The sequence below is a fragment of the Raphanus sativus genome, chromosome 8 (assembly GCF_000801105.2).
Source record: "Raphanus sativus cultivar WK10039 chromosome 8, ASM80110v3, whole genome shotgun sequence".
Taxonomy (NCBI): Eukaryota; Viridiplantae; Streptophyta; class Magnoliopsida; order Brassicales; family Brassicaceae; genus Raphanus; species Raphanus sativus.
In genome coordinates, this window is record NC_079518.1 from 4746418 (window position 1) to 4880463 (window position 134046).

The window sequence follows — 134046 nt, forward strand, 5'->3', positions numbered from 1 at the left end:
AAAAGTGTGATGTGTTTGATAGCTTTTGGTCGGACGACAATGTGTAGATGCTTGTCTCTGATGGTAACGAGGAAACAAATGAGTGAGAGAGAGCTCTTAGGGTCGTTGTGTTTGTCTTTTTGAAGATTCTGCATATAGCCCATGAATCCTGCAGAAATCCACATCATATTGTATTAGTAAAAAATTAAATAATTTAATCTTATAAACTAATAGTCAAATCATTTCAAAAACATTTGCGGTATGTTATTAGGTTAAATGTGTTTTTCATATATATATAAGAAAAGATACTATAGTGCACTTTTAATGTTTCAGTTGAAATTTTAAGAAAATGTTTGGTAAAAACCTCATTGTTATTAAAAGGATTATAGTAGACACGAAAAAAATGAGCTTTACATCAAAGGGAAAAGCTAGAAAAAACTTCCCAAATTATTTTCAAGTTATTTTCAAGTTTTTTCCAAGTTCTTTTCAAGTTTTGTAATCTTCCCAAATTCTCAATACTGTAAACTTTTTTTTCTTTGTTGATAAATAAATTTAACATTTCAACCAAAAAAAAGCTAGAAAAAAAGAGTGACTCCAGAAAAATATGAATTCCATATATGCACATCTCTCGTATATTATATGCCAATAAAACAAACTTAAAACTTCATTTGGTTTCTCAATGTAATACATAAATATATAGTTCCAGTTCAGCTCACTACCTACTTTGCGAAACAGATGCACCAGATTCAAGGCATACTGTATTATTTACACATCGATGTGTAAAAAATTAACCCCGATCTTTTAGTCGGGATTTTGAACTCATGATTTACCTTTTTTTAATATATTTTTCAGATAAGAGACGGTTTTTATATCTCTTAAGATGATTCTTAGTTTTTCTTAGTTAAAATCTAAAAAAAAATAAGAACCGTCTCTTAGCCGAAACTAAAAATCTCAATTAAAAGATCGGAAGTTAATCATGGTCTAATTAAATCTTTCAGTCTTAAAAATTAAATATAGTACTCTTAGTCGTCCCCATAGCTTTTCAACCATGTTTCTCTTTCCGAATAAATCAAATCTAGACAAATCATTAAGTTAATGTCAGCATGTACATATGTATAGATGCATGAAGTTAACGTGAGCTTACGTTTGGAGAGACAGGCGAATCAAAGAACCTCTTAGAAGAAGGAGATGGCTCCGAGAGAGAAGGCATACGAAACTCATGCATCATCCAATCGGTCTTAACTCCTTTTGCAGCTCTTCCTTTGTAGAACACTAATGACTTCTTTAAACCTATGCATTTGTTTCCTTCCGACGAGTATATAGGCCTGTCTGTTCCCGTAGCTTTCCAGAAACCGGCTCCAGTCACTCGGTTCGGTCTCGAGCTGTTCCTATACTTCCTGTCCCTCGGACAATAAAAGTACCATTCCTTTTCACCCGTCGCAAACTCTGCAATAGGTTTGAAGATTTGTTTATACATCATTTCCTTATAATATACGTAACCAAAGAATATGAGATATAATAGTATGAAAAACTATATATACTTGGAAGATCCCAGGGGTCATATTTGTAGATATCGAGTTGTCGTATGAGTTCAATGGAGAGAGGATTGTGTTGAATCTTCCGCTTCAAATAGAAGCTTACAAGCTCTTCGTCGGTTGGATGAAACCTAAACCCCGGCAACAATACTTCCTCCATTTTCTGATCACCATCGTTGTTTCTCTCTCCCATTTTCCTTAAAACCCTAAAAATAAAAAGATTTAAAGAAAGAAATTAAACCCTAACTGAAAAAGTTAATCTGGTAGAGAAGTGGAAGTGAAGTGAAGTGGTTTAGCTTAAGTTGGAATCAATATATGCTACCTTGCGAGGGGTCTGAACCCGAAGGATCAGCCGCCATTTCAGCTGAGTTTTTTATTCAGTTTTTTTCCTTTTTGAATTAATCTCCCAAGAAAGTTTGTTTGAAGACTTCTTTGGTTTTACTTCAAGACAATTTTTTAAAAATGGAGCTGAGGGAAAAGGTTATAAACACGAGGACAAGTGCAAGAAAAGTAAAGTGAAACGTAATATACTATACATAATCCGTATTCCCTACATATTACGCATTACGTAATATACGTATATATCAGTACGGACAAATGAAGCATTTTCATTACTTCAAGAATGATAAGCATCTCACGTACGCATATACACACACGTACGTGTAACGTAGATACACATTGATGGACCACGAAGTTAGGAAGTTCATGAAATTTTCGGCACCCCGTATGTGTACTTGTGTGTATTTGAATGTATGTAATGTAACAGTACTAGTTATGAATGAAGTTGAGAAATTATTAAAGACCAATTAAGAACCGCTTTAATATTGTCGCTTCGGTTTGAAGTCTTTTAATTAATAAAAGGAAACAAGGGACGATCGAGGCCAGCTGCCACTACAAAAAGATTCGAAATTAAATGTAATCGTACTCATATAAATATTACTAATCAATTGCCTTCAGGTTTCTAATTAAGATTAAACTACGAATTTAAAGAAAACTCTTCACAGTTTCTATTCCATTCCTCATCACAGTTTCTATTCCCACTGACCAATGTCAGAAGATTACAAATATAAGCTTTTAGTTGAACTTAAAAAGATCTCAATGGGCTTAAGTGGCCAATGGGATCGACGACATTAAGTTTAATTTACCGTTTGACCCTTCCATTCGATTTGACTAAATGTCTGAAAGATTCTGTTGGCTTTGACCTTTTTTAGTAACTTCGCGTTTAGAATTTTGAGATTTTCCAACCGACAACTCTTATTTATGTTTTGACTCATATCCTCTTGTGGTGAGACTATGAAATTAGTTGAAGGGGTTCGACTTTTACGTATATATATTTTTTTTTTTTAAAAAGGGTTAAACCCGGGTCAATGATGACACAAGCCTAACTTCCGGGTGGAGGTACAGCCCATGGATAGACCCTCTCCTGGGCATTCAAATGAGTCGAAAGCAATAACTCATATCCGTGTGGCTGGTAGGGTTTGAACCCGGGTTCGTCTTATTGAATTTCTTAATTTTCTCAAGCGCCACTAGACCACCACCACCGGTTAACTTTTACGTATATTTTTCATTCAAGAATCTAACATCTTCCCTTTTTTTCATTCTTGAATGAAAAAGAATCTAACTTCACAGAATTCATTCTCATAATATTAATTGCCTAAATTATTTAGTCAATTTTTTTGCATATATTAAGAGATTATATGATATTTCTATGTTCACAAGACTAATTAGCTGGGCGCAGAGTACCATCCCGTTTGCAACTAAAATATATGTTTCAGCTAAAAATATATATCAAGGATTAACAAACTAAGAATGCTCTCACATTGGAATTATTCAGAAGAAAAAGTCAAATACATTGGTTTATTCATTAACCTGTAAATTAAATGTTATTCTTTTGATTCTATTTTGACAAATACCTTTTCATAAGCAAGTTATCTTTTAGGTAAAGTTTCAACTGAATCTAAACTACAACTGCGTGTCATCCTGTAATATGGATAGCTCCGGCATATGTAATCTAAACTACATACTTATCGTCTTACTCCAATAGCTTCTAGTGGACGGAGACTACAGTGACTTTCATGAAGCGCAAAGAATAACACTTAAGTTATTTATTTACATGATTTGCTCAACCTGTAAGCTATATAAGATATTGTGTACTTATGGCTGAAATGTTGTGATGGGCAAAACGAATTCTTTTCAATGGAGTAAAAACACTGTCACTTTAAGTCCCTATTTTGATTGGCATAAGACTAGTGAGACTTGGAGAGTGTTACATCAGTACCCGACAGTAGTTGATTGGCATAAGACTGTTTGGTTTACCGATAGAATTCCGAAGCACGCTTTCATCACTTGGATTGCTGCCCGGGACAGAATGGTGACAAAGGATAAACTCCTTCGGTGGGGTTTGACAGTCCCATCTACTTGTGTGTTGTGTTCAGCTTTCGATGAGACAAGACAACACTTGTTCTTTGATTGTCAATACAGTCATCAAGTATGGACCTACTTCGTTTCTCGGTTGCAACTCGCCTCTCCTCAGACCTTTGAGGTCATTTTGAGTTGGCTTAAGGCGCCATCAAGGGACAAAAGTGTGACTCTGATTTTGAGGCTTATCTTCCAAGCAACTCTGTATCTGATTTGGAAGGAGAGGAACACTAGAATTCATTCTGCAGTGACAAAGCCTGCAACTGCAATTGTATCAGAGATCAAGCAAACAGTGAGACTCCGTTTAGATCCGATTGCTCGGAGACAAGTGCTCCAGCCTGACCAGAACTCAGTATTGGCCACATGGTTTTCTTTCTTTGCAGACTGAAGGTTTGTTCACTTCTCAGCGGGTTTTCTTCAGGCCGGTAGGGTAAGTTTGGTAAGTTTTTCTTGTTTTGTTTCTGCTTAGCTGTTTTGGTCGAGTTCCATGTTTGTATGGGCTTGGTTTTCTTTTTTTTGTATGTTTTCTTTGTTTAATAAAACGGAAATTTTAAAAAAAAAAGTCCCTATTTTGACATATACCTTTTCAAGACGTTTCACAAAACTGGGAATAATTTAACGAAATTCGTTTTTTTTTCTTGAACTAGATTTCATGAAACCAGTTTACACTAATCCCCAAACTTACATCTACTACTATTGGCAGTAAGATGCAAGTGTGTAACTAACCCTCTCTACATCCACCCATTGGACAAAATTTATACCTAAAAACTACAGAATCACTTTTTTACTTCATTCGTTTCGAATTAAATGCCGTTTTAGAGCAAAATTTTTGTTTTAAAATAAGTATTGTTTTATGATTTCAATGCAAAATTTATTGATTTTTTATTCTAAACAATTTTTCTATTGATTGAAATCTTGTTAGATGTATTGATAATTATGTTTTTATCTAGTAAATATAAGAACTTAAATGTTTTATTAATCTGTGTGTCAAAGTATAGGACGAGAAATAAAATAAAATGGAGGGAGTACTATATAGTTTGCTGCACGCAGCAATCCTTTTTACTTTTTAGTAAATTAAAATTGCTACTAAGAAGTGAATTCAAATAGGATTTAAATTAATTTGGTTAATGTAAACACACGCATTAAGTGTATATGTAAATAGATAATATATATATATATATTTATGCGTATGCTGCCTCCATATAAATGTGTTCAAGAAACGATAAGCTTCTTCAAAGTTCGAAGTGGAAACTAAAATCGGAAAGGACTTACAGGAGTAATTAATCTTTCTGAAGTACTATAGTAAATGCAGAATACTATATGTTATAATATTGCCGGGTACACGGTTAATTAAACCGGTAACATTAACTAGATGTGTGTAGCATTTATATAGCAAAAGTCAAATTCACTCGAATTTCTTGTGGGTTTTTGAAATACCGGATACCAAAGTATAGAATTTCTCAACGTTTTCTTGCTTTTGGTAAAATTCAAATCTTGATTTATTTAATCATTCTTGTGTATGTACAAGTACCGTTAATTAACTGATCAATTGATTTTTTTCCTACACCGTCAAATAGTAATTTATCGGTTTCCGGAAGTCTGGTCATATAATTTATTAGCTGGTAATTGACAAGGCAAATAGAATTTATATGAAATTGATGTTGATTACCTAGAACGGCACAGATTTATAAATATCACTACCAGTCAAGTGGTGATTAGTGAAAAAAAGTGGTGATTACTAACAGATGGGAAAAAAAAATACTAAACGAAGACTTCACAAATATGAGAATGAGTTTGATTTATGGAAATATAACGTAGATATGATATTTTCTGTTCTGTCACTACTAGCTGTATTTTTCACTAAATGAAACATATATTCGCTTTTTCGCAATCATAGATGAAATAACTACATAGTCGATCCATATGAAGCTAAATATTTTGGATTTTCGTATTGTTATACATAGGCTTACAGTCTTTTCCATTAAACTAATAAATTCAAGTCTTTAGTTTTATTTGTCGAATTTTATAGGTATCTTTTCTTAAATCATTTAACTTTATGAATATTTTGTAAGACCTAATCCAACAATTCAAACATGTTACTGACTAAGCGCATCACAGTTATTTTGGAACGTCAGACGCATTTTGTGAAGTGTCTCATACTGGACTGTTTACATTCAAAGGTTTTTTTTTTTTGCTAAAATTTGGTGCACTGTTTACATTCAAAGTTTCAAAACGAATAGTACTAGATCGACAAACATATCTATATCATACGCATAAAAAATACGTTTAGGAGTTCCAACATTGTGTTTTGACCTCAACAAACTAGGGCATCATCAAGGCAAAATATAAAAATAATAACTTGTGAAAAAACTGGAAAAGGTAGAATGTAGCTCGATGGTCCTGCTTCATCTGAGTTTAATTTTCGGTACCGACTCCAAAACCAGATCGCACTATAGGCACAAGTCTAAATTCATAGATCATAGGTAGGCTATATACGTCAAACCCAATGAAATTCCAAAAAGCCAAGTTTCCTCGGTTTATTACCCATTTTGTCTCTCTTTTAGGTTTGACTCTTTTTGGTTTTTACTTCCCAAGCGTGTGCAATTGTTATTAGAGATATTTTTCTCTTGAACTTTTAAAGAAAATGTATATTTAGTTTGTGACAAAAAAGTATATTTAGTTATTTATATTAGAAAATATATTAGTCAAAACTTCAAAGTCTTCAAGCCCAAACATCCATACATCTGTCTTCGTGAACATATTTAAAACTCTTCACCACAGTTAATTAATCATGTCTCTCGCCTTCTAATTTTTATATTTGACCAAACTCGTTAATTTCGGTGTTATTACGTAATGTTTCTATCATTTTTGTCTAACGAGGGTCAAGCACGGATGAGCAAATGAGAGAAATAGTATGCCATCATATGTAGTCTGAGTTTTTTAGACTATCCACTTGAACAATATTACCTCTTTTTGTCAACAAACAATATTACTTATTGTCGTCTATCTTATCTTGGCTTATAAAGTGTCAGTTTTAGGTACTTAGTTAAAGGAAAAAGTTATTGTATATGTGTGATATGTTACTTCATTCAAAAAAGTATGGTTCCCCTATGTTTCATCTAACGCCTTTTTTAAGACGTTCGGATGTGTGCCACACTTTTCACGATAAAATCATGTTTCAATCTCTTGGGCCAGAAGTTGTGAGTTCATGCCCGAAAGAAAGTAAAAGTTATGAGTTCTTCTAAAGACCTGTACTGGGCCTTCACTAGGTTTATATAGCAACATGGGCCCAGCCTTGTCAGTTTCGTAAGTTTTTATTGTTGGTAATTTCGCAGACTGGTTTCTAAATATAATTTTAGTTTAAAGCAATGTTCCTAAAACTGGAATCGGAAACTCTTGAGTTATGATTCATATGTTTCGACCGGTTCCAACCATATTCGATGATGTTTCTAAAAGTAATAGCATTGGTTGATTTGATTTTTCTACTTTTATTAATTTGGTTGAAACCTTGTTCTCTCTTTTTAATTTTAATTGTTTATTAATTTTAATGCAGAACATTATCCACAAAATCTTATTGAGGGTGCTGTTGCTGTAACAACACTAGTGTAAACTGTGGTTGAGTTTTCACTTTTCAGATTTGGATTGAGCATTTTTGAATCTAGATTGGGTGTGGATCTTACTTAAATCGCTAAGAGCATCTTTATTGGTGTATTTCAACACATCTTAGGACAATATAATAAAAAAAAAATTAAAATAGTGATCAGAGATGTGTATCTCAAGGTCTTCCACAAGAAGTGTTTTGGTGAGATTATGAGGATGACATGGCACTAAATTTTTCTTTTTACTCTATTTTATTAATTTTTCACATTTAAGATATATCTCTCCACTTATCCCTTTAAAAATGCTCTAATAGTACTAACATCTAACAAGCATAATCTATATTTGAAAAACTGAACTATTGATGATAAGTATGTTTCTGACAAAGGAGTGAGGCATGATGGGTGACCTACACCTACTATTTTTATTGGCTTTCCAATCATTACTTTTAGTTTCAGAATCGCACAAGTTTTTGTCTCGTGAAAATGAGCACTCAACCACCAATACACATTAACTTGATGTCGGTACTCTCGAAAGAAGATATAGTGGGTCTCTAATCTAACTTGGAGACTAGTAGTAGTATTTTTCACTAGAAGTCAAACACGATTTGATTAATGAATAGAAGCAACAAACACGTATAGATGTCCTATTTAATACATTTAGATGCACGTATCGCATTTTTTGTTTTCTGGATTCTAAGAAAAAACTTGCACTAATGTTTGGATTCTAACTATTCACACTAGGGTGGATCGATGTTGTTGCCAAAGACATTTTAGTGTTATATATATGGAGAAAAAAATACATAGGTAACTGCTAGCCTTCGTCACGAGTCGTGCTGGTGAGGTTTATGCTGTTGGGTCTGAGTTTACCTTGATGTGAGGGTGAGACTGGCTAAGTTGACAGTAATAGTTACAATACACGTTTTTTTCTTCTTTCGAATAGCAACCAAAAATAACTGTTTGTTCATTTGATTACGTTAATGACGAAAGTTATATTGTTTGAATAATCGGAGTAAGTAACCACAGTACTCATCCGCATACTACATAGGACTTTTAGTTCGGATGTTCTAAATAAACATAGGCATCTGATTATCATTAGTTACTAATCAACATTTTCCATTTATTAACACAAAACTTTAGCCGTAGGATCTTAACACTAATCATCCTAGGCGGTAGGATTAAAACGCGGTTTTGGAACATGATGGTTGGTGGGTCCCGTGTTCAGAGAGGTATGTTCTTCCCTAATCGTCGGCCACTCAATACTTAATAAAATCACCTTCATAATAATTTCATACATTTTAGTTAGGCATTAGGAATGTTAAAATGGTAAAATCCACCCCATTTAAAGCCTACCCCATTTAGAACCTATACCCTATTAGGCATTAACAAAGTAATCTCTTTTTTTTTGGATCAAATACAAAGTAATCTCTTTCAATTTTATTTTTAACCGACAAACAAGAAAATATCAGCTTTAATTTTCCTCGTATTATTTTAATTTATTATATCAAAATATCTGGCCTTTTATAATTCTTTTTTCTGAAACACTGGCCTTTTATAATTCATCCACCGATTTTAGGTTAAAATAGTTTATTTACAAAGAAAAAAAAATACGAGACGTCGATTTCGATCTGCACTCTTCCCCTTCTCTCACTCTGCAAACTCGCCAGCTTTATCATCCCTCTTCTCTCCTTTTACACACATCCCATGGCAAACAAGATGATTCACATAAACTAGTGTTCTCTCCACAAGCTATCTTCCACGTTTCATCAATCAGTCTCAGCAACTCTTACATCTGATTAGCCAATTGTAGCCAGCAGCAGATCTCCCCAGATTCATTTCTAAATCTGTACGTCCTTGTTTTTTTTTGTTTCATTCCGACAAATCTACTTCCTAGTTCCGGTCTTCTTTGCTTTTTATTTTGCCAGATCGGGTGCTTACTTAATCTGTTAATTATTACCCTGAATAATAAATATCCTACTTAAATAGTTAGTGTTTGGTCTAGATCTCTTAAATGGTTTCGTCAATCTTACGGATCTTTGTTTAAATTACGTTTTTAAGGATCCATCTTGCTTCCACCTGAAGACATCATTATCTACTTTAAATACTCTTTTAGTATCACTGTCTTTTGATTCGGATCTGTTCTTTAATCAGATCAAAACCATGGCGATCAAGTCCGACAACAAAACAAGAAGCTCCGTCCAGATCTTCATCGTCTTCAGCCTCTGCTGCTTCTTCTACATCCTCGGAGCATGGCAACGAAGCGGCTTCGGCAAAGGAGACAGCATCGCTCTCGAGATGACCAACAGCGCCACCGCATCAGACTGCAACATCGTCCCGAGCCTAAACTTCGAAACCCACCACGTCTCCTCCTCCTCCTCCTCCTCCTCGTCAAAGTCCAAAACCTTCGAGCCCTGCGCCGCACGCTACACCGACTACACCCCCTGCCACGACCAGAAACGCGCCATGACGTTCCCTAGAGAGAACATGATCTACCGCGAGAGGCATTGCTTCCCGGAGGACCAGAAGCTACGCTGCCTAGTCCCGGCTCCTAAAGGATACGTGACGCCTTTCTCTTGGCCCAAGAGTAGAGACTACGTCCCTTACGCGAATGCGCCGTACAAGGCCTTGACCGTCGAGAAGGCGATTCAGAATTGGATTCAGTACGAAGGTGAGGTGTTTAGGTTCCCTGGAGGCGGGACTCAGTTCCCTCAGGGGGCTGATAAGTATATTGATCAGCTTGCTTCGGTGATACCGATGGAGAATGGGACTGTTAGGACTGCTTTGGATACTGGTTGCGGGGTAATTAATTAATAATTGTCTTTTAATATATTTTTTCGTTTAGTTTTTTTTTTTTTGGAACTGAGTTGAAATGTTTTTTTTTTTTTTTTTTGTGGTAAGGTTGCGAGTTGGGGAGCGTACTTGTGGAGTAGAAACGTTCGTGCGATGTCTTTTGCACCGAGGGATTCACACGAGGCTCAGGTTCAGTTTGCTTTGGAGAGAGGTGTTCCAGCTGTTATTGGTGTTTTTGGGACCATAAAGCTACCGTATCCAACACGTGCTTTCGACATGGCTCACTGCTCTCGTTGTTTGATTCCGTGGGGAGCAAATGGTAAGACAAGTTTCTTGCTTCTTTACCAAATGATCTAGGCCTGGCATTTTGCACCAAACCAAACTGACATTTCGGTTAGTTCGGGTAGAAGTTCGGTCTGATTCTCTAAGTTTCCTAAAAAAACTTCGGTTTTCAATTCGGTTTTCGGTTTGGCATTCGTTTACTTTGATCCTAACCAAAAATCCGAACCTAATTAACCAAATTTCAAAACAAATTAACTGAACTAACCGAGTTATCCGAAATTTTAACAAATTCAACCAAAGTTTAACTGAAATCAAAAACTTCGGTAGGGTTTAAAAAAAAACGAATACCAAACCGAACTGAATTTTATTTCGGGTTAATTCGGTAAAATTTTTGTTGAACCGAACTAAACCGAACCAGCAGGCCTAAAATGATCAGTGTCTTAATGCTGCTTTGGTGTGTTTTACCAGATGGGATGTACTTGATGGAAGTTGACCGTGTGCTTAGACCCGGCGGGTACTGGATCCTATCCGGTCCTCCAATCAACTGGAAGATCAACTACAAGGCATGGCAACGTCCCAGGGAGGATCTTGAAGAGGAACAAAGAAAGATCGAGGAAGCTGCTAAGCTTCTCTGCTGGGAGAAGAAGTACGAACACGGCGAGATCGCCATCTGGCAGAAGAGAGTCAACGACGAGGCGTGCCGTTCGAGACGAGACGATCCTAGAGCCAACTTCTGCAAAGCCACTGATGACACCGATGACGTGTGGTACAAGAAAATGGAGGCGTGCATTACACCTTATCCCGAGACGAGCAGCTCGGACGAAGTGGCTGGAGGAGAGCTTCAGGTTTTCCCTGATAGGCTCAACGCGGTGCCGCCTAGGATCTCTAGCGGCTCGGTCTCTGGCGTCACGGCTGATGCGTATGAGGATGATAACAGACAGTGGAAGAAACATGTGAAGGCGTACAAGAGGATCAATAGTTTGATTGATACTGGGAGGTACCGTAACATCATGGACATGAACGCAGGGTTTGGTGGGTTTGCTGCTGCTTTGGAGTCACAGAAGCTTTGGGTTATGAATGTTGTTCCAACCATTGCTGAGAAGAATAGACTTGGAGTTGTGTATGAACGAGGACTCATTGGTATCTACCATGACTGGTGAGTAGGAAGATATACATACAGACCCCAGAACATATGACTTATTGTTTCTTGTCTTGATGGTTGTTAGGTGTGAGGCTTTCTCGACATACCCGAGAACATATGACTTGATCCATGCGAACCATCTCTTCAGTCTTTACAAGAACAAGTAAGTGTTTCTGTCTTTTTTTTTTAAAAACACTTGTCGGTTTTTGAGAGTGGTAATGAGAATGAAACTGGAATCCTTTTTAGGTGCAATGCGGAAGACATTCTTCTGGAGATGGATAGGATTCTGCGTCCAGAAGGAGCGGTTATAATCAGGGACGATGTTGACACATTGATGAAGGTGAAGGGAATCATCTCTGGAATGAGATGGGACTCGAAGATGGTTGATCATGAGGATGGTCCTTTGGTTCCTGAGAAGGTTTTGATTGCTGTGAAGCAGTATTGGGTCACCAACTCCACTGCGTCTCACTGAAGTAATGTTTTACTACGTACCCGGTGTGAGTGACCTGACATTTTGATCTTATGATAGAGCTTTCGAGCTACATTCTCTGTCTTTGTTACCACTTTTATAAGTACAATCTCTATTTATTAAATGTAATAGTTTATATTTGTTTCTTTGTCCCAAAAGCTTGGAACTTTTGTGGTGTATCATTGAATTATCAACTTTTATAATGACCGAGTTATGCTTCAAGTACATCAAAATTGTATAATGCGTTATGTAGATATTTCTAAGCATAGGGAACATAAAGCCTGTGGTGCTGAGAGTAGATATGTTTGTATAAGAACTTGTTGTATTATCACGTGTAGGACTATCATGACAGTTGCACACCTAGCAAGCTAGAAACCAAAAAACCAAACCTAACCAATGCTTAGCAGCTGGTTTAGGAAACATATGTATAATCCCTTAAATACATTTTTGTTATGTGTATGTATAATCCGTTAACTATTATTTGCTTAGACAAAATTGCTATTGAGCAAAAGGTTTGGGGGACAAACATTTCTTTTGCAGGAATTTGACATTTCCATATTTTTCTATCATGTGATGTAAAGTGAAACAACAGGAAAATGAACCGGATATAGAATCTTAGACTATGGAAGGCTATGACTCAACTTGCAACTCGTTTGTTTCAGTCTTCTTTGAGAAACTGAGACTGGTCTGTATAACTTTCTTTGTTCCTGAAAAGAACACACAAGGAGACATGAACATAAGGAGCACAGATAACAACATACAATGGAATCAATTCTTGCAAGTTATGAGGGAATGTATAAAGCACCTTTCTCTGGATTCTTCTTGATCGAATCAACAACTGTTGATTTCCAATCTTCGTACTTAACTTCCTCCATCTTCTTGTGTCTTTTGTAAGAAGAAGACTGCAGAAGCACCAATTCAAATATAGTGTGAATCAGTAAACAGGTCAAAAGTTTGGGAAAAAGTAGGTACGTTTTGACATGGTAAAGAAAGAGTGACTTCTAAAATAGATTACGTGAAAAAAGTTAAATAGCCATAAAAGCACCTCATCATCAGATGAACATCCACCATCCTCTAGTCTCCTCTTTCCAGGCAACACATCAAGCAATTCTGAGAAGAATTAAATAAATAAATCAATTATCTTGCTCGATTGATATATGTTGAGACAAAGATCAATGATTAAATCATACCTCGGTTTCCTTTAACGTCTTTTGCATCTTTCTTTTCCTTTGAAACCCCAACACAGTCAAAGCAAAGGTCTATCATGGAGGTCGAGACCTGTTTGAATAATCCATACACAGCTCTAAATCAGTACATGGGCAATCAATCAAGTCAAGCATTATTGCGTCTGAATGAAAAAAAAAAAAGTGTGACTCACACAAGAGAATTCAGATTCTGATGTTCCACAAACCTCGATCAGTCTAAGCTTATCAACCTTAAGCTGCAAAACAGACAACCAAAGTTTGATATTCAGATACGTTACGCAGCCCAATAAGGAAAAAAATTAACTAACTAAACTACCTTCTGTTTTTTGGCACAAAGATAGAAAGCAGCAGCGGTAAATACAGGTCTAGTGAAGTCAGCACTTGCCCTTCTTGACGCTGGTAGTGATGCAAGAAACCTCTCCTTATAACTAGAGAGAGAGAGCATACAAGACCAAGAGTACATATAATAAGACATTTGATCAAACACATAGCATGCAGAAAATAACTGAAAACGAATTTGTATGAAAGGGGAACTTACGAAGATAGCATGTTTTGCACGGATTTGATTATCCTAACGCAACCAAATTGAATTGCTAATTCTTTAACATTGAGCTTAATCCTGAAATACACAAAGATATGACATCATTTAAGATTAACTCAACCAAGAAAAAAGATTTATACTTTAATTGGAGAATAAGCTCGTAAAGGAAACCCCACTTGAACCCAATAACGTTTTGGAGGCTATTGAATGATCTGGTGTACGCCTTTTCAGACATACCACTCAACTTAACCGCCGCTTGTCTGTCGAACAAAACATCTAACCTGCAATAGATTCGAAGTAAAGTAAAATAAGCTACTTCGGTTACCCCAAAATGAATCAACGGAATGATCAATTAGCGACATTACCGAGACGCTGCGATTTCTAGACATATCACAGCTTTACCGATCTCACCCTGCAATCGATCCAAACAAATAAATATCCAAATCTAAAAATTAAAGATCGATCAAGTTGTAGATTCAGCATCGAATTGTCTTACAACGCCGATGATGGATGAGTCGAACTGTGCATCGCAGAGACGGCGAATCTCTGCAGCTTTTCGGACGACAAGATTGTTGTTAGAGAGATCAAGCTTTCTAGCTATGTTGGAGATATCCATTATCTTTGTTGCCGGTGATTGTTGTTGAGATGAAAAAAAAAGACAAGATCCGAGTTAGATATTTTTCAAGAGATGCCAATGGAAATAAAGCTTATGAGAATTGAGAACTGCAACTTAAAGAAAAAATAAAATAAAAGAGGTTGCCAACGTTTGGCGGGACTAACTAAAGTTTAGCCGCGCTTGAAAATATTTGTCTTCGCTCAAGCCTTTCGTAAATGGGCTTTGAAGAAGTCTTGGTTTGGCCCATAACACGTCCATATTATGATCAGCGTGTCTTAACTTTAAAGGCAGCTGAATAAAAATGTAGTATTACACCATTACTACTACTAGTAAATGAAGGAAAATAGGTATTTCATTTTTCAACTATTTTCTGCTATGTTATTTTCAATTATTAGCTGAATAATACTTTTGTGTTAAAAAAGGGGAAGCTGAATAATACTTTGATCTGTAGTGGATTATTCAATGTAGGACTAGAAAATCAATCATCAAATAGTGAGTTCGCAATGTTACACTATTATTTGCATTTTCAGTTGGTAGATCTATCCGAACTATCTTTTGTGGGATCATACCCCAAAAAGCCTTGATTCGGCACATATAACCTTTTTTATAATAAACGTATCTTTAGAACTGAGTAATCATGTCGTAAATGAATCAATATCCAAAATAAAAACACAAATAAAAGGAAACAAATGTATATTTGACTAACGTCATCAATACAGTGTTCGTTCGCTTTTACACCAACAGAAAAAAAAAACGAAGCAAATAAAACAAAGAGGAAGTCTTTTTGTTGTTGTTGTATACAACTTATCAAGCTAAATAGCGGTAAAGTTTCCGGTCCGTATTATCCCTTTCCAAGAAATCTCGTTCAATGAGCGACTCGATCCTCTTCTTTATCTCCGTCGGGTTAGCCAAGAACCGTGGTTGCAACTGTTTCGTCACCTCTGCTATTATGTTGTTGTGGTCCAGTATCTTTCTCGACTTCATGATCCTCACAATCGCTGCTTCGATCTGAGGCTTCCTGTCTTCCTCTACTCTCTGTCTCGTCTCTTGCTTCTCCGGTTCCGTCTCCTTCTGCGCCACCACCGTTCCTATCTTCACTTTGTAAAACTTGCTCGTGAACTTGTCGTTCACAACAAACAGATCATCCTCTCCTATGTCTTTGCTCATTGGTTCTTTCTTTATCACGTTTTTGCCTTTCACACACGCAAGCGACTGCAAGCAGCGTTTAAGCTCTGGTGCCGGGATCTCAGTAGCCTGTTCGATCTCCTTGTAGCTGAGCCGGTCAGAGTTGTTGAAGAGCATGAGGACACACATCTGGAAAGTGGACACGTTCAGTTCGTGTTTCTGACCCTTACCAAATACGGCTTTGATATCAGCTGTGCCCATGTTAGTCTGCCAAGACAATCTTCTACCGGTATGGGTTCCGAGGTAATAAGAACGGAACTTCTCACAGAGAACCGAGACTTCAGCTGGGAGATTACAAGGTACTGCAGGCTGTGTGGGCCAAGAACCAGTTGTAAGAACCTGAACGGTAAGTGTTGTTCCTTCTGAAAGCTCGGGGTGACTGCTGTAAAACCCTCGCATCGTGTCCTCCGAAGTCTTCATGTCAGTGAACATACCTTCCAACTTTGAAGTGAACTGATAGCCACATTCAGTCTTCAGTTTCACTATCAGACTTTTCTCTGCGTCATCCGACACGGTTTTGCCAGAGAGAAGCCTTTTAGCCAAATGCTGCTTGTAGTACTTCTCAAACACGTCTTTCTCTTGTAAGTAACGGAACAGCATCATCACTTTATCGAGGATGACCTCCACATCCACATCAGCGATACCTTTGAGCCCTTTCCTTAGCTTGTCATCAACGAACAAGGAGATGAACTCAGGAGAACGAGTATTCAAGTTGATGAAATACTCGAACGAAGAATTCGAAGCGTTCTGAAACGTCTTATCATTACCAAACGCGGTGCTGATGATTCTGTCATATTTATCCCTCTCATCCAATAACCGCTGCACGAACTCCACCGGATCCTTCGACTTCTCCGGATCAGTAACCAGTTGCTTCCCCATCTCCCTTAGATGCGAGGTCATAACATCCCTAACAGTAGCGAGACCATTGGTAACCCTGCGGAACAAGTTGTACATCCTACCCAAATCCTCATACTTATCATTCAACAGCATATTCACAAGACCCGAATTCTCCATGTGAACCAGCCTCTGCATGTGGTTAGCAATCATCTCTCTCTCAACCACACTAGTAATCTTGTCCTCGCTCTTAGCATCCAAGTAGTGCCCCACCCTATCAATCTCCTCAGTCAGACGTTTCTCAGCTCTCCTCAAGTACTCCCCACAATCACAACTCTCAATAAACTCCATCGACTCAACCTTGTAAAACTCAGACGAAGCCTCCAAAAACGGCTTCTCGAAATCGTCCTGATACACAGACTCCCCCAAGTCCATAAACATCTTAGTCACATTCCTCACAAGCCCCCTGTCAATAACCTCCCCCGTTCTCTCCCTGTGGACAAGATCAAGAAGCGTGTTGAGAAGCCTGGCGTGTATCTTAACGGAATGCACAACGTTGTCCCTCCACAAGCTAAGCCCCATGGGATGAACGTGAGGCTTCTTGGTGCTCTCGATGTAAGTCCTATCCATATACATGAGGATGTCACGTATCATCTCAAGCGCCTTGTTGTGCTCGTTCCACTTCTTGTTTAGCTCCTCCAAAAAGGCACCTCCCTGAGCCGCCTCGATGAGCTTCGCCTTCTCCTTGAGATGACCGGTCATGGTGGCGATGAAGCCTGTGTAGAGCTTCTCGCCGAACTTGTGGAGAACCATGTTGTACGCGTTTCTGGAGCCAAGAGATTCAAAATCAAATAATGCATTCAGATCCTAAATTCGAAAAACTAAACCGTTATAAGAGACGATTTGTACAGAGATAGATAAAGAGAGACCTGTAAAGCTCTTCGAAGCTGAGACCGCTAGCGTCTTGATTGTAAATCTGATGGATCGCACGCTCGAGAATCTGCCAGGTCTTATCGGCGTACTTTGGATCGACGACGACGCGGTGCTTGAACGCCTCAATCTGGAAATTCCTCTTCTTCTGATTACTCATATTCAAACCACACCCTGGAGACGAAGAAGATATACGACCTGAATCCGAGTAATCGAAAACGGAAAAATAATCAAATCCGAGCAAAAAAGCAATAGATCGAGGAGATCGGAGACTAACCGGGGAGAATCGGGGAAGGGGAGGTGATCGGATTAGGGTTTGGGATGTGTTCTTGGCTTCCGCGAAGAGATTTGGGGGAAAATAATAGAATAACGAGAAGTTGAAGGACGAGTATGGATATATTTTTTTTGTTTTTGCAGCGATAGGATCATATAGGAGAAAGAGATTTGAAGGTGGAGGTTTATAGTTGAAGAATGATAGAAAGGAAGGATAGGGGCGGAAGCAATACAATAGAAGCGGACTTCTCTGCTCGTGGGTTTCGTTCCGAACCATATACCTATAGTTTACATTTTGTATGGTTATTGTGTTTTGACATGTTGGTTAAACCCATTGATATTTTATTTCTAGATAACAGTTTTGCAAAGAATATTATTTGATACATTTTACACTGGTAATATATATCTTTTATTTAATGTACAATTAAATAATGAAAATTTTAAATAAGATTTTATTGATTATTTAAATGAGTAAAAAATTAACACATAAAATCACACTAAAAATATGGAACAATACTTGTTTAAACAAAAAATAATCTTGCCTACAAAAACATCTTTGGGAAACAAAAGAAACACTAGGAAATAATATTATTTGCATATATATTAGAGTAATATACATTGATGTCTTTAATAAATACAATTATTTAATTAATAATGTTTGAGATAAATAAAATTATTGTATTTTACAACTAATACTAAATTTAAACTAGGATATATTGTATTGAAATTTTTAAATAACACTTTGTAAACAAATATGAAAATGACAATCTTTATAAAAGTATCAAATATGACATTTTTCTTATCAATCAAAAACTGACTATCTGAATCAATTGTAAAAGAACATTTGAGGTTTGGAAGAAATGTTTTTTTTGGTCAAATCAATCAAATGTTTGATATATTGTATGTTCGTGTCTATATAAGATCAAACCTGAATCCGACCAAGCAACTAAGGAGTAGAAGGGATCACAAAATCATAAAAACCAATCTACAATTAATAAAATATATTGGAGATTTGAAACTTTAAAGGTGGAGGTTCTGTTCGGAGATGATACGCTGGAATAGAAGCAAGCAGGTACATTTTAATTTATAGGTTCCACCCTCTCAGCTGTGTGAGCCATAAGTTTTATTAGCAGAGATCATTAGCCTGAAAATCAAAGCATAGTCATGGTTTCGTTAATTGAACGACCCACCAATTGGTAACTCAGTGCTGATTATGTTTCTGTGCCTCTCCTGTAAGGTTTTATATATAAAAAGGCGTGACAAATGAAACATGAATGCACAGGTCTACTACTTCAGCTAGATGTTGATATGGAAGTTTACTGATTTGCGGAGATGTCTATAACAAACCATTACGTATACAATTGGTCGACTAACGAACCGTAGAAAGCTTTCTTGTGATTGAGAGTATACATAGGCTTGGTTTGTTTTCTCTCGCACTTGGGTCTTTATCATATATATTTGGTTTGCTGACCCTGAGGAAGCATGGAATGATCATTAGTGATGGATGACTTGCCTCTTGAAATTTTAAGATGGTTATGTGGTTGCTCATATTACCAAATCCTTGCCGAGATGACTTGCCTCTTGAAACCAAACGCTCTCTTTGCTGCCGTCAAATACAGAAACGTAAACGCACATGTTTTTGTTCAGTTTTGCGTTTTGGTTTGTTAGCATAGAGTAAATTAGATATGCAGTTTTTTTTTTTTTTTTTTTTGAAACATAAGATATGTAGTTTACTTTAGTTTAATTATATATCTGAAATTTCATTTGATGTCTTCTTATTCGACATGTGGTATGGAGTCATAGGACCACACTATACTGTATATTTTTTAGAGTGACTCGTGTCGCATCAGGTAAGGATTTGGAACTAGCGAAACCTTATGTTCGTGCTTTTATCCACCTTGCGTATGTTTAGATACGTCCAACACATCGAATGTTGATTTCCAAATACCAAAAACACCCTTCGTCGTCTTTTTAATATACTCTAAGGTGTAAGGAGAATTCAGGCATTGACACTCTTCGGATAGAGCAAAAAGTCAGAGAAAGTGTGACATTGGTATCTGCTAATGGATAGACATGTCGATAATACCAATCACTGTCACACAACTTACATTATTTAGGTCCAGTTCATAATCATTTGAGAAAAAAGAAGAAGAGTCTCTCTTCTTTTGTTTCTGATGGCTACAGAACAAGAAGCTGCAGTTGGAAGAGAGACTTCTTCTGTTTCCACAAGATTTACAAGGAACAGAGATCTATACCTCTTTTTGCCTTCCCTCTTAGACTTCTCAGATGGAAACGATAACGTTGTTTCGTGGCGTGAGAGAATCATTCTAGTCAACCCTTTTACACAAGGAATGATCGTCCTCGAGGAGTCATCATCAGGGTTGAATCCTCTCCTTCGTGACTTACTTGACTCACGCGAGGAAGGTCATCCTCCAGCGTCCAAGGCTTCCATCGATGCGATGCGGGTCGTTGATACCGACAGCTGCGAAACTGAGTGTGTGATCTGTTTGGAGGGATGGAAGGAGGAGGAAACGGTGAAGGAGATGCCGTGTAAGCATAGGTTTCATGGAGGTTGCATAGAGAAATGGCTAGGGTTTCATGGGTCGTGTCCTGTTTGTAGGCACGAGATGCCTGTGGAGGGAGATGAGGTTGAGAAGAAAAGAAACGATTGGAGAGAGATTTGGGTTATGTTTAGTTCTGATGGTGGTCGGAGAGTTAGAGATTCTTCTGGTCATGACGGAAATGGTAATACTGCTGGATCTGGTGGCACATGATGTGTTTTTGATTCCTAGAACTAGGGTTTAAAATAAACTTATGTAAAAAGCCTTGTGCCTTTTTTTTTATTTTCTTCCATGAAGACTTAGGGTTTTTGTTTCTTGAATTTCATGTATTTAATTTTGGTATTTTCAAAAACTTTTTTAGTTTTCCACCCACAAGAATCTATGTAATATATATGGACGGATAATGCATAGACACAATGTATATTTTAGCATATCTTATTAAAAGGCTCAGGTTTCTTGTAACCTAATAGACTAGTTCTACTTGTCGGACTTGGAACATGTTTCCATGACCTTGAAACTATTTAAACTCAGACCCAAGTCCTCACCGTCGTGGTCTTTAAAAGGCTCTCTTCCGGATAGATTGTTCCACGCAAAGGACATCGTCCCACCTTCTCTTCTTCCGATCCATCACTTCCTCTGGTTTGATCTCCGTAAACTGAAGCGTGTTTGATCTCCTCATAATGGTCAGAGAATGAATATCCTTTTCTGCTTCTGAGCATTCTGATGATGCCAACGAGCAGTCAACTAAACTTCTCGCTGGTTCAATCCCTTTGTTTTCCGCTTTCTTGAGACCCAAGAAATCGTATTCTTCCTCAGCCTCGTCATCTTCAGAACTGAGACAACTTCTATTCGCCGTCCATGCTACTCCATAGAGACTAGAAGATTTGTAACCGGAGGCGGAGAGAGTTTCTTGAGCTTTCATTAGCACAGACTTTAAATATTTCCCTTGTGCCTCTATCCTGTCCTGTAACTTCCTCTGCACGTAAAAAAAGAGCAGAAACGTTCAAGCTTCTAAAGAAAGGAACCTCCCATTGTACACATTGTGGTTCATTCAGAAGCATAATGTTATTACTTCGATTTGTTCGTGAAGCTTCTTCTGGACTCCCAATTGTATTTCTATCGCTTCCTTGATTTGCAAGTTTCTGCTTTTATGAAACGAAGAAAATGAATTCAAAGAGGCTGAACTCTAGCTATGAAATTATTAATATTATTTATTTTATGATGGTCATTACTTGTTAGGTTCGTCATCTTTTTCTTCTGTGACAATGACGTCAGGTTGATCTCCAAAATATTTTTGACTCTGACGTTCTTGGGATTTTGCAGCTGAAGAAACTAACATAAGAAAACATCATAAACAAACCAAGGATCAGGATAGATCAAACTCTCTGAACAACATTAATAAATTTAAAGTCTTAACAGGTAAAACATCATCGGTGATCAAAGGATTTATAACCATCTTGCTTGTTACCAATGAATCTCTCGCTTATCTCGAGCCGATATTTCTGAAGAGTAAAAATATATAGAACAAGAATCAGCCGATTTAGAGTTTTTATATTTCAAGAAATTAGAATCAATGGTAGTTTGTCTGAAAAACCTGTAAATGACTCTTGAGATGGTACAAAGTAAGCTCAGGAATCTCAAGAATCCTCATCAAACCCTTAGGCGTCGCCTCTAAAAACACCACATAACAAAACAAAACAAAAAATGAAAAACTAACAAAGAAATAAGACCTAACCACCCAAACCTGATAAGGTTTCAAAATGAGAAAGGGAACTGAAACAGAACTGTTTGGTCCCCCGAGTTGATTAACGGCGTCGATGAACCTGTGATGAAGCTCATAACTCCATCTCAATCTCGGTTTAGCTTCCTCTGCCTTGTGATTCTTATCATTATCCATCTTCTGTATAAACAATCAAGAATGGTTCAAGAAAGATTGGATTTGTTGGCACAGATACGGAGATTATACTTTACATGTAGTTGTTGGAGTCTTCTCTTTCTTTTCTTCTTGGTCTTTATAAACTTATTCTAACACCATATCTGGAAACCTGAGTGGGGTTCTGTTGGAGGATGGAATATATGCTTTCTTGACCCTTTCCACTTTCTTTTTTTCTTTGTTTTATTTTATTTTTTACTTTTTTCGCATTTTTACGTTTTAGTATTTGACTATTTGTTTCCCTTTCCTTGAATACCTCCGGGTTTTACACCGTCTTTTGATAATATATATATTTTTAAATTTTGGAACTTTTGGGTAACTTTTTCTTCTTTGACTTGAAGTGTTTAGACAGAATCTATGATACCCCGAGGTCAGATAAGAATAAAATTTGTACACTTATTAGGTTATGGTCTTTACTCGACATCTATCCTAATGGACACTTAGTTAACGTGTATCACACTTCTTTATTAGTCATTTCAACCAAATGGTTTGAATGAACTATTTGAAAATGGGCTAAGGATTACACCAAACTGCTTATTTGATTAAGTAGACTGTCGCCATGACTGGTGAGCTAAACCTCCTACAGCCTCTGGTGCTAGATCAGGATGTGATATTTGGCTATAATTTATTTCTTCCTCAAGATTGATTCTGCTCAAGGTGATCTAAGATTTTTTTCGAAGTGGATGTATAATATTTTTCTTTGTATGGAATCATATTTTACTTGATTTCCTAGACATCTTAAATAAAAAGATTAAATTTTCATTGTTATAAACAACAGATCCCCAGTGAAGGTTTCTAGTTCTGTGGTTTTAAAATTACATATATATATATATATATATATATATATATATATATATATAAATTTACAGGAAATTCAACTCAGAACACATATATAATATATAATACACATATATGTAAGTTTAGAACTCCAAAATTAAAACTTCCAATTGGAGTACTCTAAACTATTATATAATATCTAATCTATTAATTTAGGGATCTATTTTTATCTACTACTTAAAGTTGTCATTTAAATTTTGGTCTCTTTCATTATTGTTACTAGTTTATAGCGCACTACTTTATAAATGGAATCTATAATGAAGATTTTTTTTTTCCGGACAAAAATTTGTTACACATTTGGGTTTAGATAATATATTTTGTTAAATTAAATTTGTTACAAGGTCTGATCCATAAAATATTAAATAGCTCAAAGTTTTGATATTAAATACATCCATTAAAATTTTATGGGCCAAATGTCTTTAATATTTTCAGCAAACTAATTATGATTAGTTATAAGCACATCATATAAATTGGTTAAAATTATATAATAATTTTTTAGAAAAAATCAAATATATTAAATTTATCAAATGTAAGTTTAAAGTGATCAAAATCAAACTATTATACTAAAAATGAAACAAGATTCAATACAAACTAACATGTAAAACACGAATTATAACACCATTAAAAATTAGATATAGATGTCGTATATATATGTATAAAATTATATATAAAATTATATACACATATTATATACTAAAAAGTTAAAATTAAAATTGTATAAATCAATTTCCACGCTTTTAGCGCGGATTAGAATCTAGTCTATTATATTAAAATAGAATTCTTTTCATATGTGATTTTTGTAAATGGACCTTTAACAAAATCATGCTTCATTTATTATGCTTCGTTTATTTCTTATTAATATTTTCTAACTTATTACATGACCTCATATATTAGTTACTATAATAACTACTCCTATAATATAGGTTCTGTTAACAAACAAATTTTTGGCAGTATATTTGTTTTCACAAATATATTATATTTACGTTTTATCTATTACTAATAAAAAATGTTTATGCAAATATTAAATGAAAATAAACATCTACACGGTTGTGCGGATCGAAATCTAGTGTATTATTAATAATAACCACTTTTTGCTTATTTTGTTGCTATTATATCACAAGAAAATGAGAAAAAGATACAGTAATTCTTTTCAGATTACAAAGGCACATTATGATAGATTTTATCATTAGTCTCAAAAAACTTTTTAAATATCTTTTTATTAAAATATTATTATTTCTAATAAAAGATTCTTCTTGAGAATCCTTAATACGAATGGCCTAAGAATTCCAATCAAAGCAATAAGGAATGCCTGCATGGCGGTCAAGACGACAAGGGGATAGTTCATAAATGTACCAAATACATTCTCTACAAACTCCAAATTCACTTTTTGGAGTATCATCTCTATCTACCCTGAAAATATCAAATGTTACCTTATTTCCGGACGGACCGGACCACTCGAAAGTGCACGTGTATCTCGTCGTTTTACGGAGATTGACACGAAACCTGAAATCAAAGCTAGATCCAGGAAAGAGCTCTTTTACCCCCAGATCTTTCTCTTTATTCCTGCAATGCGCGATCAACTTTGCTTGTGTTTTCAATTTGTTAATAACTACATGTTTAGGTGCGAATGGTAAAATCCCATCGGTGGACGAGTGGTTTCCGAAAGATGATGATGTTTTGATGATAAATAAGAACGAGAATAGCACTATTAATATGAAATGGTTACTTGTGCAAGAAGCCATTGATGGGACTAAAGAGTTACTTTGTGAAATGATCATATTCTTCTTTATTTTGAAAGTAGTATTTTAGATGTAGTAACGCTTTAGTAAAAAACTGAATACTATATATATCGAAGTAATCACGAGTAAATGTGTAAAATCTTTTGTTTATAAATAAATATGTAGATTCTAAACATGTTATCAATTAGTAGTATTCAAAATGAAATCTAGCTTTAACGTTCTTTGATTCATTATTTTTAAAAATGGTTAGATCTTTGAAATATTTTATGTTGTTCTCTAACTAAAACAAGAAATTATGATGTTAAGAAAAACATAAAAGGTACTTTTAATAATTAAAATGATTAAAGCAGAAATATTGAAATAATGATCGGAGGAGTTTTTGCAGTAGTTGTAAGGAAAGGAGAATCAAAGAATGTAAACGATGAAATAATAACTTTACACGATATATCGCCTCATAAACGACTTTTAAAAGAAGAAAAACTCTCTATCCTGTTTTTCTCTAAAGACATCCACGGCAAAGAAAGTGAACCGATCATTGCCATACAATTGTTAAAAAAAACCATTTATAAAACAATGTATTTTTTATATAAAATAATGTATTCAAAAGCATATATGCATGGTCTGTAGACGGCCACTATGATGATCCAGTGACATGGAAAGAGGGCACCCAAACACTCTGCTAAAGTTACATCCACTTTGAGAATTATTATCTCCTAGGTGCTTTGTCCACTTTACTGTTGAATGTTTTCGAAGTTTTTGTTTGCGTTAGAAATGAACTGATGAGTAATGATTCATCTGAATACAAAATACAAAACATTCATCTTGGATGAAGCTCATAACTCCATCTCGGTTTAGATTCCTTTGCCGTGTGATTCATATCAATACTAGGTGTTTTCCTGCACCATGTGCGGTAAAAAAATTTTAAAATATTTTTTAATAGATAAATATAATTATATTTAATTTTTATTAATATTATAAATTTTCTTTTTTTATCAATATTTTAATATAAATTTGATTTAACTGAACTTTAAAATTAAGATAAAAACATTTTTGTTTATCTTGAATTATATTTAAGAATGTGCATGTATATATTTAAAATTATAATCTTAGTTAGATTTTCTATCTATTTATTTTAATTAAATATATTAAATAAATATGTAAAATTGCATAATTGTCAAAAATTAAAATTAAACAATATTTATAAAATCTGTAGATATATATAAGAAACTAATGATTTTACGATTTAATTTGATTTTATAATTTAATTTTTATAATTTTCTAAAAATATGTATATATTTTGAAATATTTTTTAATTTAAATGATATTTCGAAATTTGATCATGTAGGTAATGCCATGGTTGTTGCTTAAGATTCCGCAGGCTGACGCTGATCTAATAGGATAAAGAAAAGTAATCTATGGGTGTCATGGTATTTATAGTAGGTTTGGGCACGGATCAGATATCCGAGATTTAAAGGTATTTATAATTTGCTTCGAATGTTACAAATATCTAGTTTTCTGATTTGTTTTGCTTTGAAAAAATACGGATATTCGGAAAAACGGATATCCGAAAAATAAATAGATATTTGCGAATATTTGCGAATACTTATGTATATTTCATTTGTTTTATTAATGCAAATAATCTTAAAAATCCGATACAAACTTGTTTTGTAAAATATTATTCTTTGCATGATATAAAAGATAAAAATTGAAAGAAGTAGTGAATCTACATATTTTGTAAATTTTAAACTTATGAAAATTATAATAACACAAAACTTAAGAAAAAAATTTATAATTGTCATAAAATGTTTTTTCTTCCTTTTATGTAATACTTTTACATAAATAATAATTTGAATAGAATCTGTCAAATCATATGTTAGAATAATAACTATATAATTTTATACATTTGAAATTTTAAATATAATCAAGATATACATGTATTTATATATTGACGGATCGGACCGGTTCGCTTCCCAAAAGTTTAACATTTGTGATTTACTTCGATTTTACGATTACGATTAGATATCTAAAAGAAACTAATGATATTACATTTTTTTTTAAAACTTCAGAAATTTTTATAATTATAAAAGTAAAATTATATAATATTTCGAAATTAAAAATGTCATATTTGAATATATTTATTTTAGTGATGATTTATGAGTTATTATCATATTCTACAAAGTTTACCAAAAATATAAATCAATATTAAATGTAATATATGAGTTATTGCCATATTCTAAAAAGATTTCCAAAAATATATACTAGCATTAAATGTAATTGTCCATGTCATATTTAACAATATGACATGTCATCAATTTTAATAGTCACGTCACAATTTTTTTTGTGAAAACGATTGTAGAGAAGACATGTGGCAAATCACTTCTCAAATATAGATCAGGAGATTTGTGGTCTACAAAGTTCTTATAATTTGTTGTTCTTTTATCTTGAGCCATTCTTGATTTTATTGAAGAGAGCGTTTTAGACCCACCACAAATATTATCAAATATCGTTTCGGATTTACGAGAACATAAACAAACATAATGAAATTTCATGTTCTTATGAAAATATAACAATTAGTAAAAGAGAAAAATGTCAGATATGTAACAAATTTGTCAAACAGTTGCAAAATGTTTTCAAATAGCAAACCTATTTATTTATTTCATTTATAACACAACAATACGGAAGAAATATTTATTTTCTTGACATGAAAATAAGATACTATAAATATTTTGATATGATTAAGAAGTCCATGGAAAACAGTAACGAGAGCCTCCATCGCGTCTAATACGACATGGACCACGTACTTCTTGGATTATCGTCTCTATCAGCTCTAAAGATGTCAAATCTCTTAACGTTTCCAGGCCACGAGAAAGTGCAAGTATACACGGCTGTTCTGCGTATATTAAGATGAAACTTGAAATCGAAACTTTCGTCAGTTAGGATCGTTTCAAAGCAAAGACCTTTCCCTTTGATCCTACGGCACATCTCCATCGACAGAGTTTCCGAGTGATAACGAAGTTATTAGGATAATTAGAAATGTTATTACCACGAAAATGAAGTGACGCTTTGTCGAGGATACAATGGATGTGTTTTACTACTGGTTTGTAATATTTTACATTTTCTTGACCATCAATGGCTATTTTTGCCATAATTCATCAATATTTTACTTTTTTTTGTTGTTTTGAGTTAAAATGATATATATATATATATATATAATTGAACATTCGATTTTAGCCATTCAAAATCCAAAAGAAAAATAGATATACAACATAGGGACTATTATCTTTTAGTAATGGTGTTATAAATAGTAACACAAGATTTGAAAAATCTTTAAAAATTAATAGAGATAATTTAAAATAATAACCAAGGTTTTAGTAAAATATTTTATATCAATTAATAATAATGGATTACAAAATTGCAATTAATATACAAATATATAGAATAATATAAGTGATGATTACTTACCTAATAAAAGATTTTTATGGTTATAAAATGCAATTTTCCTATCATAAATAGTAACACAAGATTTGAAAATCCACTAAAATTTAATAAGAGATCATTTAAATATAATGATCCAAAAATTTAGTAAAATATTTAATATCAATTACTGAATAATAATGGATACAAAATCCAAAGTTCTGTAATGGTCTCTTATTTATATGAAGCTTTGAACTAAGCTAATGATGCAAAACCGGAAGGACTGGTAACAATCTTGAAGTCGTCGACGATGACATTAATACCTGGCTTGGTGGACGAAGTAGCAGAGATGTGCCTCTCGCGAGTCCCGCGCTCTAGCTTTCAGGCCATTTCTCAGGTGTGCTGGCGATGGAGAAGATACCTCAGGAGCGAGCGTTACGTAGCCGTCCGAAAGTTGACGGGATCGTTGGAAGAGTTAATGTGTGTTATAGTGGATGACGAGTACTTGGAAGTTTTCGATGGCTCCGGTAACAATCTTGGACGCATCCCTCCCGCCCCGGGGCCTTCGAAGGGTGGTTACGGCCTCGTGGTGCTCGATGGTAGAATCGTGTTCGTCGGTGGAGAATTGGCGAGGGCTGCTTTTGCGGATGTTTACGAGTTCAATCCTGCTACTAACAGGTCTGAGTCTCGTTGATAAATTTGTGATAAATATTATTCTTAGTGGGTTTGTTCGTTGATAATAAACAGGTGGAGAAAACTGGCAGACATGAACATACCCCGTTACTGCTTTACATATGCTGTAGTGGACGGTCTTTTGTATGTGAACAAAGGCTATACCTCAGGTGATGATAGCATTCTCAACTCGGAAGTATACGACCCGAAAACTAACGAATGGAGCCTCATGGATTGTCCACACAGCCACGGCTTTAGTGCCTTTGCATTCTCCTTCAATTCCAAACTCTTCGTTGTAGGTGGGAATAGAAGAGCTGCGCATATATTATGATTCCGAGTTAAACATTCTTTCATACTTTGACGAGGATTATCTTTTTTTCAGGCAATAGATGGAGTTTCATCGACATATATGACCCCAAGACGGAGACATGGGAAAAGTTAGACTCCGGGCAAACACTGTCGGTGCACACCTACACGATGTTAGGAACAAAGCGTATTTGTTCGACTGGTTCAATCCGGAAATGGGAGTGTATGATCCAGAGAAGAATGTTTGGAGCTCCGTGTTTGTGCCTCCGAGCAAAACACCTGGTTTCAGGTACAGACTAGGGCAATGGAAAAATAAGGTTATCCTGTTTTCCCGGGAATGTGAGGCCTTAAGTGGTGACCTTGATAAAGAGGACGCAGCCAAGTGGACAGCCACACCGATTAAAATATCTGGTTGTCACGCCACCAGTGTTCTCATCAACTTTTGATTTTGCAAAATGCATGCAACATTTTGGGGTTGTCAGCTTTGTGTTTAGCCCTCGCATCTGTCAACGAGACATTTATAATTTATTTACTCTGTTCATTTTTGCATTCAGAACAGTTAACCTACCAAAAGAAAAAAAAATTGATGCAGATAACTTTTAATTAAAAAAAAACTTTTAAAAACTATCACATTTATATACCCACAGTCACCTGAGTTATGGTGTCTTCTTTGGTAATGTTCTTCTAAGTTAACATTTATTTCTTTATTTGTCCTAGTGTATTGAATACTTTTAAGAAAGAATATAACAAGATGAACATGTATTTTATGGAAGGGAGAAAAAGCAGAACACCTTGACTCTCAGTCTTTTGGTTGTATAATCCATCTAGTTGTCCTCGAAGAAAAGCTAAAATATAGTATAACGTCTCTTTCTTTGGAGAAGAAAAGTATCTAAAGGAAAAAGAAAATACACTTAGGAATCATTTTTCTTTCTAATGTCATTTTGTATGTCCACTACGTCTAACTTTCAGTCCACGCAAACATTCCATTCTTCCTATGAAAGGAAAAAGAAAAACACTTTTCCTTTGTTGATGTAGCTAGAGAGTGATGCTAGGAAATGCTTTTTTTCTTTTGTTAGCAAGAAATATGGTTTTATTCATGGAATTAGATTAAACACGATACATATTTCAACCTTATATTTCAGATTAAACACATACATCTTTCTATTTTAAAAACTATACATTCTCTTTTAGCATGAAATATTGTTGGAGTTAGCTACACAAAAAAAAAAAAAAAAAAGAAGCCAACAACGAGATTCGGAAAGAAATAGCTCCTGAAAGGGTTTAGGCCCAATGGGCATATCGGAAGAAACTCCAGATGGCGTTCAAAAATCACGATCTGCAAACAGTTCTGTTTTGGTGAGGGAACTTTTGCAAGTGTACCGTGTTGGTTTCCTCCCGGTCTTGTTGTCTCGTTGAGAAGACTTCAAACAGAAAGATTTTTTTTTTTTTTGACATTTCACGAACTACTCTGGTCTTTTCTGTACTAATTGTTATTCAACTTCTTTACTATATTCAAAATCTAAAAGAAAAAATAATACATAATGCAAATTGTTAAGGGGAGTAATTTTAAATACAAAACCAGACAACAGTAGGGAATCAGGAATTATGAACGCCGTTCGCAAATTATTAGGACAATGAAATGCTTAACATCATAATTTGTACTTTGTGAACATTCGTACCATGAAAAAATATACCATGTGTAGTGTAGTAAAAAGTCTAAACAGGCGGTGTTGCACGTGAGCCCAATTCATAAATGAACACACAACATAATTATTTGGGAATGACGAAATTACGTTGGTGGATAGCAGATATATAAACGAAGACGACGTTTTTTGAAGTAGAGCTTAAAAAATGAATACGAATGGAAATATATATTTTTAATCGCCTCTGTTAGCATTGACGGTTTTGGTTAAAATATATTGATATTTTCTGTAAAGTTTTAAATATTCATTGGTATCATAAATTAATACAATCTTCAAATATAAGTTTTATACTTGTCAAAAATAAGTACTATAATGAGTACTCCTTTTAAAATTACGAAAACCTACATTTACTTATATGTATGATACTAAAATAACAAATTATTCAAAATCAAAAATAATTTTACCACAAGAAACATGCAAAATCTTTGGAAATTAACATATCATTATTTGATCAGTTTAAATTTGCATTTTGATCTAATTGGTTTACATGGTGGATCGTAACAGATGATCGGTTTATTTTTTCGTATTGGTTGGAAGGTATTCCAAACTTAGGTTATATAATGTAATAACTGGTTTGTTCTATAGCAATAAGTATGTTTTTTCCGGTAACTGATGGGAACCGAAGGATTTATCAAAAAAAAAATGCAAGTATTCTTTTATTTCAAAACAAGAAAATAGTAGGCATGTGGGTCCGCGTGACACGAGAGAGAGACAAATAGATAAGAAGCTTGAAGAGTAGGAAAACGGTTTGGAGGGAAGAAACAAATGCGATGTGTGTGTGTGATTTAGTTAGCATGTTTCATGTTTGGCCTTTCTGTTGCACAATCTCTGCCTCAATCTTTGACAGGTCCTCATCTTCGTCTCTTTCTCCAACTCTTCATAACTACACTCTTTTAATTTCGATTCTCTCCTCACTCTAGTTGTTTTTTCTCATCACATCTTTAGTCTTTTTATCCCTTGTTTTACCTTTTCTTAAAAAAACTCCTAAGTTGAAAAATATACCAAAGAGTTACTATAATAGCGAGATTTATCAAATGTTTACACATTAGACGCCCCACAACAATTGTTAAAAAAAAACTCCCCACAACAACAATCTACATCTTACTAATTAAAGCAGACAAAATTGACTTGGATCTTGGTTTGTTTGCTTTCTAGCTAGTACAGAGAACTTGCTTTTCTCTAACCAAATTAATAACTTTAGTTAACTCATTACAACACCACTTAATTTGTTCAAGTTTTCATGCCGTCCCCAAGCCAAGAAAATCGAAAAATTGTGGTTGTTGCTTTGCCTTCTCCTCCTCATCTTCAACTTCCATTCCGATCCAGCTCATTGGCTCATTTGACACTCCTTTCTCGTGGCTCGTAGAGTCAATGTACGGAAAATCATATAACCCTTCTGACATGGCACCAACATTATCGCGGCCCGTAATTTGGTTGCCAAACATGCTCACAACCATTGGATTCTCATTGCTCTCGTAACCTGAATGTTACACACACCAAAATATCAAAATATGCAAGGGAGACGGATAATGAAACAAACCGATGCGAGAAAACAAGAGCAATTGAGAACCTTGAAAACAGTTGATAGGCAACACAAGCTGGTTATGGTCAGGCGTGATAGACGCATTATTAACCATGTGATGAGTAAAGTTAAGCTCGTGGAAAGGCTGAGTAAAGTAATGATGAGTGGAGATAAAAGAGTGGTAATTAGGGTTAGGGTTAGGAAGATGAGGTTTAAGGGGATTATTAACCATGAGTTTCCTCCTACGGTAAGCAGATGAGTGTTCTCTATACTTACGAGCCATGATAACATGCCAATGGTTCTTGACAGAGTTATCAGTCCTACCAGGAAATAGCCTTGCAATCATTGCCCATTTGTTACCATAAAGCCTATGCGCTTGCATAAGTCTCTCTTCTTCATCCTCCGTGAAAGCTCTTCTGTTTATTCTCGGGTCCAATTGATTAAACCACCGAAGTCTACAGCTCTTCCCTTTATAACCAAAAATCAAAATTAAGTTACTAAAGGTCACTTCCGTACTTCCTTATCAAGAAGACCCATAAAAGTTTTTTTTTTTAAGATTTGATTTAATTACCAGATCTTAAATAAAGCTCACGTCATTGACTGACCCAGATGGATCAAACATATTGATGTAAATGAAATTTTGAAAAAAAAAAAATTATAAAATATTTGATTTAATAATTTTACCAGATCTTCCTTGAAGCTTTTCAGCTATGAGGTTCCAATTTTGTGGACCGTAAATGGCGACAAGCTCTTTGAGTTTCATATCTTCGGCTGGTCTCCAATGTCCTCTCCCCAAGACAGACGGTTTTGAGGACGAGGAAGACCAAGACTGTCCACTATCTGTCGTCTCCTTCTTACCGCTCTCGTTGTTACTATAAAGAGGGTTATGATTATTACTCTCTTCTACGTTATCTCCAAGAGGACTCTTCAAGATATCAAACTCATGACTTATGTTGCAGCGACGATGATGTTGAACGTTAATGTCGTTGAAAGGGAAGTCCCAAGAAGAAGCTTCTCTCCTCGCGGCGGCGACCTCATCCTTCCGCCGTTGATTTCCCGAGATAAACATGACGTTTCTGTTTTGAGAGAGAGGAAAAGAAACAAGAGAGGGAGATGTCACGTCAGATTTAGACCATCAAAGGAGGAGAAAGACTATGCGGTGCATTTGCGTATTATAGATACACGTACGTAAATGTGTGTCAGAAATCTACATTTTATAATTATATAATAATAATATCTTATATGAGTTGATCAAAAAAAAAAATCTTATATGTAATATGGTGTTTGTTACGTATGGCTTTAGGTATGTGCGTGTATGTGTGTGTCGCGACCGTGTTTTCTGACGACTGTTAAAAAGGGTTATGGACCGTTGTCACGGACTGATTCAAACGAGATAGTTATTTGCATTTATACATAATTTTATATGAGATACCACTGTAATAATTCAGTACATATATAGTATCGATACTGGACTGTTGTTAAACTTTGTTCAGGTATACCTACATTTATAGAAGGTCCAAAGTTTTTTCTAAAATAATTTATTTACTAAATCTCACATAATTAGATTTGTATACAGTTTTGACAAAAAAAAAGATTTGTATACAGTTATGTATACTACATGTCCGTATGATTATCTGTTCGAAATATTATACTCTATTATTACGGGTGTGTAAAAGAGGCAGTTTCAATAAAAAGAGAGTTTCAAAATCTATAAGGAAACAAATATTTTTTTCCAAAACTATAGAAATCAGTATATAATTTTTTCAAGTCATCTTTGATTTATATCTTCACGTATTGTAAGATACCACTTCAAACTTTTAAGGAAAAGTCATGGATTATAACAGGATGGGTTAGTGTGTGGTTAAGTGTCGACCTAAATAGTAATAGCGAGGTGAATATCTTGAATAAAATCTAAACAAAACCTACGTACGTTTCTGGTAAATTTAATCCTCTATTTATCAATGCTTGATATATAGGTGCAAAATGACTGAATGCCTTTTCTCAAAAAAAAAAAAAAAAAAGGTGCAAAATGACAAGGGTAGAAGAAGAAAATGAGATGAAAGAAAAAAACCGAAGCAGAACGGTTCTATACCTACCAAAAAGGATGAAGCAAAAGAGAGAGCTGAACCAATTCTCGGACAACTTGTTCTTCTCATTTCGTCTTCATTAAACTTTACCTTTTTCTCTCTTAATCTCCACGTGTATCTCTTTCCTTTTTTTTTTTTTGAAACCAAAAGGATTAAATCCGGGTCAATAATGACACAAACCTAACTCTCGGGTGGAGGTACATCCCACGGATAGATCCTCTCCTGGGCATTCAAATGAGTCGAAAGCAATAACTCATATCCGTGTGGCCGGTGGGGTTTGAACCCGGGTTCGCCTTATTGAGTTTCTCAATTCCCTCAAGCGCCACTAGGCCACCACCACCGGTTTATATCTCTTTCCTTTTTCTAATGTATTTACTACAATATAATTATTAAGGTATATTCAGCCAATAATCTTTTATAAAACCTCCCACCAAATAAGCTTGATTTTTCATATAGATTGTATATTTTCTTGATGTTTTTAACAGTCTAATGACTTTTATTAACCAGATATAACAAAACTACAGACTAGATTGATTTATTTATTTTTACGGGGGTTCTTCCATAAATCACCAAAAATGCATTAAATTCTAAGACAAGCGAATATAAGTTGTGAAACTTAAACAATATAACAAATTTTATTATCATTAATATAACAACTTTGTTTTAGTGTTTTTAAGTTACCATATTAAAATGAAAACCGTAAGATTAAGAAAAGAATACACACTCCCAACCCTAAATATGCCCTCATGCGTGATATAAAGGTGTGCACTGATCAAGTATCTAAATTTTATAGGGATTCATTATCCGATTTGATTCATAGCTACTCAACTATTTAGTGTTTTGATATTTATTTTAAAAATAATTTTAACCAATATTTGATTCGGTCTGTATAGATAAATATAAATAAATAAATAAATACAAAATAATCATATTTTATTACAGGAAAAAATTATTTACTTTTTCAGTTTTCAATAACTAAAATAATCAATTCAATTAATAAAAATATTGTAGAACTTACATAAAATATAATAGTTATATATTTTATATATAACTCTTTAAATATATGTATACATATGTATATAGTAGATCAAATTGAATATAATTTACTAAAACTATTAATACTTATGATTTGTTTGTTTTTTATGGATATTGCATATTGATGTTTGTTTTACTTCGATGAATTAATTACGGATATTCAATTCTTTTAATTCAATCAGAACTACGAATCAAAGTTTACAAAAAAAAAGGAAGAATCAGATATTTTGTTCAGTAGTAGCAGATCAGTGGATGTGTATAAAATAGAGTAACTCTATTATAAAGTTGGATTTGCTCCAATGATTTACTCTATAATAGAGTTACTCTATAAATAGAGTGAATTATAGAGTAATATTGATTTTTACTCTATATTACAAAGTAATTCTATTATAGAATGAACCAACTCTATAATAAAGTTACTCTATTTTAGTGTAAAATATAAAGAAGATCATCGAGTGTTATTGGAGATGGTCTAAGTAAGTAACGAGCATTGAACAATAAATAAAATAATCTGTTACTAAGACCTTTTCGTATTTGACCAGAAACCCCAATTGGCAGACGTAGCCATTAAATACTGATATCAGATTCAAAGGGTCGCAGACTAGCAGTGCATATATATTTTTCTCTTCTCAATTCTTTTAATCGGTTAATCACTTTGGAATACATACATGATTATCTAATTTGTGGAACAGAAGTTATGCAGCTTTATTTGTTTTTTTTTATTTGGCAATACCAGCATTTATGATAATTATAGTATTATTATTTTTTGCCATTTAATGTAAAATCATATACTTTGGAAAGTGGAAACCATAGTGTTACAGAAAAAAAGGAAAGTGGAAACCATACTAATATGTTTTTTTTTGTAACAAAACTTAACAATTCAACTGACCAGAGCCAGCCAGTGTGGGGCCTCCAAACTTGCTTCTTCTTTTGTTCTGTGTGTGCGAATCCATCTTTGTTACTTTGTTTTATAGTACTACCGCTGGATTTCTATTCATTATCATGTCGATTTTATATTACCAAATCGTAAGTTTTTAAATGTCTATGGTTTTCTTAATGAAACCATGTCAAATGTTTACATAGCCCGTCTTCATAAGTTAGAGTTAACACAACTTGGAGCATGCAGTAACATATGGGACACTGCATGGAGCTAATAACTCTGTATGAGTTTTCTTTCTTAAATACTTTAGATGCTTTCAATACATATAAAATCTTGTAACTACACGTCATATTAAATTTTAACAATACATCCGAATTCAAAATATTAGAGCAATTCTAATGATAGTATTTTATCATAGAATTCTGAAGTTATATATTTGTGTATGTATATATATATATATATATTAAATATTATTTTTTTGGTAAAAGTATTAAATATCAGTTAATTAAGGATATACTAATTTTTCTGGAAATCCAACTAATATATCCAATTTGAATATTATTGGTTAGGTTTCCAAATTTTTTAATATATTTATATATATAAATATATAATTTAAGAACTCCACGGTAAGATACTACTATTGAGGTTGATCTTATACTCGATGCAATTACACAGCACACTGCGAGTTAAAACTAAATATCCGTCTTGGTTCAATTGGCAGTAGCTTTGGCCTAAATACTAATAGAATATTGGTAACGGCTAACTAATGGCGGAGATGATGAACACGTAACAATAATAAGGGTTAAACATAGGATCCATTTCAATTCAAAGGAGAAGTCCTTTCTCTTCAACTGTGATGCGTCCCCATGGCCCGATTTTGGCGTGTGATGTCGCACTAACATCACGTGTGTTCTTCTTATTGTACATCACACACGCGCGATCACAATAAATTTATCGAACAATCACAAACATTTTAGGGAATATGGTTGCTTTGGTTCCGGTTTTGAGCAAAAGGAGAAAATAGAATACTAACCAAACAAAGTTGAACTAATTTGGGGTTTTATTTGATACTTCAGTAGTTGAGTTGGAGAAGTCAGCCCGATGAGAATGGACTAATAAACAGAGATTCAATGGAAGTACATAGTCAAAATAGTCGTTACTTAATATCCATCATTTATGACTGAAGATATTTTATAGATTTTAATACTCTTCGTTTAGTTATAAAGTTCGAAAGCCTTAGCCAATTGGAACTCTTTCATACTATAACATAATATAACTGTGTTACAAAAAAACATAATATAACTAAAATTTGATAAAGGTATCTATCTTATTAAAACATAAATATTCTTTTTGACTTAACATTTATTTTGTAAGTTTTTAAATTAAATATACTTTTATACTTTATAGTTAAACCTACATTAAATCACTAATATTCCTTTTTTATACTACTATTCATATTTCCAAACAATATACTTATTTCTTTATACTACTATCAATGTTTCCAAACAATATATTTTTATACTACTATCAATGTTTCCAAACAATATATTTTTATAAAATAACTAATATTTTTAGTAATTAATCTTAGTTATTAATCTTTGTTATTTTATATCTATCATTTTCTCTTTAAAATTTTGTAGAAACGTCATAATTCATAAATTGCAAAATAATGAACTTTAAAATTTGGATTATAAGATTACAAATTATGAAACTATTACAATTTAAATCAAATCAGATTACATATCGGTCATCCATCAGTTCAATCGGTTAGTCTCGGATTTTTGTGATTTTTTTAATATGAATATTTTTAAAATCTAAATTGAACTGTCAGATCTTCGGATTAACTGGTATAATCACAATCGGGTTGGATTTAAAAACACTGATTTAAATGTAAAAATATTTTAAATACACTCTTTAAAAATTACCAAAATATTTGTTAAGTTATTAATGAAATTTTTCATCGTAAAATATTATGCGCTTCCAAAGCGCGGATCAAGATCTAGTTATTCTTATAAAACTAACATAACTGAGAATCAATACGACTATATTTCACTATGGTGAAGCGAAAATTCTACTAATATTTAAAAAGTATATGCTCATTTTACCAAAAAAAGAGAGGATATGCTCATCGGTTTAATTAGGTCCGGGTTGGTTGGGTGTAGAGAGATTTTGATATTAATTAATGTAACATGGCATGAATTTGGTAATTAAAAGACGAGAATCTAGCGACGAAACAGAAATGAACAAGAAAGTGAGAGTAATGAAAGGAAGTGGAGAGACAGAGAGGATAAATGGTGGGAACAGATCACGAAGACACACACAAACTCATACTGTTTTTGGAGTTTCCAAAAAGAGATGACGTGAAAGGTAACCAAACAGTAAAGTCTATCTCTCTCAGTTTTCAAAGATGAATGTAGTTACAATGACCCATCTAATCTCATACCCCTTTACCCCTATGATCTCTCTCTATACCAACCTATTTTCACATCCACCAATAAAGTTTGTAAATTCGACCATCTTTCTTAACCTCATTGATATTTTTGGTTACAATCACACTTCTTCTTTGTTTCTATAACCGGACTTAGTTCTCCAAAATTCTTAACCTAGCCGGTCTCTTCAACTAATCATTTTGAGGTTTTAATGTAGTGTATTTAGCTACTCTTATCATAAAAGAATATTCAATTTTAACGTTTGTTTTACATGGTATAAATTTAGAAAAATATACTGTGATCAGTATTTAATATTTTGGTCAATAGTCGGTTTGGCAAGGATTTATATAGAGGTGGTGGGGGCACGACCGACCTGAGATAATGCCCTATAAAATAAGGCTCTGTTTAACTTGGTACGAAAATTTTCTGTGTAGATATATAAAACTATATGGAAGGACAATAATGAAGAGAGAATTGAGGTTGAATGAAATAAAATAAAAATTTAGTATATGTACAATATTACAGAATAAAACGAAATAATGTGACATTTAGTGGGGCATAAGGGAGCAGCAGAAGACAAAGGCTAATCCATGAGATTCTGTTAGGTGTGTTCCCTTGACAGAGCCATATTTTGAAATTTTCCTTGCTCTGAAACTCACAACCCTACCAATTTAATACATCTAAATATGTCTTTTAATTTGTTTCACGATCTGAGTATTGTTTGCATGACAAAGGTTGTTTTTCAACCCAACTCTATTTTACTCAAAGCACCATTTAGAAGAAAACAAATCTTCCATAACAACTCTTTGAATCCCACTACAAGACAAAAAGAAAAGAGACCACTACGATATGAACAATATACGTAGATATATATGAGTCTCATCGCTCCTATATTCGTGCATAACAGTGACGCCTAATGGGAGATTCATGCTGCGTATTAAGAGCAACATTATTGCTATTACCAAATTGTTGGTCTTTAGCTTATTTTTATATTATTGTGGTGTTAAGGACAAATGTTAGGGACAGTCTCAAAACATTTAGATTATTGCTGGGATTTTGAGTGGTCCTTAAGTAAATGTTAGGGACAAATGTAGAGGATGTCAATCACAACATCAGCATCTGCTTCTTGAGGATAAGGTCTGCAGAGGCAGAGACTTGGCTTTGGCAAGGATCATCTCTCCGTCTTCCAACTCCATCTCCTTGGTCTCCACTTCATCAGCCTCGTCTTCCTCCTTCTTGTTCTCTCTAATCGTGCTTTCCACCTTGCTCCGCAAGAACTTCCTGAAACCAAATCTCGAAGAAGACTCTTCCTCTTTCTCTTCCTCCTCCTCCTCGTCTTTCTTATGACTCTCACCAATCTGCTCCTTGGCTTCATCGATCAAGCCACCACTGTGACAAGAGTCTGAAATGATCGTCATCCTACTACCCTGTGGAACTCTGTCCACAAGATCCCTGAAGTCATTATCTGCAAAACAACATAACAGCAACACCAAGAATCTCATCACGCAAGCTCCTTTACATGACCAATCTCAAAAAAAAAACACAATCAAAGATGAAAACTTTTTCACCAAAAGTCATCTTCTTTATCATTATTACCCGATCAGATTCAAAATTAGAACTTCTACTACTATAATCTAAGCAGATCTTCCATCACAAAACAGAGCAACATCATCGGTTTCACTAACAAAACAGAGCAACATCATCATCTCCTCATCAATTAAAAACATAGCGACACGATCAAAGATTCAAAGATGAGAACTTTTACACCAAAAGTCATCTTCTTTATCATTATTACCCAATCAGATCCAAAATTATAACGTCAACTACTATAATCTAAACAGATCCTCTTATCACAAAAAAGAGCAACATCAACGGTTTCACTAACAAAAGAGAGCAACACCATCATCATCTCCACATCAATTGAAAAAAACAGAGCAACATCATTGACTCACCAGTAATCAGATTCATGTCGCAAGGGACAATACATTCATCATAACCAGTGTCATCATCCTCCCCTGTCTCAGCCGGCAACCTCGTACCATGTCCACTGTAATGAACGACGAGAACATCCTCTGAATCAGCCGATCCGACGAGATTCGAGAGCGCCTTGCGGATGTTCTTTGCCCGTGGGTTTGGTATAGGAGTCGTCGGTGTCGATTGCCTTGGAGCAACATGCCGCGAGTTCACAGACACGAAATGAAAGACGAGATTTGGCTTAGAAATCGTCGGCCATTCCCAGCGCGACACGTGTGTGTTAAGGACGTCCGCCAACGTTTCTTAACTAAGGGACGTCCCACGCTTAATTCACTCTTTTTGATTTTCATTTTAATTGCATAATGTTAAGGACGAGGTATAACATACCGCGATAATGTTGCTCTAACCGAAGTCCGTTAAGAGTGTCGCAGTTAAAGTGATTACAAAAGGACAAAAAAGTACTCTTTTCATGATAATATTTGTTATCTTTGGAGATTAATATGGGTGTAAGTATGGGTAAGATGTCAGAAACCTTAATGCAAAGACCCACTTCTTATTGTTTAAAGGACACTTACCTGCCCCACCCTCACATGTTTTCATGCTCCCCTCTTCCTTATGTTCAACGGAAGGAAACATAATCTAACACGACTTGGCTAACGCTCACATTATGTATTAAATAACTCAACGTCCATACTCCAATAGTCCATACCAATCTAATCTAACAAACAAATCATAGTATATACGTCCATATGCGCAGAGCAAGCTTTGATTCAAAGCAAAGAAAATTGCGAATTATGTTATCTATAATTATTTAGTTTGGTTTGTTCGAGTCATTCTTAGTCCTTTTTGGGGATCGAAACTTTTCAAATATAGCCACACACGACGTGGCTTTTTTTTTTGCTGTAAGCATGTGTGTATTCTTTTATGGTATTTTAGCGAAGTTGATCTCTCTTCTATAACAGTAAGCACTAAGCAATATTCCCTACATTTAAAAATAAATAATGTTTTAGAGAGTTTTTGATATTTCAAAATAGATAATGTTTTTATTTATCAATATATCTTTTAATTTTATCAAAACTGGGTAACCAATGATTGTATATTTTGTGAATGGTTGAATAATTTTAAGCTTTAAATTCTAATGATATGTATAGAGAAAAATAAGTTTACTGATAATCATGTATAATCCTAAAACTTGATGTATTTTGGAACAAATGGAGTAATATATAGTTTGCTCAAAAAAGCAATAATATATAGCTTTATTTCACTCAGAACAATAAATCTACCGGCAACAACATTGTTTGTAACCAAGTTGTTTTGGCCTAATGGTAAAAGGGCTCCGGCTGGAGATTCCGTCCTGGGTTCGATTCCATTTGGTCACCGGGGCTAACGTTAAATCGCAAGAATACGTGGATTGCTGTCGGTCTCAGGGGGATTAGTCTTAGGCCTAGAAAGCTTTTGGATCACCCCCTGGTTAATCAAAAAAAAAACAACAACATTGTTTGTATATTTTACATTCAAATACGGTCGTTATATGCGTTTAAATCCATAACAAACGATGTATGAGACATTTACTAAAAACCAAAATAAGAAAAACAGAAATGTATGTGCTCACTTCAAGTAGGAATCTAACACAAGTGAGAGAATTGGAGACAAAAGAATAGTTGTGGAGAGAGAGAAATGGTGAATTAGTAGATGTGTGTTACAGCTCAGCAAGTATAACGCTCGCAATAAGCAAGCTGAAACTCAGCAGTGAAATTTGCAGATCCATATCTAGAGGCAATATAGGTAAGAAGAATTGAAGTCTAGATGTAGCTAGCCTCACCTTCTGATGGATCCAGAGGGTACGGATGATTCAGTATGTTTGAAGGACAGGTGATGCTACAGCATCTATGATGACATTAGAGCTTCAAACAGTAAACACCATCAGATCTTAGTCATGGAACCAAGACTAATTCAATGCTCCTTTTCGCAAAATCCAAGTATTTAATGCACCAAGGCTCATGATGGACCTAAATAACCTATTTAAATAGATATAAATAAGCAAGACAAAAGTAATGTTCAAATTTCAAAGTCAAAGTCAGATTCAGATTTGTCCAAGTGGTTAAAGCGACTGGATGTGATGGGTTTGGTAAACTGTTATTATTGATAGGTTTTAATTGATCATCTTCATCAAATAGCAATATCCTTGAAAAAAAGAAAATTGTAAGAAAGAGCAATAATGGGAATCCTGAATATTAATAAATAATAATCTAGACGTGGACTTAACAATTTGAATATTCGTATCACAATTTTGAAAACAAAACCCTCAGTATTTTTTTGTATTACGCAAAAATGGAAGAACAATGATTTCGACGTACATGTCTGAAACATTCATCCCTTCAGGAAAATTTTCATTGTTTTCATAACACTGTTAGATTGTTTTTATACAGAAAAAAACAATCAAAAAACTATTAGCTTATGGTGCAAAGTGTACTCCACTATTCGTTACTTCTATACTATATCAACTCAAACTATTTATTGTTTTTGGAAAAATATTAGCTGTATTGGGAAGCTGCACATTCAAACGAACTATTCACAAAACTGTTCATGACATGCACTTCATCATAACTCCTCTCTTGAGAAAATCTAAATATCCAAATCGAAGCATTAATCTCTTGATCTCGTCATCAATATTGATTCAACATTTTCCTTTCACATTTGTTACTCCTTCCATTTCAAATTAGACGCCGAGCAAATTTTTTGTTTCAAAATAAATATCATTTTATGATTTCAATACAAAATTTATTGACTTTTTATTCTAAACTATTTTTATATTGATTGAAATCTGGTTAGGTGTATTGTTAATGATGTTTTTATCTAGTAAATATACAAATTTAAATGTTTTATTAATCCGTGTGGTGAAATCTAGAACAACAAGTAAAATGAAACGGAGAAAATATTAAATTATTTCCTAATCAAATTATACCGTCACCTTATTTCAACATGTCAAATCATTATAGAAGTTGAAAATTATACGTTTATGGGAAATTATAGTGAGCTGTCTAAATTTAAATTCAAATACAACTTCCCATTGTAGTTCTCACATGATCATCTGTTACATGTGTTTTTTCAACTCGGGAGAAATTATGAATCAAAAGACCGTCTTTTCTATTAAGAAAAACAACCAAACCATACGTTCTACAATAAGTTTATAACTAAACGTACGACCCAACTTTCTTGAAGAAACTGAACATAAGATTGGTACAAAATAATGAAAATAGAAAGAAAAGGATGTGAGATGAAAAGGTAATGCACGTGCGAGAGAGCCCACAAGGAGGCAAGAGTATTATTATCACTGACTATTTTGGTTCTTGAGGATGAACAAATGCAAGAGAAAACGAAGAAGAAAGGAGGTACAAGAACCATGTCTTGATATATCTCCTTTCAATGGGCTTTTGCACAAATAAATCATGGGCCTATGATCTATCACATGAATGGAATGCATTGATCTAAGTCATGGGCCTTTGATCTGTTACGTAAAGTCTTGTCACCAAATTTGGGCTTGAATAGATAGAACCGTAATACTACTGCTGATGATGTTCCTTGAACACATGTTTTTCTTGTTGTAAATTCCAGTTAATCATATGGCATTCACTTACCTCTTGACCAGAATCAACCGGTTTCGATCGATGAGAAGAGCTTCCGGTTTGAGTGGATCCATGGAGCTAATTGTCTGTGCCCAATATAGAAGGTTTGGAACTCACTGTCTCTTAACTTGGTTCTCTCCCTTGTGAATATTAACGAAGCTGTTGTTGATGAAACATGTGGCAGGTTTCTAAACACAATCGATGGGACAAGAAATGGACTAAAGGCTCTTAAGCTACTCCTCTCATCATCCGTTGCAGGTAACACGAGATTAGTTAGACTCTCTTGTTACTTTACCTGTTTGATGCTTCTTTATCTCTATACATAGGTTTAAGTTTTGTATGAGATCTTGTCACTGCAGCAATAGAACAATCAATGCAAGTTTTATAAGGTCTTCTTTTATAGAACAATGGATGCAGTTGGTCTATGGGCCAATCTTGTAGAAACATCGATGATTCTTTTTTGTATATATATATACAGTGGGTCTATGGACCAATCTTGGTTTTGAATATGATTTGGGCACATTGTGACTAGAGAACACAAAAAAACTTGGGAACAACCACCTTGAGTAGGTCCAATCTAATATACCAAACTATCTGGACTCTTCCTCTTCACCGTAGTTGAACGGTAACGGAACTGATTTGAATGCTCTGAACTTCCCCACGTTGTTCAAATGCTCGTTCTCTAACCTGTTGTTCATAAGCCAGAAATAATAAAAAATAAAATAAAAGAAATGATGTCATAAGAGCATTTATATATTGTTTCTTGTTCAAGACGCTACCTGAAGAAGTTCCAGATACCACGGCGTATGATCTCAAGAATAGCAAGGAGAGCAATCATTGTCTCTCTATGCAAGAACGAGACATTGAAATCCAGAACTGTCTGCAACCACGCCAACCTCAACACCACGTTTACCACCTAAAGAGAAGAGAGAAAACAAAAATTAAAAGAGAAACCCTAAAACATGATTTATTTTGTTTTATCTTTTTTTTTTAGTTCCTACCATTGCAACGTAGTAGACGGATTTGTTAGGAACAAGAAGCTTCTCTCTAAGCCAAGTTTTAGATGAATTATGAAGAAATCCCCAGTCATGCACAATGTCCCAATACGTTCCATAAAAAGTTGCCAAGGCCGAGAAAACCCATGCACCGATTCTCCAGGTGTTTCCTCTGTTAAGGCTATAAGCTGTTCTCAAGCACACAGCAACGATGGTCAAAAAGTACTTGATAGCATTGAAGCCTTGGCTTATATCTTTCTCTTCGATTAACCTTCGAACACACTGAAGGAAACGTGACCAGTAAGGAATCACAGCCACGATGAAGTAGAATGTGTTATACACATCGCTTGATCTGCAAGTGTTTCTTCTTAGCCTGAAGTCTCCCCAACCATAGTAACACACGTAGAACTGAAGACTCCTCAGAGCTTGAACCTGGCTTGTTAACTGGTCCGCCAAGAAAAAATCCGGAAGACTAACCTAGAAATTTATATGAGAAAAAATTAAGATGTTTATCGATCTTTTTTTAACCATGATATTATTGACTAAAGTACCTTGTAGAGTGGTGCAGCTATGCAGCGGAATACAACTGCTAGGAAGAAGAAGCGGCTTGACCTATAGAAAATATTGAAGGGACAGACAGAGATGGCCATTACTATCTGCAAAACATTGTACATATGAAATATTGTTATTATTGATTTATTGTAATGACATATTGATGATATAACATTCTTGTGGTTGTCGTGATAATGAACAACTTACAGCTACAACGAAAAGTGGAAGAAGTTCAGTGATTGTCTTGTAGTCATTAGTATTAGGATCCATCTCCATGTCAAGGTTTATAAGAACCGCAGCTAGAGCAAGCGTGCCGAGACCAAAGCTTAGAAGCAGAACTGGTCTATAACCAAGCTCTGTTCCTTCTTTGAATCCAAATATGAACGGGTAATTCACTCGGTATTTCTTCCAATAGTAAATGTTTGAAGCATACATGATCATGTGGAGGACAATGAATCCAAACAAACTGAAAAACATGGTTTGAGAAACATTCTTGTCAGCGAGAAAAAAGAATTGATTCAGTTATAGAGAGGAAACCAAAGATGTATTGGTTTGAACCTGTAGAGAGGAAACATTGTCTCCATGTAGAGTATTTGTCCATCTGTGCCTATTATGTTGCGTACATGGATGAACAAGACAAGAGCAATCACTAGAGAGACTGAGCAGCCCACAAAAAAGCCTGATAAAGAAAATTGTGATTACTTTTTCATGAAGTAAGTGTTATAAAATGTGATCTATATTTGGGATGTTTTCTAGTTACCAGTTGAAAACGTTATACGATGTCTTTCTTTCTTCACTTTTGGCCTTAAGAGATTCATTCCTTTGCTTCGGTTCGAACTGGCGAAATGCTCGACGAAAATAGACTCAACTCTCACCATAAGTTTGTTGATCTGTAAAATGTCAATAAAGCTTATGTTTGTAGTTTGTAGTATCATTAGAAGCAAATAGTAAGTTTCATGTAGAGATGTTTAGTAACCTCATCAGAGCTAGTGAGGTAGGACTTATCTACCATCTCCATGTAAGGTTTTGCTGCACTTCTTGTAGCAATCTGATAGAGAAGAAATACCAAAAACATATTAATAAATACATGGCCGTGGTGGTCCATAGTCAAACCAAGCATTAGTTTTGACTCCCAAATTTTTTAGAAAAAATAAAAATAAAAATAAACATAGGTCCCCATTTTTTGTAATATATTAAAATTCTTACAAAATTGTTTCGAATTCCCAAAATCTCAGAACATGAATAAATATCAAGAAACATATACATACATATATATATATATACATATAAATCAGGTGTTACCTTATCATATTTCTTCATGATCTTTGAAATCGCCAAGGTGTTCAGGAAGCTGAGATAATTGTGAACAGAACATGGATCAAATAAAAACACCTTTATGAGTTGCCTTTTTATTAAGAATGCCTAAGAAAAAATATGCAAACCTGTAGTTCTTGAGATGTCTAAGCTTGCGATAAAAGTCGATAAATACATTCTTGAGCCGTTCTTCTATTTTCTTGAGATTCTCTTTTGTGAATTTGAGCTCTTCTTGGTTAGATAGCTTGAGGATGTTTCTTATTGTGGACAGTGGAGTTTCCTGTGTTTTGTTTAATCTGATACGGTCAAGAACACTTAGTGCCTCCGGTGTGATCTCTTTCGTTGAATCTCTACCGTTAGATCCATCTTCTTGGATTTCCATCTCTTCAGCTAATGACTTCATCCCTTCAAAATCAAACACATAAAAAAAAAAAGACAACAAGATTCAAACTTCTTGTCATTTCGAATTCATACTGAACCCAGTAACAAAGAAACAATCTACGAGAACTTACTCTGTTCCTTGGAATCCAAGGCATCCACGTCAACTGCTACTGTTTCAGAGCAGGTCCAAGGAGAAGCAGGTCGATCAACTTTGAGTCTGAAAGCAACCAGAGCATCCATTTGTTTGTTCAAAGCCACTGCCTCCTTCACCATTTCATCCACTTTAGACCGGTAAAAATGATTCACTTTGTCGAACTCCAGATCTAGGGTTTTAAAGAAGACAAGCTCTGACTCTCTTCCTGCTTCCGCAACTTTCATGATACTCGTCTCGTGTCTCTCAAACCCATCTTCACCAATCCTTGTACTCACCATAATGTCCTGGTTTTCGAGTTCCAGATAGGAGGCGGCACGGCTGTACCGCTTTGTCAGACCGCTGAAGTTGCGGTAAACAGATTTCTTGGGTCTCAAGTCACCTTCTGTTCTTAATCTTTTCCGTGAGTTTTGGATTTCTTGAAGAATGGATTTGAGACAAGAATAATCCATGTAAGCTTTTTGCCATTCTGGAACCATCTGCCCTTCAAACTCTTCCCCAAACTTCATCTTTTGTGTTTCTTCACAGTTTCTCTGGATTTATCTGTAAGAACTCAAGAATCTCTCTCTCTGTACTTCACTGAAAAGTTGGCTGTTCAGTAATGAACACTTACAGAGAAGACACGAAAAAAAAAAGAGAGAACAGATCTTGAAGAATTTCAAGAGAAGACAACTATAAAGAAAATTAAAGGAAGGTTGGTGAAAAATTTATAGGAGGAATTTTCGTAAGAAAGGAAATAATCAATTAGCCAACCATGCAAATCTCTGAATATATTCAACGAGTCTCTTATATATACGTCCACAGTCAATATCGTCACAACAATATTTTTTTTCAATGTATATTTATAGAAACTAAGCGATATTTTGAGTTACATCCATACAGCTAGGCAAGTGGATTTAATTCCCAATTGAGAAAATTCAAAAACATCGAACTGAAATTCAGAAAACACGTTTTGTGTGGTGGGCTCTTGGCTGAACAATGGACATGTCGTTTCAGTAAAGAAGATCTTTCGTTTTGTTCTTACGACAAAAATCAATAATTGCGTCTTTAATAACACATGAACGAAGACGTTTCCTCTAGTATAAAATGGTTGGTCAAGTAATCATCATCAAATTATTAGAATCAGATATAGAAGAGAAACTTGAGACAAAAATCGTATAAATTTTAAAACTTCTTCTTGTGACTGTAAAAAAAAACTAGCTAGTGACTCCTATCTCAAATATCAGAAACACACAGAAAAGAAATGGACCCAACAACTTCTTTGTTTATCATCAGAGAGGATCTAGACTAATTTTTACTTGGGTGCATAGCATTAAAAATGACACAAAAATTAGATGGGGGCATTTTTTTTCAATTTTCTTCAGTAAACTATTACTCCCTCCGTTTCATATTATTTGTCGTTCTAAGTCTTTGCACACAGATTAAGAAAACATTTAATTTTACATATTTCCAAAATAAAAATACTATTACCAATACACATCAACCAATATAAAAATAGAATAGAGAATCTTTTCAATAAATTTTGCATTGAAAACCGAAAACGACACTTATTTTGAAACAAAAATTTTGCTCTAGAACGACATATAATTTGAAATGGAGGGAGTAATATTTAAACAAATTATTTCAAGTTAGTTAAGAAAAATCAAAAATTAGTAGGAGACACGTGACCCCGTACCGTTCAACATAGATCCACCTCTGTTTATCATACGAAATAATGGAGTCTGATTTTTTTTAACATAACATCAACAATTTAAAGGACTAAATTGATTTTATAATTTATATCCAGTTCATTTCAGTAATCTCCTTTTTTTTTTGAGCAACACATTTCAGTAATCTCCATAACTCAATAACAGAGCTTTGCTATAAATGGCATATCAACCTTTAGGTTTGAGAGTAAATGATTGGGTGTCTACTCTACATGTATTTTAGTACAGACACGTGAATAAGTTTAATATATTAATTAATTATAAAAGCTACTTAAAGGATGGGTTACAAAAGTGGTTATCTTTTGGTTAAGTTGGACGCGTTTTTAGCCGACTGTGCCTTTTCTTTTGACAAACAAAACAATCCTTACTCCAACTTCTCACTCTAGAATCAGTTAAATTATGAATAAGATTGACAGCAAAGAGTATATTTAGGTTAAAAAGAGAAAGAGTATATTTAGCCCTCTCAAATGAGAGTTGAAAGACCAAATATACTACTGTTTGATTGCAGACATATAAACCTCACTGACAAAAATGTTTATGTCTGATTTAAAAAGCTAAACTTTATTTGTTTGTCAAGTTGTGTGACAACCGAAAGCCTTTTAGTCAAAAAAAAAAAGTTGTGTGACAACTCTAAAAACATTGTTTTATAATGGAAAAATTAAAATAAAATATATCATAAATCATTGCTATTGGTTAAAAAGTTTGAATTGGGTTTATAAATTGTTTGATAAGAAAAAAAGTTTTTAGGATTTAAATAGCAAACATATATAATATCAGTATTAATTTTTCTCATAGCTTTTAGTTTTTTGTTTAGTTATTTTGTAGTATTATAGCTATGACACTTTGAGAGGACTACATAAATAATAAAATTTTGTTGATCTAAATCAAAAGAACCTTGCATACTGCTTGCATATAACATTCATACACGCCAATACAGTTTTAAATTTGTACAATTAAGAATGACATAATTTGTAGAATGGATAAGGATGTAAAGTGAATATGCATAATGAAAAGCATAATCTGTCACAGGGATATGATCCAAATGACTTTACAAAATCTCGATTATATTATAATGATAATCAGCTAGATAAAAAAACATATTAATATTTTTGAACCATGTTAAAGAATATGATCGAGATTTAGAATCTCTTATAGATGTCAAAAAACAGATTATCTCGGTTTAAGAAAAAAAACTGATATATACAGTTAAATCTTCTTAATAGGAGACGAATCTAAATGAAGAAACAAATAACATGTAAAACAGTTAAATGGTAGCCAAAAAAATAAAATAAAAAATATTTGCTAATCCAAAAGTATAGCCTTCATTCTGTGCTGCGAATCGACGTTTTCATTAAATTGATATAAAAATCTATAGAAGAAAATGCAAAAAGACGAGTTACATGATTATATGTCGAAGGTGATTTCCAATCTTCAAGAATGAGTGAAGCTGACTTTGATATATTACCAAATAACTATTCGTAAAAAGAAAATTATAAAAAGTGCTAGATATATTATCTTTTTACTTGATTTGGTCTTGTTTTAAGTTTTAACATATAGTGGTAGTTGCCACAGGAGCCAGTCAACTAGGCACTCAACTGTGGAATGCTCTTTTTGGATGGAGTTCAAATAAGACTTCCAAATGGGTTCCTATATATGGGATAATAGCGCATAGCCGTCTCTCCGGAGAAGCATAGAACTATGAAGCATAGGGTTTAGAAAGTGCCACATTTTTTATTCTTTTTAGTGATATTATTATTTTTTTTGTTATGTTTTGATCTATTAACTATGTTAAGCTTGATTTATATTTCTATTAATTTCATCTTTTAACAAACGTCCCTGCTTTGGTAGTCCCACAAAGACACTGTATTTTGTTATGAGTGAGTCCACTGCAAAATTTTGATTCATATACACATACATATATATATTGAGATATTATATTTTACATGATGATTTTTTTTTAACACTAAAGAGTAGCTCCAACAAGAGTTTCTAATATAGGTTCTAATAATAAAAGATAAAGAAAAATATTTTTAAAAAAGCGAAAAGTGAATCAGAGTCCTCAGCACACATGTTTTAAGAATTTCTCAAAAACCTGTCTTCCAATCTCTTTATTGGTTCGGCTGCAGAAACAAAAACTAAAATTAATCAACTAACTAAATTTTATTTAAAAATGAATATTTTACTTTTTTAAAGATTCCAAATGAGTATTCAATCGTTGGGGGAATAGTTATTTTAGTTTTAGTTAATGTTTTTGTTTGACGGATTCAAATAAGTAAATAAAATTTTTTCTAGTAAAAATAAGTAAATAAAGTTAATAATTTAAATTCGAATTCGGTTAACAATTGCTTATTGTTATAACGTTGTTACTAATTAAAGCATATAATGTACCACAAAATCGGTTTTGTTCACCATATATTATCCAGAGTTTATTACAACACCATTATCGAAAGTTTCAGTTAAAATAGAAAACTTTCGATAATGGAGTTTATATGAAAACGGAATATTTGTGCCGGATTTTCTCTTGGTACATACTACTCGGCCAATTACAAAGCCACGGAGAACATTCACATAGTGTTGAATCTTGAATTTTTTTTTTTTGAACTACTTGAATCTTGAAAATATAAACCACTATTTTAATACATTTTTGGAAACTACTACGTCCATGCCAAAAAAAAAAAAAACGGAAACTACTCCGTTTGTTAAACAAGGCAAATTTAATGGGTATCCATAATTTCATATGGCTGCTACATGTTTTTAGAATAAACTATAGAATTGAATAGTTCAATGTTGTTCTCATGTATTTATTGAAATACAGCTAAACAACAGCATCTGCTTGACTACGATTTATTTTGATTTTTGATCCTAATCTTTGATCCTAATCTTTGACTCTCATTTTATTTCATTTTTGGATGGGTGGTAAATGCAACGTATATGGCTGACATCTGCACGTACCGTCAATATTATTTCGTTAATTCTCACAAAAAACGAAGCTTCTAAGCATCATCGTCTTTTTCAAAAAAAAAAAAAGCATCATCGTCAACGTTAGTTTTTTTAAGGGCACGTCAACGTATAGTTACGTTAGCACAATTGAAATACGTTTGATGCGTAGATTGTTTTGTAATGGATTTTTCCCGTGTGTGTGTTTTAGGTTTCTTATGATTGTATTTACGTTTGAGCAAAAATAAATTATTGAATTTACAAAAAGATATATAAAACTGAATATTAATAGTTGTCTTTATATGTATATATCTAAACATATTAAAAATAAAATATATACCACTAAACCAAAAACATTTTAACCTTGTCCATATCAGTAAGGGGGTACCACTATTCCCATCACATTCACATTTCCTATCATCATAATTCCTTCTCCAGAGAAAGGCTCTACGGTACCACAAACGAACCCAATGAAGATAAGATCAAAAGTATTGTAATTACTCCAACGACAACTCATGTGTTTGGTGTTCCCCACGAAAGATGGCGTAGAGCTCGAATACAGCAAGAAAAGAAAAACGGTATGGAGTTTTCATTCAGAAAAAAAAATAACAGTGGAGAACTGAGTGTTGCCCTTCCATCTTTTCTGAAGGTTACGCTGGAAATTAAGATAATATAAGAACATATTATGAATTATGAAAAGTAGTTATGGCTTTCTTTTCTGCCGGCTAAAAATCTATTCAATTATATCAAAAATTATAATTTTAAATTCATACGAAAATATTGTGGAAACACCGTAGTCTATTGGTTAAGGTTTAAAAAATTTCACATCCAGGTATGGGGGTTAAATCCCAGACTATACAATTTCTTGCAGATAAATCCAGATTTTAAATTTCGGAAAAAACAATTTATTAAACAATTATGTAGATTATGGAAGAAAGACTTACAAAAGATCTACAACATGGTACAAGTTAATCTAGTGAGGCATGAATCTTTATTGGACAGCTCAGAAGATGCAGTTAAACGTAGATCTCATGAAGCAATTAGTATTATCGGTTGTCGAATCGTCTTTGTAATCTTTTTTATATTATAATGAACTAGTGTTAAAAAAAAATTCATACTAAAGTACTAAACGCAAACTTTTACACAAACAACTCTGTGCATCGTATCATATCCTGAAAATAGTACAACAAAATAAAATTAGTTATAACATATTCTCTAATATTTTCAGTTTTTGAGACAACTAATTTGTTATCTTAATGGGCCAATTATTATCCAGTTCAACAAAAAAAAAGCCTCTCTCTCTCTTCTGTTTTTGTTCACCAAAAATAGAAAGTTCCATCTGCCTAAAAATTGCACAAACTCAAAAGTCAACCTTTATAAAGACGAAACTCTAGAGGAAACAGAAGGTTACAAATCACCGTGGACGTATTCCCGCCAACAAGAAACACCCACGTGTCGAAAACTCCCTTCCTCCTCCGTCGTCATCGTTCATCAACAACGAACGACCGAGGAGCCAAAAAAAAAAAAACAGAAAGATCTCTCCGTTTTTAAAAAAACTTTTCGCCATGGTTGTCCGATCAAAACACATATCCACATTCCTGTTAACCATATCCATCATATCTCACGTCTCCCAACCTCTCCACTTCGAGCTAAAATCAGGCAAATCAAGATGCATCTCTGAGGACATCAAAAGCAACGCGATGACCGTCGGAAAGTACACCGTCTCCAACCCCAACGACCCTCACCCTTTCCCTCAGTCTCACAAGATCAACATAAGGGTGTGTACGCTCGTAAAATTCGTTTCCTTTTCCATAAATTCGTAAACTTTTTTATTTATTCCGTCCATGTTATAATTATACATTAGGTGACGTCGAGTCACGGGAACACGTACCATCACGCGGAGGAGGTGGACTCGGGGCAGTTCTCGTTCACGGCGGTGGAAGGCGGAGATTACTCGGCGTGTTTCGCCGCCAGCGATCATAAGCCTGACGTGACGTTGAGTATCGATTTGGAGTGGGGATCGGGTGTTCATTACAAGAGCTTGGGGAGTTTGGCCAAGAAGAGCAAAGTCGAAGTGAGTTTCTTTTTTTAATATTTGTTTGGTAATTAACTCATCAGATTCTTGATGTCTTGTTGTGTCTTGTGGAAGGTTATGGAGTTTGAAGTGAAGGCTTTGATTGAAACCGTTAACTCGATTCATGATGAGATGTTTTATCTTAGAGACAGGTAATGAAAAGTTGCTTTTACATTTTCTATAATTTGTTGCAATGTTATTGAATGTGGACTTGTTTTTGTCTGCAGGGAGGAAGAGATGCAGGATCTGAACAGGGCTACGAACTCGAAGATGGCGTGGTTTGGTTTGCTCTCTCTGTTCGTGTGCTTAGGAGTTGCTGGGATGCAGTTTCTGCACTTGAAGACGTTTTTTGAGAAGAAGAAAGTCATCTAAGATGATTTTTAGATGGAATAATTCCACTCTCTTTTTTCTTTGATCAACACGAGGAAGAATCTTTTTGTTCACCTGAGGTTTTGTACATTTAGATCTTTGTGGCTTGAGCATGTGTCCTCTTGAAAAACTAAACGAATGTGAAAATGTAATGCCATTTTTGCAGTTTCTGTCAACAGAAAGAATAACTTGGAAAACGTTATATACTTGTTAGGCAGGGTACTTCTCAGGAGACGAGTAAACTTATAAATCAATTCTTGTGCGTTAAACCATAGCTAACCAATTCTCTCTTGAGTTTAACCACAGTTCATTGCTCTGTTTTCATTCTCCGCAAGAGAGCAAACAAGAAAACTTGCTATTTTTGTGTCCCGTCGTAAAAGAATGACTTGGCCATACATACTTGTTGGATTATCTGTCTCTGTGAGCACTAAAGAGGTCTAATATCTCCGGGGCTCTAGAAGAAAGTGCAAGTAAATTTGCAAAACTTGGAACGATATATCTACAATGTCAAGGTAGATTAGGGACTCTTAACTCAAGTCTCTTAGATAAAGATGGAGCCTTAACATTCCATAATGTTTTGTCTCTCTCCTAAACATGCTGCAACTGAAAAATTGACTCGGTTCTATCATCGTCACTCAACAGATTCTCCAAGTAGACTCAAGACCTTGTAATAATCGTAAGTTTCTAATGACTCTTCTTGAATAACATAATCACCATGTAAATAAATACGAAGTAAAGGGTAGGAAACTTTCACTGTTTTAAAACACCAAATATTTCAACAATCCAAAACCAATAGATATGGTCGTCGTCTTGCAACAAGAAACACACATTAATGGTCTAAATCAGAGAAAAAAAGGAAGAAAAAAACATGTTTTTGTTCTTATAACAACTGCTGGGGTAAATAAGATTTATCCTCTGTGTAAAGAGAGAATGATAACACTTGTTGGTTTTACTTGCCACCACCAACTTCCTTGACGGCACAGATCTGCTCCTCTCCCATCGAAGACATGACAGACACCACCACATCCTTTCCCTCCTCGAATCCACTCTTCATCTGCAATTTTTTTTTCACAAATTGTGTTTTCAAATCACAATTTCAAAGATTGAAAACAATTCATGCGTATTAAAAAGACGAGAAACTAACCAGAGCGCTGAGATTATCATCGGTGGGAAGCTTGAGGTCGTCCTTAGTGCCACCACTGTCGGTCAAAAGGCTAACCTGTGATGCAAAACAAAAATTATAACTTTTCAAACATGTCCAAAGCGGAAAAACGAAACATAAATGATAATAGAGAAAAGTGACGTACAAAGCCATCCTCAGAGATATCAATCAACTGGTAATCAATACGGTTCACATGAGGAACCTGACAACAACAACAACAACAAACAATACTCTGAATTTAAAGAACATATCATATAAACCAAATCTAGTAAAGTTTTGTTTTTTTATATACTGTACTTACATCACAATTGTGGGAAGAGGGAACGATATCCTCGAGCTTCTTAGCAGTGAAGATATCAATAGCAACGAAGTGACACTTCGCGTGACCGTGCTTGCCAGTCTTGGAAGTCGAAACCTCAACAACCTATATATCAATCAATCAAAATCCCAAAAGAGCCCAAACCAAAATTAATAAATATCAAATCAAAAGACTTTCTTATCCCTAAACATATTTAAATCAAAAAACACACAAAACTAGATTCCTTTTATTCAAACAGAACACATCTCTTGTTGTCTGATCTCTAAATATATCTCGAAAACTCAATCCGAATCAAAGGAGCAAGAAGATCTAGAGTCTATAGCGAGATCGGGAATCAACAGAGACGATACCTTGCAGGGACGGCCCTTGATGACGATGTGACCACCTTTACGGATGTTACCAGCCTGCTGAGGGTAGGTCTTGGAAGCTCCGGCGTCGGAGGACTCGAAGTGGTGCTCTTCGTCAGACATGTTGAGAGAGAGAGAGAGATGGAATTTGAGATTGGATTGTGAGAATGAATGAGCAACAAAAATAAGAGAGTGATGTCAATTTTTATACGGAGGAGGAAGGCTAGGGTTACTGTATATTTATCTTTCTCAGCCATACGATGAGAATATCTCGACGGTTGAGATTTAACTAGATTTATCTTCTTTGTTGCATCACGGCGTGCAAACCACGCGGCCCTACACTTGTGTTGAGCGGTGTCTGATCGCTAGCACAAATTCTCTTTTTAATTTTTTTCAATAAAAAATAATAAAATGAGACTATTCTTTAGGGGTGGGCAAAAAAACCGAACCGAACCGATCGAACCGAACCGATTGAACCGAAACCGATCCGAACCGAACCAAAGTCTATTATCAACTAGTTAGGTTTAAGATTTTTCCAACACGAACAAACCGAACCGAAACCGAACCAAACCAAAACCGAACCGAACCAAACCAAAACCGAACAAAACCAAATTAATACGAACCCGTAACCAATGTACTTTTTTATTATTTGAATAAAACGTACCAGCAATATATAATACTTAAATCCTAGCTCTAAAGTCATTGTTAACTTTATTAAAAATTATCTTAATCTTTTTATTTACTTTAGTTAATTTTTGTTTGATTGTGTTCTTATAAATTTTTTGTAGTTTATTAAGGGTTTTTTTTGCTTCAGTTTTATATTAGATTTAATTTACATATTTATTTTTAAGAAGCATTATTTACCATGTTTTTTTAATTTTTTATTTACTATAGTTAACTTTGATTTGATTGTACTTTTATAAATGTTTTGGGTTTTTGAAAGTTTTTTGTTTTGGTTTTATATTGGAGTTAGTCAACATAATTTAATTTTTCATAGTTGCCAACATGATGATTTTGTGACAATGCATTTTTGTTTTAAAATTGAACCGAACTAAAACCAAACCGAACTAAAACCGAACCGAACCGAAACCGATCCAAACCGAACTAATTATGGTTTACTTTGGTTGGACAAATTGTTGAACCGAATTAACCAAACCGAACCGAACCCGAACCGAATCGAGAAAATAACCGAAGTGCCCACCCCTACTATTCTTTTTCTTTTAGTGGGACACAAAAATGAGACTATTCTAGATTCAAAAGGCCAGATTAAGTTGGACTTTTTTCATTTATACAAAATCATTTCGTTGTGTTTGTAAACTAATCTATTTGCTAAAAGGCTTAACCTGTGAGTTAGCCAAAAGTCAGGAATTATTATTCGGCTCATTGTTTAATTTTTTTCTTATGTTCCGGTTCTTACTTGAGATGAGGGTTAGTACTTAGTAGGTTATCTCTTTTCATCGGAGTACTACAAGTCTACAATGCATGTTTCAGCATCATCCTTTCTTCCACACTCGTATCAAACATTCAAATGGTATCTAGCAAAGATTCTTTAAGATGCATGTTTTGATTAAAACAGTAGAGCTCCGTACTCCATAGTCAATGATGAGGATATCTATCATTCTCACGAAATTCGAAACACATGGACCAACATCTTGGAACTTGGAGGGGAGATCTTTGTGATTAACATTGGAAAATGGGCTAAATGGACCAGACAATCTACGGCCCATTGTCCTTTTATCAATGCTATTTTATTTCTACATCAACACATAATACAGTATTGTGTAAATGGGCTATGTTGGGGCATTATATCTCCTCATACAGTTATAAGACATTAATTAATTGTCACAAAAAAAGACATTAATTAATTATACAATTTAGATGTTACTTTAGAATTGTGTACAGATATTTTACATATTTTAAAACATATAATTAATTATACAATTTAGATGTAATGGTAAGAAGAACTAAAATATATTACTCATTTTTCTATTAGATGTTACTTTAGAATTGTTTACACAGATTAATAAATTATTTATTTATTTATTTATTTTAATATATTAATAGTTCAACTGAACATACTTTAACCAATAATTAATTTTTTTATCCACGTTGATTTTTAATGTTACCATTTTTACATAGTTTTTTTTCCTTTCAAAACATAAAAATCTAATATCGATACCAAATTTACTAGAAAAATAAAAACAGAAAATGGGAAAAAGAAAATTAAAAAGCATGAGAAGGACCGAGTGTGATAGAAAATGGGAAAAAGAAAAATTAAGAAGCCTCCTCTGTCTGCATTTAGTTTCCATTTGTTTTTATGAAAACACAATATTCAATAAATAAATATTAGAAAAGGGAATATAAAAGCTCTGGTTGTTTTATTTGCTATAATAGAGAGAGAGAGAGAGAGGGAGTTGGCCCAGCGGATCAAAGAAGAAGACGGCTTGCGAGCTTTCTTCTCCCATGGAGTTTTGAGGTCTCTCTTCTCTTATTTTATAAGTTAGTCCGTTGGTTAAAAAAGGTCGCTATTAATTTTTTTTTTTATGGAGTGAATCTCGGGAGAACATTAATTTTATTTTTACTGTTCATTTCTCGATAAGTATTAGTCATGTCGCCGATTTGAGAATGAGTGTGTTTATTTTATCATCAACAATTAAAGATTTTAAGTTTCTCTGTTCAAAGTGCGATCGGATGATGTGGGTCTGAGGTAACAACAATCTCTATCACCCTACCACTTTTTTATATTCTATTTTATTTTATTTTTTCATCTATAATTCTTCTTGCTGATTAGCCATTTTTTCAAAAAAAAAAAAATTGCCTAATCCGTGTTATTATGTTTGATGAATTTAGGTTAGTCATTCAAAGTCAAATCCATCCTAAATCCACATTATTCTCTGTGATTATAATCTTCCCTTTTTTACTCTATTTATTATTATTTATTTTTTTGTTTTCTCCTTGTATTGTATGAATGCAGCTCCATTTAGCTTTTTAGATGCGACAAACAGTTGATAATGGTTATGCTGATTCCACATGTGTTGTGTTGCGAGAATCATGTGATTGCATTTTCGAGTTTTACATATTATCAATTAAAGCTGCACGAGTTGTGTTTATCAGAGGAATATGAGCAAGACTCCTGTGTTAAAAGCTTTCTCTTTTTATTTGTTTGTCCTGAAGATTTTAATACTTTCAGTTTTGTCTGCGGAGAGGAGGATACACGAGAGAGAGAGAGAGAGTGTGTGTGTGTTTTTATGAAACAAACAAATGCGATGCCGTTTTCAAGGACCAGGTCAGGTCTCCTCTTTATTTTCATTTCACTCATATGGTTTCATTTAACGCATGTACTCATTGTACTGATTTTTTTTTTTTTTGGTTTTCTATTGATATCCGCGTGTAATAGGAATTTGGTGGATGAAGAAGCAAAGGGAAAGAAGTCAACTAAAAATATGAATTTGAGTGATCATCATACATCATCATCAGAGAATGCAGCTGAAAGACAGCTTCCTAGGTTTCTCTTACCAAACTCAACTTATGGACAAGGAACCACCTCTCCAGCTTCCAACGCTTCTCCTTTGCCAAATGGGTGTACTAGTATTGCGAAGGCCAGGAGAAAAATGATTGACCATCAACTCCCTGCCGATGAGTTTACAATCTGCCCTCCATTCAAACGATCTAAATCTGGAAGAGGGGATGATGATGCTTCTCATCGGAGCAACTCTTCAGGATCTTGCTTGGATGTGAGGAGCTCAAATGGCTTATTATTAGCTGACTTGAATGTGCCACTCATATGCCAACATTCAGAACCTCTTTCGCTCTCCAGGGATACCTTTTCTCATTATGGAAGACACAATGCAGATGTTGGCACAAGTCAGAATGGATGGATGGTCCTTGACGCAGGTTAGATAGATACTCTCTTCTCTAATCTTTGAAATTATATGTTTTTACAAGCTTAAAATATGTCCCAATAGTTCATCAAATGTTTTTTTTTTAATTCTTCTGTGCTGATTCTGTATGGTGCCGTTTTTGCTAATGTTCTGTTTCTCAAATGTTTCATGGGGCTGTGTGTTAAACAGGGACCGACAGAAACACACAGAGAGACCTGCGTATGCCTTCCCACTCTCTACAAGTACGTTCTAACAATGCAGTTCAACCTCAGAGCTATCCTACACCCGATTACAGCAATGTAAAGATGGAAGTTCGTTCATTGAATCGTCAAGCTTCTTATGATAGCTACGTGGAATCAAGTGTGGCATCATCTAACGCTCCTAAATTACACAATGACTACCGCACTGACTTTGTCACACCATGGAGCCATCGGTCATCATCATGGAGCAGCTCACATCAGAAACCTTACCTAGTTCAGACGAATCCACACATGAACTGTGTCACACATGCAAGAGCGGATTCGAGTAGTGAGATGAGATTCTATGCCATATCTAATGGGATTCATCATGGATTCTCTTCAGGTCAGAGTTTTGAAAACCTCCAGGGACCAAAAAAGCAGGAATGCTCGGCTGCTGTGTTGCCTCCTTGGCTAAAACCTAAACCCACTTACAAAAGTGAAGTATCCAATGGGTTCTTGGATTTGAATGCTTCAACAAATCAATTCATGGATGAAACTGGCCTGAATAGTATTTCTCCTCTGAAGAGTTTGAGATCATACGCTTCGTGCTCTAATAATGCCAACACGGTAAGAGTTGATGCTATATGCAAGGAGGAGCATACGTCCCTTTTCTCTCACTCCTTGTGTATTGCTGATCAACATAAGGATGTGATTCACTTAGTTAAGCGAGACTTCGATATCAACTTGCCATGTGATGATGATTCCCCAGTCGTTTCTGTTGACCAGCATGGTTCTAAAGCCTCTTGTGTTAAAAAGGAAGAAGGAAACAAAACTGCCAACATCAGACACTACTTTGATCTGAACTCATGTGCAAGTGAGGATGATGAAGTTTCCGGTCTTAGAGTGAAAACAAAAGGAACGTTTTGGATAGATTTGGAAGCTCCCCCAACTCTCGAGAGTGAAGAAGATATTGGAGAGAGCGTGCAGGAGCAGTCAGATGAAAGCGAAGACGGAAACTCTTTGGATGAACTCATTAAGGTAGCTGCACAAGCAATAGTCTCCATGTCATTGTCTGATCATCTTGATGACGCAGCTTCCTCTTCAACAGATGCGGCTTCGAAAAGTCTGCTCTCTTGGTTCGCAGACATTATAATTTCTTGTGGTGATGCTTCTCCAGAAGAGTATTCTTCTGGAGAGATTGACTACTTTGAAGCCATGACCTTGAGTTTAAAACCAACTAAGGAAGAAGACTACATGCCAGAGCCTTTAGTCCCTGAGAATCTAATACTCGAAGGGACAGGTTTGAACAGGCCAAGAAGAGGACAAGCAAGAAGAGGAAGACCGAAGAGGGATTTCCAGAGAGATACTCTCCCTGGACTCCCTTCTCTATCAAGGCAACAAGTCACTGAAGATATCCAACTGTTTAGTGCGCTTATGAAAACCAGAGAGTACACCTCTGGAGCAGCTGCTCGACAAAACTCTAAAAGAAGAAAAAGAACGATCACTAACATAAGCCAAGCTCCGGTTTGCCAGTCAATAGCACAGAAAATGAATGAGAGCGTATCAGTGGTTGGACGTGAAGACAGTAAGCTTACAGGATGGGGACAAGCAACAAGAAGACCGAGGAGACAAAGGTGCCCTCCTCCAGGTAATCTTAACATGATAGCTTCAGAACATAATGGGAACTTCCCAAGCCTTGTGAAACATTATAGAGAGTACAATTAGTATTTACTATAGATTGATGTTATTGATGTCACCTTTGGTTGGTTGTAAAACAGATACATATGTTTACTATTGGAACTGTTTGATGCTAATGTATAAATCATTTGGAAATATAAAATCAGAAAGACCTGATTAATCTTGAAACATTTGCCAAAAATAGACAAAAACGCACACATGTATTGTCACTATTACACATCCTCTACCAGTGCTTGTCCTAATCATGATTTAAATTTCAGTATAACCTTATTATATTCTTTAACTAATAACTAATTTAATTAGTTCAATAATTAAAAAAATATCTAACAAGGGACTATGGATAAGCTTGTCTTGACAATAGCTTGGTATAATTATGAACAAATAAAAGTGAAAAAAAAAGTATGCTTGAATCTGAAGCAAAGAACAAATAAAACAGAGGAGAAACAAGAAATGAGAACAAAATCTTGATGTTTCAGTTACTGCTGATGCATTTAATCAATAGGAGCAGGAAGATTGAGGTCGATGAGTGTATGCATCTCATTAGCCACTTGGTGTTGTTGTTGGATGACCAAAGTCCTGTGTTCATGATTCCCAAGGAAATGTGATCTCTTGTGTCCACCTAAAGCTTGTCCTGATTTAAACACCCTGAAGCAAATAGGACACTCATGACCTTTGCTTTTCTTCTTTGAACCGCTTGCTTTCTTAACCATTGTGGCTTTACTATGAATCTTGATTGTTTCTGCACAAGAATCAGTCTCCAAGCTTAGCTGATCACCACTATCATACACAGATTCAGTTAACTCATACTTGAGTTTCTTTCTACCGTAACATGGAAAGCCTCTTTTGGTTTTCCTCAGATCATACTTTGTAGAAGAACGACCTGATCCAGGTCCTGGCCATTCTTTCTTGAATCTGTTCATGTTCTTGTCTTCTTTTGTTGTAGAGCTGTTGAATCCCATTACAGCCCCATTGTTCCCGAGGAACCCATCAACAGAAACATCTGAGTCCAACTTCTTTGGTCCATTCCTGAAGTAGCCAGAATCAGAGTTATCTGAATCATACATAACATTACCATTATCCACTCCTCCAAGTTTGTCTTTCTTACAGAACTCCTCCACTTTCTTCAGCTGTTCTCCTGAAGATGACTTGGTCTCAAGAATCACAGAGTAGTTGTCCGATGACTCAGCCAGAGAGTGGTTCACAACCATGTTATGTCCTTTCTTGAAACTTAAGTCTCTAGACAGCATCATCAGAGACAATGCCATTTCCTCTTGTTCCGGCTCAATCCCAGTGTCATCAGAAGATGCTGAACCGTATTGATTCGTGATGCTTCCACCAACTACAAAAGCATCAGACTTGTGGTGATGATGCTGATGATGTTTGACAGCTCTCTTGGATCTTCTCCTCATAGGTGATGAAGAAGCTTCAGTTTCAGATTGACTATCCATAACAATCTTCTCTCTCTCAGTGTGACAAGCCATGTGACCACAGAGAGCTTTAGAAGAAGGGAAACCTTTACCACATTCTCTGCAACAGAGAAGTTGCTGTTGTTGCTGTTTCAGAGCCATCATGCCTCTCTGGACCACAAACCTCTTGTTCTTCTTAGGATTCTCTCTCAGACCGTAGCTAGACTGACCTCCACTTTCGTCTACTCTGAGCTTATTGAGTTCATCTTCATCTGAATCAGCTGAGTTCTCTTGGTTCATGTGAGTTCTGATGTGACCTCCAAGTGATTTCCCACAAGGGAACCTCTTGCTGCAGAACCTACACACAAACTTCCTCTCTTGGCACTGCTCCATCTTTCAAGACAATTGATATCAAACACTGTATAAGCAAACATCAAAAGAAAATAAAAAGACAGAAGAAGGGAAAGTAGTTAGAACCCATTTGGCTGATTTACCTCAAGTCTTCCAAGTAACACTTATAACAATCTAACCGCAGAGAGAGAAGGAGAAGGGAGAAGCATCAAGCTCAAAGCTTGATACTTTTATTTCACAGAGATCAGATGTTGGGGAATGTAACAGTCATGTCTTGTTAACTACAGATCCTATCATGAAGCAAAAGAGAACACAAAAACAGGAAACAAATAAAACAGACTTTGAAATATCTAAAGTTAGGAGATATGCTTTCTTTTTTGAGTCAGAAAAAGATGAAAATTTTATAAGCAGATTTACAAAATGCAATTTTCCCAATTGAGATTAAGGATATGTTTAAATGAGTGGATACCAATCTATAGAACTTTATGTTTAAGAAATTGTACTAATGATTAATGAGTTTTTCTTAAACATAAAATCTGTGGTATTTTAAAAACTATATATGCATTCTGTATTTTAAGCTATTTTGCTTTTTCTGAAAACTATCCACCATTTTCAAAATGGGTAAAATAGTGTTTCAGTATTCCTCTCTTTTTTTGGTTAGTCTTTCCAGATCCAAAGCTTTTCTTATTTTATTCTTGTCTTTAACAATAAGTTCGTTTGTTTTCCATTTTTGTTGCCAATAAATTCACCAAAGTCCTCCCTATACTTCTCATCTCTCAGCTATGTTCATCATTTTCAAAACTTGTATCAATGTCATTCATTGTTGCCTTTTCAGTTTCACCTTATTTTCAGATTTTAACCTTTCTGGCTGCAACAAGCGTATTAGTGTTTGTCTTAATGGACTTATATTATACCACTAGACTATAATTACTCTTCTAATAATGGCTATCATGACCTATTAGTAAGGGCATTAGTAACGGACTATACTTTAAAACTCCGTTTACCAAAAACCAAAAGTGATTTGAAAATAGAAAAACAGACGTTGCAAAATAAATGCATTATATTGCAGGGGTCGATAAATTAGTATCTTGTTGGGTATTCACAGAGAGAAGCTAATTTAATTACTTTACAACGTTACATAATATACAGCTCCCAGTTTAATGGAACTCATGCGTTTCTCCTCTCCTCTCTCAACCATATCTAATATTTCGGTTATTTTCTTTTAAAATTTAATTATGTAAGCAAAAAAATAAGCAAAGATAAACTATTTCCATGATTCTTTACACACTCCACAAGTCTACAAAACAAGCGTGGAAATATCAATAATATCTCCCCATGTAACGTAGGGTTATTACAAGATCAAAAGAGTAGATATTTTTTTGAAAGATAAAAAACAACAAAATATCCTAAGAAAATCGTCAAAAAGAGTAGATATTAATCAAGATTCAAGAAAGATTCACAAAAGAAATGATGAACCTGCGTCTTCAGGCAAAAGAAATCTTGAAGAACACATATCTCTCAAGCGTGTACTCCAAGAAACGCCCAAAAAATATGTCAACTATAAAATGTGTAAGTAAGGTAGGTCTCTGAATATGATAAACTGGGGAAAGACCGCGAGAGTTTTAGTTGTGAAGAGGATTAGGACCGGAGGGGACGAGTCTTTTATCGACGCCGTACCTTGGATCAATCTCCGGCGGAGGAGGAGGAGGAGGAGGGGAAACAAATGGCTGCTTCGCGGTACTACTACGGTGGATTCTTTGAAGCTCAAGGCACATAGAACGCGCGTAAGGACGAGAGAAAGAGTCACAAGGAGTCACGTAGTACGGGATGTGAACAACCCTCGGGACGAGTCGGTGAGTTCGGTAACGGAAGTTTGTTCTTGATGTCGTCATCGTCCGGTTTGCTCCAGCGGTTCGAGAAGAAGCGATGAGAAGGAGGAGGAGAGAGATAAAGATCGAACGGTTCAGGTGTGTCGTCGACATATTGCTTGATTTGGAGAGAGAGAGAGAAGAGAAGAGAATGAAAAGTTTTGAACTCTGTGAGAAAGAGGGAAGTAAAAGCAAATTGGGTTTTAATGCAACGCAGAGGATGCACATGAATCGAACGTTAATTGGTTCGTTTTTGTGGGTCCTGCTTGGTTCGTTTTCATAGACATAAATAGCAATACGTGACCTTATTTATATACATTCCGATCGATTTATTTCACTTGCTATTGCTTTTTACATGACTATATAGCACGTAAGAAATGATCGGTTCAAGTATATTATACGTGAAAGTGTAGTACGTTTACACAATTATTACACAATTATACAATACAATAAGAACGTGTTTTGAGTTGTTTCGTGGAACGCAAGCTATATCTCGGGTCGTTATAGGCTTTTATGGGCTAAAGAAGATTCCACCGAAACTAATTACAAGCCCAATAAATACGGCCCATTATATAAAGAGGGTCTCAGAATCTCCAACTTGGCTCTAGTCTTGGACTAGAGTTGCAGAGTAAGGGTTATAAAGTGAAAGCTGGAGCAAAAAAAAAACTTAAATGTTGAAGACAAGAAGAATCTCATTAAGAAACATGAAAGCTTTGTATGAACAAACAAAAAATTATTGATTCATTCTTCTTCAAATATCCTGAGCAGGAAGATTGAGATCGATTCCCATATCAGCTGCCGCTTTGTGTTTGATCCTGTGTTCTTGATTTCCAATGAAATGTGATCTCTTGTGACCTCCTAAAGCTGGTCCTGATTTAAACACCCTGAAGCAGATTGGGCACTCGTGACCTTTGCTATTCTTCTTTGCACTGATAGCTTCCTTCCTGTTTGTGTCTGCACAAGAGTCAGTTTCATTACAAGGCAAGGCCACATTTTTGCTATTGCGTAGCTCGTACTGTGACCTTCCCTCCTTGGCCTCAAAATCGTCATCACCATTGTTCCTAAGACACCCATCAACCGAGATATCCGAGTCTGACCGCTTTGGACCATTCATGAAGTAATCAGAGTCAGAGCTATACGAGTCAGTGAGAATTGCACCAGCAGCAGCAGACCTTAGCTGGTCGTCGACGGCAACATTGAAGATCATCTTTAGCTGCTCCCCTGAAGATAACTTGGTCTCGAGAATCTCAGAGTTGTGTGGCAACTCAGTCACCAGAGAGTTCAACACCAAGGTAAGTCCTCTAGGATCCATAGACAACATCATGAGAGACAAAGCAGTGTTCCTATGTTCTTGGTCAATCTCACAAGCAGAAGAAGTAGACGAGCTAAAAGACTCTGAACTGAACTGCTTCTTGGATCTTTTCCTGGTAGAACCTGAGGAAGTAGTAGTCTCAGTATCCATAACCAACTTCTCTCCCTCGCAGTGACAACAATCCATGTGACTCCAAAGATCTTTCAAAGAATCAAAAACTTCACCACATTCCCTGCAACAGAGTTGATGTTGTTTTAGAGCCGTGATCTCTCTCTGATCCACCAACCTCTTCTTCTTGTTCTTCTTCTTCTTAGGTTTCTTTCCACTGTTACTATTCGAATGAAGTGAGGTATGGATCCTGATGTGACCTCCGAGTGATTTACCGGAAGGGAACTTCTTGTTACAGAACTTGCACATATACTCCTTCTCTGTTGTGATCGTCTCCATCTTGATTCAATAAAAAAAAAAGAGGTTCTCTTTAGTTAAAACGAAAGCAAAAGCAAAGTAAGATTAGCGAGAAGAACCGTTTTTTTTTTTGGTGATGATGAGTTTACCTCAGCACAAACCGACAAAGCTTGATGCTTTTCTTAGCGGAGGGAGAGAGAGAGAGAGAGAGAAAGATGCAGAGGAAAGGTTGATGCTTTTTATTAGCGAAATCAGATATTGTGAAGTGACAGTTGGTTTATATCTGAGTACAAAGATCCGACCTTGAACCGAAGCGGCTAAGAAAGAGCACCAGGAGAGAAGTTGGAAAGGAAAAAACTTTGTAATCTATTCTCGAAGTTTATATATTTTTGCTGTCTTTGAGTTTGGACCAAAAATAAATAAAAATATATATATATGTGAAAGAAAAAAAAAGAGAGGTGTTCCAAACACGAGTAATCAAAAGGTCAGCTGCATTTTTGGATCTGTTCAACCAACTCAATGAAAGTTCATGAAATTCCCTTGAGGGATACGATCTTATTCACATGCTTTAAATAGCCAAGTTGGTTACAGAATATCAGGAGAATATACTGATACAAAATCTAAACTATACAAGATTTTATATTAACAGAATATCTACATTCTATCACCCTCCCTCAGTCACATTGTCGGGGGAGCAGACAGTGAGACTGGTTCTGAATTCGTTGAAGAGTGAAGAAGGAAGGCCTTTTGTAAATATATCAGCATATTGGAGAGAAGAAGGCACATGAAGAACTCGGACCTGTCCCATTTTCACCTTTTCCCTAACAAAGTGAATATCAATCTCAATGTGTTTAGTACGTTGATGCTTGACCGGATTTTGAGACAGATACACCGAGCTGATGTTGTCACAGTATACCAAAGCAGCTTTAGTGATAGGGCAGCCAAGGTCGAGTAACAGATTTCTTATCCAGCAGAGTTCAGCTACCGTATTTGCAACCCCTTTGTACTCCGCTTCTGCACTTGATCGAGAGACAGTTGGTTGCCGTTTGGCTGACCAAGATACGAGATTGGAACCGAGGTAGAGGCAGTAACCGGAAGTGGAACGGCGAGTGTCAGGACAGCCTCCCCAATCAGCATCAGAGTAAGCGACGAGATCAGTAATGTTGCTCTTCCGTAGCTGTTGTCCAAGTGATTTCGTGCCTTGTAAGTAGCGGATGATGCGTTTAAGAGCATTAAGGTGAGGAACACGAGGGGCATGCATGTACAAGCATATTTGATGAACCGCATATGATATATCCGGACGAGTAAACGTTAGATACTGTAGAGCTCCTGCAAGCCGCCGATATTGTGTTGCATCTGGGATGAGATCACCATCTTCTAGTGACAACTTTGATTGCAAGTCAACCGGAGTGGAGCAGGGTTTGCAGTCGATCATGCCAGCACGCTTTATGATATCTTCTGTATAAGCTTTTTGACTGAGGAATATGCCACCATTTATGAACTCAGCCTTTACTCCCAAGAAATGATGTAGTTTCCCTGAATCTGACATGGGAAACTCAGTTTGTAGTTTTGTGATGATCGACTGGAGGAAGGTAGTGTCCGACGCCGTCAAGATTATGTCATCAACATATAAGAGAAGATATGCCTTGCGCAAGCCATTGTTGTATATGAACAGGGACGCGTCAGAGTTGCTGCATCTGAAACCCATAGATGTGACAAAATTAGCAAACCGAGAATTCCAGGCTCTAGGAGCTTGCTTTAAACCATATAGAGCCTTGCGTAGTTTGCAAACATGATTAGGATACTGAGAGTTGACAAATCCAGGAGGTTGATTCATGTAAATGGTTTCGTCTAACTCGCCATGAAGAAAGGCATTTTTGACGTCAAGCTGATGAATTGGCCAATCTCTAGCAAGGCTGACATCAAGAACGGCTCGGATAGTAGCTGGTTTCACGACCGGTGCAAATGTGTCTGTGTAGTCAATACCCTCCTCTTGTGACTTTCCATTAGCAACGAGTCGTGCCCTGTGTCGCTTAGGCTTGCCTTCTGCATCAAGCTTATGCTTATACAACCACAAACAAGTAATGACATTAGCGTTAGAAGGCCTTGGAACAAGATCCCAAGTCTTAGCCTTATCAAAAGCATCAATTTCTACAGTCATTGCAGGTGTCCAATTAGGATCTTGTAAAGCTTTTAAGTGACTAGTGGGCAAGGGTGAAACAGAAGAAAGAAGAGAAAACTGTTTCTTTGATTTCAAGACACCTGATTTACTGCGAGTTTGCATAGAGTGACGTTGAGGCTGGTTAGGGCAAGGTGGAAATGTGTTTGGCAGAGAAGCTGCTGCAGCAGGGGCCGCAGGAGGAGATGAACCTTCCAGAATTGATTTGAACATGGGAGAAGGTTCGCTATCGGCTCCAAGAAATTGATAAGTTGCAGCAGAGCCTTTTAGAGTAGCTGCAGGGAAGATAGACTCATCAAAATAAACATGTCTAGAGATTATGATCTTTCTCGATTTAAGATCCAAACACCGATAACCCTTATGATTTGTAGGATATCCAAGAAAAAGACATGGGGTGGATCTAGGAGCAAGTTTATGAAGATAAGAATGATTTAAATTTGGAAAACAAAGACACCCAAATACCTTTAGATGATCATAGGTAGGGGGTTTGTGAAAGAGAAGAGTAAAAGGAATTTGGCTCTTTATAGCGACAGACGGAAGAATGTTCAGGATGTGCACAGCGACATGTAAGGCTTCGACCCAATACGTAGGCGCCATGTGAGCCTGAAAGAGCAGGGATCGGATGGCATTGTTGATGGTTCTGATCATCCTCTCTGCTTTGCCATTTTGCTGAGATGTATGAGGACATGAGAACCTTAACGTGATCCCTTTATCTCCACAGAAGTCATGAAAGTGGTTGTTGTCATATTCGCCGCCGTTATCGCACTGCACATCCTGAATTCTAGTGTGAAAATGGTTTTCTACATAGTTAGAGAAGTGTTTGAACTTAGAGAAAACCTCACTCTTCCGCCTGAGAGGATACACCCATAAAAAGTGAGTGTGATCATCAAGAAAGAAAACATAATATCGGATGTTAGTAGGAGAAATGATTGGAGAAGTCCAGACATCCGAATGTATTAACTCAAAGGGTTTTGAAGCATAAGAATTTGAATCCCTGAAAGGTAACTTTATTTGTTTGCCCAATTGACAAGCCTTGCAAGAAGAAGCAAGTTTGTCTTTATTACAAGAGATAGAATTTGAAAAAGCCAAAGAACGCAAAGAAGAATTATTAATGTGCGCAAGTCTTTTGTGCCACAGGTCCGGTGAGAAAGACAGCAAAGCGGAAGATGGAGGTGATGGTGTTGTATGAGATGATGGGAGAGAGTAAAGATCACCGGAACTGTTACTGCGCAGAAGAACCACCTGAGTGTGAAGGTCCTTCACAGAAAAACCAAAAGGGTCAAACTCAACTGAACAAAAATTATCTCTTGTGAACTTTCTAACCGAAATGAGATTTTTGACAATATTAGGAGCAATAAGAATTCGGTTCAGAGATAAAGGTTTAGATGAAGTTTGAAGTAAAGTGTTTCCTGAGGCAAGAACTGGAATACGAGCACCGTTACCTACAATGACTGATTGATTAATACTTTTGTTAAGACCAGACTGAAGGATACCTGGATCCGCAGCAAGATGACTTGTCGCACCCGAGTCCATATACCAATCACCCGTAGACTGATCTTGAAGCGTCATTGTATTGAAGGCATGAGCAAAGTCTGTAGTTGGCTGGATTGGCATCATTGCAAGATTAGCCTGATGATTGGGACGTGGAGGAGCTTGAGTGTTCTGCTGAGGCGTAAAGGGAGGCCAGTACGGGGAACGTTGCTGCCATTGAGGATACGGTGATTGCCAGTACTGAGGTGGAGGCCAGTTGTTGTAGTAGTGACGACTGTTGTTGTATCGACCACGTCCTCTGTTTCCACGACGACCTCCACGATTGTTATTGTAGTTGTTGTGTTGTCTCTGTTGCTGAGGTTGTGGTTTCTGTTCTTGCTCTTCTGTGACTGCGAGAACGGTGGAAGATGAAGGAGTGTCTTTATGCGTAGCAGTGGTTTTGTTGAGTTTAAGAACTCGTTTTTCTTCCATCTCTAACATGGACTGAGCCGCATCAAAAGTGGAGAATGGTTCACGATGTTTGATGACATTGAGAATGTTATCAAAGCGGTCATTGAGTCCATTGAGCATGTACATCACCAGTGTACGATCAGCAACGGGAGCTTCTAGATTGGCAAGAAGATCAGAGTAGAATTTGAGCTTTTGACAGTATTCTTGAATTGTCATGTCGCCTATCTCCAACGTACGAAGGTCATTGTCGATCTGTATGGCTCTCGCTTCTTTGTTATTGCGAAATTGATTCTCAATACGTAACCATATGTCTCGTGCCGTACCGCCTGGTCTGAACGAACTGCGAAAGAGCTTCTCAGCCAGGGTACCATAGAGCCAGAGCTTCACGAGACTATCTTTCTTGTGCCAAGGAGCATCGGCTGCGTTTTCAGGAGTAGAGGTACCATCAATATGCCCGAGAACATCAAAAGCGAGACAGTGAGTTTGGAGCAGCTCACGCCAGGCGTCATAGTTGTGATCCTCTAGATCCAATATGACTGGGATATGATTTTTGATGTTAGTAACTCCAAAGGCCCTGTCAACGTGTGCAGGAGGTGCAGCCATGATTACGAAGCAGAGAAGAAAAGAAAAAAAAAATAGTAATACGAGAAAACGTGAAGTGAAGGTAAGAAGAAAGAAAGAAGAACGACGTGAAGAGAAAATTGGTTCAGGAGCGATCAAGCTCTGATACCATGAAAGTTCATGAAATTCCCTTGAGGGATACGATCTTATTCACATGCTTTAAATAGCCAAGTTGGTTACAGAATATCAGGAGAATATACTGATACAAAATCTAAACTATACAAGATTTTATATTAACAGAATATCTACATTCTATCACTCAACACAACACACACGCTTTTGGATGTTCAATTCATAGACAGAAAAGCCTGGGACGGTTTAGATCTTTTTTGGCGACTCACTTACAAACCAAATCTTGAAATTGCAATAATCCGCACAAAGTTTTAACTTATTAGAGATTTGTTTCCTTCATTAATATAAATCTTGTAGAATTTTACCAAACAAAAATTTTAAAAATCTTGTAGCACAGTGAACTTGAATTAGTACTATTAGGTTATGGTATAACAAACCATGGGGCCCAAACAGAGACTTCTCGGCGTCCAAAACAAACAAACAAACAAAGGCTTGCCCTTAACAGTTGTCCTCTGTGCCACATATTCTGTGATTCTAAAGCAAACAAACTTTGGCATTGTCAAAGCTTTGTTTGTAAAATAAATTTAAGACTTGTTGATCTTCTCAGTTTTCAAACAAATGCAAAGACAAACCCAAAATCGTTTCATTTGTTTTCTCTCTTTATATGTTTTCCTCTTTAATCATACAAAATAAAATAAGATCCTAAATGCAAATCAGAGAGATTCTGACAATTTTCTAGGTAAAGAATATTGAGAAAGAGGGTCCCAAGAAAAGTGAAACAACAGCCCCATTCACAAGGGTTCCACATGACCAAATTCATATTCTTATAAACTCTCTACACTTTTTAATAGGAACATTTGGAGGACCCCATAACCCCACCTAGCATTCTGCAAGTTGTCGAAACGTGATGTTGCTTCCTCACTTGTTTCTTGCCTTGTTTTCCCATGAGGATCCATAGCCAAATATATGTCATCCATGATGCTCCCGGTTCGTTGAAGACCTTTGCCATTATTTTCTTGAAACATTCGGATCCTACACTCCTCCAACTTTCTTCTGTTCATCTCCAAGACCACTCTCTTCTTTATTTGCACAGTTCTTCCAGCCGGAGTTCACAGCATCATGTGGAAGCTCAAAGGTCGTGTATGAGTCATCTTCCACGTTGAATCTCTCCTCATTGCACCCGGAAAACATACTCATATGTTCATTTGTTGCATCCATCTTGTGCTCATCACACAGTCTGGTATCATCTTCATCATTGTCACTAATACTGGCATCTTCTTCACCTTCTTCTTGATGGAGTGGATGCACTCTCTCATTGAATTTTTCAGTCCCTTCATGAAGAGGAGATTCGACAGCAGAGTCATCTTCTTCGACATATTGAGTACCCAAAGGTCGTCCTCCATATCCTCCATGCCATTCATCATCGTCACTATCAATGTCCAATATCATGGACCTATTCTGGGTGGCCCTTCTTCTAAGAACAAAAACGTTAAAGTAGTAGCTAACAATCTCTTGGTTGGTTCGGGACAAAAACGCAGCTTCCAAGTGCTTCCAAAAGTTCCGACCTAACGTCACAGGATTGGAATAAACAACCTCATGAAAAAGTAACGCATCTTCATCGCTCCAGCTCTGCGCAACCTCTTCTCCCATATCACAGAAGCCTAGGTCTCTGAATTTCTCACATCCAAGCACCTTAACCACTGCTTCTCTAGCTTCTTTGACGTGCTGGCGCACACACCTTATAGAATCCTTGTCCTGGCAGACACACAACTCTCTACCTTTCCCTGCTATGTCATCCATATTCTGTGCCGGCATGGGAATAACACAAGTACCAGTGCCTAACGGTTCTAGGTTCCCATTCAGACTACCTTCCCATTCAGGAATCATGGCTTGATGATCTGGTCCAATGGGCACTTGCTTTCTAGCAGGTTGATCCAAGAGGAAAGAATAGAAGGACTCAACAGGAGCAAACATTCTTGGAGGTACAAGACCGAGCTCAAAATACTCTGAAGAATGAGGAGAGTGACTTGCATCTTCGCCGTGGTAATCTTCTATGACCCGATCAAAACAGCCTTCCATGTCAAGACCCGGGTAAACAAAACCTGACTCTTCATCAAAGGTCTTTTCACCTCCTTCGTGTTTCAAAAGATCTCCTTCGTCCACTATTGTCGATAAACCCATTCAAAAGAAAAAGATTCAATCACATAGCAGACATTGATCATTTTGACAAACAACATTCGTGAGTTAATATTTACCCGTGGCAAGAGGTTTCTGCAAAACAGCAGCATGGCGTGGAGTAGTTTCTTCAAACTGCGTTGACTTGTCACTAAAGCCAAGCTGTCTAGAATGTTTAAACGGGAGCTCAAGAAACTTGGTGTCATCTAAAGGGCGTTTGAATCCCATTTCCAACCTAATAAGAAAAAAAAACACAAGAGAACAACTCGATAAGAATCTCCTCACAGTTGTGAAGAAAATGCATGCAAGAGACCTTATAAAGTTATAATAAACCATAATGTAAAGACACCTAACTGTATAAGTTCCTCTAAGGACACTAACTACACTGTTTATGCTACTTAAACTGACATGCAACACAACAAAGAACCAGTTCAATAACAAAAACTGACAAATGTAGTAATGTTAAGAATAAAATAGTTCAGACAAGAACAAATGGTGTGTATTATTTACCTCTGTAAAAGGGATAGTTCAAGCAAACTTCACACCAAACTAAAAACGTTCACCGGAAGAACCAGAGAGTATAAAGAATCTTAACCGTTCAGAAGCTTAAGCTAGAAAAAAAAAATCCCCAAATTAGAAGAAAACCCTAACCCTAGATTCCGGCCTACCCAAAAATCAACCAAATCAAGAGTGGAATAGATAAGAATTGACCAAATACATACGAATCAATAGAAAGCCCTTTGATAATTTACAGATCTGGCAAGACCTGGGATAGATCGGAAAATAAGAACCCTAGATCTCAATTGGGGACCAAAAAGGTGAAATTGACATCAAAATTAAAAAGAGGTGTTGATGAAAATCGATTCAATAGCAAAAGAAAACGATGGATCGAGAAATTGTACGACGTGTGAGGAGATCGACAACCCTAACCCTAGATCTTTCTTGAGAGACGAAATATATAAATAACTGGTATCAATCGAAAGAGGGAGACGTGAATTAGATGAATCTATAGATTAATTGGAAGAAAAAAAATATCCCAGAAAAAACGAAATCGAGATATGGATTACGTAGAAAAATTTGGGGAAGAACACGAAAGAAGATAAAAGGTGGATACGGTTCGTGCTATTATTCGGGTTGACCCTTAAAAAATCCCTGAATGTTAGCTCGACCTCGTAATTTAAGACCAACACGCTTTTCTAGCTAAGTCCTTACTATTTTCTAATTTGACACTTTATTCCTTGTTTTCTCATCTCTTACAATTAAACCCAAACTGCAGAACATAAAAACACAAAATTTGTAATATTTTGGAGAGGATTCTGTCTTAGTTCTTATCGTGTTAACCATATCAATTTAGAGAGGATTCTGTCCTAGTTCTAATTTGACACTTTTCTAGCTAAGGCCTTACTACTTTCTACATTTTACACTTTATTCCTTATTTCCTCCTCACTTGCTACTATTAAACCCAAATTGCAGAACACATCATAAAATTTGTTATCTTTTGGAGAGGATTCTATCATAGTTCTTATCATGTTAACCATATATCAATTTAGAGAAATGTTATTTTGTATCATTGCTCAGCTTAAGACGTTACAAAAAAATATTTTACAACTCAGTACTATATATTATATAAGAAATACATTGTTTCTCAAAGTTCATACATGCAAGTGGTGCATTCAATTTTCAATCTTATTTAGTTCATGTGAATTGAGTTGAGACCGTTAATTTTTACTGTGAAAATTTATATATAATAATACCCCTATGTTCAAGGGTTTTTGTCATAAGATTTATTATTTATATATGCTAACACTTCAAACTGAAACTCTGTCAATGACAACTACCTTTCACTGATTTTGTTGTGCTTATAGTATCTCTTTTTAAATCCAAATCCATAACTTAACATTAAGTTTTTTATAGATTAACCGAAACCAATTAGGAAGTCAAGAAGTAGAGTTCAAGAAAGAAGTGAACCAATAGACAGAGTCCTTAGGGTATCTCTTAAGCTTGTCTCCGTAATCAACGAAGTAGAGACCAAATCTTGAACTATAACCTGCAGCCCATTCCCAATTATCCAATAGCGACCACACGAAGTACCCTTTCACATTGCAACCATCCTCTTTAATAGCAGCTTGTAAGCTCGAAAGATAATCATGATGGTATCTGATTCTCTTTGCATCTTTAAGAGTTTCTTTCCTTGGGATCAGAATGCTGTTTGAATCGTCCATTCCTACACACACATGCACACAATCATCATCGTAAACTCTCTATTTCTTGTGGATTTAAAAGGGTTATTATTATATTATAACGGATCGTGTGTGTTTACCATTTTCAGTGATAAAGACTGGAGGGTTTCCATATTTATGCTTGACGTAATTCATCAAGCTTCTCATGCCACTAGGCACTATGTACAACCATATCGAACTGGCCTATCGACAACAAAAACATAACAACGGTTTAAATGTATATAACTTATTGGAGTTAATAGTATTTTTTTTTTCTTACCCTATCTCCTATTGCGCTTAAACCCTTAAAAGCTGAAATTCAAAACAGAGATTATCAATAAAGTGATGTATACTCATAAGTCATAACTACGGTTTAAGTGAGAGTAAAGTGTGTGGTTTTTCTTACGTAGAGTGACGGTTCCAGAATCAGAAATAGCATCGTGTAGGAGAGTGCCAATGAGATTAGTGGCATTGTTTCTTGCGTAGTACGTTGTGTAATGATTAATCCCTACAAAATCTAGGGAACCCTTTATTAGAGCAGATTGAGATTCCGTGAACACTGGCAATCTGCTTCCGACTCTGCTTCTCATCGAACTCGGGTAATCCCCAAACATCAACGGATCCAAAAACCTAAACATCGTATCAAGATACATCACTTTCTAATAAGAAAAGGTGGTTATGTAATGGAATGATATTAAAACTCGTTGAAAATTACCAGCCAAGTTGAAAGTCTTGAGCTCTTTGTGCAGCTTCAATGTCCTCTCTCTTGTTTGACTCCGGTTCATACCAGATTACATCAAACGCTATCCCTAATGAACCTCCTTGCTTTGCCTGTCATAAGTATACATCAGAACTGTATATATATTTTAAATTTTATATTCCTTCTGTTTCATAATAGATGATGTTATTCTTTTTGCACAAAGATTAAGAACTTTATTTTTCTTTTAAAATAACTTTTAAAAATATATCCACCAATTATGAAAATGACTGCGAAATCTAATTGGTTACACAGTTTTCAGTAAAGTTAAAAATAATATAAAATATTAAAACATCATATATTTTGAAACAACAAATATCTCCTAAAACATCATCTAATATGAAACGGAGGGAGTATAACATAACGTTTTCAATGTGGTGTTGACTTACCTTGTACTTTTTCCTGTAGATATCTGATACGGTGGCGTGAGTTAGAATAACATTGTGACCAACGATGTAAGGCTCGGTAGATGAGTTTCCGGAGCGACAAGTGAGCTGAAAAAGAATAGAGCAACGGCCTGGAGCTTGTAGACCAACGTCATAGCCTTGTATAGAGAATGTGTGTGGCTCGTTGAACGTGATCCAATGCTTCACTCTATCTCCAAATCTCTGGAAACAAACCTCTGCATAAGCTGCAAAATCATTTCTGCCAAAAAACATGATATAGCCTTTAATCTTTTGAAATTCATTTCTGTCTAGTTAATAGTTTTATTAAATGTCTATATCGCCTTTTGTATGGATTGTACATGATTTGTGGGTTTAGCCAACCGAGGTATTGATCATGGAGTGCCTGAGGAAGGTCCCAATGGTACAACGTCACATACGGCTCGATCCCTACAATTGTTTCGTTATAGTATACATGTGAAACTCAACCAACAATAATTTATAAAAAAAAATCAAATGAATGTAAAATTTATGCAATCAAGAACCTCTACATCAACTGTGCATCTATTGTTGATTTGTGTAATAAGTAAAAAATAAATAAAAATCAAGAAAATCAACCAGCACTAATTTCAATAAACGCCATATTCAGTGATTGATGTTCACTACCTTTAGCAAGTAAAGCATTTATGAGTTTGTTGTAGTGATCGATTCCGGCCTCGTTTATTTGTCCCACACCATCTGTAAACAACACAATATCATTCTCTCTTTTTTTATAACATCACATAATATCATTCTTATAATCTTATTAATCCATCAAAAAGCCATATCAAATTTAAAAAATATTGTAGTACTAATTAGTATCTTTAGTTTACCCATTCAAAACAAAAAGGATCATTCATCTATTCAATCTATAAACTATATAAAATATTTATGAAATAAATGTATGAAACATACTTGGAAAAATGCGAGCCCACGAAATGGAAAACCTGTAAGCGTCCATTCCCATATTCTTCATGAGTTGTACATCTTCCTGCCGTCACCATTTTGTAATTTCAGTTAAATCATTACTTCGTGTACTTTTTTAAGGAATTGTATATGCATTGACAATTTATTTGGTTTATATAAATGGGGTTTACCTCGTACCGGTGGTACTGATCAACAGCAACATCGGCGTTGCTAAAATCTGCGATTTTACCAAAAGTGTGGGAGAAGGTGTCCCATATAGTAGGACCTCTTCCATCTTCCTTTACTGCTCCCTCATGCTGCGCCAAATATTGATTTCTTTGATTATTTTTGTTATAAGGCTCGGTCCACTACTATTTTCATTTTTATTATGTACTAACGTTTTTAAAAAGTAATTGAAACATAAGTTGTGTGTGCTTGGTTAGGTGAGAGGCATCCCGAGAAAGCTATACTTCATATGATTTTGTGTGACTTAATTTGGGCTGGAATTGAGAAGAAGAGAAAAGAGAAAGGTTAATGGGTAAATTGTGAAAATGTGTAAAAGAAAAGGTCGTTGTTTGAAAAGACCTAGAGTTGTGTAAAAAAAAAAACAGAACCCACAGGAAAGGGACGAGGATGAATTGGATGCCCGTGATTCATGAATGGTATGTGGCCATATTTGTTTGTATATCGAGTTATATGGACCATATTTCAAGATATTGTTTAAATATAAATACAATGAACGTATAATCATATATAAAAAATATCATATTGTAGTAGTATGATGATGACAAAGAAAATATTACCATGAATTTACAGAGGTAGCTTAAGTGTTTCAAGATATATTAAAGTACTTTGTCTTCATTAGTGTTAGATAAAAAATGGTTTAGTATTGTGTTACCAACTACAAAAATATATATGTCGACGTATTTTTTTTATGTTTTTGTTGCTACTGAAAAAACAAAAACATATCTCATGGGGAACGTATATGTTCTGATGTGGCCTAATTTTTGGTCGTGAATAATATTGCTTTCAGATTCCATTAAAAGGAAACGATTAAAAACAAATGAATCCTAAAATAAAATAGGAAAAAGAGAGGGAGAGTGGAGAGGAGAGGGGACCTGAAAAGCAGAAGAAGCAGTTCCGAAGACAAATCCTTTTGGGAAACTGCCTCTGGAAATTTCCTCAGCACATATGCATGTCTTATCCATCGTCACCATCATCACAATTATGGTCATCGTCACCATGGTTAATCTTCTTGGAGCCATCTCTTTGTTCATCTTTTCGTCTCCAGTTTCGATGCATATATCTTTTGTGGTGATCGCAGGAAGATAGAAGTGAGAGATACGAAACAAGGAGAATAAAGAAGAGTGCGAGTGGGAAAAAACAAAGCTATGAAAGGGGTGCTATAAATAGGAAAGTGGGAAATGTAGGATATACGAAATCTTCGGCTTTGTAAAAAAAAGATATGAAATCTTCGGATCAGATGCTAATTATTAATTAAACAAATATAAATATATTATAATAACTGTTGCTGAGAAAAGAAAATGAAAGATATATATAAAAATAGACCTACAAAAATGAATAGTGAATTATTCTTTTTTTTTGTGATGAAAGTGAATTATTCTTTTATGTTATATATAGAACTAGTTATATGGATAAAGTTGATTTTAAAGTTGGATGAAATCATATTCTGTTATAAGGAAAATATCTAGCAACATAAGTATACTTCACTAAATTTATATGTTTTGTTTTTATCTATGTGATATTTTGCATCTCTTTTTACTATTTTTGCTATTTTTCCTGGATAAGATCTTACATGGTATTGACAAAAAAAAGATCTTACATGGTAAGATATCTAATACAGGAACGAGACTTGTGGTAAGTAGCAGTAGACAGACTTAACACGCTAACACATTTTAGGTTCGATTCTTTTAGTATACGAAACTAAATTACATTATTCTATCTAATATGAATCAATACTATTAATTTTCCACCTTGACCAGTTAATAAAAGTGCAGTCCAACTAATTGTTTTCAGTTATCGATACATAAAAAATACTAACTGCATATAAGTTACATATTATCGATGTAACCACCACTTCAGCATAATAATAGACCTGGACCAATCAAATTATGTTTACTTCTTCGTAATAATCACACCACTGCATCAAATTAATTATTAATATTATAATGTAACCACCATTTTTTTTTCGATATATACTTAAGGTTTCTGTCATCTTTTATTTGGTATCTAATTACATGGCCAATATCTAATTAAAATTCTAAGTATGTTTTAGATGTGTGTTTGATATTATTATTAAAGTATTATTTATAAATATATTTTACGGGTTTTAATTTAACCGGTTTTAAATAGGTTATTCAATTAAAAATATTTTAAATGTGATTTTAGCTAAAGTTAGTGAATACCATATTAATACATTTACATATATATATATACATCTTTTTCAAACATTTTTTAAAAAGTGTTGTTTGGTTTACGGTACAAATTGGTTTGAATATTGATTTTCGGATATAACATTTTAAGAACTGTTTCAAATATATATGACAGATCTAATAGAGTGTGAGATTTTGAATTTCGGAACAATTCCGAATTGAATTTTTTTGGTACAAATATTTTTGACTAATTATGTTAGGTAACTACTGAAAATATATAATATATTGCACTTAAAAATAAATTTTAAAAAATAATTACTGTAATACATATGACATAAGTGTATAATTATGTAACTGGACATATTTATTGTATTTACCAAAAATTGTATTAAATTAAATTAATATCAAACAGAAATATGATTACGAAAATTAGCACATATATATTAAAAAATTCAAAAAAAACGAAAGATATACCCGCCCTTTTAAGAGCGGGTCAAAATCTAGTATAAATTAATGTTTTAAGACTCATTTGAATGTTATAAAAAAAAGGGAAATATCTGATACAGTTAATTTTTTTCAAAAAAAAAAAGATATCTAATACAGTAAATAGAAAAGGAGCGAGTAGCAATTATGTGGATGAAAATTAATTCGCACTTGCGTTTGCGTCTGTGGCCCATCGAATTATTGATTCTACACACTATCATTACATATATGCGTTTGTTAGCTTCACACTAATGAGTCAACGACCTCCAGGACCCTCATTATATTTTTTGAATCCTCACCAGATGCAATTAGTCTTTACCCATTTACACATGTGTTCACATTCCTATCCGTTTGTGTAGCTAACACATGTGTTCACATTCCTGTGCTACAACGTTTATGGTCAACGTACGAGCTAGATATACAAGCTCTACCGACTATCGGTGGACTATTTCTATTCAGATAGGTAAGAATATGATCACTCTTCCAACAAATAGACGAGCTAGATATATAGCCTCTCAGAATCAGTTCAGAGATGAGCGTTTACTTATGCAGAAATAAACACTTAAATGAATCTCACAGCCTTCAGGAATTCATTATTCAAAACAACAGAGAAGATTCGTTAACAACTTGTAGCAAACATTTTGGCCAGAACAACAAAGGCTGTGTGTTTTTATATATAGGTTACAGTAACAACTAGCAAGTGACATCCACAAGACTAGACCAGAGCAGAACAGAGATGTAATCTGTCAGTTTTTCCTTCCTTCCGACAAGATGATGTGGTATCCGTGCCTGCAATCACATCATAATCAGATTCAGCATCTACTAAAGGAAGCCAACAACAACAAAAAAAACTCAGAATGAGAGTGAAGAAAGTAGAGAGAGGAAGTTAGTAGTCATAATGTATTTGGAAGGTACAAGTGGAAAAAAAAAACCCTCCTTTAGAAACGCACCGTTTTGGTCTCATAGGCGATTTTGGTGATTCTGAAGGCGATATCGAGATTTCGATCTCCGCTGTGGATGGAGGCAGCTGAGGAAGCTCCGATGGAGGTTCCGGTGGTTCAGGTGGTTCAGGTTCAGTCGGGGGCTCAGTCGGTGGTTCAGTCGGGGGATCAGTCGGTGGTTCAGTCGGGGAATCAGTCGGTGGTTCAGCAGGGAGATCAGTTGGGGGTTCAGTCGGGGGTTCAGTCGGGGAATCAGTCGGGGGTTCAGACGGTGGTTCAGTCGGGAATTCAATCGGATCGAACATGGGTGGCAGTGGCGCAACAAAAAAAACAAAGTTTGAAGAAATATGATCTAGAGATATCGACATCGGATGGGAAGAAATCGGTGATGGTTCCGGCGGAAATCACTGAGAAATCCAATCCACTCTGGGGGGACTTCGTGATTGCAAGGTTTCTGGAAACAGCACCTCATATTGCGAAGGTCCATATGATAATAAACAAGATCTGGTTGTTTGGAGAAAAATCACAAAAGATGGAAGTTTATGTGATTGATGAGAAAACGATGAGGATAAGAATAGTGAATGAGAAGATAAGAGAGAAGGTTGTGAGAAGGGGGATGTGGAATATAGCAGGAGTTCCGATGGTGGTATCAAAATGGTCTCCTGAAGTTGATGATGAGGATGCAAATCTGATTCCGTTATGGGTTCACCTCACAAATGTTCCCATGAGCATGTATTCTTGGGAGGGCTTAAGTTTCATGACAAGTGCAGTGGGAGCTCCGGATCACCTTCATCCAGACACAATTGCTTGCTCAAATTTTGATATAGCAAAGGTGTTTGTTAAGGCAGATCTCTCTAAAGAGCCTCCAAAGCAGATTGATTTCACTATCAAAGGAGAAGTAGTCACGATTCACTACACATATCCATGGCTTCCTCCAAGATGTGTAAAGTGTGATCGCTGGGGACATTATGAGACTTTTTGTAAAGGAAGAAATAAGGGAGCTTCTGAGGATACTAAAATTGATGAGGTAAAGAGTGATGAGTTTGTTGAGGTAAATAAGCAGACTGAAGAGATGGGGAAAACAGAGATCAAGGAGGGAGCAGGAAAGAGTAATGAGTTGGAAGGTGAAGATACGAGAAAGGAAGAAGACGGAAGTGATGAGAAGAATATGGGAAGTGATGATAAGAAGATAGGGGAATGGAAAAAAATTTCGGGTGAGAAAATGGGAAGAAGTAGAATAGTGCAACGCCTGCAATATGGCCAAGTAACTATTACTACTCCTTCTCGTTTTAATGCATTGAGAAACACGGATGAGAAGGGTGAGGAGTTGAATAAAGAAGATAAGGAAGTGTTGGATGTAGAAGATAATGAGGAGTTGGATGAAGAGGAGAGAGAAGAAGTACAAAGTGAGAAGGATGAAGATATTTATCAGAGCTTGGCAGAAGAAAGTATTGAAGATATAAGGAAGGGTAGAGCAAGACAAATTCTGCCAAGGCTATCAAAAACCAATCATCGAGTGGTAAATCCTGAAACCTTAAATCCTGCAAAGGATATGAAAAGGGGTTCCAGGAAGAATCATTCATGACGGGGTTTTTTTGGAATATAAGGGGCTTCAATAAGCCTGTCAAACATAGAGTAGTGAGAAACTGGGTGAGAGATCATTCCTTCTTGTTTGGCTGCCTTATTGAAACCAGAGTAAAGGAGAAAAAAGCTGAGAAGATTGTAGAGGAAGTTTTTAATGGTTGGAGTTTTATGGGGAATTATGAATATAACAGATTAGGAAGATTGTGGGTGGTTTGGAGACCTGAAGTACGGTTGACTCCTGTATACAAGAGTGCACAAGTCATTACATGTTCGATCTTATTGCCAGGAGAAAAAGAGGAGTTCTTCATTTCTTTCATTTATGCGCATAATACTATGGTGGAGAGGAAAGAGTTGTGGGAAGAGCTGAGTAGTCATGGGGAGGCACCAAGTTTTAAAAATAAAAAATGGATGTTGATGGGGGATTATAATGAGATTCTTAATGGAGAGGAACATTCGGGTTTTGAAGACGCACCGAGGGTGCCTATGGGGATGAGAGATTTTCAAGATGTAGTGGAGCAGTGCAAATTGACTGATTTGGGATATCAGGGGCCGATGCATACCTGGTGTAATAAAAGAGTGGATGGGTTGATTTGTAAGAAGCTTGACAGGGTTCTCATTAATGAAGAATGGCTCATGACTAGAGATGCTTATTGTGTTTTTGAATCGGGAGGATGCTCAGATCACTTAAGGTGCCGAATCCATTTTAAAAATGAGGAGAGCAGGAAACGGAAGCCTTTTAAGTTCACTAATGTCATTGCGAAAATGCCAGAGTTCATTTCTCTAATAGAAGATGCTTGGAAAGATTATGAAGCTCTCTATCTTTCTACTTCTGCTATGTTCATGCTTACCAAGCGTTTGAAAGCCCTCAAACAGCCTATTAGGGAGTTGAGCAAAATCAAATTAGGCAATCTATCAAAGCAGACAAGAGAAGCTTATCAAGATCTTTGCTCAAAACAACAGGAGACTATGGTAAACCCAACGGAAGAGAAGATTAGTGCTGAAAATGCTGCGTGGTCAAAGTGGCAGAGACTTGCTTTATTGGAGGAGGAGGTTTTAAAGCAAAGATCGAAGCTACATTGGCTTGATGTTGGAGATGGTAATAACAAGTTTTTCCACTGCTCAGCGAAGATTCGAGAGATTCGTAATGCTATTCATGAGATACAAAGAGAAGATGGATCAGTTGCTATCTCAGAGGAGGATATAAAAGCTGAGGCAGAGAGGTTTTTTGCAGAATTCATGAATTATAAACCTTTGGAGTATGAGGGTGCTTCGGTTGAGATGTTACAAGAGTTGCTGGGATTTCAGTGTAGTGAGATGGATTGCAGCAGTTTAGAAAGGGCAGTAACCAAAGAAGAAATAAAGGAAGTCTTGTTTCATATGCCGGGAAGCAAAGCTCCAGGGCCTGATGGCTTCACGACAGAATTCTTCAAAGAAGCTTGGAGTGTTATAGGTGAAGATGTCACAATAGCAATTCAATCTTTCTTTGACAAAGGATTTCTTCCAAAAGGCTTAAACTCAACGATACTAGCACTCATCCCAAAGAAGGTGGAAGCGAAGATGATGAAAGACTACAGGCCGATATCATGTTGTAATGTTCTCTATAAGGTAATCTCAAAGCTCATAGCGAATAGATTGAAAAAGATTTTACCTAAGTGCATTACCTTGAATCAGTCGGCATTCATAAGTGAAAGGTTGTTAATGGAGAATGTTTTGCTAGCAACGGAGATTGTTAAGGATTATCATAAGGAGGATATATCCCCTAGATGTGCTATGCAAATAGACATTTCTAAAGCATTTGATTCAGTTCAGTGGTCTTTCTTAATGAATGTGTTGAAAGCTTTGGGTCTGCCTAGTAGGTTCGTACACTGGATATACCTCTGCATATCTTCAGCTTCTTTTTCTGTACAAGTAAATTGTGAGCTCGCCGGATATTTCCAAAGTAAAAGGGGGCTTCGCCAAGGGTGTTCGTTATCCCCGTATCTCTTTGTGATCTGTATGAACGTGCTCTCTAAGATGTTGGATGAAGCGGTAGTGAAAGGAAGAATAGGCTACCACCCGAAATGCAAAAACATTGAGCTTACTCATTTATGTTTTGCTGATGATCTAATGATCTTTGCTGATGGTTCAAGACATTCTGTGGAGGGCATTCTCAAAGTATTTGAAGATTTTGATAAAATGAGTGGATTAAAGATCAGTAAGGAAAAGTCTGTTCTGTTTATGGCTGGTTCTGAGCAGAGAAATGAAGAAATTATGAGGCAGTTTCAGTTCGCGAATGGAAAGCTCCCTGTAAGATATCTTGGTCTTCCGCTTTTGACAAAACATATGACTGTCACTGATTTTCTTCCTTTGGTGGAGAAGATAAGGAAAAAGATTAGTACATGGACTGGAAGATTCCTCTCATTTGCAGGTAGATTACAATTAATCAACTCTGTAATAAGAAGTCTCACAAACTTCTGGATGGCAGCGTTTAGACTTCCCAGTGGATGTATCAAAGAGATTGAGAGGCTATGCTCTGCGTTTCTATGGTCTGGGCCAGATTTGAATAGCAAGAAAGCGAAAGTGTCGTGGGTGGATGTTTGTAAGACAAAGCAGGAAGGAGGCTTGGGTTTAAGACCACTGAAAGAAGTAAATACAGTTTGTGGCTTGAAACTTGTATGGAGAATTCTGTCTGCAAACTCACTCTGGGTTAGTTGGATAAAAGTTTATCTGATCAGGAAGGGTTCGATTTGGATGGTCAAGGAGAATACTCAAAAGGGTTCGTGGATGTGGAGGAAAATTCTAAAATGCAGAGATATAGCGAAGCTGTTCTATAAAGTGGATGTTCGAAATGGAGGTAAAACTTCTTTCTGGTTTGAATCTTGGAGCTCCCTGGGCATTCTGAAAGATATACTGCGCGAAGGTAGCTATATAGATATGGGCATACCTATATATGCGACAGTAGAGGATTGTATGAAGCACAGAAGAAGATCACATCGAGTTTCTATCCTTAATAGAGTGGAGGTGGAGATTGAGAGGATTAAAGAGAACAGATCGCTTGAAGAAGATGTGTCGTTATGGAAAACAGAGAAGGGGAAATATAAGAAGAAGTTTTCCACAAAAGAAACTTGGATGTGTATACGAGAAAGACATTTGCAATGCTATTGGCACCAAGCAGTCTGGTTCAAACATGCCACTCCAAAGTTTTCCTTTATCACCTGGCTAGCTATGCGTGGGAGATTAGCTACGGGGGAGAGGATGCAATACTGGAATGGAAACACAGATGTGAGTTGTATTCTTTGCAGGAATCCTTTGGAGACCTTGAGCCATTTATTTTTTGAGTGTCCTTATTCGACACAAGTGTGGGATAATTTGATGAGAGGGATACTTAAAGATCAACACGCGGTTGGATGGGAGAACATCACTCGCCTGATTACGGGTTCCTCAGTATGGAGTAAAGTGAAGCTCTACATTGTGCGTTACATGTTTCAAGCATCTATTCACACTATCTGGAGAGAACGAAACAGGCGCAGACATGGTGAAGTGGCGGTCTCTGCAGAGGTTACAATAAGGAGACTAGAGAAGCATATGCGCAATCAATTTACGGTGATAAGAAGAAGAGGAGACACAGATTATGAGAGGGGGATGGAGGAATGGTTTAGTAGAGAAACATGAGGAGTTTTTTTTTTTTTTTGTTTTGACTTTTTAAGAAGATTTCTCTTATTAAACAAAGGATACACTTAGTTGTAACAAAGGTCTTTTTTCTTTGAATAAAATTTAACATTCTATTCAAAAAAAAAAAAAAAAAAAAGTTAGTAGTCATACGTAGATTTGAAAGGTGCACTAGTGACACCAACAGGTGTGTTGAAGGCGACATCTTGGAAAGGACCAGCCATCTTTCCTCTTGGGAACCATCCAAGATCTCCTCCTTTTTTCCCTGATGGGCACTCCGAGTACTCTGCTGCAATCTGAGACAGTCCACGCAAAGATATAATGATAAGATTCCCCACCATTCATTAGACACACATGTAGCAAACCGAAAACTGAAACTCGCTGGTCTCTAAATATCAATGAACTATGAAATGGGTTGTCACCTTTGCAAACTCAGCAGGAGGAACCTTGTCTCCGTTGCTCAACCAGCCATCCTGCAACTTCTTGTATGCCTCGTTGATCTTCCCTTGCTTTTCGCACAAAACATGTCTCGCTGAAAACAAAACCATTATAGAATGTTGTTGACAATGGTATTCTACTACAAATGTCTCAAGTTGTACAAGACCAATAATATTAGAGACACATGAATTGAAAGAACAAACCTTTAACATAAGTGCATGTTCCTAGACCATCAGCAGCTTTCCCAGCTTTGCCTTTACCCTTGGAGGACGCTTCATCACTGCCACCACCAGCTTGCTTTCCCTTACCCTTCCCACCAGCTTTACCGTCTTTCCCCATATCTCCTTCCTAAACTCTGCAATAAAACAACAACACTTACTACCATCACACACGTCTTGTACCTAAACACATCTGAAACAAACACTAGAGATTCAATCTTATCGTGTCCAAAATGCAATTTGAATTGGAATCTTTACTCAACGCAGATCAAAATACTTCAAAAAGGAAGGACCTTTGAGGCATTAAATCAAACACTTAGTAAGCACAGATCAATCAAATTCAAAATGATTAGATTAAATACGAGGAAATATCTCAAAAGGGAACACAGAACCCATGTTCCCCATCGAAGGGACTATATGAGCAGAAGACCATGACTTTACCTTTGAGGTTCTTCCTCTTCTTTCAGATTGAACGATCGAGCAAAGAGTGAGCGAGAGAGATAGATGAAGATATATTCTCTTCTAATTATCTTTCTCGCGGAATATAACGGACCCACTTTATTGATGTGGGCTCGGCCCATTCGGAGAGATGAGAAAAATAGAACAATCAACTCTCCTTTTAGACCATTTAAGAAAATATTAAACTGTTGAACATAATGCAGTGACATTTTGAATAAAATGAGAAATCTATGTGGATTCAAACTTGAGTTGAATCGGTAAAAATAGATACCGTAAATTTTCAAAACAAATCAAATATTAAAAATAAATATTCGTTAAAATAGAAAATAATCATAAAATATCAAAATTTTGCCAAGCAGATATCTTCTAATCCGACAATATATAAAATATATGTATATCAAAATTATATTTAAAAGTTTAAATGTATAAATATAATTATTATTCTAATATATGATTTGAAAAATTATATTTACATTATTACTTATATAAAAGTATTATACAAAAAGAGAAAAAAATATGATAATTATAGTTGTTTCTTAAGTTTTGTGTTATTATAATCGTTACCTAAGTTTAACAAGTTTACAAAATATGTAGATTCACTACGTCTTTCGATTTTTATATTATATATCATGAAAAAAATATTTTACAAAACAAATTTGTATCAAAATTTTAAAGATTATTTGTATTAATCAAGACGGATGAAATATCTGTAAGTATTCGTAAATATCCGCAAATATTTATTTGTTTTCCAGATATCTGTTTTTCCGGATATCAGTATTTTTGCAAAGCAAAACAAATAAAAATATTAGATAGATGTAACATACGAAACAAATCTTAAATACCTTTAAAAACTTGGATGTCTAATCCGTGCAAATCATAAATACCTTTTATAACATTAGTATAAAATATTTTTGTGTTGTTTTTCATTGGTTAGACTGTCTTTTTATCATCTTACCAATTTTTTGAGATAAATTATTTTTATTTCTTATTTTTATATCAGAATTTGTTATTTTTTATTTATAGAGATTTGCTTCATTTGATTTGGATATAACTATCGAATTATGCTGTAAATTTAATATTGTTGACTTGTATTTTAATTTTTATAATTTTACTTTCTAATAATGAGATTTTTATTTCTCGTAATTATTATATATAGATTTTAAATAATTTTATTTTATAGAATTATCAAATGTAAAAATAATATAGAAATATTAGATAAAACAGTGGGGTAAGGTGTTTAATTATTTTTTGTCATTAAGGTATTTAATTTTGTCAAACAAACTATTATAGGGGTAAAAATTGAATGAATGTTGAATTAATTGTGAAATAAAGATGATGATGTGGAATGTTAAAATTATAAAATAGGGTGTTGAATAATTAATGAAGCTCTTTCAATATTGTGAGAAACTATCAAACCACATGTCATACTATTATTGATACATAGTTGTTTTACACTTTAATTTTAATTGTGCAGCTTAATTGGTTTTAAAAAACTAATATATTAGTATTTAATACTAAGAGATGAGAAGTTCACCACTGCTGATGCTTCTAAAGAAAGTAAATTTAGATTAATAAAATTATGACAACACTAATTTTATTATGAATTTTATTCAGACAGCACGAAATTATGTAAAATACTCATATCAGAACTAGGCTGGGTCCATGAAACGGTAGCTTGATTAGTTTAAACATAGATAAGTAACAGTATCAAGAGAAAGTTTGTCCGTTAAACCTTTTTTTTCATTTTGGTGGGGAACAGAAGCCGAGATGATGTTGAAATCCTAGGCATAGATTCTATCTCATGTTGTCTCTCTTCAAGATTAGATTCTATCTCTATCTCCACTGTCTTTAAGCAATTTGAGTTACCGAGAATGTATGTCATTAGTTGTCTCTCATCTTCTGTTCCTCCATAGGCTTTCCATCGAAAGATCTCTAGATAAGACGACAAGCAGCCGGGAATAGAACTAGGCTGGTTCCAGGATAGTGGGAAACTATGGGCTTCCTGGTATCAATTAATCTACTTTAATATCAAGTTCATCAAAACTTAAACGCATTTTATTTTAGGGAAGAGGGTACTAACCGTATCTAACGTAAGAGATTTTAGTTTAGGAGAATTATGAAGCAAAACCATAAGTGGATCCAAACAATCTACAAAACTGCCTGGACAAAAGTTTAACTCTACGAGACTTGAGTATATGACAGCATTACAGTACGCAACCTGTCATAGAAAGAAAAACAAACGTTACTTAACTAAGAAACAAAGGAGAGGGTAGGGTATATATGTAATCACTACCATTGATTCAAGAAAGAACAAGTCCATGTGTATGACAGAAGAAAGAGATCTCAAAAACGTGTCACTCAGGTTATCACATAAGTGTATAAATGTGACATCTAAGCAAGGCATATTCTCTATCAAGCAGTAGTCTCCCCTTTCGTCAACTAGGGCCAAATTTATTAGCGCAGGGGAATCTATTACCAACGATCCATTGGAATTTTCATCATCCTCATCCTCATTCTGGCTCATATCAGCCGTATAAACTAATGTTTGTAAGGATGCAACTTTCACGGTAAAGTTGGTCAAGTTGTCATCCTTACGTCGATACACCTTCAGCTGCTTGAGAACCGGGGAACTTGACAAAAGATTAACAAGGGAGTCTTCGTCTTTGTACACCACTTCGTCAAGAAACAGATGTGAGAGAGATGGAAGGTGAGCCTGAGAAGAAACATCCACAAGAACTTCGTTGGATAGAAGTAGGTAAGAGAGTGTGTCGCATGTGTAAAGGCTCTTCGGAAAGCTTGTGGGATCTGCTTTCCAGAGAATACTGAAAGCTAACAATATCACACCGCGATTAACTGCGTTCTCAACACATATTCCGAGATCCACGTCAACGGGAGAACTTGGACAGACTGTCACAATCAACGTAAATAGTTTTGGGGCCTTGTGAAGTTGCAATGACTTTTCAATAAACCACCTGATGCTCTCGCTGCCTTTGCCTATGTAGTACAGTACAGGCAACATCGTCCATAATTGACGCCATCTTTTTGACAAGATTGTAGTGGCAGCTGTTTCTTTTGTGGGGAGAAACCGTAAGATCTGAAGGAGCAAATCGTCGGGCAAATCACATATTTTGGTTTCAATTCTCTGATGACCTTCGGGTTCTGGAACAGTTGATATTGACAGATTCCTAATGTCGCACAAAGATGAGCAACAGCTTAAGGAATCCATTGGGTGAGAGATAGCAATTGGAACTAAACCCTACCCCATCTACTTGGGAAACCCTAATTTATTCACCCAAAGTTAATCGAAGCGAATGCCATGCAACTAGGGCTTTGAGCGGGCCGCTCAAACTTAGAAACAGACATTGTGCTAGAATGAAAAAAAAATTAAGCCTTGTTTAAATAAAGGCCCTTTAATAACTAAATCTCTAGTGGTCTTTTAAACCATCTTGTGTTATTCTTTTTCAACAAATGTAATTTTTTTCAGATTGTTCTTCACCTGTAGTTTGTATTATTCTTCTGAAACTTTTTCCTAAATTTTGAACTCCTTTTTTATAGGAGAATAATGAAAGTTAACAATTTCACACCGCGATTAACTGCATTCTCAACACACATTCCAACATCTAGGTCAACAGGAGAACTTGGATAGAGTGTCAGTCAACTTCACTAGTTTTGGTGTTTTGTAAGCATGACTGGATCTGAGCACAGTCCAAAAAACATTCATATTGGTTCCCAAAAATTTTAGAATTTTTTATATAGATTGATACCCAAACTGTAACAAATTTGTTTACTTAACTTTTTGAAAAATGTTTTAAAACCTCCGTAATCTTAGATCAGGCCATGCTTGTGGAGTTGCAATGCCTTTTCAATAAACCATACAATGCTCTAGTTGCCTTTTCAATAAACCATCCAATGCTCTCGCTGCCTTTTCAATAAAGCGCCAGTTTCTTTCCAAAGTTATTTTTTTCTAATTGTGTTGAAGAAGCCCCATAGTAGTAATCATAAAATGTTAGTATAAAATACTCTAATTTTCTAGGTATGGTTTGACGTGTGTCTTTTTGAGGCAGAATTTTCAAAAAGGAGACATCCAATTTTCAACAGAGAAAAAGAGGATCTCGCCATGATTTTGTCGGCCTCGAAAGTTTCGCAGAAATTACAGTGGTTTTTGTCTATTTCTTATTTCCTAATTGGTAAAGTTATTCTTATTTCTTTCCTCTTCAGGACAATGGCCGAGGGATTGCCATTGATGTTCCTCCTTGTTTCAAATTTATTTATCTTAGGTATGTTGTTTGTGTACGACCTTTCCTTGTTTAGTTAATAATCATTTCATGATTTTTATAATAATCTGCAGGAGTAACATCGAGGAACATTACAATAGTGAACAAATGCGAATTCACTGTGTGGCCGGGGATCCAAACAACCTCTGCTGATCATCCGTTCAACATCTCTGGCTTCGTTCTCAAGAAAGGAGAGAGGCGTGAAATCGACCCACCGTCTACATGGAAAGGTGGTATCTGGGGTAGGTCTCGATGCTCAACCAAAAGAACCGAGAGTTTCTCATGCCAAACCGGAGACTGCAACTCTGGAGAAATCCAGTGCTTGGGGAACGCAGGCACATCTTCTCTCACTCTAGCCATGTTTAACTTCAACAATTCTCACGGCCAGAATGATACCTATGTAGTTAGCGTTGCTCAGGGTTATAACCTTCCATTGCTGATTGCCCCACAAAATGAGCTAACATGTACCAGCATTGATTGCATGGTTGTCAGTAATAATACATACTGTACGGCGGCATTATCTTCATTATTTACTTGCATCAACTCTTGTGAAAAATTCAATTTGCCTCAGATCTGCTGCCAGAGCGACAACCATAACAATTACACCTCTTCCGAAAAATGCCAACTGACGGTTGACACGCAGTCGCAGGAACTCAGCAATGAATGCCCACTTTCATATGACTACAATGACAGTGGCAACCCCTTGAAATGCACAAACTCCGCTGGCTATCTTGTCACTTTTTGCCCCACAAGTACTATGACAACCAAGTAAGTTTCAGTAGATAGCAGCAGTATATTTATCGTCAATGCGTTAGGGAGTACTATTTTATGTTAGTGAGTAGGTGATATTTGTCAACATCTCACTAGTCCATATTGGTAAATTTAAGAGATAATCCCTTTTTAGAGATGATCAAAATTGAAATGGACCGTATTTTGGATGTATATGTTCAAACAATAACACATATGAGTTTGCTACTTATTTATTTTTCTTGTAAATTGATATGTGATTATGTTCGAGAAGCAACAACAAGAACTTACTGTCTCCCTCTCCAGTAACAAACAAGCATGGTCCAAGGCATAAGTAAGTGAATCCATCCGTGTCATATTTTTTAGGTCAGTTTTTTGTGGGAGATTTTGTTTTACTATAAGAAGTATGAAAAGGGCTTCTCTTCGGGTCTCTTCATTTCGCTGAGCTTGACTCGCCCCAAGATGGCTTTATCTTTAGATGTTTTGTGCTGTTTATTAGCTCTGTTCTTCCGTCGAGCTTGGCTCCGGAATATTCTGCTTCAGTTGTTAACTTTGTTGTTCTTTGAGCGTTTTAATATAAATTATGTCCGTGACAAAAAAAAAAAAAAGGGCTGGATCGTTAATCTTGTGCAGGACATCTAAAAACATTGGACCGGCTCTGGCTCCAATAGGAAGTGGAACTCAGTCTCCATTTCAAGCCATACCGCACAAACGTAAGTTTTTTTTTCTTTCCCACACCAAAATTTATCGCGTCTTTTTTAATTAATGAGACTTTTACGTACGTTGAACATTTTGCAGAAAAACTATCATGGAAGTTGAAACTCATACTCGGTACCCTATCCCTAATAAATGTGACAGTTACTCATGTACATAGGCAAGAAAAAACTAACTTTAAATTGCTTGTTCTCTTATTGTAGGTGCCTTTGGAGCTTCTGTATTTATCATTATTGCGGTCATTCTAATAGCAAGAGCAAAACATGCGAGGAAGAGTAGTAGGAATGGAAAAAACTTTGAAGCAGTTGTAATGTTGAGACAATATAGTTACGCTAAAGTCAAGAAGATGACAAACTCATTTGCTCACGTTCTCGGGAAAGGAGGATTCGGAATTGTCTACCAAGGAAAATTACCTGATGGAGGCCGAGACGTTGCGGTGAAGATCTTGAAAGATGTAAAGGGAAATGGAGAAGAGTTCATCAACGAAATAGCTAGCATGAGTAGAACGTCTCATGTTAATATTGTTCCTCTGCTCGGATTCTGCTATGAAGGGAACAACAGAGCTATAATATACGACTTCATGCCGAATGGATCCCTTGATAAGTTCATTGCCGAGAATATGTCGGCGAAGATGGAATGGGAAACGTTGTACAAGATTGTGGTAGGTTTGTCTCGCGGCCTAGAATATTTGCACAATCGTTGTGTATCGAGGATTGTGCATTTCGATATAAAACCGCAAAACATACTCATGGACAAAGATTTTTGCCCCAAGATTTCAGATTTTGGACTTGCTAGGCTTTGCAAGAATAACGAGAGCATCATGTCAATGCTAGATGCGAGAGGGACCTTCGGATACATTGCCCCTGAGGTGGTTTCTAGGAATTTTGGAGGAGTTTCGCATAAGTCAGATGTGTATAGTTATGGGATGGTCGTTCTCGAGATTATTGGAGCAAGAAATAGAGAAATTTTTGAGAAATCTGGATCAAATAACAGTTCAATGTACTTTCCGGACTGGATCTATAAGGAGTTTGAGAGGGGAGAAATCATGAGGTGTTTTGGGGATCAACTAACCGAAGAAGAAGAGAAAATTGCAAGGAAAATGGTATTAGTTGGTCTTTGGTGTATTCAGACCAATCCATTTGATCGTCCGCCGATGATCAAAGTCGTTGAAATGTTAGAAGGAAGTGTAGAGGCTCTCCAGGTTCCACCTAAGCCTATCCTGTGTTTACCCACGGCAGCTATTCCAGAAATTCTTGAAGATGGTGATGAGACTTTAAGCGTCTCTGACCAAAGTCAGTTTGAAAGATGTACTCTCTCAGCTGGCGATGACACTTTACGCACCTCTATCTCCGAAGAAGACATAGTTCAATGTCCAGACTCTTTAAATTAAAGTCAAGTGTGGATCTCTTATAACTTGTCAAGACGTTGATATACTTTTGTTGGTTGTTATTTCTGATTTGATTGGGTTGTTTAAAGGCTTACAAGATGATGTTTTTGTTTTTATGCAGACAGCCAAATGTAGTTGGTTAACAACGTACGTGGTACGTTAACGGAAATTATTTTTTCTGTGTGTTTTAAGTGGTTTTTGTCCGCAAAAGTGGAATTATCGAATAAACATATAGCGCCAGTTGAGTGTGCATGAATCATGAAAAAAATTGGAGATGCGGGGGATCGAACCCCGTGCCTCTCGCATGCAAAGCGAGCGCTCTACCATTTGAGCTACATCCCCTTGTTGATAACCATAACATAATATAAACTAAATATTCTAAAGCACAACATCGTAAGACAGAGAAAAGTTCGTTAAGTTAGTTACATATAATTGCGAGGGAAAACCCAGGAATTGCGCCAACACATAGGATCTGAAGGTTGAGATTCAGTCTTCTTCCGCCATTCACGAACCATCTTCAAACCTCTTATTATATATCTCACCAGAGAAAAAATCACCAAAAAAGAAAAAAAAACAACAGAACTCAAGATCTCAGTTTCCGACAACATGTCGTCAGGATCCGACAAAGACAGAGAGACATTCGTCTACTTGGCTAAGCTCTCCGAACAAGCCGAGCGATACGACGGTACGTAATTTCATTTGTCCCGATACATCTCAATTTGTCAATTTTTCGTAGAGGCTACAGAAAGGGTTTGGGAATAATTTTGCAGAGATGGTGGAGACGATGAAGAAAGTAGCGAAGGTGGACAGCGAGCTGACGGTTGAGGAGAGGAATCTGTTGTCGGTTGGTTACAAGAACGTGATTGGAGCAAGACGTGCCTCGTGGAGGATAATGTCGTCGATCGAGCAGAAGGAAGAGTCCAAAGGCAACGAATCAAACGTGAAACACATCAAGGGCTATCGCCAGAAAGTAGAAGACGAGCTCGCCGACATCTGTCGGGACATTCTCACCATCATCGATGAGCATCTCATCCCTCACGCTACCTCAGGAGAAGCCACCGTTTTCTATTACAAGATGTAAGTAACAAATTAAACACACACTTCAGGACAAGTACTAATTAATTATAAAAAATATATATGTAATTAAACGTTTAGGCCTAATCAATCTTTTGGGACTGGCCCTCATCATCATCATATGTAAATGAAATGAATATTGATTTGAAAATTTGTAGGAAAGGTGATTATTACCGTTACTTGGCTGAGTTTAAGACTGAACAAGAGAGGAAGGAAGCTTCTGAACAGTCACTCAAAGGCTATGAGGTATTATTTAAATATTTTATGTTCTCAAATTATTATTATTATTATTTATTTTTTTTTAACTTTATGTTCTCAAATTATTAGGAGATTATTGGTTTGAATCTGATAGATTATAATTTTGATTAGGCTGCAACACAAGCTGCAAGCACTGATCTTCCTTCGACCCATCCGATTCGTCTTGGTCTTGCTCTTAACTTCTCTGTTTTCTACTATGAGATCATGAACTCTCCCGAAAGGTAAGAAACATTAATTCCTAAATGAAATGTCAACTTTTTTGGTGATGTGGTTTCTTGGAAAACTATTTCAGAGCTTGCCATTTGGCGAAGCAAGCCTTTGATGAGGCCATTGCTGAGTTGGATACTCTGAGTGAGGAGTCATACAAGGACAGCACTCTGATCATGCAGCTCCTGAGAGACAACCTTACCCTCTGGACTTCTGATCTTCCTGAAGATGGAGGTTTGTCTGAAAGCCACAAAGCATGAGTTAAAACGAGCTGGTTGATTTGATTAAAAATCGGTAATGTTTTGGTTTGTTTTTAGGAGAAGACAACGTTAAGACCGATGAAGCCAAGCAAGAACCGGCTAAGCCTGCAGAAGCCACTGAGGTGAGTAACCTGTAAATATATATCAACATGTTCTTGTTACATTAATAAGCTAATGTGGTTTATTTTTTCTTGTGTTTGTTTCAGAACTGACCAAAGGCTGTGGAAAATGAATGAGTTTAGATTTGACGCCCAGAAGGGGGGGGAGGACAATTCCTTTGATTTCCAATAGCTTGGTTTTATCAAGAAGCTATGATCAGAAACAATTTGAATTCAAGTCCTATATTCATTTTATTTATTACCTTTTTGTTATTTATTTTGTTGTCAATCTCAGGATATCAAATATTTTATGATATGCATTTATCTTATGATTTGTTTTGACTATTTCTATACAGAACAATCAAATTGTATTATCTGCATAATAGTTATACTAGATCTTGATCCGTGCGACCACACGGGTATTAATTTTCAGTTTTAATTTTTATTTATTTATACTAAATGTTATATATATAATATTTGATCGTTTTATATTGATTAAGATAGGGATAAATATTTGGATATCCACTCGAATTCGGTTAAAATTTATTCGGGTTTGAGATTTTCGAGTTTAAAGATTCTAACTCTATTCGGGGATTTATAAACTTTGGTTCCGGTTTGATTTAGATCTTTGCGGGTTTGATAACCCGTTTAAATTATTTTTAAATTTTAAAAATTTATATATCTTTAAATATCCTTAAATCTAAAAAAATATAACATATAAATTTGAGTAATGTAAGCTAAAGTACCTAAATTAAAAATTAAAATAAATTTAACTTGAATATTTAGATAAGAATAAATATATATATATATATATATATATATATATATATATATATATATATATTTTAAGTATTTTGGTGTCTTGATTATTGTTTATCTACTTTAGATGTTTACTTTTGATTATTTTTTATATTTTAAATCAACTTAAAATAGTTAGATATTAACTCGAAAAATAGCTAACATATTGAAGTATATAAATATGATTTAAATACATTCGGATATCCGAAATATTTCGTTCGGATAAGGTTTAGTTATGGTTCTCTAGATACCAAAATGGTAAATCCGTTTGGATATTATCTAGTTTCGGTTCAAATTTGGTAATACTTTTCGTTCATATTTGTTCAATGAAGAGTTGATATTATAATTTTCATGAATTGTTTGTCCAATAAAATGCATTTTTTTGAATTCGACATTATTTTAATTGAGAAGTTAATGAAGTGTATTTAATTCAAATTTAATTTTAGAACACATTAATGTAAGTGGAAAAGACAAAGCATTAAAATAGGAAATATTATTTAATTGTGTATTTAATTCAAATTTAATTTAGGAAAACACATTAATTAAAGTGAAAAGACAACATTAAAATATGAAGTATTATTTAATATCAGTGACATGGAAGTGTAAATAATACTGAAAATTAAGAGACATTTTATATGTGTACTTCTCTTTTAATAATATAGATATTTATCGCATAAGATACAATAGGATAAAAACTGGGCACAAATCTGAAGTTACCATTAACAAAAAGAGTTTTGAATACATAAAGTAAACTGTTCCTCTTGATTTAGAATGTCAATGTCCTCACCATCTGATTTCTAAGATTCAGAGGTAACATATTAAAACCAATAGCCCAGCTCTAGAACGGAAGAAATAAGTATCAGATAAACCATCTGCCGAGAAAGAGAGACACTGTTCACCTAATAAACATATAGTGTGGTCTCTTATGATGTCGTAGAATGTATATTGTGATTGCTTCTATTGGGAAGCAATGTATATGATCGTTTCGTGAGGTTCGTTAAGACTTAGTTTATATAAGAAAAAAAAATGAAATGGATTTCTGTAAGTAAAATCCCATAGCTTGTAGAGAGTTTATTTAGTTATTAGATGTTTGCTATTACTGAGCAAAATGAGACTGAAATTGGAGCACTGTAAAAAATTGTCGCTGGAAGGAGGGGTCGAACCTCCGACCTTATGGTTAACAGCCATACGCTCTAGCCAACTGAGCTATTCCAGCTTTTGGTTAAATATCTCTTAAATTATATTTAATAAAAAGTGTTACGAAAAACAAACCAGGCGATCGTTAACCCAACCTTAAAACCACCGGTCAAAGAACATGTATTATTAACCTTGACTATAATTAGCTACTAAACAATGGCTAACGTATAGGATTAGGAACGTAATTATCTTGACTTCTTGAGTAACAATCCACAATTGTTAACTTATTACTGTGACATTGATTTGTAGGAACATAATTATCTTGTATGCATCCCATGTCCCGATTCTTATTATTAATTAGACTTTTAAAAGCTTAAAATGACATCTATCTAATTATAACAGGGTCACAATTTGAATAATTTTCCGTTTTGAAAACGCAAATCAAGATCTAATATTAGTTATAATAAATATCGTACATGTTCATGGACAAACCACTAAACATTACTTGAATTAGTGAAGACTCGCGTTACTTCTCATTAAAAACCTGAGTATGTTCGAAAATTTTCCATTTATTATCATAATTGGATATAATAACATTTGTTATTGACCAAACCCCAAAGAAGTATTGAAATAAATATCTGGAAGTAGAATAGAAAAGTGCAAATAAATGTAAATCAAGCCGTTTTCTTGACCATGAGGAAGAGTCCTCCAATAGTTGCATGATTACCATATTTTATGTTATTTGTGTTGAAGAAAAATAAATATTAAGTTATTCAAAACAAAACCTTCCTTTTTGAGAAAGAATTCAAAGTAACCTTTATGGCAAAAAGTGAATTTTAAATGAAATGTATGAACAGTTTTCTTTTTCTGTAAACGTTTCCTCTCAAGAAAAAAAATTCTATAAATTAAGAACCAGCCGTAAGAAAGTTTCATAAAACACAAAACAAAAGAACCAAATGAAAGAAACACTTTCTGTTTTGTGTCTTGTCCTTCTTGTTTCGGTTTCCGAAGCAGCAATCACTAAACCACCTCTTGGAGAATTCCTCAGATGCCTTCGTTCTTGGCCTAGTCCCGAGAATCCAATCACCGATGACATCATCACTGCCGATAACACCACCACCTTCTCGTCTTCCTACTTGTCCTACACGAAAAACGAGAGGTTCACAACCCCTAACTACCAAACACTGATGGCCATCGTCACGGCGAAACACGTATCTCACATTCAAGCCACAGTGGTATGCGCAAAGTCCAACGGTATCCAGATACGCATCCGGAGCGGCGGTCACGACTACGAGGGTCTATCATACATCTCCTCAGTCCCATTTGTCATCCTCGACATGTTCAACCTCAGGTCTATCACCGTTGACGTGCCAAGCAAGGAAGCTTGGGTTCAATCCGGTGCCACATTGGGAGAGCTCTACACAAAGATCAGCGACGCGAGCGAAACGCTAGCGTTCCCTGCTGGCGTTTGCTCCACTGTAGGAGCTGGAGGACACATAAGTGGTGGAGGGTACGGGAATCTCATGAGAAAATACGGACTCACGGTGGACAACGTCGTTGATGCACTATTAGTTGACGTCAACGGCAAGCTCTTGAATAGATCTACCATGGGAGAAGATCTCTTCTGGGCGATTCGTGGTGGTGGTGGTGGGAGCTTCGGAGTTATCCTCTCTTGGAAAATAAACCTAGTGGAGATTCCAAAGATCGTGACCGTGTTTAAGGTTAACAGAACATTGGAACAAGGTGGAATTGATGTTCTCTACAAGTGGCAGTTTGTCTCGTCCAAACTCCCTGAGAGTCTTTTCCTAAGAGCAATGCCTCAGGTTGCAAACGGAACGAGAGGTGGGGAGAGAACCATCGCGGTTGGGTTCTACGCTCAGTTCTTGGGTCGAGCCGATGAGCTTGTGTCGATACTGAACCAAGCCTTACCTGAACTAGGTATAAAACGCCAAGAATGTCTAGAAATGAGCTGGCTTAACACCACGTTGTTGTGGGAAGACCTACCTGTCGGTACACCGACAAGCGTTCTTTTAGACAGACCGGCTAAACCGGAAAAGTTCTTCAAGAGCAAATCTGATTATGTCAAGAAACCAATCCCTAAAGAAGGAATCGAGAAGCTTTGTAATGCGATGTTTAAAATCAACAATAATATCGTGTATATGCAGTGGAACCCTTACGGCGGCGCGATGGACAAGATTCCGGCGAGTGCCACACCGTTTCCTCATCGGTTAGGGAACTTGTTCAAGATACAATATTATACGGCATGGTTTGACGCAAACGCCACGAAGGGTAGTTTGGATATGATGAAGGAGTTGTACGAGGTTGCGGAGCCGTATGTGTCAAGTAACCCGAGAGAGGCGTTTTTGAATTATAGAGACATTGATATTGGAAGCAATCCGAGTGGTCAGACAAACGTTGATGAAGCTGAGATCTATGGGTCGAAGTTTTTCTTGGGGAACTTGAAGAGGCTGATGGAAGTTAAAGCCAAGTATGATCCTGATAATTTCTTCAAGAACGAGCAGAGTATTCCTCCTGCTCGTGTGAAGTAGTAGTGTTACTCTTTTTTCAAAATTTACTTGTAATAAAGTTATGTGAGACATGTGTTATATAGACTTTATAATAGCATATATCGTTTTCGTTGCTGTCCCATTTGCATTATGACCAATTCTAGTGAAAACATCCAAATATGTTACAAAAATGAATTGTTTATAACGTTTGGGTAAATACAAAAACGTATAGGTTTACAAAGAATGAGAGAAAGCATCATGTTTAAGCGTTTGGAGTATAGAAAAAGCGTATATGTTTTTACCAAAAAGGTTAAAACTTAAAACATAATAATCTGAGCTTTCTTGAATTTGTTGAAAAATTAATTAGTTGCAAAGAAGCTGTGAATCACAGAATCTTCTCAACTGCGTTTTGGAGTCTCTTGCAAATCGTTTCCAATTTTGCGTTTTAAATTGAGGTAGCGTTTTTAAATTTTGCGTCTTAGGCTAGTGGAAGATACCGGACGGTTCAACCGGCTAAACCGCTACCTCAATTATTATTTTAATTTATTTATTGATAAAAAAAAATTGAGGTAGCGGTTTAGCCGGTTCAACCGTCCGGTATTTTCAACTAACCTATACAGGAGAGCTAAACCTAAATTACGTTCACCGTAGAAGAAGAAGACAACACACAGAACCTCACTGTTTTCTGTTCTGTCCCAAATCGAAACTCCAACCAAACGAACTCTGTCCTTAAATTTCTCGCCTAATTCGGAACCTTTCGCGCTGCAGAAACCAAATCTCGGTGATTTTTTTTTTCAGGAATGCCATCAATGGCGCAAGGAGAAGCCAAGAGCTCTGTACTAAGCAATAAACCAAACCCTAAATCTCCTTCTCGCTTCAGGTTAGTCTCTCTCTACTTTTCTAGAGCTATTTAAATGATCCCCAGAACAAAAAGTAACGATTTTTATATGTGAGTTTTATCACAGCATGAGGCAGAAGATAACAGAACATAGAAAGTCTCTTCCTATAGCTTCAGGTACGAGTTTTATTTCACTTACCCTATTCATACTTAGCTCATGTCTGTGGAGTGGAGACTAACTGATTGTTTTTTAATCAACAGTGGAGAAACGTCTTATTGAGGAGGTTCAGAAGAATGATATTCTGATTATTGTTGGTGAAACCGGTAGTGGGAAGACTACTCGTAAGTTCTGTTTTTTAGTTTACTTATTATCATTATACTCTCAGCTAGTTTCTGTCTGGACCAAGTTGCATCATATGTTTTGTTTTGACAGAGTTGCCTCAGTTCCTGTTTAATGCTGGTTTCTGTCGGGAAGGAAAGATGGTAGGGATATCACAGCCGAGGCGTATCGCTGCTATGACCGTGGCTAAAAGGGTAGCTGAGGAGTGTGATGTTCCGTTAGGCCAAAAGGTTGGCTACTCCGTTAGGTTTGATGATACCACTTCTAGCTCCACGAGGTTGAAATACATGACTGATGGTTTCTTGCTGAGGTAAATTAAACTAAACCACAAGTTAATAAACTTTTATGCTGTGATTAGTCTTCTCATCACTTATTTTTCTTTTGCAGAGAAGCCTTGGTGGATCCGCTTCTTTCTAGATATTCAGTCATTATCGTCGATGAAGCTCACGAGAGGACTGTTCATACTGATGTGCTTCTTGCCTTGCTTAAAAAGGTGCAGCGAGATCGGTCAAAGGCTGTTAACGAGAGAAGTAGCGAGACTGGTGGTGGTGTGTTAAGAGGGTGTCAAGGCAGGAAAGTATCTCCGTTAAAGCTGATAATCATGTCCGCAAGTTTGGATGCACGTGTGTTCTCTGAGTATTACGGTGGTGCCAAAGCTCTTCATGTGCAGGGGAGACAGTTTCCTGTGAACGTTCTTTACACTGTTCATCCTGAGACAGATTATGTTGATGCAGCTTTGGTCACTATATTTCAGGTTATTTGATCTTTGTTAACCCTATCATCAGCATTTAAAAGCTTAAATCTAATTTTTGCATTTTTATAAAAGATTCATATGGAGGAGAAGGAAGGTGATATACTTGTTTTCCTCACTGGACAAGATGAGATTGAGTCTGTTGAGAGACTAGTCCAAGAAAGACTTCAGCATTTACCTGAAGACAAGAGGATGCTACTGCCAATGACTATCTTTGCTGGTCTTCCATCAGAGCAGCAGATGAGAGTGTTTGCCCCTGCGCCTATTGGTTTCCGTAAGGTTAGAAAATTTTGACAGTCATTGTAATTGGTTGAGAGACAATGATACTAATCCAGTTTGAGGTATATTTGGAAAAAAAAAAATTCAGGTGGTTTTGGCCACAAATATAGCAGAGACGTCAATTACAATTCCTGGAATAAGATATGTGGTAGACACTGGAGTTGTTAAGGCACGAACCTATGATCCGAACAAAGGAATGGAGTCGCTTGATGTTGTTCCAACATCAAAAGCACAGGCGCTTCAAAGAAGGTAGTACCTTGTTCTTCTGTATTCATTTTATGTTTCCACTAAAGTTGGTTTAATGGTTATTAACATGAATTTTTATACTTTTAGTGGACGTGCAGGACGTGAGGGTCCTGGGAAATGTTTCCGTCTTTATCCTGAGAGGGAGTTTGAGAAGCTGGAGGATTCAACCAAACCAGAGATCAAGAGATGCAATCTCTCAAATGTCATCTTGCAGCTCAAGTCTCTGGGGATTGATGATATTGGTGGATTTGATTTTATAGATAAACCTTCTAGGTACTTTCTTTTGGTTGTTAATATCTATTCTCTTATTGCCTTTGTTGAAAAGACTTTGATCTTAGATTGTTCATATGATGTTTAAACAGGGGAGCCATTGTAAAAGCATTGGAGGAGTTGCGGTTGCTTGGCGCCTTGACGGATGATGGTAAACTAGAGAAACCCGTTGGCGAACAAATGGCACGGCTCCCAATGGATCCAGTTTACTCCAGAGCTCTGATTTTGGCCAATCAGTTCAACTGTCTTGAGGAAATGTTAATCACCGTTGCAATGCTCAATGTGGAATCCATATTTTATGATCCTCGTGAGAAGAGAGAAGAGGTGAGTGAGTAGAGATTCTCTTTTCTTATTTATATATACAGTTCATGAAAGCAGCTGTTTTTTTTTTTAAATCTTTGCGTCGCACAGGCAAGAACTTCAAGAAACCACTTTACTAGCGTTGAAGGGGATCATCTAACTTATCTGAGTGTTTATCGAGAGTTGAATGAGTTCTTGGAGAAGAGAAAGGAAGAAAACAGTGAAGCCAAAGTTGATAAAATTATGAGGAAATGGTGTAAGGACAACTTCGTGAATAGTCGTTCCTTGAAACATGCTCGTGACACTTATAGGTTTGTCATGTCATATTCTTTGCACATGATTGCGGTTCTGTCTTGTGATACAAGTTTTGAAAGTTAATACATATGCTTGTTGTTTGCAGACAAATTCGTGGATACGTAGAGCAGATGGGGTTTAATGTGTCATCATGCGGCAATGACATGCTTGAGTACCGAAGATGTCTTGCTGCGTCGTTCTTCCTTAAAGCTGCTCAGAGACAAATGGATGGTACATACAGGTATAAATATATAAATATTTAATGGTTCTTTTGCTCGCAATAAAACTTTTGTAATCATCTAATAATGTCTTTTGACAGGGCGTTGGAAAGTGGTGAGATTGTGCACATCCATCCAATTTCTGGTTTGTTCCGTTCAAAACCAGAGTGTGTTGTCTTCAACGAGCTTATGCAAACCACCAAGAAGTACATCAAGAACCTGACAAGAATTGATCCTTTATGGTTGGCTGAGTTGGCTCCTCATCATTACAAAACAGAAGAGTGACGACGTAACGCATCTTGTTAAAACACAACCAGTGTTCCTTAGAGATCAATTTTGCAGACTAATAATTTTTACAATGATTAGTGATTCTATTCTGTTGGAGATAAGTTCCCTTTGTGCTTCTTCTTATGTGTCATTTATGTTTCTCCATTATATATTTTAGCATGAACTAACATTTATGTTTTAAAACTCTCTCTTTTGATTTGTTCTAAAAGAAAAACTGCTCTTTTGACGAAGAAGACAAAACGAAAGGAAATTTGCCAAGGGTTTTTATCGTCAGCACTGTATTTTATTACGAAATGGAACTCGTCCACCGAGTCCAAAGACCAACATGGGACCCATGACAAGAGAATTATTGAAAATCTAATTGTTGTAATTTACATCGCTAGTGGTCAAAGACAAAGTTGGAGCCTTCTCGCTGGGTTTGAGGGATTCAAAAAAGTGGATGAGAAGCTTGAAGTAGTGAGCGAGGCTGGTGAGCTGTGATGTTGTTGTGTCAATAGAAGTTTACACCTGAACCGGTCAAGTCTTGACTTGGAAACTATTTTTATTGTAAGATGAGCTTTGTCCACCAAACCCAGAGCCCAACATGGGACACACGCAGAGCGGTGCCTACCATTTTTAAACCCACTTGAAAAAAAATTAATAAAATATAATGTGTAAAAAGTAAAAACAAACATTATTGAGATATTTCATATAATAAATTGGATAAGAAAATATCTTCAACATCTGGATCAACAAACTCATCTTTTTGTTTTTTCTTTCACTTTCTCATGTATGAAGTTTTCCTTTATCAAGTTTTCACGAGGATCAGTGGATCACTGTCTCCTCTGTATAAGATGAGAGATTAGATGTTAATTAAAATAAAATGGATACAACATTTAAAATGAATTTTACTAATAAAAACATACTGATATTTTTTCTTTAGCTAAAGATCTTTTTTATAAATAAAAAATAACTATAAGCAAAAACATGATGATCGATAAAGAAGAAGCTGGTAAAACCGAAAAAGGAACTTAGTGATATAAATATTAAAAGATGTTAGGAGAAATATGGATGTACACATATTTTGGTGCGGAAGTTATTATATTAGAAACTCAACTCCTTCAATCATTCCTAGATAGAGACTTGCATCTTGCGAAGGGTGAAACTATTTAGAAAATGTTTATTTAACACATTGATTTTAAGATATGTAACAAACAAATTATTTTTAAAGTTAGTCATAATAACTGGTGGAACAACTAAACATGTTCATAATTAATATACCAGGCCTGGTGCCAAAATGATGGATTCAAACTAATTTTTTTAGTCATATAATTTTAATTCAGCACTAAATATATATTTATTCTATTTAGCACTAGTATAGATTAATGCTGTGATGGTGTATTTATTATCCATATAAAAAATCATGAGGAAATATAAATTGTGCATCACTCAAATTTTAAATATGGTATATCTATGGTTTTAATTTAGGTGCTGCAATAAAATAGAACGATATATTAAAAAAATTATGTAACTATAAATTTAAACTAAAATATTTCAAAGAAGATATCTTTACCTATGTTTATCATAAGTCATAACTTATGACAACTGCAATTAAATATAAATTAGACATGTTATCATGTTCACTATGAATAAAAATTAAATTGTGATAGCATATATTTTGTTTTGTAGATAATTTTAAAGATTATAAACAGAGAAATTTATATTTATAAAAGTATATTTACACAGTTTGAGAATGGATTTTTCACAAATACAATTTAAAATGTATTTAGTTTTTCAAAAGTTTCAGTTAATTTTTTTTTCATATGATGTAAACTTATGTTTTACTGAACATATTAGTTATAATAATATTTGTTTGTTTTGGTTACATTACATAAAGTACATGTTATTAAAAGTGACCCACCACATATAATAAAGTTGTATTAGCTTTAAATATTTAAACAAAATCAAATAATTTATTTAGTTTTGTCTTTGTATAAATACAAATAGACCATATGTCAATATTGTATTGGTATTTATGATATGTTATTTTGAACCATATGTTAATAAGAAATATTAAATTGATGTCTTCTAAGCTATTCATTTTGGTCAACGATGTCTTGTAAACTTAACAAACGCTAAAAAATTTTTTTGTTCAAAAAAACAAACACTAAAGTTATTATTACAATGTCGTATACTTGTATTATAATGTGAATGTCAATATATAAGGGATAGTTCAAAACCATCTTTATCTAGTAAATTATAAGTTGTTCAAAACATCTATCTTATTAAAGCTGAAGTACAATTTCGGTGTGTTTGGATACTTGGATAAGAGTATTAAAAAAATTTGGTGTGTTTGGAAACATGGACTGTAGTCTTTTAAAAAAAATAATTTTGTTTGAAAACAAAGATAGTGGTATTAAACAGAAAAAGTAATGGGCTTAAATTATTAAGTCCATTATAAAAGAATGTTGTCAATATATATAAAAAACATACAATACAAAGCCCAATTTGAAATACCAACTCAAATTATGATTTTTATATTTCATATTAAGTTTTTAAAATATAATATATGTAATTATTTATATGATGATACATATTAAATACTATTAATTATATGATTACTTATATGATGGTACATAAAAAATACGATTAATTATATGATGAAATTATACGATATATAATAATGACTAAGGATGGGTTTTCAGACATCCATACGGGTTTGATTCTGATCGGTTTGTGTTTCAGGTTTTCGAGGTCAAATATTTCATCTATCTTATTAAAGCTGAAGTACAATTTCGGTGTGTTTGGATATTTGGATAAGAGTATTAAAAAAATTTGGTGTGTTTGGAAACATGGACTGTAGTCTTTTAAAAAAAATAATTTTGTTTGGAAACAAAGATAATAGTATTAAACAGAAAAAGTAATGGGCTTAAATTATTAAGTCCATTATAAAAGAATGTTGTCAATATATATAAAAAACATACAATACAAAGTCCAATTTGAAATACCAACTCAAATTATGATTTTTATATTTCATATTAAGTTTTTAAAATATAATATATGTAATTATTTATATGGTGATACATATTAAATACTATTAATTATATGATTACTTATATGATGGTACATAAAAAATACGATTAATTATATGATGAAATTATACGATATATAATAATGACTAAGGATGGGTTTTCAGACATCCATACGGGTTTGATTCTGATCGGTTTGTGTTTCAGGTTTTCGAGGTCAAATATTTCAGTCCTATTAGGATGTTTCTAAATTTTTGTTTGAGTTTGATTCGGATCTTTGCGGGTTCGGTTTGGGTTTGGATAACCTATTTAAATTATTTTTAAAGTTTTAAATCACTATATATTTTAAATTTCTCAAAATCTATAAATAAAGTAATATATTACCTATAAATTTAAATAACATATGTCAGAATACCTAAGCTTAACATATCAATTGGTTTGATTTAAAATTTTGGATACGAAATCAATAATTATTTTAAGTATTTTTGGTGATTTGAGTATACTTTAACTATTTCAGATATTTGTTTTTGACTATCTATATATATTTTCAAGTATTTTAGACCAATTTAAAAGTATCATTCTTAATGTTTTATATACGTTAAATATACAAATAATTAATATATAAGTATATAAATCTATTTTAAGATAAATTCAGGTACACAAATACTTCGGTTCGGATCCGATTCGGTTCTCTAACTAACACAATTTTGAATAATTCGAATATTTAATTAATTTATGTTCAGGTTTGGTACTATATTTACGGATTGGTATCAGTTCTGTTCTTCGGATTCATTTTGCCAAACCCTAATAACTACATGAAAAACAAATACCATCATATTTTTTAAAATATGCATCCGCGGAAGTGCAGAGATCAAAGTCTATAATCATTTATTTTAACAACAAGCCAAATAAATATGTTGATTGAAAAGCGAATAAAACAAAATTAGAGAAATACATAGTTTACCAGAGACACTCTATGTGTCGAATTTATTATAAAGAAAATTTTATTAAAATAAATAAATTCAATAATTACAAACAAATAATATATTTTATAAAAGTGAAAAATAATACCCGCGCTTTCGAAGCGCGGGTCAAAATCTAGTTATACTTATCAGCGGATGGACCCAGACGATATATACTATAACATCAAATAGTTTGTTTTGTTTTATGTTATTAATACAAATAGTTTAAAAATAAGTTGGACCAATGACACTGATTGTAATTAATCTAGTTAAAAGAGGATAGTTATAAAAATCTTATAAAGATGCATGAGAGAATGCCACATCACCATAATGGCAATGAAGTAAATAATGTACTAAATTAAGGTTGTTTTTTCAAATTGATTCCCTTTTAATAAGAGAGGGATTTCTTCGTGATGACAAAACATACTAATACAATTGTAATCAAGGGTGTGATTGGTAGTAATGGATGTGTTGTTCACAGATCTATTTATATCTAGAACACTAAATTCAAATCAATCAACTTTTAGTAATTTTTTTAAAAAATACAGCTCTTGAAATAATTTACGATTATAAAAGTGTTTTATAAAATCAAATATCTGCAAAAACTTTTAAATTCGTAACAAAGAATCTACAAAAAAAAATTCACAATAAAAATTTTAAAGTTACAGTCATATCAATCGGACCCTAAGCTTCGGTAATTTAACATCGAAATCATGACCTAAGCAGATGCTTATTTTTCATCTTACTTTGCAGTACGGCTCTGGACAAATAACACAAAGATAAACCAAATAAACGAAGCCAATGATATCATACATATTAAGCTATTATATTACTAATTTTCTATGATGATGTCAAGAGTTTTACAATGACATCACTAACCAAAACATAACCAAAACACGTTATAAAGTTTGGGTGCATGCATATGCACCCACAATTATATTAAAATTTCAAAATTTTACTTGTAAAAACAATTAAGTTTGGTTAACTGACTTAACTCATATGGTAAAAGAGAAGCATGTACACTTTATTGAATTAAGGATTTCATAAAATTTTGGTTTTTTGTCAAATTCTCTCTTATTGGATCTAGTATTTATAAAAGTTCTAACAAATCCTAGGTTATTGGATCTAACATCTGTATAAATCCTATTAAAACTCTCCTTATTGTAAAATTTGGATTTCACTTAAACCCACCCAACACCTCCACCAATGCTTCAAATTAAGAAACCCAACACCTCCACCGATCCTCCCAAAACCAACAATGAAGTACCTCTACCTCGTTCTCTCTCTCTAATTCTTTCTCTTCCTCACTCGTTTGACCAATCTCTTTGCTTGTTTATTTATTTATAGGGTAGTGGACTATCACGTGGAGACCAACAAGCTTTGGATGACTGGGATAAGTTGGTTGAAGGGAGGCCAGCTCGTCAAAAGAAAAAGTTCAGAGCCCAAACACAATCATCTAACAAGAAGCAGTAATCAATGACTATGTACGGACATACATATATTTATATTTCTATGTTTGTGTTCATTGCAAGTATATGCATGAACTTATCATAACTGTTTATCTCTATTACTATAACAGTTGAAATCATTTATCTTTTGAAGTATTTTTGCTTTATTTTTGCTTTATTTTGCGTTAACTTTTCCAAAAAAAAAGAAGTTGGATGTCGACAAGGAGAATTGCGATCTCTAAGAGCTTTCCTTTAGTTTTCACGAAACTGATGAGAATCTGAGAATCCGAGAGGATCAAGAGAGTGTTGCATACACACTGAAGAGCAGAGATTATGGCGTCTCGAAACGCCAAAATTTCTGTAATAAGAAGTGACACCACAAAGGAGGAGTCGCTGAGTGAGATGAGGATGATCCTGCATCATCGATGATCCAAGCAAGCTTTGCACACTTCGTCGATGGATTACAAGCAGCATCTGTGTACACACGCTTCATTCTCATCTTGCACAACATAACGCAAAAATAAAAATATAGAATAGGTCTATTTGCTTGCTTTACAAGAAGTCACGAAAATACTTCAAGACATAGTCAGGTAGTTACTAGCACAACACACTCGTCTTCTATTGTGTTCTTGACCGATCTTAGACCATCACGAACGGCATCCTTAATTTTGAGCAATGTTGTGGTCACTAGGCACTAGAAATCCGGCAAATCATGAATGACAACCAAATTGAATATAACAAAAAAAATAAACCTTCAAAACTTAATGAAAATATAGAAAGCTGGCCTAATACCTTTGATGAGGATGGTATCCCCAAGAACGTGCTCATAGACAAGTCCAGCCCATCCAAGCGACTCAGAGGTGTCAAGTCGTCAACGGAATTCACAGCTTCACCACCACAAGCCGAAAACTAAACGCTCCATGTTCCTCCTGTTTACACTTCGTAAGGGTAATTATCTGAAGACATGAATAATGGTAATTAGATTCATCAGACTCTAAACATGAGAAATTAGGTCCCAAGGAAACGACAAGATCAGTGGGAGGTCCAAAACTAAAAACTATTTCTGCCAATAGTCTCTATGGTTTATTTTCTATCGAAAGAACATTCTTTTGTAGCATCTTTCTTATTCTTTTCTAAGCATCGGACTAAAAGAGTTTTAACTGTTTATAACCTATTAACTGTTTATAACCTAGAGGTCAATAAGCGTCTCTAGAAGGTGTGTATGGCCACTAGTCCCATACATGAATCCTCATATAGGGGGAGACCTTTATTTGAGGATAAGCGGGCACTTACCCCAGAAAAGTAACTAGGGATCTTGCTTGTTTTTTGGGTACTTTAGGTGCTGCTTTTCATATGTTAAGATTAAATTATATTTATCCGGAATGCTATGTTTAAATCTATGGACTTCAGAATTGAGTGACTTCCATTTTGTTCACCTCTTTTTCTTTCTTATTTCTGGTGAGAAAGACAAATATATGATATTGACGATTAGTGTTACTAAACTTTTTCTTCAAATTTTATTTTGGGTTTTGGGTGAATGTAATTGGATATATAGACTTTTATAATACAATATATTTGTTGGTGGTACGCTGTTCTCTAGATAGGAGGTGACGATTGTCACATGATCCTTCTTTTTTTCTTTGGACGAATCTTTCATTATATGTTTGTTTATTGATTTATAGAGTTTTCAGCTGATAGTGGGTGTGCATCGAGCAAAACCAATATGCAATAAATCTTTTCTAGATTATCAGGCTTGTGATAGTAAGAAAATATTGTTGAGCTATTAACTAATTGCATGGTATGGTACAATGTTTATTTTATGAACATATTACAATTCACAAGTCATGTATATGCACTTGGTTTTCGGAAATGCATTTACTTGTTAAAAAAGAAATCTATGCAAATATATTTAAATACATTATGAAATCAAATCCCTAAATAAATTTGTATGATTGAATTTTTCAGAAATGAATTTACATGTTAAGAAAGAAATCTTTACAAATATATTTAAATCCACTATGAAATCAAATCCCGAAATAAATTTGTATGATTGAATAACAAATTATCTGAATTAGAATTTGTAAATCATGAGCAGTTAGGGATTTTTCTAAAAATTGTATATTTAACATATCTCTCCTCCTGTTTATCTACAAATTACTGTAATTGCAAGTCTTCCATTTGTTGGTTTCCAGTCTCGGCAAGGAGACGAGCACTTTCCTTGTGAAAGAAATCGAATTCTTGGAGAATCTTAGCGAGCTTTGTGGCGTTGTCTTCTTTTATGTGCGCAGGGACCTTGTCTTGGTACCCAGATGCACTCATCATCTTCTGCAACTTGTTCTTTTGTCTAAAAAAATGAAACAAAAAAGCCAAGTTTGCTTGTTAATTACGTTTCAAACATTTTATTTTGTTTAAAAGATTAGGGAGGGAAGGGGGGGAATTACTTTTCAAGTTCTGCAATCTTGTTTCTGAACTTTTCTTGCTCAGCTTCTGTGTTAATGGCTCTGTCCAATTTGAGATAGACCTTGAGGTTCTCGTTCACAGTCTCAACTGCAGATCCAGCTGGGGCTGCAGCGTGTTCTCCCTTTAGCAGAACCTATAGCGAAGAATGCCAACCCATAAATAAAACTCAGAAAAAGGAACACGAGAGAAACCACAAAGGTGGGGAACCTGTTTTATTATTACCTCTAAGGACGATAGATTTGCAAGGATTCTGATCTCCAACTCGTGAGATTTTACAATTTCGGATGTTACGTTGTTTTCACACAGAGCAAACGCAGGTAACCTGAGAGAAAAGAGAGAGACAAAATACCATTTGTTTTGTTAGAAAAAAACATTGTCTCAAAGTGTTCCTTTCAAAAGAAAAAAAAAAGGATTTTTTATCAGACCTTTCATTTTTATGTTTCTCCAGCAACGCAGCCCTGAGTGCTCTCAAGCACTTGACGGTGGATAGAACGGTTTCCATTTCCTTCTCCACTTTTTCATTTGTCCAATTCTGCGAGTTAACAAAGAAGAAGAGTTGAAAAGAACCAAACTAATGAAAGCAAAAAAAGTATCTCTCACTCTCTCTCACCTCTATAGGAGAAGGGTAGTCACATATCATGATAGATGCCTTTCTTTCACAGTCCTTGGGTGAAGGCAGCCGTTGCCATAGCTCTTCAGTAACAAAAGGCATGAAGGGGTGAAGCAGTCTCAAACCCGTCTCCAGAGATACCCAGAGCGCATCTTGTGCATGAGCCCTCTCCGAAGCAGCAGCATTAGCAAAATATGGTTTGATAGCTTCAATGAAGACATCACAGAATTGATATTGCCACCATGCATATACAGTGTTGGCTGCTTCCGACAAGTCAAATGCATCCAGTGACTCCACCGTCTTGGATATTGTCTTATTTAGTTCAGAGAGAATCCATTGGCAGCTGAAGGGCATCGTCTCAGGGCTTAGAACCATCGTCGGAGGTGGAGGGGTGTAACCATCGCCAAGTCTTATCAAGGCAAACCTGACAGCATTCCAGAGCTTGTTACACCATTGCCGGTATCCAACCACACGTAGAATGTCCAAGTTTATTTTGTCAGACTACAAAAAAAAAACAAACAAAACATTCTTTGTTTAAAACTTCATATTAAAAAATTAGTAGGGAAAAAGAAAAATAAGGAGCAAGTTTCAAGACCTGAGCAGTGTAAGAGACGAGTGCAAACCGAAGAGCGTCCACACCACACTCAGAGATTCCGTCTGGAAAGTCCTCCCGCTGACTTTTTATGGCAGTAGCCAGCTCTTTTGGATCCAAGTTGCCCTTTTCTAATCTTTTACGAAGTGCGTCAAGAGTTGCCCCCTCGATTATATCAATCGGGTCAATCACATTGCCACGAGATTTCGACATCTTGCGCCCACGTGAGTCACGTACCATAGGATGCAAATAAACCTTGCTGAAGGGAACCACGCCGCCGCTGCTTAGTTTCATTCCCATCATAACCATACGAGCAACCCAAAAAAAGAGGATATCATGTCCAGTTTCTATGAGAGAGGTTGGATAGAAGGCTTTGAAGTCGTCTGTTGTTTCATCAGGCCATCCCAGAACAGATAACGGAAATATCCCAGAAGAAAACCACGTGTCAAGCACATCTTCATCTTGTGTTAGCTCAAACTTGTCACCAAATTTTTCAGCTGCCTCTTTTCGAGCTTCTTCCTCGTTTCTAGCAACGATCCAGTGGTCATTGTACGCACCAAAGCGCTCGTCTTCCTCGAGACAAGCATACCATGCTGGTATTCTGTGTCCCCACACAAGCTGTCTTGATATACACCAGTCACGAATGTTTTCTAGCCACCTTGTCCACTCTGCAGTGTACTGCTTTGGTATAAATTCGAGCTTTTTGCTTTCAGCAACATTGAGAGCCTCCTTTGCCATCATGCTGCAATTGAGGTACCACTGAGGCTTAATCATAGGCTCAATAACATCTTTTGTTCTCTGGCAAAGTCCAAGCCTCATTTCCTTGTTTTCGGCACCTCTGTACAGCCCCTGGATTAATGGAATATACACACACACACACAAAGTTGTTTTAAAAGGTTTATGATCTAACAGTTATCTTAATTTTATCAAATCAACAGTTACCTGCTTCTTCAAAGCTTCAACAAGTGCCTCACGTGCTGCAAAGCGTGGCATCCCTGTGAAGTCAGGCCCTCCTTTTGTGTTGATCTTTCCATCATCAGTGAATATGTTAATAAATTCAAGGTTGTGGCGCTTTCCCAACTCACAATCATTGGGGTCATGGGCAGGAGTAATCTTACAAGAAGAAGAAACACACTTTATTTAGATGCCAAGGGGGGGGGGGGGGGGGGGAGCCAACCAGAAACATAACACATCCAAAAATACATACCTTAACACAACCGGTACCAAAATCTGGATCAACAAGCGTTCCATCACAGATAATTGGTAACCTGCGTCCATTAAATGGGTGCACAGCAAATTTCCCATGAAGATGCTTGTATCTTGCATCATCGGGATGAATCGCAATGGCAGTATCCCCCAGCATTGTTTCCACCCTTGTGGTGGCAACCACAACCTCCTCGCCCAAACCTCCCTCCAGAGGGTAAGCAAATGAAGTAAGAAGACCAAATTCTACTGGCTTCTCATACCCAGGTACATTTAGTAGCGTCTTTTCTTTGATATCCATATACTCAACCTATCAGATACGATAATAGACACACTCCGCATTAAAAAAAAAAAAAAAAAAAAAAAACAAAGATAGGACACATATATATTCTACTGACTTACCTCATCGTCAGAAACAGCTGTTTTCAAATGACAATCCCAATGAACAAGCCGAATGTCCCTGCACAAGTCATGGTCAGTTAAATGTACTATTTCCTCCTGTGTTTTATTTTTTCTCAAAACTTTAGAAAAAAACATACCTATAGATAAGCCCTTCCTCGAATAAACGTACAAAGGTCTCGGTAACAGCTTTTGATGTTTGCTCGTCCATTGTAAAACACTACAACAACAACAACAACAACACATCGGTTAGATGAATAGGCCAGAGGGGACAGATGAAGTAAAATTAGACATCAGTCAAACAAAGGTCAGAGAGCTTACCTCACGAGACCAATCAAGAGAAGCTCCTAGACGTCGTAGTTGTTTAAGAATCGTGCAGGTATGTTCGTCCTTCCACTTCCACACCTTTTTTTTTCCATGAACGAATTTTTCAAACAATGGAAAAAATGATTCAAGAGGCGTATTTAAAAAAAAAAAATTATTCTAACTTACTTCATTCAAGAATCCTTCGCGGGTAAGGTCCTGCCTGGTCAACTTTTCATCACGGGCAAGTTTTTTCTCAACCACAGTCTAGAAGAATCCATGTGCAAAAAGGAAGAAAAAACATATTTTAAAACAAAATTCTACAACTGGGGCAAAAGAAGCTTTGAACAAGGATGTTGTTTTTTTTTTCTTAAACCTGCGTAGCTATACCAGCATGGTCCATCCCGGGCACCCACAGAGCATTATACCCAGACATTCTCTTCCAGCGAATAATGGTATCCTGCATCAGCAAATTTTTCAAGACGTGTGAGCATCACACAAGGAACAATAGAGGGAGAGAGAGAGAGAGGCAAAAAGTGTTAAAAGGAAACCTCAATAGCAACTGTTAGGGCATGGCCAAGATGCAAGTCTCCAGTCACATTTGGAGGAGGAAGAACCTGGAGAAGAATCAATATGATAAGCACACATAAAAGAAAGAAAGTAAGTAAATAATATTCAGGGTTGAACAATGGGCGCTATACAATGGTAAAGGGTGGCTTGGAACTCTTAGCATCGGCCTTAAAGAGGTCACCTTTCTCCCACCAAGCATACCATCTGAGAGAAAAATCAGAGATGATGATGTAAGCAAAAAATTATTGGTGGGATGAGTTAGTTGATGATGTAAATAAAAAAATAAAAAAAATCTCTGCAACAAACATACGATTTCTCTACGGCAGCAGGGCTGTACTGTTTAGCCATCTGCGAGGAGAGCCTTTTCCTCTCACCAAGAGGAGTTTCAGGGTCTACAAAATCCTCAGGATTCTCTTCTGATGCATCATCCCGTTTGGGACTCTTCTTCTTTGGGCTGGCATTGGTACCATGATTCGCCTCTTTTGCCTACACCATCATGTGAAGAAGAACAAAACAAAAAAACAAGATCCTCAGTTTTTTTTAATTCAAGCATAATACTCAAGAGAGAGAGAGAGAGAGATTACCTTGACTTCTTCAAGCTTCTTCTTTGCTTCCTCTTCCTGCTTCTTCTTTGCTTTCTCCAAAGCTTTAAGCTTTTTCAACTCCTTTTCTCTAGCCTGTAATTTAGAAAAGTTTATCCCTTCGGGTTTAGTGTAGATCTAAGAGAAAACAAAACATCTAAATCCTGAGCGCCAAGGGCATCACTTTCTAAGGATTTAATGTTCTCATAATCAAGCTCTACAAGAGCAACATAACCCCCACGCTAAACCCTAACCGTGATTGATAAAGAAGAAGCTCACAAAAAGGGCATACCTTTTCTTCCTTCTTCCTCTTCTTCTCATCAATTGTTTCGCACTGCGATATTCACAAAGACGAAAAAAAAAAACAACATTAGATTCTCAGATCTGACCTGATAACGACCAATATTTGTGTGTTCTATGTACCGTACCATTGTTCCTGACGCCGTCGGAGAACACACAAAGAGCCTCTTCTGACCTAAACTCAACGAAAACTTTGCCGCCACAATGTGTTTTTTTTCTTTCTTATCTCTCTGAATATATTTCATTTATATATTATATTGTGACGGGCCTTATTCACCAAACCCAACCTAGTAGTACTAACACATGACCCAAGATAAGGCAAACTAACATTTTTTCCCTTTCCTTTTTTTTGTGGTGGGGGTAGATAATAGATTTTCTTCTTTTTTTTGTTCTCAAAAAACTTAGAAAGATCTTTTTGATCGAGGAGGGATTTGTTTAACTTGCAAAAATCCAATTAGATATTTGATATTAAAATTTGTTAGATATAGGATGATGTGTTTTGAAGACATGTAATCTAACCAAATGTTTATTTGAGTTAAAAAGGATGTGTATTGTAAAATAATAAAATTGTTAAACATAGTTCAACTTAAAAATCCGAATAAGAACCCTGATCCGGATAGTCTTACATCTAAATTCTATAGTTAGTTGCTCTTGGTCTATTTTGGGCCTTGAGGTTACTACAGCAATCAAAAGGTTTTTGACATCTATCAGTATGCCATCAAGGGATGAATTCAACTATTCTAACACTTATTCCCAAGTTTCCAGGCCAACTTTTTTGTTGTAACACTATCTACAAGGTTATCTCAAAACTACTTGTTTCCAAGATAAAACCTCTAATCCCTTCAATCATTCCTCCTAACAAGTCAGCCTTCATTATGGGTCGCCTTCTGTTATAAAATGTACTACTAGCTTCTAAAGGGCATAAACAGCTTACCTTAAAAGTTGACATAGCCAAAAGGCGTTTGACTCTCTTAGCTTGGACTTTGTGGTAGCTTGCCTCTCTGCTCTTGACCTCCACCTTATCTTCATTGCGTGGATCAGAGAATGTATCTCCACTTCAGCATATCCCCTTGGTATCAGTGGCTGCCTCCATGGCTATTTTCACGGTACAAGAGGCATCCGCCAAGGAGGTCCCCTAAGTTTAATATATTTATGGATTAGCAATGAATGTGCTATCATACAAACTTAATGCTGTGAGCAAAGACCCATGTGCTCTGCTTACCTATGGAAAGGATCTTTGGAAGTAGGCAGGTTGCCCTGTGTTGCTTGGGAAACAGTGACAAGTCTAAAAGGAGAGGGCGGGTTGGGGCTCAAAGACATTCTTCGCGTTTGGAATAAAGCATGTTGATGTTCAAACCTCCAGTGGATGTATGATTCAGTAGGGGTTGCTTGGATCCACCTCTTGGTGCCCTTGCTTCAGTTTATTGGGTCATCTGGTCCAAGACAATACAATGCAGGCATCTCTTTATCATCATCTTTGGCATCACCACTATGGAATGGTAACTTCTTGGAAAATCTCACCTTCTCGTTCTCTGCCAATGGAGCAAACGTAAATATCCATTTATCCACTGTCAAAGTTTGTTATTAGTAAGATCTATGACTCAACATTTCCTTGGAGTAATTCCGAACACACAAAACTCTTACCTGATTGTTTGTTAGTGCTCACTCTATCAGGAGGTCTCTGTCTTGGATTCATGGGACGATACTATCCATCATGGATCATTCAGATCTCCGGATGCGATCTTTTCGACAGTTGAAAGAAATATTATCAACAGGATCTCCTCTTTCAGACATTGAGAACACTGAAGACATCAAGCCAGCTGCATGCAGTTGTAGTTATCCATAACTTAGGCACTTAGCCGTCGAAGCTTCTTCCCCTCTTCACTTTGCTCCTGAAAAAATGATCTCAATCGTTTCTTCTCGTATTTCTGACGTTGGGCCTCCAATCCATTGATTATTATCCAGCTTTCTTAATGGATCATCTTAGGCCGTTCTCGATACTGGGCCTCGGCAAGTAATATCACCAAATTAAATGGATCTCTATCCATTATTCTAGAGTGTTTATGTTAAACTAATTATGTAACCTCTTGCCACATTTAATTTTAAATGCACCAAAGTTTAAGCAAATATAAAATTATATATATACATACAGTATATGGTGTGCACGGTTCTTCTCCTAAAATATCACCTTGTTATGTACAAAGAAAAAGAGCATTTTAAGAGCATGTTCATAAATGGATGGTTTGGCATGTACGCTCCTTGTGCCTGCGAAGCAAGATACCAAAGTGAGTAAAAAGATTAAAATCTAACTCTATCAAAAGAAAACTTAAAGCAAAAATGAGGACCACTCTGAAAACAAGGAAGCAAAGAGTACCTCTTGTTATACTAAAGGTGGAAAGTTAATTCTATCGTATCACCATTTCAATTTGCCTCCAACCACATATTGCTTGCATGCCAGCATCTATACATTGTCTAATATAAGAATGACTCTTATTGCCTGCATGTAATGGTTTCGTCATAGCGACAACCACTACTGAAGTTAGTTCTATTAGAAAAGAGAAACATTAGGTGTATATTTCGAAAAGAGGCTAGACCAATGACTGCGGAGAAACAAAAATTCTTCCCTGAAATTAAAAATATTTTAGAACCTTTTAGACATGCTGAAGATATATAAGGCCAGGTCATGAATTGATGAAGGAGAATAACAATCAATACACAAATGTATTTTACCTTATAATATATAATGCTCGAAGGATGTGCCCTCCATGTTTCTCCATTATACATGTCTCCATCTTGGCCACCAAATCATGTACATAAATCGTTCATAATTAAGTTATATCAAGTGGTTTAATTAAAAGTTTATTAATGCTTTAGATAAGACACATAGAGAGAATTGTGGGTTACAGTTTATGTGTAAACAACATTTCTCTTAATTTGTAATATTATAATGAATTAGTATAAAAAAAGGTTCTTGTCTTATTATATGTCAAAAAATAAAAATAAAATAATCTAACTTTTGAGAACAACTAATATTCTCAGATATTTTCATTAATACCAAGTCAAATATTTAATAGTTTGAGAACCCAGCAACCTGAAAGTGTGATGCAAAGACCTTTTTCACGACGTGAAGGTCTCAACTGTTACATTTCTCCAACAGAGGCAAGCACGAACAAACATTAGAACATGTAGTGATATATGCATCTATAAACATTTTTAGTCTTTTCGAGGAGAAACTAACACAGAAGATTCAGAAAAAAAAATGGGGAACTCGTTCACATGCATCTCCCACGAGGAAGAACAACGTCCCACAAAATCCTCGGCCGGCCGTGGCAAAGGAAGAGCAAGTAACACCAGGAAATACATGCGTCGCCTATCGCTCTCCTGCTCTGGCTCATCCTCCACTTCGTCTTCCAAGAAAGGTGTAATCAAACCAAAAAAGAAGATAAGAGAGAGACATCATCAAGATCATGATAAAAACTCTCATATTATTCAGGAGCAAACTTTGGCAGCCACTAATCTCCTTTTCAACCAAACCCCTCGTAACAGCAACTACGTTGCTCCTCCTACTTTCAGACGGTCTACCAGCTCAAGTGGCGGCTCAGGACCTGTCTCACCCGTCCAGAGTCCCAAGAAATCGACTTGTGGATTCGTAAGAACCTCTAGCTCTAGGCGAAAGTCTAGTGTCAATCCAGTTATCAAGCCTAACCAGCTCCTAGACAAGGCAAGCCTTTTACTAATTAATGGAAAACTAATGAATACGTGCATGCTTATTTTGAGGTACATGTGTTTGCGTTTTGCGTTTACGTATTATCTTATTCGTTTACATAGAAAATTCTCATAGATATTCGTATTTTTAAATTAGAATAAGCCACTACTTCTATCATTTTAAATGAAATTATTCTATAATTTTACAAAATTGCAAATAAATTGAGTAATTTTTCTTCTTTTACGTTTATATTTTACATTGCTTTTTTACATTGTTGTAAACATTAAATATCATTTTAATAAAATATGTAAACACACAAAAATGGCTTTTGAACAATAGTAGCTTATCTATGTCTTGTGACATTGAGAGTGATATATGTGTATGTGTAACAGGAGCCGAAGAAGATGGAAGCTTCAGAGACGAAGAGGTTCGTGCTAGTCCATGGTGGAGGATTTGGGGCTTGGTGTTGGTACAGAACCATAACTCTCTTAGAGAAACATGGTTTCCAAGTAGATGCTGTTGACTTGACCGGTTCAGGTGTTAGCTCTACTGACCCCAACACCATCGCAAGCCTCGCTCACTACTCCAAGCCTCTCCTCCACTTTCTGGAATCCCTCAAACCCAACGAGAAGGTTCGACTTAGTCTTTTGACCATTTGTGATGGAATTACAACAGTTTATAATGTTTTAAGACCATAATTAATTACAGGTCATTTTGGTGGGGCATGATTTTGGAGGGGCTTGTATGTCTTATGCGATGGAAATGTTTCCTACTAAAATCTCCAAAGCTGTTTTTATCTCTGCTGTTATGTTGGCTAATGGTCAAAGCACTCTCCATCTCTTTAACCAACCGGTACCTTTTTCATTTGACTAGATCTTCCGCTCGTTACATTAATTTATTATATTATTACAAATTATAAAAAATATTACATTGATGATTTTACAAACCGAAAATTATCTTTTCATGAATGAATATTCACGTCCAAAATATTACATTGGTGATTTTACAAACCGACTATTCAAAAATTTCTGGTGAATGAAAAATTCATTGCTTATAATATGCTTTTTCAATTGCGCTCATTGGTTCAATTAATTCCTTTTTCAGCTGGGATCAAATGATCTGATGCAACAAGCTCATATGTTTCTGTATGCCAATGGCAAAAAGAACGCTCCAACTGCCGTTGACTACGACAGATCTTTGCTTAGAGATTTTATCTTTAACAAGAGCCCACCAAAGGTAATTCTAAACCGAGCCATAACAGTCCAGTTTGATTACTTAATTTATCTGGATTTTTGGTGTAGGACCTCGCATTGTCATCGGTATCCATGAGGCCGTTTCCATTCGCACCGATTGGTGAAAAACTTCACCTGTCGGAGAAAAACTACGGCTCTATTCGACGGTTCTACGTAAAAACCATGGAGGATTACGCTGTACCGGTTCCTCTTCAGGAGGCAATTATCAAATTAAACCCATCTGAACAAGTGTTTCAGCTCAAAGGAGCCGATCATGCACCGTTCTTTTCTCGGCCTCAGTCCTTGAACCGAATCCTCGTCGAGATAGCTAAACTACCGTTTAAAAAATCATGTTGATATGTTTGATGAATTGGTTTTTATTCCAAACCGGATAACAAAAACTAAACCAAACCGGTTATAGGATCTCATAACCTTAGAGATTGTTTTTGAGTGTTGGGCCGAGCGGAACATTATCTGGTCCTGCTCTGAATTTCGTATGTTATTTGTTGATTTTATTTTGATACATTTTCTAATAAAAAGAATTATATCTAGTAATCATACAAAAAATATGCCATATTAATAAAATTATTTATGTCGAAGAAATGAATTTTCCATTAGGTTTTTCCTACCTGTATATCCTCTTTAATCTCCTTTTGTTTCATATGCATTCTAGATCTTTTGTATAATCATATACATTTCTCACATAGACATTCGAAATCCCTCGTTTCACTCGATCGGTTGATCTATGAGAAATGCAACTTATTAGATACGATATATATGCCTACCCAAATCTTGAGTGTTGTTACCATCATTTTTCATTCTTTTATGGTACAAAAAGGTTTGAACATATTTTTCATCCTCAAAACTATTATTACATTTTGGAGTGGATTAAGTCTGCCTCTCGTACAATAGACCCACTATCATCATTTGCAACTTGACAACACTGAGCTGTCTACGAATTATGTAATGTTAAATATAATAGTCACGCTTGATCTATACTTACATTTTAATTTTTGTCTAGATTTTAGTAATACCAAAAAAACTCAAAAGTACGAAGAGAAAAAAGACCCAAGTTGAGAAGTTGCAACCTTTTTTTTGTCACTGTAAGTTGCAACTTTTCACACACATAGAAGATACATAATGGACAAAGGAGAGTATTCATATGTAAGAAAGATCTCGATAGTGGAGATCAGCGGATGCTGTCGCCAAGAGCACGAGATTTAGATTCTTTTAGTTTTTTTTTTTTTTTTTTTTTTTTTTTTTTTTTTTTTTGAGAAAAGGGCTTTGCGATATATATAAAAAGGCCCAAAGGAAGAAGTCGAAATTTATTCCCATTTCCATATATGTATTGTTATAAACAAATGAAAAACCCTACAACATTTATTCTCTCGTATCTCATTCGATCCTTCATTCCGCTATAAATCTGCATAGCACATGCGTAAATTGTGTTATATAAGTTATATTTTGGGTCTGTGATAAGACATATATGTATATATAATTATATATACATATTGATAACAAAGGCCATTAGATAACATGTTAAAATCCGCACACACACATATATACTTAATTATAAACAGTCTCCCAAGTTGATAAAAATGATAGGTTAATCAATATTTTGCTTCATGATTTTACCAGAATTGATAATCAATTTTCTTCTTATGTTTCCAAAAATATAACGTGAATATCTATTGACTCAACATAATACACAATTGTCAATTGGTGTTCAACTCTGCCAAGAAACATCTATTACGTACTTCACTACTGTTACCGCCGAGCAATTAAAAACTCTATAAGTACTTATTTACATTTACAGAGCAAATCTCCGCCGTCAATGCAAAGCGAAGGTGACTATTAGGGATATTACATCCCACATCGGGAATTCTAAGGGACATCAAGTAATATATAAAGGGTTAGGGCCAATCCACTAATTGCCAATTGGTTTTAAGTTGGAAGCCCATAATAAACCTGAATCTAACATGGTATCAGAGCGATAAGATCCTTTGACCTAATTTACTACAACTACTACTACACCGGTGTTGGACCCTCTGTGGATGTTATTCCCACAATTGTCCACGCTTTAGACCTAGATGTCTGAGCGTGAGGGAGGGTATTGATGAGAAACATCCCACATCGGAAATATAAGAATTATTCTACTACTATATAAAGGGTTAGGGCCAATCCACTAATTGCCAATTGGTTTTAAGTTGGAAGCCCATAATTAACCCGAATCTAATATGGTATCAGAGCCCAGATCCTAAAATACCCTAAACCCCTAATTAATATTAACCCTACCCGACCGGGTTTATAGGTCGTAGTTAACCCTTCCCGACCGGGTTTATAGGTCGTAATTAACTCGCTCGACCGAGTATAACTGTCTTAAAGTTCCGAGATTTCTGGCCGATAAGAGCCATCATCTCGAGGAGGGGTATTAGGGATATTACATCCCACATCGGGAATTCTAAGGGACATCAAGTAATATATAAAGGGTTAGGGCCAATCCACTAATTGCCAATTGGTTTTAAGTTGGAAGCCCATAATAAACCCAAATCTAACAGTGACACTTGGGATAGCACCGTGGTCCGTGCTTATTTCACTTGTCTAGCTATCCCATTTTCACGTCAAGAGATGTCGATATAACCCAACTACTGTGCTTTTAGTTTTACTTGTGTTCACTAATAGTAAATAATACAATGCGAGAAATGAATAGACTCGCATTAGCCAATGGAAGTCCAGTCAGACCAATGAGATGTCGACAGCAAAACCTAGTAAACTACTCTTGTTTTTACATTGTCCAAAACCAGCTTTAGGTTTCCTGAAAACCGCTCTTTCCATAATATCTTCTCCTTAAATAAAGAAAGACTCTTTCACATTGTTATTATCATCAGAAGGGAAAGAAGAAAAACTTTCCTAATTAGATCAAGCTCATCGTCATGTCTCTATTCTAGTTTCTATTTATTACTGGGGCTTGTTTGTTTCCTTCTCTTTTTGGACATCTTTTATATAATTTATATATTCTACGAGAAATGGGAAGGGGTAGGGTTGAAATGAAGAGGATAGAGAACAAGATCAATAGACAAGTGACATTCTCGAAAAGAAGAGCTGGTCTTTTAAAGAAAGCACATGAGATCTCGGTTCTTTGTGATGCTGAGGTTTCCCTTATTGTCTTCTCCCATAAGGGGAAACTGTTCGAGTACTCGTCTGAATCTTGGTAACTGCATATTTCCCTCTTTAATTGTTTTAGTGTGCCTTTGTTTGCCCTAATTAATAGTTTTTGTTCATCTTTAGGCCTTTTCTTGGTATCTTCTTATCTGTCTTTATGACAATTCTCACAAATTTTGTATTTAATTATTTGGATCTACGGATTGATTTTACCAAAGTTAAACCATTATAGCATATTTGCTTATATCAGAAGAAAACAAAAATTTAGGGCATAATAAGGTGAATACGTGAAGTGAACCCAAGAACAAGATCTACTTCTACTGGTCGCGACATGGATTTACAAGAATTCTTCACTGTATATCTTCTTTAATTTAAATATGTATTAGATCTTTTTGTCTCAAATAGAGAGTTAAGTAATTTAATCATAACCAACGTTATGTTGATCTAGGCTAAAGTGATTTTTGCCTTCAAATTTTGAAAGCTATCCTTCTGCTGAAATATCTTCCAGTAGCTCATAGTAGTATGAAAGAAACTAAATCTTTCAGTATTGTTGTATAAAGGTTGTATAGTTTTAAGTTACAAAAGGTTGTATAGTTTTCGTCTTTTTTATTAACCTTGCACAAAAAAATATTTAAAATACTAAAGTTAATATTATAATTAGAGGGAAAATGTTCAGACTTTTTTTTTTGCAAATTAACTAGAACTAGGGAAGTGACATCTAGTATAGGGGGTCTTTGACCTCTGGGGATCAATGTAAAAGAGATCATTCTATTCTACCGATGGTCAAAACTTAACTACAACAGCTGTTTTTTCTTCATAAAGGACAAACTATTAGATACTTATTATGTTATGTCGTTTCATACATAAATATCTAATAACAAATTTATTTTTAAAAACATATATCAAAACATAGTTTATAATAGCATAATTATCCAGAGTTAAAAAAAAAAAGAATTGGGAACTCAAAACTGGGACATATAGGACGCTTCACGTCTTTGGTGTAGGGTTAGTGATTTAACGGGTTTTAATGTAGAGAAACTGTGGATGTAAGATAGTTTCTAGGGTTAAAGCACAAAACCAGGGATTATATCTTTTCCAAAATAAAAGTTAATGTTTAATTGCATCGCTAACTATTAGGTAAACTATACGATGTAGTGTATGTGTGTGTGTACGTATTGGATACTGTGATTTAATAACTTAATAGTTGCATCTTAGACAAATGTGCTCTTCTGATAAGCTGAGTAAATAGTTGAGTGTGCCAACTATTAGTGGTTAATAAATTATATCTAGAATTGCGCATATACTAATTTAATACGGCAACTTTTTGGGTGAATGAATCTACACTAACCCTAAGCCTAATGATAGCATGGAGAAGGTACTGGAACGCTACGAGAGGTACTCTTACGCCGAGAAACAGCTAAAAGCTCCAGACTCCCACGTCAATGTATGTTTAATGATCTCCAAGACTCTATCAAACATATATTTATGTACAATATCTTGAATGTGTTTTCTTAACATAATAGATGCACTGTTTACATACTGAAAATTAATTTTGACCAAAAAAAAACATACTGAAAAGTACTTGCGTAGGCAAAAACGAACTGGTCAATGGAATATAGCAGGCTTAAGGCTAAGATTGAGCTTTTGGAGAGGAACCAAAGGTACTTATAGAATTTAGGAATTAATATGTGTGAATAATAGTTTATTGTATTAGTTAAACATTGGGAATTGACAAAAAAGAGGATGGTATGGATTAATCATAGGCATTATCTGGGAGAAGATTTAGAATCAATCAGCATAAAGGAGCTACAGAATCTGGAGCAACAGCTTGACACTTCTCTTAAACATATTCGCTCCAGAAAAGTATGTAAATAAGCACATACAAACGCAAATATCTCTATTTTGTCTTTGAGTTTGTGAAGATATATATATGCCTAATTATATATTGTATAGAGTTTGTCTCATAATGAATGAATACAATTTGGACTCAATTGTATGCAGAATCAACTAATGCACGAGTCCCTCAACCACCTCCAAAGAAAGGTACACGTTAAAACAATTTCATTTCTCAAGTCCTGTGTATGTGTGTGACTTATGTTACCGTTTAAATCTTTCAGTTAAATACAAAACATATGGTTCATATATATATATTCGGTTTATATGCTTATATCTATATTTGTATAGGTTAATATATTAGTGTTTAATTACATATAGATGTAGAGAGAACCTCTGCGATCCTGAGAATTGTTTCATTTTGTAAAAATGACAGGAGAAAGAAATACAGGAGGAAAACAGCATGCTTGCCAAACAGGTAATCATTGTATGTTGCATTTTTACTGTTTCACAACTGTTTTACTATTTAAGTTCCACTGTTCTGCTCCACTTCAACATCTACATTAAACTACCACTGCTCAACTTTCGGCACCAACTCTTTTAAAAAGGAAAAAATAGTTGTTTCATTTGATTGGTATAATCATGAGCATATGTGCACACATGTAGGTGGGCTTTGTCCGTTTAGTATTAAGGTTGTCTCCTAGATTTGAACTTGAACTGTCTTCTCGTAATCATGGTCTATATATAAGCACGATGCACATACAGTAGCTAGTAGGTTTATTTGAGCAAGTACATCATATTCTTTGAGTTTTATTAAGTAAGAAAGAGCATTATGAAAATATGTAACCTAGTCTCGTAGTTTGTTTGAAAATAACATACTACAAGGAAAATTATGTAACAATACTAAGGAATAATATTCCCTTAATTGATTATTGAAACTAATTACTTAATCAAAATTGGAAACTAAAATAATTACTGATTACTATGTATTTGGTGCTATATATACAGTAGTACATACATGCTTGCTCTTATCATAGTACTGTGCCAACATTGATTGTGATTCAATACGTAGATTTAGTTGATTAACGTTTTTTGGTCTGTGAAATCGGTAGATAAAGGAAAGGGAGAGTATACTAAGGACACATCAAAACCAATCAGACCAGCAAAACCGCAGCCACCATGTACCGCCTCAGCCGCAACCGCAGTTACATCCTTACATGATCTCTCATCAGGCATCTCCTTTCCTAAATATGGGGTAACGGTAGTGTTTCATTTTTATCTTTTAAAAGTTTTGTTGTTTTTGCCCTAATGTCAAATATATAGATATCCAACTCTTAGTATTGGTACTTCGTTAATGTAGGCGATGATGGTGAATGTATTTTCATATTTAGGGTTTGTGTTTAGCTTATAAGTAGAAATCCACAACTATACAATAAAGAGATGGAATTGCTTCTCTTTTTTTTATCAGCGTATATATTTTTATTAATTGGCCATGTGGTTTGTGATTTCAGTGGCCTGTACCAACGAGAAGATCCAACGGCGGTGAGAAGGAACAGTCTCGATCTGACTCTTAATCCCATTTACAACTGCAACCTTGGTTACTTTGCCGCATGAGTGGACTCTCCATATATTGATCGACATAAAATGCTTAATATATTGGTTTAAAAAAAACTTAATATAAGATTGATCATTTACGTATAATAAGAAGCAGCGATGTTTAGCCACCATATATACACTGGTGAAATTATGGTGCATAATTTATATAATTTTACTATTTTCTTTCTTTTTTAATTTTGGCCACAAAATTTTATATAATTTTTCTTGTTACTGTTATTTTCAAACAAACTACATGAAAATAACATAAACATACTACAAGAAAAACCCTTTAGCCACTATATATGTATCCTTAATTAATATATATAACTTTTTGAGTGAAATTATGCTGTGTAAAATTCTTACATTGCTTTATACTACATAAACACGACATCAATCAAACCCTCCAGTCTTCCAACGAGGAAGCTGACTGTCTCACGAAGAAAATCCTTTCGTCTTCGTTTTCTCTTGTTTCAAACCTGTTGGTGGACTAACTTGGGTCTGAGACTTTTTCTAGTTTAATTGAATGAGTATGTGTTACCAAAAAAAAAGATAAGCTGTACTGACTAATATATTGTATATTCAAATATGTATTGTGATGGATACTGTTAAAAAGAAATGAAAAATATTGGAGGGCTGATTTGTTGCTCCGTGCGTGCGCAAGTAACAGAAAAGAAGGCTGGCCAGCCAACAGATAGTCCCGCCCATAGAGAAAAATCTATCAGACAAGAAGAAAGGATCAATTCTATTTTTCCTTCCTATATTACTGTTTTTTTTTGAGAAAGGCTCATATAGAAACGAACAGTTTCTCTTTTCTAATAATTTATGAGTTATTCTTTAGGTTCACCAACCAATAAAAACTTGTTATCTTAGATTGAGTATCTTTAAAAAAAAAACAAAATAATTATCAAATTGCATTATATTTTTAAAATAAATGTAAAATAAATAAAAATAGTAATTAACGAAAACCGAAAATTTTTGAAAAATAATTTTAAATCCGCCAGCAAAAAAACTATACCCTAAACCCTAATCATAACCCCTAAACCCTTGGGTAACCCCTAAACCCTTGGATAAATCATAAAATTCTAATTCATAAATATCAAACTCTAAATCATAAAAACACTGAATTTTTTAATTCTAAATCTTAAACCTTTAGATAAATTCTAATTTATATATAGTTTTAAATACATTTATACAATTACTATTACTTTTATTTATTTTTACTTTTTTATTTTAAAACATAATATAACTTAACAATTATTTTGTTTTTTTTTTCAAAAGATAATCAATCTAAAATAACTAATTCCTATTGGTTGGTGAACCTAAAGGTTCACTTTAGGAAGTGAATCCAAGACAAAGTCATAATTTATTGAGTTATTCTTGGGTTCACCCCCTAAGGTGAACCTTTAGGTTCACCAACCAATAGGATTCAAGTATTTCATATTTAATATATTTTAAAAAGGAAACAAAACATTGTTAAATTATATTATGTTCTCAAATAAATAGCTAAAAATAAATAAAAACAGATGTAGTTACAAAATTTTTTTTTAATAAAAACTCTAAAACCCAAAATACTAAACCCTAAACCCTAAATACTAAACCCTAAACCCTTGGGAAATCCGGAACCCTTGGGTAAACTCTAAACCGTTTGGATGAATCATAGTTTTAAAAAAAATTTAAAAAATCTTTTTTTCAATTATTACTATTTTTATTTATTTTTAGTTATTTATTTTTAAAACATAATATAATTTAACAAGATTTTGTTTCCTTTTAAAAAGATATTAAATAAAAAATACTTGATTTCTATTGGTTGGTGAACCTAAAGGTTCACCCTAGGGAGTGAACCCAAGAATAAGTCTAATTTATTTGTATTGGGTTACTGTTTTTTTTTACAAAAGCAAAACATTTTTAATAAAGATATACAGAACAAAAGTAGAAAACAAAAGAAGATCACTAGATAATTCGGAAAAGAAAATATTCCACATGGTTTCATCAAGAAACTAGGGGAACCGTTACATATACAGCTGACGCATCATCAATAGATACATTATCTTGTGTCAAGTATTTATTCGTTACAATACATGCATCTTCGTTTTATATGTTTATGTATTTTTTGTATAGTGCATACTGAAAAATGACGAATAGTTTAAATGAATTCCTAAGTTAATAACGGTATCAGTAAAAAAGTAATAACGGTCAACCAAGTGCTTGTAGCTTGGTGGTAAAGGAGGTACCGTTGTACTGTCCGTCACCCGGGTTCGAGCCTTGGCCACAACGGATTTAACATCTATTCCGTTGGGGCGCTGGACCCCCTTTGGGGGATAGTTGGGAATGTGGCCGCCCAGATACCGGAGTTATCAAAAAAAAAAAAAAGTAATAACTGTCGCCAACACCTTCCTTTTCCAAGGTGAAGAGTGAATATTTTTCTCTAATAAATATTTATTCTGACATTTTAAGTTTCAAAATAAAATATTTATTCTGACATTTTATAAGCTGAATATCACACAGAAAACGATGCACAGTATTTTCAGAATACTTGTATTCAATGACAAAGTAAAGTGAATACTTACTTAACAAAATATAAATGGAAGTAAACCAAGTGTTAGTTAACTTTAGACGGATTTAGATCATTTAAAAAACGAATTTAGATAATTTGTCTTTTACTTAACTGTTATGAGATAAGCTAATTTTTTTCTGGCCTATTTTTAATTGTAAGTGTCTAGTGATAAAGTGACAAAAAAGTGTCTAGTGATAAATCATCTACAAGCAAAAGCAATCATGATCAGAAAAATATCTCGAGCTGTAACAGTTAAACAAAAAGAAAAAGAATTTGATTTGGTCCTTTGACAATTTCTTAAATTTTCTTTACCAGCTTGATATTTACATAATTATCCATTTAACTAATTTACTCATATTCTTTTCTTACTATATCCATTCAGATAGCCGTTGCTGCTGCATTTTTAAAGAGTATTTGAAACTGCATTTTTCCTGATAGAATCATACTAATTTATTAATTAGATACCAATCTATATGAAAAGGACAAAATCTAGAGCCCAAAACCCATGGTTTGTATATATATATTCAACTCATTTCATCCCTTAACCACAGTTCATCATTTATCATGATTTTAATTTTTGAACTTTGTTTTTCTTTGTCAACTTGAACTTTGTTACAATTAATAATTTTGATTAAACAAGAAAAATAGCATAACCAGTCAAGTAATAATGTATATAAACGAGTTTGCAGTATTAGACTTTGAGCACGAGATAGTGACACGTGAGGGGATAAGATCGTCGTATAGCTCAACTAGCCACTGAATCAGCCTCACATTCACCAATCACCAGTCCTCTGCATTTAGTCGCCTGCACGACCTTGTCTTCTCCTCTTGGTTGAATGGATTAACTATTTTATTTTAGTATCTTCT

General features: G+C 35.3%; 26 protein-coding genes, 1 long non-coding RNA gene, 2 other non-coding genes and 1 pseudogene across 38 annotated transcripts in view; 12 read left to right on the top strand and 18 right to left on the bottom strand.

Annotated features, from left to right (window-relative positions):
• Positions 1–1707, bottom strand: part of LOC108821775 (protein FEZ-like) — a 2330-nt gene extending 623 nt beyond the window's left edge. Inside the window, exons 1-3 of the mRNA XM_018594767.1 lie at positions 1521–1707; positions 1124–1425; positions 1–148 (exon numbers count right to left, since the gene is read on the bottom strand). The exon at positions 1–148 is cut by the window's left edge and continues 623 nt beyond it. Of these exons, the coding sequence (XP_018450269.1) occupies positions 1–148; positions 1124–1425; positions 1521–1707 (637 nt within the window). The remainder of the gene's footprint in view (positions 149–1123; positions 1426–1520) is intronic.
• A 7436-nt stretch (positions 1708–9143) lies between these two features.
• LOC108822516 (probable methyltransferase PMT2) lies at positions 9144–12443 on the top strand. The gene is made up of 6 exons (XM_018595619.2): positions 9144–9374; positions 9680–10327; positions 10427–10637; positions 11069–11756; positions 11827–11904; positions 11988–12443. Exons 2-6 carry the CDS (start codon positions 9689–9691, stop codon positions 12211–12213), a joined length of 1842 nt encoding a protein of 613 aa, XP_018451121.1. The 5' UTR covers positions 9144–9374; positions 9680–9688; the 3' UTR covers positions 12214–12443.
• A 147-nt stretch (positions 12444–12590) lies between these two features.
• On the bottom strand, positions 12591–14683 carry LOC108821205 (origin of replication complex subunit 6). Its single transcript, XM_018594249.2, has 10 exons — positions 14453–14683; positions 14322–14368; positions 14133–14237; positions 13954–14034; positions 13732–13843; positions 13589–13651; positions 13401–13488; positions 13256–13320; positions 13016–13112; positions 12591–12917 (listed from the first exon to the last, which is right to left on the bottom strand). The coding sequence occupies exons 1-10, from the start codon at positions 14570–14572 to the stop codon at positions 12841–12843; spliced, it is 855 nt and encodes a 284-aa protein (XP_018449751.1). The 5' UTR covers positions 14573–14683; the 3' UTR covers positions 12591–12840.
• A 565-nt stretch (positions 14684–15248) lies between these two features.
• On the bottom strand, positions 15249–18048 carry LOC108822488 (cullin-3A). 2 transcript variants are annotated; one of them, XM_018595584.2, is made up of 3 exons: positions 17799–18048; positions 17521–17695; positions 15249–17417 (listed from the first exon to the last, which is right to left on the bottom strand). In XM_018595584.2, exons 2-3 carry the CDS (start codon positions 17679–17681, stop codon positions 15380–15382), a joined length of 2199 nt encoding a protein of 732 aa, XP_018451086.1. In that variant the 5' UTR covers positions 17682–17695; positions 17799–18048; the 3' UTR covers positions 15249–15379. The 2 variants fall into 2 exon arrangements, with proteins under 2 accessions (XP_018451086.1, XP_018451087.1); XM_018595585.2 differs by having other exon boundaries at positions 17521–17719.
• A 1870-nt stretch (positions 18049–19918) lies between these two features.
• LOC108819453 (E3 ubiquitin-protein ligase MPSR1) lies at positions 19919–20733 on the top strand. The gene has a single exon (XM_018592496.2). It carries the CDS (start codon positions 19969–19971, stop codon positions 20566–20568), a length of 600 nt encoding a protein of 199 aa, XP_018447998.2. The 5' UTR covers positions 19919–19968; the 3' UTR covers positions 20569–20733.
• A 30-nt stretch (positions 20734–20763) lies between these two features.
• Positions 20764–24876, bottom strand: LOC130498518 (myb family transcription factor PHL8-like). Of its 6 annotated transcripts, none has more exons than XM_056991942.1 (7): positions 24556–24867; positions 22141–22255; positions 21950–22026; positions 21824–21857; positions 21588–21687; positions 21428–21497; positions 20764–21331 (listed from the first exon to the last, which is right to left on the bottom strand). In XM_056991942.1, the coding sequence occupies exons 1-7, from the start codon at positions 24865–24867 to the stop codon at positions 20912–20914; spliced, it is 1128 nt and encodes a 375-aa protein (XP_056847922.1). In that variant the 3' UTR covers positions 20764–20911. The 6 variants fall into 6 exon arrangements, with proteins under 6 accessions (XP_056847922.1, XP_056847921.1, XP_056847924.1 ...); XM_056991941.1 differs by having other exon boundaries at positions 21809–21857; XM_056991944.1 differs by lacking the exon at positions 24556–24867 and adding an exon at positions 22327–22953 and having other exon boundaries at positions 21809–21857.
• A 2776-nt stretch (positions 24877–27652) lies between these two features.
• LOC108819756 (putative F-box/kelch-repeat protein At1g27420) lies at positions 27653–29702 on the top strand (annotated as a pseudogene).
• A 2326-nt stretch (positions 29703–32028) lies between these two features.
• On the bottom strand, positions 32029–33681 carry LOC108821368 (transcription factor MYB117-like). Its single transcript, XM_056991767.1, has 3 exons — positions 33166–33681; positions 32530–32949; positions 32029–32439 (listed from the first exon to the last, which is right to left on the bottom strand). Exons 1-3 carry the CDS (start codon positions 33548–33550, stop codon positions 32198–32200), a joined length of 1047 nt encoding a protein of 348 aa, XP_056847747.1. The 5' UTR covers positions 33551–33681; the 3' UTR covers positions 32029–32197.
• A 6200-nt stretch (positions 33682–39881) lies between these two features.
• On the bottom strand, positions 39882–41281 carry LOC108827583 (metacaspase-4). The gene is made up of 2 exons (XM_056991832.1): positions 40865–41281; positions 39882–40377 (listed from the first exon to the last, which is right to left on the bottom strand). Exons 1-2 carry the CDS (start codon positions 40878–40880, stop codon positions 40025–40027), a joined length of 369 nt encoding a protein of 122 aa, XP_056847812.1. The 5' UTR covers positions 40881–41281; the 3' UTR covers positions 39882–40024.
• A 3221-nt stretch (positions 41282–44502) lies between these two features.
• LOC130498335 (uncharacterized) lies at positions 44503–45019 on the top strand. The gene is made up of 2 exons (XR_008937228.1): positions 44503–44616; positions 44697–45019. It is a non-coding gene; the product is annotated as an uncharacterized LOC130498335 (long non-coding RNA).
• LOC130498334 (phosphate transporter PHO1 homolog 8-like) lies at positions 44948–48707 on the bottom strand. The gene is made up of 11 exons (XM_056991614.1): positions 47886–48707; positions 47502–47778; positions 47362–47410; positions 47036–47107; positions 46820–46949; positions 46618–46738; positions 46267–46525; positions 46059–46163; positions 45514–45984; positions 45292–45428; positions 44948–45199 (listed from the first exon to the last, which is right to left on the bottom strand). Exons 1-11 carry the CDS (start codon positions 48412–48414, stop codon positions 45103–45105), a joined length of 2247 nt encoding a protein of 748 aa, XP_056847594.1. The 5' UTR covers positions 48415–48707; the 3' UTR covers positions 44948–45102.
• A 5367-nt stretch (positions 48708–54074) lies between these two features.
• On the top strand, positions 54075–55177 carry LOC108831378 (transmembrane emp24 domain-containing protein p24delta9-like). The gene is made up of 4 exons (XM_018604927.2): positions 54075–54326; positions 54413–54622; positions 54698–54774; positions 54850–55177. The coding sequence occupies exons 1-4, from the start codon at positions 54114–54116 to the stop codon at positions 54992–54994; spliced, it is 645 nt and encodes a 214-aa protein (XP_018460429.1). The 5' UTR covers positions 54075–54113; the 3' UTR covers positions 54995–55177.
• A 552-nt stretch (positions 55178–55729) lies between these two features.
• On the bottom strand, positions 55730–57003 carry LOC108831377 (eukaryotic translation initiation factor 5A-2-like). Its single transcript, XM_018604926.2, has 5 exons — positions 56823–57003; positions 56455–56577; positions 56299–56355; positions 56136–56210; positions 55730–56045 (listed from the first exon to the last, which is right to left on the bottom strand). Exons 1-5 carry the CDS (start codon positions 56940–56942, stop codon positions 55941–55943), a joined length of 480 nt encoding a protein of 159 aa, XP_018460428.1. The 5' UTR covers positions 56943–57003; the 3' UTR covers positions 55730–55940.
• A 2161-nt stretch (positions 57004–59164) lies between these two features.
• On the top strand, positions 59165–62726 carry LOC108831382 (uncharacterized). Of its 3 annotated transcripts, XM_056992026.1 has the most exons (5): positions 59228–59295; positions 59502–59526; positions 60010–60105; positions 60217–60713; positions 60890–62726. In XM_056992026.1, exons 3-5 carry the CDS (start codon positions 60068–60070, stop codon positions 62602–62604), a joined length of 2250 nt encoding a protein of 749 aa, XP_056848006.1. In that variant the 5' UTR covers positions 59228–59295; positions 59502–59526; positions 60010–60067; the 3' UTR covers positions 62605–62726. The 3 variants fall into 3 exon arrangements, with proteins under 3 accessions (XP_056848005.1, XP_018460433.1, XP_056848006.1); XM_056992025.1 differs by having other exon boundaries at positions 59165–59526; positions 59994–60105; XM_018604931.2 differs by lacking the exon at positions 59502–59526 and having other exon boundaries at positions 59168–59295.
• A 302-nt stretch (positions 62727–63028) lies between these two features.
• LOC108831379 (uncharacterized) lies at positions 63029–64376 on the bottom strand. Its single transcript, XM_018604928.2, has one exon. It carries the CDS (start codon positions 64374–64376, stop codon positions 63069–63071), a length of 1308 nt encoding a protein of 435 aa, XP_018460430.1. The 3' UTR covers positions 63029–63068.
• Positions 64377–65630: 1254 nt separating this feature from the next.
• On the bottom strand, positions 65631–66355 carry LOC108831381 (CLAVATA3/ESR (CLE)-related protein 9-like). The gene has a single exon (XM_018604930.2). It carries the CDS (start codon positions 66314–66316, stop codon positions 65957–65959), a length of 360 nt encoding a protein of 119 aa, XP_018460432.1. The 5' UTR covers positions 66317–66355; the 3' UTR covers positions 65631–65956.
• Positions 66356–66852: 497 nt separating this feature from the next.
• On the bottom strand, positions 66853–68260 carry LOC108831380 (zinc finger protein ZAT9-like). Its single transcript, XM_018604929.2, has 2 exons — positions 68069–68260; positions 66853–67961 (listed from the first exon to the last, which is right to left on the bottom strand). Exon 2 carries the CDS (start codon positions 67959–67961, stop codon positions 66954–66956), a length of 1008 nt encoding a protein of 335 aa, XP_018460431.1. The 5' UTR covers positions 68069–68260; the 3' UTR covers positions 66853–66953.
• Positions 68261–73362: 5102 nt separating this feature from the next.
• LOC108831383 (uncharacterized) lies at positions 73363–76051 on the bottom strand. Its single transcript, XM_018604932.2, has 3 exons — positions 75418–76051; positions 74988–75142; positions 73363–74894 (listed from the first exon to the last, which is right to left on the bottom strand). Exons 2-3 carry the CDS (start codon positions 75133–75135, stop codon positions 73765–73767), a joined length of 1278 nt encoding a protein of 425 aa, XP_018460434.1. The 5' UTR covers positions 75136–75142; positions 75418–76051; the 3' UTR covers positions 73363–73764.
• A 704-nt stretch (positions 76052–76755) lies between these two features.
• LOC108831376 (beta-glucosidase 40) lies at positions 76756–80576 on the bottom strand. Its single transcript, XM_056992186.1, has 11 exons — positions 80330–80576; positions 79403–79528; positions 79221–79296; positions 78933–79004; positions 78629–78716; positions 78273–78528; positions 77842–77957; positions 77533–77756; positions 77407–77438; positions 77228–77330; positions 76756–77131 (listed from the first exon to the last, which is right to left on the bottom strand). Exons 1-11 carry the CDS (start codon positions 80486–80488, stop codon positions 76845–76847), a joined length of 1539 nt encoding a protein of 512 aa, XP_056848166.1. The 5' UTR covers positions 80489–80576; the 3' UTR covers positions 76756–76844.
• A 2078-nt stretch (positions 80577–82654) lies between these two features.
• LOC130494744 (uncharacterized) lies at positions 82655–89494 on the bottom strand. Its single transcript, XM_056991661.1, has 5 exons — positions 89358–89494; positions 88902–89053; positions 88683–88792; positions 88414–88556; positions 82655–82876 (listed from the first exon to the last, which is right to left on the bottom strand). The coding sequence occupies exons 2-5, from the start codon at positions 89035–89037 to the stop codon at positions 82834–82836; spliced, it is 432 nt and encodes a 143-aa protein (XP_056847641.1). The 5' UTR covers positions 89038–89053; positions 89358–89494; the 3' UTR covers positions 82655–82833.
• A 1394-nt stretch (positions 89495–90888) lies between these two features.
• LOC108819760 (putative F-box/FBD/LRR-repeat protein At1g22000) lies at positions 90889–92729 on the bottom strand. Its single transcript, XM_056991806.1, has 3 exons — positions 91669–92729; positions 91456–91593; positions 90889–91377 (listed from the first exon to the last, which is right to left on the bottom strand). The coding sequence occupies exons 1-3, from the start codon at positions 92599–92601 to the stop codon at positions 91102–91104; spliced, it is 1347 nt and encodes a 448-aa protein (XP_056847786.1). The 5' UTR covers positions 92602–92729; the 3' UTR covers positions 90889–91101.
• A 768-nt stretch (positions 92730–93497) lies between these two features.
• LOC108819492 (PR5-like receptor kinase) lies at positions 93498–96688 on the top strand. The gene is made up of 6 exons (XM_018592537.2): positions 93498–93652; positions 93724–94417; positions 94671–94730; positions 95030–95109; positions 95195–95227; positions 95314–96688. The coding sequence occupies exons 1-6, from the start codon at positions 93598–93600 to the stop codon at positions 96498–96500; spliced, it is 2109 nt and encodes a 702-aa protein (XP_018448039.1). The 5' UTR covers positions 93498–93597; the 3' UTR covers positions 96501–96688.
• Positions 96689–96766: 78 nt separating this feature from the next.
• On the bottom strand, positions 96767–96839 carry TRNAA-UGC (transfer RNA alanine (anticodon UGC)). The gene has a single exon. It is a non-coding gene; the product is annotated as a tRNA-Ala (tRNA).
• Positions 96840–97049: 210 nt separating this feature from the next.
• Positions 97050–98433, top strand: LOC108820963 (14-3-3-like protein GF14 iota). Its single transcript, XM_056991733.1, has 6 exons — positions 97050–97182; positions 97268–97574; positions 97730–97817; positions 97941–98050; positions 98122–98270; positions 98354–98433. The coding sequence occupies exons 1-6, from the start codon at positions 97104–97106 to the stop codon at positions 98431–98433; spliced, it is 813 nt and encodes a 270-aa protein (XP_056847713.1). The 5' UTR covers positions 97050–97103.
• A 1901-nt stretch (positions 98434–100334) lies between these two features.
• On the bottom strand, positions 100335–100408 carry TRNAN-GUU (transfer RNA asparagine (anticodon GUU)). Its single transcript has one exon. It is a non-coding gene; the product is annotated as a tRNA-Asn (tRNA).
• Positions 100409–101285: 877 nt separating this feature from the next.
• Positions 101286–102878, top strand: LOC108821646 (berberine bridge enzyme-like 4). The gene has a single exon (XM_018594643.1). It carries the CDS (start codon positions 101286–101288, stop codon positions 102876–102878), a length of 1593 nt encoding a protein of 530 aa, XP_018450145.1.
• A 621-nt stretch (positions 102879–103499) lies between these two features.
• Positions 103500–106850, top strand: LOC108818815 (pre-mRNA-splicing factor ATP-dependent RNA helicase DEAH10). Its single transcript, XM_018591750.2, has 12 exons — positions 103500–103716; positions 103802–103851; positions 103936–104016; positions 104108–104324; positions 104402–104768; positions 104841–105044; positions 105133–105293; positions 105378–105563; positions 105653–105884; positions 105972–106171; positions 106261–106395; positions 106474–106850. The coding sequence occupies exons 1-12, from the start codon at positions 103637–103639 to the stop codon at positions 106655–106657; spliced, it is 2097 nt and encodes a 698-aa protein (XP_018447252.1). The 5' UTR covers positions 103500–103636; the 3' UTR covers positions 106658–106850.
• Positions 106851–114102: 7252 nt separating this feature from the next.
• Positions 114103–120620, bottom strand: LOC108822989 (valine--tRNA ligase, mitochondrial 1). The gene is made up of 21 exons (XM_018596207.2): positions 120319–120620; positions 120031–120231; positions 119225–119326; positions 119089–119130; positions 118800–118892; positions 118526–118701; positions 118347–118419; positions 118197–118262; positions 118022–118105; positions 117835–117912; positions 117664–117747; positions 117483–117562; positions 117346–117403; positions 116948–117253; positions 116683–116853; positions 115744–116589; positions 115149–115649; positions 114964–115070; positions 114761–114860; positions 114520–114671; positions 114103–114422 (listed from the first exon to the last, which is right to left on the bottom strand). Exons 2-21 carry the CDS (start codon positions 120043–120045, stop codon positions 114233–114235), a joined length of 3324 nt encoding a protein of 1107 aa, XP_018451709.2. The 5' UTR covers positions 120046–120231; positions 120319–120620; the 3' UTR covers positions 114103–114232.
• Positions 120621–122355: 1735 nt separating this feature from the next.
• LOC108819761 (putative methylesterase 13, chloroplastic) lies at positions 122356–124391 on the top strand. The gene is made up of 5 exons (XM_018592798.1): positions 122356–122817; positions 123195–123434; positions 123511–123654; positions 123907–124038; positions 124104–124391. Exons 1-5 carry the CDS (start codon positions 122356–122358, stop codon positions 124389–124391), a joined length of 1266 nt encoding a protein of 421 aa, XP_018448300.1.
• Positions 124392–126932: 2541 nt separating this feature from the next.
• LOC108822735 (transcription factor CAULIFLOWER) lies at positions 126933–130916 on the top strand. Of its 2 annotated transcripts, none has more exons than XM_018595890.2 (8): positions 126933–127245; positions 128562–128640; positions 128787–128857; positions 128960–129059; positions 129198–129239; positions 129466–129507; positions 130142–130284; positions 130541–130916. In XM_018595890.2, exons 1-8 carry the CDS (start codon positions 127061–127063, stop codon positions 130641–130643), a joined length of 765 nt encoding a protein of 254 aa, XP_018451392.1. In that variant the 5' UTR covers positions 126933–127060; the 3' UTR covers positions 130644–130916. The 2 variants fall into 2 exon arrangements, with proteins under 2 accessions (XP_018451392.1, XP_018451393.1); XM_018595891.2 differs by having other exon boundaries at positions 130142–130290; positions 130541–130681.
• Positions 130917–134046: the final 3130 nt, after the last annotated feature.

Excerpts from the sequence above, each read along its gene's own strand:
- LOC108822516 (XM_018595619.2), top strand. The coding sequence starts at position 9,689 with ATGGCGATCAAGTCCGACAACAAAACAAGAAGCTCCGTCCAGATCTTC. Across the intron at positions 10,638-11,068 it reads GATTCCGTGGGGAGCAAATG|ATGGGATGTACTTGATGGAA; the intron begins GTAAGACAAGTT and ends GTGTTTTACCAG. Across the intron at positions 11,905-11,987 it reads TTCAGTCTTTACAAGAACAA|GTGCAATGCGGAAGACATTC; the intron begins GTAAGTGTTTCT and ends AATCCTTTTTAG.
- LOC108821205 (XM_018594249.2), bottom strand. The coding sequence starts at position 14,572 with ATGGATATCTCCAACATAGCTAGAAAGCTTGATCTCTCTAACAACAAT. Across the intron at positions 14,369-14,452 it reads ACTCATCCATCATCGGCGTT|GGTGAGATCGGTAAAGCTGT; the intron begins GTAAGACAATTC and ends GATCGATTGCAG. Across the intron at positions 13,489-13,588 it reads CAGAATCTGAATTCTCTTGT|GTCTCGACCTCCATGATAGA; the intron begins GTGAGTCACACT and ends TTATTCAAACAG.
- LOC108822488 (XM_018595584.2), bottom strand. The coding sequence starts at position 17,681 with ATGAGTAATCAGAAGAAGAGGAATTTCCAGATTGAGGCGTTCAAGCAC. Across the intron at positions 17,418-17,520 it reads AGCTTCGAAGAGCTTTACAG|AAACGCGTACAACATGGTTC; the intron begins GTCTCTCTTTAT and ends TCTTGGCTCCAG.
- LOC108819453 (XM_018592496.2), top strand. The coding sequence starts at position 19,969 with ATGGCTACAGAACAAGAAGCTGCAGTTGGAAGAGAGACTTCTTCTGTT.
- LOC130498518 (XM_056991945.1), bottom strand. The coding sequence starts at position 24,867 with ATGGCTTCTTGCACAAGTAACCATTTCATATTAATAGTGCTATTCTCG. Across the intron at positions 21,688-21,808 it reads CATTGGTAACAAGCAAGATG|TTTCTTCAGCTGCAAAATCC; the intron begins GTTATAAATCCT and ends TTCTTATGTTAG. Across the intron at positions 21,498-21,587 it reads AAAGATGACGAACCTAACAA|AAACTTGCAAATCAAGGAAG; the intron begins GTAATGACCATC and ends TCATAAAAGCAG.
- LOC108821368 (XM_056991767.1), bottom strand. The coding sequence starts at position 33,550 with ATGTTTATCTCGGGAAATCAACGGCGGAAGGATGAGGTCGCCGCCGCG. Across the intron at positions 32,950-33,165 it reads AAAGCTTCAAGGAAGATCTG|GGAAGAGCTGTAGACTTCGG; the intron begins GTAAAATTATTA and ends TTGGTTATAAAG. Across the intron at positions 32,440-32,529 it reads GCCTATCAACTGTTTTCAAG|GTTACGAGAGCAATGAGAAT; the intron begins GTTCTCAATTGC and ends TGTAACATTCAG.
- LOC130498334 (XM_056991614.1), bottom strand. The coding sequence starts at position 48,414 with ATGAAGTTTGGGGAAGAGTTTGAAGGGCAGATGGTTCCAGAATGGCAA. Across the intron at positions 47,411-47,501 it reads AGACATCTCAAGAACTACAG|CTTCCTGAACACCTTGGCGA; the intron begins GTTTGCATATTT and ends CAATTATCTCAG. Across the intron at positions 47,108-47,361 it reads TCATGAAGAAATATGATAAG|ATTGCTACAAGAAGTGCAGC; the intron begins GTAACACCTGAT and ends CTTCTCTATCAG.
- LOC108831378 (XM_018604927.2), top strand. The coding sequence starts at position 54,114 with ATGGTTGTCCGATCAAAACACATATCCACATTCCTGTTAACCATATCC. Across the intron at positions 54,327-54,412 it reads CTCACAAGATCAACATAAGG|GTGACGTCGAGTCACGGGAA; the intron begins GTGTGTACGCTC and ends ATTATACATTAG. Across the intron at positions 54,623-54,697 it reads CCAAGAAGAGCAAAGTCGAA|GTTATGGAGTTTGAAGTGAA; the intron begins GTGAGTTTCTTT and ends GTCTTGTGGAAG.
- LOC108831377 (XM_018604926.2), bottom strand. The coding sequence starts at position 56,942 with ATGTCTGACGAAGAGCACCACTTCGAGTCCTCCGACGCCGGAGCTTCC. Across the intron at positions 56,578-56,822 it reads TCAAGGGCCGTCCCTGCAAG|GTTGTTGAGGTTTCGACTTC; the intron begins GTATCGTCTCTG and ends ATTGATATATAG. Across the intron at positions 56,356-56,454 it reads CCTCTTCCCACAATTGTGAT|GTTCCTCATGTGAACCGTAT; the intron begins GTAAGTACAGTA and ends TGTTGTTGTCAG.
- LOC108831382 (XM_056992025.1), top strand. The coding sequence starts at position 60,068 with ATGAAACAAACAAATGCGATGCCGTTTTCAAGGACCAG. Across the intron at positions 60,106-60,216 it reads ATGCCGTTTTCAAGGACCAG|GAATTTGGTGGATGAAGAAG; the intron begins GTCAGGTCTCCT and ends CGCGTGTAATAG. Across the intron at positions 60,714-60,889 it reads ATGGATGGTCCTTGACGCAG|GGACCGACAGAAACACACAG; the intron begins GTTAGATAGATA and ends TGTGTTAAACAG.
- LOC108831379 (XM_018604928.2), bottom strand. The coding sequence starts at position 64,376 with ATGGAGCAGTGCCAAGAGAGGAAGTTTGTGTGTAGGTTCTGCAGCAAG.
- LOC108831381 (XM_018604930.2), bottom strand. The coding sequence starts at position 66,316 with ATGTCGACGACACACCTGAACCGTTCGATCTTTATCTCTCTCCTCCTC.
- LOC108831380 (XM_018604929.2), bottom strand. The coding sequence starts at position 67,961 with ATGGAGACGATCACAACAGAGAAGGAGTATATGTGCAAGTTCTGTAAC.
- LOC108831383 (XM_018604932.2), bottom strand. The coding sequence starts at position 75,135 with ATGGGATTCAAACGCCCTTTAGATGACACCAAGTTTCTTGAGCTCCCG. Across the intron at positions 74,895-74,987 it reads GCAGAAACCTCTTGCCACGG|TGGACGAAGGAGATCTTTTG; the intron begins GTAAATATTAAC and ends TATCGACAATAG.
- LOC108831376 (XM_056992186.1), bottom strand. The coding sequence starts at position 80,488 with ATGAACAAAGAGATGGCTCCAAGAAGATTAACCATGGTGACGATGACC. Across the intron at positions 79,529-80,329 it reads CTGCTTCTTCTGCTTTTCAG|CATGAGGGAGCAGTAAAGGA; the intron begins GTCCCCTCTCCT and ends TATTTGGCGCAG. Across the intron at positions 77,132-77,227 it reads AGTCTTTATCACTGAAAATG|GAATGGACGATTCAAACAGC; the intron begins GTAAACACACAC and ends ATGTGTGTGTAG.
- LOC130494744 (XM_056991661.1), bottom strand. The coding sequence starts at position 89,037 with ATGGGGAAAGACGGTAAAGCTGGTGGGAAGGGTAAGGGAAAGCAAGCT. Across the intron at positions 88,793-88,901 it reads AACATGCACTTATGTTAAAG|CGAGACATGTTTTGTGCGAA; the intron begins GTTTGTTCTTTC and ends TTTTGTTTTCAG. Across the intron at positions 82,877-88,413 it reads AGTGCACCTTTCAAATCTAC|GCACGGATACCACATCATCT; the intron begins GTATGACTACTA and ends ATGTGATTGCAG.
- LOC108819760 (XM_056991806.1), bottom strand. The coding sequence starts at position 92,601 with ATGGATTCCTTAAGCTGTTGCTCATCTTTGTGCGACATTAGGAATCTG. Across the intron at positions 91,594-91,668 it reads TGTTCTTTCTTGAATCAATG|GTTGCGTACTGTAATGCTGT; the intron begins GTAGTGATTACA and ends TTTCTATGACAG. Across the intron at positions 91,378-91,455 it reads AATCTCTTACGTTAGATACG|GAAGCCCATAGTTTCCCACT; the intron begins GTTAGTACCCTC and ends AATTGATACCAG.
- LOC108819492 (XM_018592537.2), top strand. The coding sequence starts at position 93,598 with ATGGCCGAGGGATTGCCATTGATGTTCCTCCTTGTTTCAAATTTATTT. Across the intron at positions 93,653-93,723 it reads TTCAAATTTATTTATCTTAG|GAGTAACATCGAGGAACATT; the intron begins GTATGTTGTTTG and ends AATAATCTGCAG. Across the intron at positions 94,418-94,670 it reads ACAAGTACTATGACAACCAA|CAACAACAAGAACTTACTGT; the intron begins GTAAGTTTCAGT and ends ATGTTCGAGAAG.
- LOC108820963 (XM_056991733.1), top strand. The coding sequence starts at position 97,104 with ATGTCGTCAGGATCCGACAAAGACAGAGAGACATTCGTCTACTTGGCT. Across the intron at positions 98,051-98,121 it reads ATCATGAACTCTCCCGAAAG|AGCTTGCCATTTGGCGAAGC; the intron begins GTAAGAAACATT and ends AAACTATTTCAG. Across the intron at positions 98,271-98,353 it reads TGATCTTCCTGAAGATGGAG|GAGAAGACAACGTTAAGACC; the intron begins GTTTGTCTGAAA and ends GTTTGTTTTTAG.
- LOC108821646 (XM_018594643.1), top strand. The coding sequence starts at position 101,286 with ATGAAAGAAACACTTTCTGTTTTGTGTCTTGTCCTTCTTGTTTCGGTT.
- LOC108818815 (XM_018591750.2), top strand. The coding sequence starts at position 103,637 with ATGCCATCAATGGCGCAAGGAGAAGCCAAGAGCTCTGTACTAAGCAAT. Across the intron at positions 104,325-104,401 it reads ACTGATGGTTTCTTGCTGAG|AGAAGCCTTGGTGGATCCGC; the intron begins GTAAATTAAACT and ends TTTCTTTTGCAG. Across the intron at positions 105,564-105,652 it reads TTTATAGATAAACCTTCTAG|GGGAGCCATTGTAAAAGCAT; the intron begins GTACTTTCTTTT and ends ATGTTTAAACAG.
- LOC108822989 (XM_018596207.2), bottom strand. Across the intron at positions 119,131-119,224 it reads CGACGGCGTCAGGAACAATG|TGCGAAACAATTGATGAGAA; the intron begins GTACGGTACATA and ends TGAATATCGCAG. Across the intron at positions 118,893-119,088 it reads AGAGGAAGAAGGAAGAAAAG|GCTAGAGAAAAGGAGTTGAA; the intron begins GTATGCCCTTTT and ends TCTAAATTACAG.
- LOC108819761 (XM_018592798.1), top strand. The coding sequence starts at position 122,356 with ATGGGGAACTCGTTCACATGCATCTCCCACGAGGAAGAACAACGTCCC. Across the intron at positions 123,435-123,510 it reads CCCTCAAACCCAACGAGAAG|GTCATTTTGGTGGGGCATGA; the intron begins GTTCGACTTAGT and ends AATTAATTACAG. Across the intron at positions 123,655-123,906 it reads TCCATCTCTTTAACCAACCG|CTGGGATCAAATGATCTGAT; the intron begins GTACCTTTTTCA and ends TTCCTTTTTCAG.
- LOC108822735 (XM_018595890.2), top strand. The coding sequence starts at position 127,061 with ATGGGAAGGGGTAGGGTTGAAATGAAGAGGATAGAGAACAAGATCAAT. Across the intron at positions 128,858-128,959 it reads CTTTTGGAGAGGAACCAAAG|GCATTATCTGGGAGAAGATT; the intron begins GTACTTATAGAA and ends GATTAATCATAG. Across the intron at positions 130,285-130,540 it reads TCTCCTTTCCTAAATATGGG|TGGCCTGTACCAACGAGAAG; the intron begins GTAACGGTAGTG and ends TTGTGATTTCAG.